Below are 135496 nucleotides of genomic sequence, written 5' to 3'. Positions count from 1 at the left end.
ACTTAAAATACCTTTCAAAGAAAGAATTCAATTAAATTTCTGGGGTATGAAAGATGACAGTTTTGGGCCATTTCGCTTTGGAATGCAGGAGAGGGATCAGGCGTGTACAATTCAATTAGCTGACCCACCCGACACAAAACACATTAATAGGCGCATAAGTGCAGTCGAAGACCAGGAGACCCTTCAATCACAACCGCAAGCCGAAGATACTGGCCCTCGCCACGCCTAACTTTTTAATTAAGTCAACCGGGATGGAGCCTGGATGGGATGGACTACCACAAGACCCGGGGAGAGAAACAAAGTAACTAATGAAGAAAGTAATTTCCATGACAAAGGCGGCGGCAACTTTGCTCTTTTTCCCGCCCCGAGGCAACTTTCTGCTTTCAGGACCTCTGTGTGGCTCGCTTCCTAATCCCCATCCGCTTTTCTCTTGGCCGCCTGCGCTTTTTGCCTTGCAGATTTTGACCTTTTTACGGGCCAGCATCGAATGCCTCTTTGCCGGCTTTTGCTTCGCCTTTGCCTTTGCCTTTGAGACTCCGCCGTCAAATTCCTCCTAATGAGGGTCAGTCTGCGAGTGCACACTGTACCAAAGAACTACAGCTTTGGACAGAACACATGAGCCATCCTTCAACAAGGATATTCAGTTTCATGTAGAAAGACGCCAATACAATTTGTGAAAGTGAATGCATTTTTCTTCATCTCAAGGGACATTCTTTTAGCCGTAATGTTGAATAATACACATTGTTTGAAGAACAATAACAACATTAAATTAATAAAGAGCACTCTATATTTTCTGTAAGGAATTTAGTCATCAACTTATTCATCTCGACCAGTGTAAGTCCTTCCCCTTCGAACTTAATTTAGCAGCTGACCAGCCTACTTTGCACTTGGTTTTAGCCTCGACTCGTGTCATTAAGTTATTAAACTTAAGGCTGCCCAAATGTTTGCCAACTATAAACTTTTGACTCGGGCCAGCCGAAGAAGAAGACGTGCTGTGATGGGGGCTGTGACTTAATGAAAGCCCGAATTAGCATAACTTTTGGGGCCAGGCCACCCATTTCCAAGACCGCCCGCCTCCCACTCACAGCACCCGCCACCACTGTGGTGTCCTTGAAGCAGGCTGAATGCCTTGAATTGCCCGCCCCGCAAGGACAAAGTGTTTATTTTATGTGCCACGCCGACGTCGAGACGCAGGCCTGCGTTCAACCTCCTTTCAGTGGGCTCCTCGCCGGATCCCTGGATCCTTGGGCCGCAATCTGATTGCCACTTGAGCTCATTAACACACGATTAAACCTCAGAGTTATTTACACCGAGGACGACGCGGCTGCATAAGCGAATGAGTGCGCACAACTAAACCTGGCCAAAAGCAGCCCGCTGACGCTGACTCGATGCATAAAACATCAGGCGGTCAGCCATAAGGAAAACTATGCGCTGAATCGATGAAATTAAAGCGCAAGTTTACGCAGATGAGATGAGTGTCAGTCGTTAAAGTCGAGAAAATCTGATTTACCAAAGAAATATAAGATGGAACGCTGAGAAAAAGCTTGTGCCACAAATTAAGATGGTTCTTGAGCGGAATGAAATCCTGACTCAAACATTCAGAGAAAAGGTTCAAGGAAGTTGAAAGTATGCACTAGGGTGCGATATCTATCTTGTTGTAATGATTTGTCCCATAGTTTTCCCTCTGTGTAGAAACAATATGGTGTCCGTGGCTGTTTCTGCCTGCTGTTGGCTACAGTAATTTATTGTTTAGCCGGCAAGTTATTGGGGTTTTAGTGTCGACGACATTAGGCCTAAGCCGCAGAAGCCTACAGCCGAGAACCCAGCGAAACGAACTTACAGAACCCGCAAGATATAGATGCAGAGGGGGAAAACCGCCAAAGCCCGAGATTTGAGGCTGCTGGTCTGGTAGGTTGGTAGCCTGTCAGTGTGTCAGTTCCCAACTGGCTTATCCAGCATTGATGTATGTTTGGTGGTCCCAAGGACCGAGGACGCACGACCAGTGAGTAACCAATTAAATGCCGCAGCTTGTAATGAAACTTTAATCAGTTTGGAGGCGTCCTTGAGCGCGGCCTCATGAATTTAAAGTAAATACACGATCAAAGGCTTTAATCCCCAGATGCTAGTTACGCAAAAGCGGCCAATTAAATGGGCTAAATGCGGCGTTAAATATATAGTAGACGGCTGGCGGGGGGCAAAGGCAAGGCGATGGCAGATCCAAAGGGAAAGGCAAAGGCAACGGCAATGGCAATCTAATAAAGGCCAGGCCAGAACGGCAGACATCTGAATGTTTAATGCCGGGCAACAAGCAGCCAGTGAGCCAGTCAGTGAGCCATTTACCCAGACGAGCTCTCAATCAAACACACGCACAAACACAGCGGGCAATCCCCCTCGGAAAGAAGGACCCTCGAAGGGTTTCAGGACACGCGGGGATGTGGCAAATAAATCCTGCCCAGCAAGTGGCATAAAAATCAGCGAATAAAGCACAATTTAGCTGTCGGAGCGCATTTCTCGAATGCTTGAGGCCAAGCGGATAGAAAGATTAACTCCGACGAGCGCTGAAGCTGCGCCATCGATTTAGGTCGCATTACGCATACGCCCCATATGGCTGCCGAGCCCCACACAAAACAAGTACAAGTGGAGGCCACATTGTTGTGCATCGAAGGGCATGCACTATGGATAAAAGGAATCCGTAGTTGTATATGTAATTCAAGGAGCAGCACATATTGCTCGGCAAAACTTATAGAAAAATATTTTATTTTATTTTAAATATATTTTACTTTTATCATTATATCTATGAAGACTTCAGAAATCTTTTAAATTAACTTTAAAAATTTTATATTTAGCCAAATAAAATTCATAGTGTATCACTTTGCCAGCTGCTGGCTACGCAAAGGACAAATAATTGTTAAGCCGAAACGGACTGGCGCTCATTGGATTTCATGACCCTGGCACGCTGATTAAATTCGTAATTCAGAGCGCGCCGCTCCACGCTCATTTAAAGCGCATAAGGCCGTGAAATGCGTGGAGCACAGGTAAGACTACCAAATGACCCCCAGACAGGTGCCCCAACCAGAACCACCGGAGACCACCTAACCATTGAACCAGCGCCTCATTGCCGGCAAACCCGCTTATCTGGCAAAGACGAAATGGCCTGTTAATGACGCAATTTTCAGCGCAAAACTTTGCCAACCAGCAGAAACATCTGCTGCGACCTTGGCCCCGGCCAAAAACAAATTGCCAAGAAGGCGAAAAACTTTATCTCCCGGTCGAAAAGCAGCCACAGGATTTGGGATTCTGGACTGTGGATACTGAACTCAGCCACGGAACGCTGACCGACGATCAAAGGCGAGTAATGTCAAAGGCTAGCCGAAATAGATACACTCGCTCGCCCGCCGCTCCTTTGAAAGCTTTTAAGCGCACTTTAGGCCAATTTGGTTGAATCAGCTTAGAGCGCCAGACTTACCAACAACTTGCATGGTGTCCACTGCGGTGGCGGTTGAGAAGAGCGGGGCATCGGCGGTCACTTCGCATGAAAAGTTGCCAGAGAGACCGAATCCCACGTTGCGCAACAGCACCTGGGTGGCATTGGAGCTGCTTACCTGTTGAGCAGAAGAGCAGATGCAGCATTTAAGCACGGTAAAAGCGATATATGCAATTCAACACAAATAATGGTAATGTGAAAGTATGCTTTATATACATATCTAAGCCTTTCTCTGATCCTTAAGTATCTGCGTATCAAAGAACACACTTGAAACTTTTACTATGCCAAACAAGCTGTCTGTAGTTTTACTATATTTGTTAAGTACTTTGTGTTTTCTTTTTACCACCTAAGAAACAATGTTTTGCTGGGCTGGGAAAAACTATAAATCGACACCCACGTGCCATCGCTCAGCTGTCCGCAATCTGACATCGAGTCCAACAAAGAAATGCACTTAAATTTATTAAAACAGCTTAAAAAACAAACAAATACAAACTCAACCACCAGACAGCAGAGCAAAAGGAACGACAAAAATTGCCTTCTGCTAGGTAAAATAAAAGTTTTCGATGACAAAACGATAAAAAAAAAAGGAATGCACCCAAAATAAAATAAAAAGGAGAGTACACACAAAAACTAAAGATAAACTCGCTGGCACAAACTCAATAGCCTGATGAAATATTTAGCCAGATTCGGAGCAACTTTATCGAAGCAACGAAATTGCAGGGACCTGCCAGCTCCCACTACCCTCACCGTCGGCTGGATAAACTTTTTCAATAATCTAGCCAAAGTAGAATTACCCCATCCGAGACTCAATTCTCCGTCCTCGTCCTCATCCTCAGCTCGTCCTCATCTCCAGCCAGCCACGCCCACTCTTCGCTCGGCAGATTGCAGTTTTTGCAGGTGGGCGACAAAACTCAGACGCAGCATGCAAAAATTTAAATGAAATTTTTGCCGCAGATAGCCGCGCGTTGATAGCGCCCACAAAAGCTGGCATTCCGACGGCAGGCATCCTGGCGGCCAGGTGTCCCCTGGCATTTTTTGAATAACCGCCAATAACAATAAAACTGCCAAACTGAATATGCATGAGCGGAAAGTTTAAAATATACAATATAAATAAATGCAGTGTGCGCGCAATTAAGGACATCAAAGTGGAGCCTCGTTGGTTGGCTCCTTTCAGATCGACTGAGTCGAGGTGGAAGCCAAAAGGGCAGGGCTCCGAAATCTGGAACGTTTGGCGCTCCTGGAAAATCCATTCTCTACATAAGTTATTCATTTTATTTACTTTGGCTTAAGTTCGAAGGCCTTTCTACCCACTAAATAGTACTCTTTAACCAACTATTCAAGTAAACTTATCTTAAAAGCATTTAAAGTAGGGTATCTCATTGTTCGGTTGCAAACCCAGAACTACCTTAATAGATACTTTGTAATTAAAATGCACACTTACATCCACATGAATGCCAGGGAATGGAAACACTTTTGTATTGGGGAACTCGCCGGGCGTGTAGCGGTAGAACTCCAGCTGGCCACGGTAGAACTTGGCCGAGTACAGTGGAGCCCCGTCCAGGTCGTACATGCAACGCAGCACCACATGCTGGCCCCGTCGCACCGCCGGTGGTTCGATTATTAAATTGACATTGCGCAGCGCGCATTCGACGAGCTCTGAAACGAGAAGAGAGAATGCGGGGTGTGTTGTGAAAAAACGCTGATGGAATTACGTGCGAACGCAAAGCCGGGGGGATTCCAATTTAGTGTATTTATTTTAATAAATTATTGAAATATTGTCCGAAAGCGGACTTTCCTGCGACACTGATAACACATAATCCGGCGCTTAACTGCACCGCAATTGCTTGCATTTCAGTTGCAGGCGTTTGCTGTTGGCATTGGTTTTCGCGGCGTTGGGTTCGCCGGCGGCCAAAATGCTTAAAAATGGCATGCAAATATGCTGAAAACTCAATTTAGTTGGTCAACTTTTTTCGATACTCTCATATCATATGGAGTCGTCGCGACAATATGATGGTTTCTATAAGCTAACCAAAAAAAACATTACTAATAGTACAATATAATTCCTGAAAGTGATTGTATCATTTGCGCTCTTAAACTATTAATTTAAAAAGTCAAAACATCTACATTAGAATTGAAAACATTTAAGAGTATTTAAAATGTCTGGCAGCTTGTTTTGGTTCGTGTTTCTTGTCAATTGATTGTCATATTTGGTGCTTAAATGATTTATAAATGTTTTTTCGGACTGCGAAAGCTTGATAGATTATGGTGGGATTTTGCGAGGCCAGTTATGTAAACGAATATTACTAAATTGAAACATTATACTAAAAACCGCTGTCCATTTGTAAGCCGAAACTAAGATAGCTTGCAACTGCGTTTTATTGGTAGTGAAAAACAAAATTCCAATAGAATGTCAAACTAAAATTGAGTATTATAGGTAAGTCATTGAGGGTACGTTTTTATATTTAAGTCGAACGCTTAGCCAGATTTATGGACTTCGGGTCCGAGTTTTGGCCGACCTTCACTTACTTGGGCAATTTTCTTGCTTGCTTGCCAACTTTTATTAATTACCAAACAATCAACGCCAATTTCCGGCAACTTTATGACCGCCCATTTCAGAGTCGTTTGTCAACAAATGCGTAGCATAATTCAAGGCGACCAGGCGGTGGGTGGCTCTCCCTCTAACCCACACCGGGCCCAATGGCGCTATCCCGCTCTGGAACTGGTGTTTTACAAGCGTTTGCCACCATTTCCAACATAGCCTAACAAGGCACTCAAAAATTTTTTATATCTTATTTGGGTCACATTTCATGCGGCTGTGCCCTTAAGAATAATGGCACATAATTTGCGGCTTTCCCAACAGTCCCTTTGTGGGCGTGGAGTGGGTGGGAGGAAAGTCGGGAAAAGCCAAGAAAAGTCCGTGGAACGCGTGGCAAGGATTCGGTTCCTTGTAAATCTCTCGCGAGGCGAATAAAATAAAATTGTTTTCATTCTTTTTCTACATGCCAGCTGTGCGTAATTCATTACCTTCGGGAGTTCTTTGCATATCGGGCGATATCTTCGGCGACTGCATGGAAAATGCCAGGGAAAATCAGCATGATTTTCATTATGCCTGTGCCGTTGTCGAGCTGCCCTTTAACATTTACTCTATTTGCATGCTGTAAAATGAATTCTTGCACATTGACCTTAATGACCAGCGGGGCCTGGCATGATAATTGGCCAACTGCCTCTGTATCCTGGCCAGGGACACCGGTGCCTGGGCAACAATAAATTGCAAAATAAAGAAGCCTGGGAAATTATAACGCATTGTATGGACTTTCAATTACTCTGCACGAATAGGATTTTCCCAAGGAATCTATTGTAGTAAGCTTCTTGCTTGCGAATGTTAAATTTTATTCAGTGTGCTCTTAAAAATAATATTTGTTATATTGTTAAAAATATTATTGTTATGTATATTTGTTTTTGGTACAATTCCACAGCACTTTTTTAAATGAGCCACTGCAAAAGTTATATACCCCTAATCTGTGCAGGTATTGCGGTGCAAGAACACCTGCCTTAAGTTAAGCAGTACCTTAAAGTCCTTGCTAGTCGCATAAATATTTGCTCACTGGAATCGAAAATTCCGCTTGTTTGCCAATTGAAAATTGGAAAGTGTAGTTGCCGGATCCCACCCGCTGAGAGTTTTCCCAGCTTTCCCAGTTTTCCGAACCAAAAAAGCAGCAGCAGCAAAAGCGGCGAAATGCAACCGCAAATACTTGCTTATTGCTCGGAAAACTTTGCTTGTTAGTGTTTAGGTGCAGGAAGGTGCAGCAAGAAATCATAGCACACGGCCGGGTGCTGGGGAAAACCTGGAGGGGGAAAAGCAACAGAGAGTAGCCAAACAATGTCTATAAATCCACACGCACACTCGAGATATAGTTGGAAAGGTAAAAAGTTTGTGCAAAAGTCACATATTTGTTCGATTCTGCTAAGTGCCAGCTTACAAGTGCCTTGTCCTTATCCTTTTGCGATTTGTTTACATGGCAGCCAAAGTAAGGACCCAGAAAAAAACAAGCAGCCCACCTTTGCTGTTGAGAGAAATATCGTTCTGGATTGAGGATTTACTCACGAGCTAAATATCAATGCACCTGGCTTGTTTGTTTCCATTCCCTTTGTCCTGCTCGCTTTCATTTTCCCAGCAACTGCCCTTTCCACCTCTCGGGCCAGTGGACGCTTTTCACGCTCTTTTCACAGCACTTTCCCGCCCTTTTTTTTATTGTTTTCCAATCTAGCTGGAGTGCGTCATTCGTCGAAGCCGCAAGAGATACCAAATTGAAATTAGTTGCCCTTCCTACCGCACAGTTTAAGTTAGAAAAGTTAATGCACCTCTATTCCATCGTGCTGAAATTCATCTTTGCTGATGAAGTATTATAGAAAGCAAAAACTCTTAACTTGATTGTACTAATAGCCAAATTAAAAGGATAATCTTTAATGCAAATCGTGCTTACAATATTTCTCTTCCTGCTCCCCACAAGATACCTAAAAAAATAACTAAATTGTGTCTTGGGAATCTGTATATTAGCTTTAGTTTTGAACTGATCGATTCCTGTTGAAGACCTGCCATAAACTGTGTTCAATTTGTTGCGAGTTTGGAATGGCTTGTCAAACACTGCGCTTGCTTACGGTTTCCTAAGGTCCTGAAAACATGGCAGGACCCAAGCAAACGTGCTGGCGAATTGGAGTGGGTCGATATGAATATCACAGCATAATAATTTGCAGAGTCGCTTTCATATCGAGGGAGGCCGAAAACAAACAAGTACCAGGCCAGCAGATGGCATGTAATATCTATGTGCATTCATGTGTACGTGTGGGTGGCATTGTCTCGGTATTTAATAGGCTTTTGTTGCAGCTTTCCAATGGAAATGGAGGTGGAGAGTACCGTTCTGCTCCTTGGCTTGTTTGCCATGGATCTCCCCGCAACCACTCTGCCGATCCTGTTGCTGTTTCGGTTTCCCACCAGCGTCCTTATTGCCCGACTCCCAGCTCATTGAAAGATTTATCATTCACCAGAAATAGCAGGTTCTCGAAAGGGAGTGGGTGGCTCAAGAAGAGATTGGCACACTGAGAAAAATCGTGCTAGGGAAATGCAACTTAATTCTTGCGTTGAGGTTTCAGGAGCTAGAATCATTGCTTTCAAGATGTTTTAACAGTAGTTTTAACATTATTATTAGTAATGATTTTATACAATTTACTTTTAGCTGTTTTGAAATGCTTAGTTAAAAGTAATTGAGTTGCAGTGTTCCTCAAATGACGAGCCACCTGTCCGGAGTCCTGAATCCTGACCGTCAGTGTTGACACAGCCCACATGGGCACCCCATACACATGCATAATGGAATTTCTAATAACTGCCACAGCAACCCGACTCAACTGGACTGAAATCGAGAAAGGAGGACTTGAAGACCATAAGACCTGAACAGGAGCAGCCAAGCCTTCCTGCTGGGTCAACAGCATTTAGTGACAATAAGCGTGATGCAGTTCATTCGCTGAGGCGGGTCAAAAGCGGTTGGTTCGTGCGTCGGTTTGCTTTTGGCCAGGATTGAAATAGCTGGCTGGTAGGATGGCCAAGTGCACTTAGTCAGGCATCGGCGAACATGCACTTCAGCAGCGAGAACACAAATGGCAGGGCGACCCCATCCAATCCGAGGCAAAGCAATTTAATTAACATAAAAAACGCAACTCGCACAATTCGAGACCATAAATCAAAAGCCCGCACACGCCCAGCACTAAACTAATGCCTTGGAAAGAACTAATACGGCACCCAAACTGGAAAAATGTCTGGCAAAAAATGCAGTCGGCAAGAAAAAAGGGGTAGCCCAAGGGGGCTGGGACAGCGGAAAAACTAGGAAAAGCGCCTCTAATGAAACCGAAAATGCTAGTTATGGTTTACGATGCCCGGCTCTTATGTGCAGTTCTGGAAACAAAGTTGGACTCCGAGAAACATTTGTTTTTTGTCCGCTGTGCTTTTGTCACAACGTCGATGGAAAAACAGCGGGGGGGAGGGGGGCAAGGGCCCAACCCAAAGCCACATTCAAATCGGAAACATAAGCGTTACAGAAACCCAAACCGAGACCGAACCCAAAACCAACCCGTTCGTGACGTGTCCAGCGGGCATCAGGCTAACAACAAAGGACCCCAGCATAATTTAGTTAAAATTCCCTTTGTCCAGGGGCGTGGCACACCTCGCCAAAGGAAATGAAAAATGCTGATTATGAAAACGCCAACTATAATTTGTTGTGTGTGTTACGGCTGCTAAATGAGCCGTTGGCCGAGTTGGGCTGGGGATTTGATTTGGATTTCACAATTCTCATTTCCTAATTGCTTGATGATTAAATTCAATTACGAATGACAATTTAATTATGTGTTGGTTAATCAAATATCCAATCGAGTGATTACACAAAAAATCGAAATCATTTAAATTACACAGTTTTTAATCGTTTAGGTAATGTGTGTTAAAGAGTTCAATTAACATCACAAGCTTTTAATTGATTGCTAGTCGCTTGCCCTTCTGATTAATTTTTTTTTAGAAGACCGTGGCCCTTCAGCAATTTATAAAATATAGTAAAAATAAAAAATAAAAAAATTATAATTAAAATAACTTATATGAAAGTGCTGGAATTATAAAAACTGCGCAATTACATGTGTACATGATAATACAATTGATTCCGCCAGAGGCACTAACTAATTTAGATTGCCATTAAATTCGATACCATCAAATGTTTAATCCACCATTTTTTATAGGCTTTAATTAACAAACGCAAGCCCGTTATTGATAACAATGCGCTCCAGCTTTTTACCACTCAATATTGTACATTTTTTAGGAACTTCGCCGCCACTCGGCAGTGGTTTATAAAAAACAAAATCCAGACTAACTCGCACTACTCCCCGGGGAGGCAAGGCAAGAAAAATATATATGAAACGAAGGAAAACACTCCTTGTCTGCTTTCTGCAAACAGACATTGGACAGGGCAAACAATAGGAATATATGCGATAAATGAAAAAATAATAACAAACATTAATCCGAGTGTTGCCAGCTCGAGTGGATGATGGCGATGGCGCTGCTGATGATGATGGCGATGATGATGTGCCGAAACGGCGTCCTTTTAACCCCGCCGTCGTACCGGGTTATCCTTGCACTGGCGCTCCTTGGTCTCGAGATGGTCTTTCGTTATCCTCCGCTTCGCACAGAAGCGCTAAGCAAATAAAACAAAAAGGATAACTGTGCAAATATTGTGCAGACGGCTTGGTGCGCGAAACTGGAGACGGGTGATGGTCGCCGGGGAGCGGGGGAAATGGCAAACAGTCACTGCTAAAAACATAAATATGCATGCGAGGGCGTTTGTGTTTTTATTTTCCAACGGATGACATTGCAGTGCTCAAAAGTTGCTCAGCTAAATACTCGACGCCCATTTTAATTTGCTCTACTCCTTAAGCAGAGAAAGTTACACTGCCCCAAAATAAGTACTGTTCAAATTATGTTAATATATCTTAGACAAAAATTTTTTAGGATTTTAATACACTCTGTTCTTCTGTTTTAATTCACAAATAAATTATTGTTTTCACTACAAATACCAAGTTAGTTATAGCTTACTGGACTGGACAGCTAACTGGAATAGTATACTGCCTTCATCCTTTCAAATTTATGCATAACTATAGGAAATTAAATATATATAATATATATATACTCTCTTATCATTAAATAACGATAACAGCACGAACTTGTGTAATGTTGAACCTCACAATAATTTTTTTAGTGCACCGATCCACATCTGCTGGGTCGTATTTATTTAGTTTGTTTTCAGCTTCTATGCCCTGCTCACTTGGCGTATACGCAACGCCGGAACGCCGAAGACTGCGAATACGACTCAATTGAGGCTGGGCAGCAAACATTTTGTTATCTCGGCACCAGCATCGATGCCGAATGGATTTTTAGTTCAGCAAGTTTTTCGCAATTTTTTTTTTTTTTTTGCTATTTTCCCCCTGCCCAACTGCGTTTTGTGTGTGCACGCCGACTGGGTTTCCTTTCCTTTCCCCCAACAAGTATATTTTTTTCCCGGCGCTTTTCTTGTTCATTCAGTTTTTCCATTTGGCCCAGTCGGAGCGTCAGAGCGCTTATCTCGCATGCCGCATCGCGAACTGCTTGTAAATAGCATTCATGGCCTGACACTAATGGAACTTTTGACCGTTTGTGCTATCCGCTGCCCATTTCCATTCCCATCCCAGTGGGCCCGGGCCTGCCCAGCCACAATTTCCCCCACTCCCGCCGCCCGACCATTCCATTCCATTCCAATTGCCCCCTGGCACCGTGTCCGCTGCAGGGACAAAACTTGGATGCCATTCATCGACTTCGCTATCGCTTTCCTCGGAGCACTATTCTGGTACCCTAAGTCTTAAATGAAAGAATAGGAGTTGGAATAGGTCCATGACCACCAACTTTTGTGAAAATTTTGATTGAAAATACGATGTTTTATCAAATAAATATTTTTAATCTTTATATTTGCTCATTGTTTAATTTGTTTTGGGCATAAACATAACAAAGGGAGCTTGAAATAGTTTTGTAAAAAAAAATATTGCACTATGCTCAGGTACTAAAATTTAAAATTATAAATAAATGTAACCCATTATGTGTCTTTCTAAAAATGAACTGTAACTGAAATATGAACGGTACTACAAATTCGTTAGTGTACCAACTATTTTTTGAACAACATTTTTGTGCTTCTGTTTTATGGGAACCCGAATTCGCACAACTTCGCTTGTTTTTTTTTTCCAAAGCCTTTTTCTTTCATATTTCTTTTTTTTTTTGTGTTTTTTCTATTTTGCTGCTGGTATCAATTTTGCGAGCCAACAGTTTGTCGGGTCTTTCAACAAGTCGTTTGTTGGCTGTTCTTTTCGTGGAAATGGAAAAACCTGCTGCGCTGAAAACAAAGCAATCACCTGCCACGTCTCACGAACGAATCCTTTTGATTTTCCGTTGAAATCTATCGCTATCTACCAATTTTAAACTCGAAAGCCGGCTAATTAGCAGACGATGGTCAATATTTGTCAATCGCAATTTCGATTTAACGCCAACTCCACATTGCAATAAAACTTAAAATGAATTTACCCAGGCCAAACTCTCTATTTGATTAGAAAATTAATCTCGACGCTGTTTTAAATGCAATTTTCATTTTGAAACGGGATCGAAGGGATCAAGGGTGGGAAAATCGGCCAAAACGGTAAGGCAGGCGATAAACGACAATGGCATTCGGAAATTTCATTTTTGGTAACTAGATCTCTCGACGCAGTCACACAAATGTGGTGTCAATGGGTTGTGTGGCAAATGCAAAGGGTGGACTGTATCCATTTCGTTTTATGTTTACAATTTGGCATGGTTTTTGTGCATTCTGATTTATGCATAAATTGATGCTACTAGTTGTTTGTTTGCCTATTTACTTTGGCTCGCTGGCAAAAAGCGCATTTGCCATGGACATCCTGTCCGTTTTCCCGTTTCCTGTTTCCCCGACCGCCATCCACCATTTCTGGCTGGTTTTTGGTCATGCCAGAGATTCAGTGGCAAAAACATTCATAATTTTAATTAAGTCATAGAAACGTGCTGCACACAAAACGCAGATGTATTGCACTGTGGGAAAACATTCGTTCTCTATATCAATAATAATATTATTTTGAGTTAAAGCATTGTAAGTATTTCACTACAAATATTATTTTTCCTAAGAAGAAAGCAAGTTAATGAGCTTTCCTAAGAGCTCTAAACTCTTAATGGTCTACAAGGATTTGTTTTCAGTGCATCCCAACCAGTACGCTTAACTTTTGTGTGCGAGTTTTCCCGCCAGCCGGTGGCCGTGGGTTTTTGTTTTGTTTCGAGTTGTATTTGGTTACGATGCTCACAAAATTGCACTTGAAATTTATCCCCGAGCCTTATTAGTTATTTACGCAGCAGGCGCGTTCTCCGTAATGTGTGAGTGTTTGCTTTGTATGTGTGAATGAATGGCTCTGTGCAAAGGACCCGGCGGCGATTTTGGCCAAAACCACCCAACACCACCCATTGCCCACCGCCCCAGAAGGATCCCCTCCTCCCACCCATTGCAGATTTATAGCCTGCAGCAGTTTTTAGTGTTTTCCCTTTGTTTCGCCCTACGTTTTGTTTATTTGGTTTTGCAATTGTTAAAAGTTTATGTCGTTTTTGTTGCGGCTGTTGCATTTCGCACACACAGTTTTTGTTTTTCGGGGGGAGTGGCACTGCCAGAAATACCTAGAAAAACAAAGTGAAAATAGAATAAACTGAAAAACTGAAACAAAAGTGTGGTATTTTTGGGTGCGCCAGTTGCGATTTTGTCGTCGTGATTTGTTCCAGATATTTTTTGGCAACGTTGCTTAATTAAACGTGAACTATTGCCAGATGGAGTTTAAATATTAGAATTTGCTTTTTCCAATAATCTGCAGACTCAGACTAGAATCGCAACATGCGGAGGAATGCATTAAAATTTCCTGTAAGCCTTTTCTGAACTCTGTACATCATTTGTGTTTACATTAACGAAATAGATTTAAATTCAGTATTGCGTTTTTAGATGGGTATATATATATGTGTCGTGGCGAAAATAATGAGTATGCGTGTAGTCGCTGTTTAATTCTTCTCCAAGTTCCCTTTGCTATTATGCGTGTTCCTATTTATGAACACGTGGCGAAAATAATGAATGCGTTTAGTCGCCGTTTACTTCTTCTCCATGTTCCCTTTGCTATTATGCGTGTTCCTATTTATTGTCAATGTGTGAGGATGAATAGATGAATTATCTAGGATTTTGCAAAAACGAGAGCGATAGAGCTGTTGCTGAACGTGGCCACTTGCGCTGCTTGGTTAGAAAGGGAAAACTATATAATGAAAAGGAAATGCCAAAAATTGAGAAGAGACAAAGCAGGCTGCACGAAACGGGAGTGAGGCATTAATCGTGGAGAAGCCAAAGCAGACGCAAGTGGACTCGTTGACTGCGCACAGCTGCATAAAAATTATATTGTGAAAAGAGTTATGAGCAACGCTGATATGGACGGACGGACGGACGGCGAGGCCCCTGATATTCTTAACCCGACATCAGAAGTGGGATCTGTGCCACACCCTGCATTTTCTGAGGATCAGTGGCGTGCAGTAGTCGAAATGCAAAATCGGAATTTGGCTGAACTTGTAAAAATCATGCAAGTGACGCCGGCACAGGCAGCAAAGTGGTGTTCAACAACCGATATAATTCTAACTGAGCACCCCCTTAAAGGAAGTAAATTGATCATCGCACTAAGTAACTGCATGGAAGGAACTGCATCTCAGTGGCTAACACAAATCTCGTACCAGGGTATGACTTGGCAAAAGTTCCAGGAATTATTTCTGCAGCGCTTTGAAACCGAAGAGACGCCGGCCGCTACGTTTTTAAATTTACTCAACAGCCGCCCGACTGCCGACGAATGTTACGCGGTGTATGCGAGTCGGCTGGTGACGACGCTGACTACAAAGTGGCGGAATATGGAAATAGAAGAAATTGCCGTTACAACTGTTCTTGCGCATATGGCAAACATTGACAGTCGTTTGCAGCGCGTCCTCTTCACATCCAATGTGCGTACCAGAAGTAAGCTACAGGCGGAGTTAAAAGCGTTTACGTTCGACAAGAAGCGACATGCTCGAGATGACAACCTTGGACCTGACCAGAAGAACCGTAAGGCATCGCCAGTTGTATGCCACTTCTGTTCAAAGCCGGGACATCGAATTGCTGAATGCCGAAGTAAAATGCGACAAGTTAGAGAGGCGAAACCGCAGCGTGAAAAATCAAATGTTACGTGCTATCGGTGCGGCCGACCGGGACATTTCTCCAACCAGTGCCCGAAAAACGGAAGTGCAGCCAAACAAGATGTGACTCAACAGAAGACTGTTAACCAATGTTGTGTGACTGAGCCAAAGGGAAGCTTGCATCAACGAGGTGAGATCTATGCAATTTGTTTCTATTCCGGTGCAGAGTGCTCCCTTATCTGGTAAACGTATAAACAATACTGTAATGATAAAAGGCATTGGTGGTGGCAGTGTGTGCAGTACATTGCAAATCTTGAGTGAAGTCACTATAAACGAAAATATTATGGAAATATTATTTCATGTAGTCCCGAACGAGCAAATGAGGAATGATATTCTGATAGGGCGAGAAATACTTAAACAAGGCTTTTATGTAATTTTGGCATCCGATAATTTTAAAGTTGTAAAATCAAAAACTGTTTTGATTGTTCTTACAAAGGCTGGTTTTACCTTTAACCTTGCTAAATTCAGTTTTCTCAAAACAACGGTTCAGTATTTGGGCTATGAAGTGCGAGCGGGAGAAATTCGTCCGAATGTGCGAAAGATAGCTTCATTAAGCTCCTTGCCTCCTCCTCAAACTGTCTCCGGCGTTAGACAATTCATTGGCTTGGCCTCTTACTTTCGCAAATTCGTGCCTGGATTCTCCCAACTTATGAAACCATTGTATTCACTTTCGTCTGGTAGCGGCAAGATTACATGGAGCCCTGAGCTGGAAGAGATCAGACTTAAAGTTGTGACGATCCTCACAAATGAGCCTGTTCTGGTAATCTTCGACCCGCAATATCCTATTGAGTTGCACACTGATGCAAGTGCCTGTGGATATGGAGCGATACTTTTGCACCGTATAGAAAGTAAGCCCCATGTAATCGAATACTTCAGCAAAACAACTACCTCTGTTGAATCTAGATATCACTCCTACGAGCTGGAAACCTTGGCAGTGGTAAAAGCCGTTAAACATTTTCGCCATTACCTAATTGGCCGTGAGTTCGTTGTCTATACAGACTGCAATTCATTAAAAGCTTCTCGCACAAAAATAGATTTAACACCCAGAGTTCACCGCTGGTGGGCCTACTTACAATCGTTTAATTTCGAAATTCAATATAGAGAGGGTAAGCGTATGGCTCATGTGGATTTCCTATCAAGAAATCCTTTATCACCCGAACACATTTTGTCAATAAACAAGATTCCCGAAAAACGAGTAAATCTGTCTGAAATTTCAAGTACTTGGCTTCTTGCTGAGCAACGGTTAGACCTTGAGATAATAGAAATAGTTAACAAATTGGAGTCAGATGAATTGGCCGAAAACTTGGCCAAAACGTATGATTTGCGAAAAGGTGTATTATATCGCAAGGTCCAAAGACGAGGTAGAACAAGTTATTTACCAGTTGTACCCAGAGCTTTCAAATGGTTAGTAATTAACCAGGTACACGAGTCGATAATGCATTTAGGGTGGCAAAAGACACTTGATAAAGTGTACCAGTATTATTGGTTCGCTAAAATGAACAAGTATGTTCGAAAATTTGTTTCAAACTGCATAACTTGTAGATCAGTGAAATCATCTTCCGGGAAGGTTCAGGCGGAACTTCATTCCATTCCGAAGACAAGTATACCGTGGCACACCATCCACATAGATATAACGGGTAAATTAAGCGGCAAGAGCGATTTGAAGGAGTATGTCATTGTTCAGATCGATGCCTATACAAAGTTTGTTTATCTGTATCACACCTTAAAGATAGATGCCGAAAGCTGTGTTAATGCTATGAAATCTTCCATATCCTTATTTGGAGTACCAGATCGCATCATCGCCGACCAGGGCAGATGTTTTACTAGCTCTAAGTTTTCAGAGTTTTGCGTATCGCAGAAAGTTGAACTTCACTTGATTGCTACGGGAATGAGCCGTGCAAATGGGCAAGTGGAACGGGTGATGGAAACACTGATCGTGGCAGGACGCACTTGGCGAAGTCCAACTTGCACTGAATTGTACAATTTCTCGTGCCACTGAGGCAAGTCCGTTAGAAATGTTAATTGGTAAACAGGCTCGACCCCTTGGATTAGTTCCCCCATGTGAGACCGAATGTGAAATAGATTTGGCAACTGTTAGAGCTCATGCGACAGAAAATATGAATTCCTTAGCGTCTTACGACAAATCGCGATTTGATAGCAGTAGGGCAGCCGTTGACAAACACCACGTAGGTGACTATGTGCTATTGAGGAATGAAGAGAGACACCAAACTAAGTTAGATCCGAAATTCAGAGGACCGTTTTTGGTAACTGAAGTATTAGAGGGTGACAGGTATACACTAAAGTCGTTGACGAGTAACCGATCGTTCAAGTATTGCCATGAAGATATACGTAAAATGCCGGATGCAGAAATCCCGAATGAGTTAAACGAGAATGTAGAGCAATAGTTGAAATATAGAAACAGTTGAATGAAAAGAAAAGCCCGCCAATGAGTTCTTTTGTGAACGAGAGATATCCGTCTAGGTGAGACGATGAATTGTGAGTTATCCGTCTAGGTGAGACGATGAATTGTGAGTTATCCGTCTAAGTGAGACGATGAATTGTGAGTTATCCGTCAGGTGAGACGATGAATTGTGAGTTATCCGTCCAGGAGAGACGATGAGTTTGGATTGAATTAATAATTAAGTGTGTGTGAACTGGCGGAAGATCGATATATAGAAATCGATAAATGATAATGTTAAGATAAGTTGTAAGCTGATGTATTACTGATCAATGAAACTGAATATGAAAACAGAATAAGTTATCCCAGCAACAATGAAATAAAAGCTGTTTTGTTTCTTCACAGAATTAAGATTTAAGAAGTACGCCTAATAAAGTCAAACTAATGAAATTAAATGTTATTGAATAGTGATGAAAGTATGTGATCTTGATATCTTGGTATCTCGGTATCAAAAGCTTACACGAGGACGTGTAAATGTCAGAATGGCCGTGTCGTGGCGAAAATAATGAGTATGCGTGTAGTCGCTGTTTAATTCTTCTCCAAGTTCCCTTTGCTATTATGCGTGTTCCTATTTATGAACACGTGGCGAAAATAATGAATGCGTTTAGTCGCCGTTTACTTCTTCTCCATGTTCCCTTTGCTATTATGCGTGTTCCTATTTATTGTCAATGTGTGAGGATGAATAGATGAATTATCTAGGATTTTGCAAAAACGAGAGCGATAGAGCTGTTGCTGAACGTGGCCACTTGCGCTGCTTGGTTAGAAAGGGAAAACTATATAATGAAAAGGAAATGCCAAAAATTGAGAAGAGACAAAGCAGGCTGCACGAAACGGGAGTGAGGCATTAATCGTGGAGAAGCCAAAGCAGACGCAAGTGGACTCGTTGACTGCGCACAGCTGCATAAAAATTATATTGTGAAAAGAGTTATGAGCAACGCTGATATGGACGGACGGACGGACGGCGAGGCCCCTGATATTCTTAACCCGACATATGTATAAGCAAACATAATTTTGCCTTTATTTCCATTTCAACTGGTTCATTTATTCGTGGAATTTTGCAATTTAATTCGTAATAATCGCCCTGAGCTCGGTTCAAAGCTCCCCCTTTTGCTTGTGGCTTCCGAAGTTTCCCGAACTTCTGCATTAATACCAATTTGCACTTGTCAATCAAGGCAGCACTCTGTAGCCAGAGACCTACAAAACTTCTAATGAGCCTAATTATTTCAACTATTTAGCCAAATACACAGACGCACAGACACAGCCAAGTTTTCTGTGGGGAGGGAGAGTGAAGAAAGCATTCCAATGCTTGCCAAATTTTGCTAATGATAAATAAATTATGCGACAGCAGCCGCACAAAATGCCAAGCCACCGACCCTCCAGACCAGACCAGACCAGCCAACCACCCAAGAGAACCACAGCAGAAAACAAATAAACTCACTTCGCAATGCCAAAAGATAAGTATACGCCCCGTGGTACCGTGGTCCTGCGGCACCAGCCCTTAGCACATTAAAGCCCGGGGGTGCGTGAATGGTATCGCATTACCGAAAGCAAGCGCACATGCGTTAATAAACAAAATCTGTTGCTAATGTACAAAATAAGTTAATTATGGCAACGCAAATGCGAAAATGCGGAACTCTCTGATGCTGGCGACAACTTTTGCAGCTTTTGCGAAAACTCTCTCTGCGTTTTTTTGCTGGCTACATTTTAGGTTCTGGTTAGAATCGTGGCTATATACATATATACTCGTATATAGTTGGATGTGCACTTTTCCTGCACCCAGCTTTGTTCTTTGTGCGCGATAATTGCGTTTTATGGCTGTGGCAAGCAAACAAATAAACAAGCCGGCAAACAGACGAAATCGTTGTTGGGAATGGGTGTGCGAACATGCATTGTGGGCTCACATGCTGGCAGTCACGCCACCGAAACAAATAATTACAAATTGCATTAATAATAAACAAATACAGACGCGGGGTCTAAGCCTGATTTGCGAATTCGATTTACCTTTGGCAATTTTTGCGTGACTAGCATAATTTGTTTGGTGGCCGAAAATGTTGGCCCAACAGCGCCCACTCGTATGCCGCTGGCATTTTCGCAAGTACTGAACCACAGGAAATTTACATATTTTATTTGTAATTTGTTTGCCTCCTGTCAATATTATTTTGCAATTAATATTTCAATGATAAAACCGTTGCATTTGTGGAGGGTTCTTGGGGAAAAAGGTTGCACGTCAGTTTAACTTCCACATATACTGACGGAATAATAATTCGTCTGAAAATCCATAAAATCTACCAATGCCTTAGGCCTGCAAAATTCTCATTTAATTAGTTAATCCAAGTTACTTCTAATTAACATAAGCAGTTACTAAATTGTTTAACCTTTTGTGCTCATTTACTGACTACCAATATAAAGCGAGTATCGGGTATAATCACGGAATATTGGGTATTCTATAGTCTAGCTCAATTCGACCTCCGAAATGTATTTTTATTGGACGCATTCGAGTGAGTATTGAATTTATAGTTTTTTTTTTTTTTTTTGCATTTTGTTATTAGTGAGCAAATTGGGAAATTGATTACGAATGTCCAGCGTTGGTTTACCATCAGTGTGCTCATGGGATTTATGGTATTTATATGTCCCTGATTATTATGCACTTTCGGTAGAGCATAAATTGATGGAAACGAGTTTACATAGTCGACGGACCGTGAAAACCATCCACAACCATCCCCGATTCCGATCTCCCGGAAAATCAAATTAAATTTATTACTAATCCGCACAGCTTTCAATGCACTGATTTATAGCCACACTTCTTTTCGGGGGAATGGTTATGGCCTACAGTCCGTCGTACATCAGAACAATAGCAGCCCGTTTTTGGTTCTAATTCACTTTTACTAATACACCACTTTGCCGCCAACCCCAGCCCATTAACCCCATCCATTAGCGCCTCCATTTAATAGGGAGCTGATGCCTCAGATTTTCCTTCTACTGCTGCGGCGGATGCAGATCTTCACAATGCCGTGAACCGGAGTGCTCTGGATTTCGGGCTGGAAAAGACCTACAACAATGCACTCCAAAGAGTCACGGATCTCGGCACTTCAATCCGTACCCCAACTCCAATCGAATTCTCACCCCTTCCGCCGGCTGCCGAAAAATTCACTCGAGTCAGAGATGTGTAATATTTCTGACTCCAATTTCAAGTTTTATACATACTTTAAAAGAATGTAGTAGTTTCTAAAGTTGCTAAGCTAAGCATGTATTTTAGAGCGGCAAATTATTTGTATTCTTCGATGTATCACAATATATCAATAGCCACTAAAACTTATTTTTAGACGAGTACCATGTTGGTTGTGGCCTTGCTTTTTCTTTTTGAAAATGCCTGGAAAAGGCCGCAAAACATCCAGAACGACTGCACTGATTGCAATCGAGGGAATGTCCCCATTGAAATGCTGCTTAAGCTGTTCATTAGCAGCGGAGTAATGGAGCAACAGTCTGACACAGGTTTGCTTTGGCAAGTGCGGATGGCCCCCTGCACTCGCCAAACGCCCCTCGATTCTATATACTCGATTCGATTCGATTCGATCCGCCTCGATTCTGTTCGATTCCGGGCGCCATAGTGTTCAGTTTTGTGGCCATGGCGACACGGCAGCCGGGGTCATTAAAAACTTTTTACAAGCATTCGGCATCAGCATTAGCGCTCCTCGAAAGTGGAGTGTGTGTGCGGGATGTGATTCCTCTGCTGATTGCCATTGACAGCGAGTCGAGTGGATCCCATGGCACCCCATCCCCAATCGAACCCCTTTTCCTCCGCCAGGATGACACCTCGCCACCGCTTAGGACCGCCTGTCAATCCCTTTTATTGCCCGGCACTCTCCACTTCCCACTTTCCACTCGCCAGATCTTTGCCACTTCGTCAATCAATTGGCGGCTGTGTATCGCAGTCGATGTCCCTTTTATTTGTATTTTATTATGCCAAAGTGTTGTTTCGAATGTCATTTCATGTATCGATTGTTTGTATCTACACTGAGAAAAGCAAATACATACAAGACAACTGTGTGTTGAGAATGAATGGCTCGGAAATTATGGCATTTTGAATATTGCAATGATGTAAATCATCAAACACTCAACTTAATGCTTAAATCGAATAGGTTAACAACATATTAACTAAACATCGATTATAATATTTTCTTCCTTCTAAGATTATATTGTTTGTTTTTGACATGATGCGTATCTATTCTAGAGGGTGTATTTGTCGAACTCTTTTAATTTCCGACTTTCATTTGGAAAGGGTGGAAATACTTGGGGATAGAGTCACATTCGAGTCACTTAATTGAGCAGCCGCAGCGTCCGACTTGGCAAAAAATAAGTGGAGCAGTCAATTGAGTTGGGGGTTCGTGTGTGGTTGACAGTGCCCCAACCTCCCAGATACCCAGATACCACTTGAAAAGGGATGACAGATGGGGGAGGGGGTGCTCACTGGCGATGCCTGACAAATACTTCATTAAATTGAACAAATGAAACTCCTAAAGTGCGTATTAATGGTCTCGAATTTGTCGCTTCGGAAAATAGTTAGGATCCTTCACAAAAATGCTTTATGATTTATTGAAAAATTTTGGAAGATGAGGTCGCTTTTTTCCAAGAAGTAAGTAGGTAAAGAACAAATTTTACATTATGATTTCTTTCGTTTCTGACATTAGGCATAACTTTTCTATAGAAACATTTTTGCACGCTACAGCTATATTTGTTTGATGGCTTTTCAACCCGCACCTTTGATGTTTCCCGATTGGTAAACATTATCATTGGCAATATAATTAGACTAAACAAATGGCAGACTCACCCATGCTCAGAAGTAGAACGCCGAGGAGCAGCAGGAGGCATCTGGTTGGAAGAGTCCGGCAGTCGGATTTTCTGTGGCTCCGAATCTGACGATGTCCCGTATCCGTGGCCCTTTGGTGTCCCATTTTGGGAATTTCGCTCAAGTCGCCGGCTGACAAATCTCCGCAAAGTTGCAACTCCAGCATTTCGAGGGGGAAAATACTATTGCGACGCGTGTCGGGAAAATGTCTTGCATTTGTGGCAAAGACAATTTAATAAACACTTCAACGCCGCACGCCGCACTGTCTGTTTCTTGGGACTTTTTAGGGGGGTGGTTGAATGGGGATGGGACGGAATATGCAAATTATTAATGCTCGACTGGCAGCGGTTCGGTTTTATTTGCGCTTGGCAAATTGGCTCATAAACAAAATGTCTGCACTGCGCCCTGGGAAAATCGCGCTAAAGAGCAGCCGGATAATTAATAATTTGCCCGCGCCGCAGTTTTTCACTTTCACTCAAGCTGGCTTTCGATTGGCACTCCACGAATTTGCACATTTCGCTGATTGTTTATACATTTCCATTTCCGCCCGTTAATTGTTGCACGTCCCCGACCTTTTTCGTCGATTTCGAAGATTTTCCTCTGGTCTTGATTTATTTTTTCTTTGATTTCATACGGCACCCATTTGGTATCTGCCAAGTACTTCACTTCACGCACTCATAAACGTCCCTTGTGTCCAGCTGTTTTGCTCCCCGGAAGTGCTCTGCAAAGCGAAATGAACAACAAACAAAGTTTAGTTATTGTGTAATTAAATGGAGCAGCCGTCGTCCCCCAAAACGCAAGTATTTGGCATGTAAACAAACAGTGAAAACCGCACCGCAACACAACGCGCCTCACATCCGAATCTAAATTTTCCCGGAGCGACAATCCGCGCCTACGACAAGTTGACAGACGACTGAGGAGTTATCAGGACGCTCCCCAAGAACACACCCCGAAAAACATGAAGACATGAATACTTGGCCTGGTGTGACGTAGCGCAGCGTTAACATTTCCAAAATTAGCGCGCTGGAAGTGCGGTGGCAGCATGTTGCTGGAAACACAGCAACATGTTGCCAGTAGCAGCAAGCAGCACGGGGAATCTTTCCATATGAACAAAAAATAAGGAATTACATATATGCTACTCAAAATCAGAAATAAAAATAATAAAACCTGAAATAATCACAGTTTGTAGGCCCTGTTTAAAATAAATGTTTCCTATATTTGCTACTAATAAAATATAATATTAAACTTACTTTATTTTACTTTTTTTTACACTATAAACAGAACCATACTTTTTCATGTGATGTAAGAAAAGTACTACTCAATTTTTCCCTGTGCATCCTCCAAGTCAACTTAAAAGTGATACACAATAACAAATCATGTGCAACAGAACCCGAAATGCAAACAAACCGAAGAACTGAGTTTAATTTAACGAGTACAAAGTGAGTTCTTTGTGAGCCAGATTTTTTGTTCCGGCTAATGAGGCTGTGCACAAGTGGCAGGCTCTTCAGCCCCATGTGCACAATACTAAATATGTGAGCCTAACCCTTTCAGGGCGACCGGAGGATGCGGCCACTTAACCCGTTACTGCAACTCCGCCACTGTTTGTCCTCCGCCCTGCGGTCGCTGCTCCGGCGTTTTGTTTATTTAAGTTGCAATTACTTTTCGCCACCCCCCAATGCAACAAATTTCCCGGCTTTCATTGCTCGCTGCTTTGTAAGACTTCGAGGGGAGTTGGCATTGGGTGGGGGTGTGAAGGTTGCCCCTACATAAAGGAAAACACAACTAGATCCACTCAAGTGCAATGACATCATGGCAAGCATTCATAATGCTCATTAGCCGACCCCTTCGGCCCCCTGCATCAACAGCCACCCGGTGGCCATGTCAAAATGCCATTTTTATGTGGCACACGCGCTGCACTCTTTTTCTGGAAGCTTATCGATGCTGCCGCCACTTCCATTCCCGATTCTGTTGTGCACTCAAAGAAATACTACCTTTGAGTCATAGCAAGCAGTTGTAAATGGTGGAAAATGATTACATGTCATATATGATATATTACGTTTAAGAAATATATATCAATAGCATTGTTGATATTATGGAATATTGTAAGAAATAACTGTGATATTTTCACACTTTTTATTAATAAATAAATTCTAAACTTCATTACAGGGTATAGTAGCACATAACGTATATTCCCTCAGGTAAATCGCATAATTTTTCGAGTGCACCCACTTTGTTTTTATGGGCGGCATGCAGCACACCTCGATTAATGCATATATATATCGTGGAGTAGGGACCGAATAGAGCTATATGGAGCTATATGCCACAACAACATGCCCATGCACTTAGCAGTTTTATTGTATTGTTCGTCCCGATGTCGGGGCGACTTCCACTTCCATGTATACTATACACGGCAACCCCTTGACAAACGCAACACGTGCGATTTGAGAATTTTATAAAAGTGTTTATTGGCCTCCTTGAGATCGTGTTGCTGGCCCTGCTCCCCGTTTGGTTCCACTTTCTACCCCAGAAGCGGGAACACGCTGACATTGACGACGTTGACAAGTTTTTAGTGCTCCAATGAAAATTAAAACACATAAAAATGGCTGAGAAACCGCACAATTAAATGGGCGGATTGGCAGATGGCCAGGATATTGGGGCGGTGAGGGGCGTTGGTCCCCTGGAACATATGGGTGTGTATTATATGGTTATGTTGCCTCCATAAACGGTTCGAGTACTCTAGTTTTACGATGGACTCAAGGCCAGGTACTTTAACACGCTTAAATTGTCCACTGGGTAATGCGATTAATGTTTAATCTAACAAATTGCTTGCGTAGTATGCAGTTTGGGATTAACCAGCCAATGCAACAATTTTTTCAAATTTTATATAAAAAAAATCAAGTACAACTGTTCACCTGCTTCGTATATGTATTTACAAAATAACTTCAAAGAAACGCGTTTTAATTAAAAAGCAAGAGAGATCACATGGCAGGGCGTACCTGGCGAAGGCCACAAGAACTCCACATATAAGCCCTCAGTGGTTTTTGTCAGTACATTGGAAAGTTTCAGCTCGTATCTGTGTCACATTTGCTGGCAGCCATCATCTCATTGCCACTGCACATTGTTGCTCTATTTAAAACAGACCCACACATGCAATCTAGCACCTTGTCAGTCCATTGTGGCAGACAATTTGGAATAGCTATTGGAACTGCTAGCGCACGTTGACATCGCACCACAGAGAGTCCTGTCTGCACGGCTGCCACCGCCTCTCGTCCTGCCCCTCGTCATCGTCCTTCGTTGCGCCGCCCTTTGTCACACCGAAAAATGCAAATTTCTTGACATGGGCAAGTACAAGATAATAATTCCCTCACACATAGCGACTGCCAAGTGGGAAAACATTGCACTGCGAAACATAATGTGAACTACGAAATGATAAAATAATAATAACTTCTATTATTTGCTTTATTTGCTTTATTTAGAACCACCTGAGAAAATATTGAATATAGCTCCTTCATCTCACAAAGGCAAATCAATCAAATTAACATTTAAGTTCAAATGAAATTTTAATTTCTTGTAAATATTTGTGTTCTTTATACTTCCAGTGTACCATCACCATTTCCGGTTGCTACGGAATGAATTCAATCTTTGTGGCAGTTCTTCAGTATCTTTGTCACAGCCGAAAGCCTCGCAGTTGGAATTTATGCGTTACCTTGGTGCCAATTAAAGATACTCCTTATGCTGAATAATTTACACGGAACAAAGGCAGCTTTTTGTTAACGAATTTCAATGTCGCCGATTATTGGCCGCTGTAATGGCTACGGTAATGGCCATAACATGTAATGCAGAATACGACCCGCAGATACATTTGCATCTGGAAATGCATCCTTGGCACATTAATCGATTCGCCCGGCGGGCCAAGAGCGATTTCGCTTTGATTAGCGTTGCACAATTATACGCTGGCCGTAATCGAATGCAACTGCAGCTGCATGCGAAACCCAAACCGAATCTGAATTTGAATCCGAATTAGACGGCAGTTGGACAATGGAACAATCGCCGGCGGAATGCAAATGTGACATGCTCCGCCCATCACTCCTCATTTTGGGCCAAATGGGCTCATGTTGGCCATTGCGTGTGGGCACCTTCTTGCATCCCGATTAAGCCCAAAACCCTTCGCTGTTTGTTTCAATAAATAAATTAACCATCAGGGATCAAAGCGGAAAAGCGGGAGTTATGGCAACAATGGCCGTATGCAAATATGTTAATGTGTCATAACGAGGGCAACATTTTTTAATTATGCACACTTTTAATGGTTGTAATTGCAGTTAAAGCGCTACAAAGCAGGCTTTAATGCAAACTGACCAACTGGCAAACGGGCTGCTGAAACTGGAAATGAAAATGGTTAAAAAATTGAGCAAACAGCGGCGGATGTTCAGGTTGTGTTAAATGTTGATTTATGGCCAGGAAGAGCGTAGCACAATGCCCGACTGCGAATTAAATTTCCATATTAATGCGGCTGCCAACTGAACTATCGGCAAGGGCCGGTTTATTTAGCCGAGCTTCCTTTTCATCTCCATGAAGCACCACAAGAATTCCATCAACTCGGGTCGTCCTTGCTGCAGTGCCCCCTCAGAACCGAAATGAAACAAATTGGAGCACGGAAAAAAACTATGAGAATTGCATAGAAAAGAATATACAATTTGAAACTTTATTTGGAACTTTATTTAAATTTATATGAAAAGTCGCAATCCCATTTGATAATCATTGAAATAATTTGCTAATAAATGCATTTAAGTTAATCGAATTTTTCTCAGTGTACTTCTGAGTTGTTTTCCCGCACTTTGACTATTTCTGGATACTGTCTGCCATTTTGCATGGACGGCATAATAATCATTGACCTTTTTATGGCTGCCTCACGCGCCTTTTAATAAATTGAAAGCGCCGAAAATGTTTACTTCCTACAATTGAGGCCCCGCCGACAAAGGGAAAATCAATGTTCCAATAAGTCAGGGCCAATAACCATTCAAGTTGTCGTCATTCCCCGTACTTTTCCGCTTTCCACGACAACGGTGGCTTTTGAGGAATTTTGAGTGAGGTTCGGGAAGGAAGATACAATTGAATTTCAGTGTTGGCAATTTAATTTCTTTTGTTGTCAGCGGCATAAACATTGATGGAAGTGCGATGAAGAGGTGGCTGTGTGTTTTGGGGAGGTGGGGGGCAGTGCTGGGAGGAAGCCTTTGGCCACGCCCACACTTTATGTTACTGTTATTGTTGCTGGCATTTCGGTGACAGCAGGACAATGGCAAGAACACGCTGGGATATCCGGCATACAAAATTAAGCAAACAATGACAAGACAAGAACTCGGCCGGGAAACTGCGTGCGAAGACGGGAGAAGAACTGACCCCCAAAGGTTAAAGAAAATTTCACCCACCCCCTAAAGAGGGTGTGAGAATGGGGAATGGGGGGTTGCGTTGAGGGAGTGGGCGTGTCTGCAGCTGCCACTGCGGAAGTGTAAGACACAGCAGGCGCTGCAACAATGTGTATACCACATAATGACACATGGACCAAAAGGGAAACGAAAGCCGAGCAAAAACCCAACCGAGCTCCACTCCAAGTAATATAAAAGCAATTTTCCCTAACATGCTCACACTGAGCAAAGGAAAATGGAGGAGGTGATGTTGGGTGATTGGGGTGGTGAGGGGGTGCGGAAAGCAGGGCAAGGTCACGCCTTGTTGACCAAAATTTCACTACAAATGAGTACCTATTGTGACCGCTGTTGACACAGTGCGAGTCCGAGACTCTGGGCCACAAGAACTCGGCTCAGTCTCACGGCAGACTGCACAGAAATGAACTTGATTTTCCACTGGAAAAACTCAAGCTCAACGTTGCCAACAGAGACAAGCACACTGGGAGAATAGTTAGGCCAAACACATTTCATATGCAATAAGCAATTATTAATACTTTTCATACCTACAAAAAAATTTAAATTTAATAGTTAGGTGTAATAGATTCTTTAAAATCATAAAGAATTCAATCTATTTGTGCATTTTTGTAAAGATATTCATTTAAATAGTACTAAAACTCATAAAGGGTATGTAACCCTTAACTAAAAGTTCAAGTGAAGATAAATCAGCATACTACAGATTAAAAATTGTAAAGCGTGTTTTTTACAGTACATCTATTGTTTCTCACTGAAGGCCGAAGGAGCTGTTGATAAACCGACTCTGGGGGTTGGCTGTAAAACAATTGTTGTCGCTCGCTACACATTTTCTGTGGCCAGGACGCTTGACCCAATAAGCCCGGGGTCGGGTCGTGTTTTGAAAGAAGCGGAGAGCAGGCAGAAAGTACGGAAAAGCAGGCATAAAGCCAACTGAAAGGCCAGGCACTTCATGAACAACGCCAGAGCAATCAAAGCCAACGTGGACTGGTAAATTTACCACCTTTACCACCTGCAGAACGGCAGCCAGAAGTATCATGCAAATGAGTCCCAATCAATCTAATCACGATGCACAACCCCACTGAATATGTAAATAATTACGAGACGAGTATTTACATATCCCAAGGAGGAAGTCAAATCAATTTAAATGTATCGCAAATTCGGGTAGCCCAGGACACACTTGAGCAGATCATTGAACTGATTTTCCAGGAACCTCCTGATTCGAAACTAACTTAATCAAAGTCTATGGGACTTGGGTACACCTGGATGTTCAACAGCTTTTCTTGGTATTTATGGGGCAAAATGATTTGTTATTTTTCAGTTCATCCACTTATGAAAATATTTAAAAATATTTTATAAAGAGATAAACTTCAAACAGCAAAAATATTTTTATATTTCTGATACTAATTAATTATTCTATAATAAATCGATCGAAATCTCCACCCGTTTCTCTACTATTTAACCTGAGACCATCGAAACTAAGCTCCGATTTTGGGTCCTTGTCAAGGAGATGCCTAATGAGCGTTAGGCCGCCAATCTTCTGACTTTGTGACTATATATATATGTATAAACAACAATGGCGCCATTAGCGTTGTCGTCAGTCGCCACTGTCTCCCCGCCCTTTTCGCCGCCCCCCCTTTTCGTGGGCGGATGCTAGGTTTCCGGGAAATTGTCGGAAATGGCATTTTCAAAACGAAGATTTTGTTAACCATCCCATCGACCGTTCACAGCAGCCATACATTGATATAACGACCCAGATGATGATGATGATGATGAGAAGCCAGCGATGGGGTGGCCAGTGGCCTAAGCCAGCTGTTGTTTGTCCAAATTTAGGCTCAGGTAAAGGAACGACAGCAAACAACAGGAGGCAGCCACTACACAGGCAGAAAAACCTGGTTAACACATTAAGTAAAATATATTAATGGCCGTTTAATACATCTTACTTGAGCAATAAATGTCCCTCTCAAGTTAGTGCTAGTACATTAACTATAAGTCTCAGTGTAGGAAACATAAATAAATTCAATAGCAGGCTTTAAGTCTAGGTCAGGAAATGGCGAAAGATACGCGCTTAAGCGGCTTTAAGACGCTTGCCCTCTCGTCGGTCTGACCTCTGAACCCAAAGCCCAAAACTCGGCTCTCGACACTTGGGCAACCACTTGTCGTCTAATGCAATCACAGCAGCCAATGCCACTGCAGTCGGGCTTTAAGTGCCAAAACACTTACTTAATGGAAATTACTTGAGAACCCTCCCCGCCACTCGACATGGCTCGGAACATCCATCGATAGGCCAGGCCATCTCAACTGAGGGTGAGCAATCTCGATGGGGGGCACTGGGATCGGAATTGGTAGCCACTTGAGTGTGTCATGTCCGCACGATTTTTGCTAAAAATCATTTAACGGCTATGTGCCGGAAATGCGAGACATCCTCGGAACAACACTGACAAACATCCCCCGAGTGACGCACCGTGCCAAAAAACTTTCAAAATCGATAATTTAATATTATTTTAAATCGAGAGAATTTGATTTGTCAGTTTTGAGATGCGTTACATCAAAAATTCACTTTTTTGTAGATAAAGAATAAAGAGTCTGGCTCATGGTTTAAATGGATTTATTTATAATTAAAGTTCATAAATTATATTAGGGCTAGGACTTTTACTAACAGTGTAGGCCAGCAGATGCGAATTTCTGCCAATTGATTGAAGCCAGAACACAGGATTGCTTAAATTTTTCACTTGCTCGTTTTCGGCACTAATGTCACCAGCACGTAATGCGAACGTGTAGAGCTCCATCGCACGACCACGCCCCCAGTACTTTCCCATTTTCCGCCCACTCAGCGTGCGAGTGTGTGCTAGTGTGCGTGTGTGCCTAGCAATTTCAAAATTGTTGTGTTCAATCAGAGCCGTTTTGCCAGGGACTTCCAGGGACATCGCCCCCTACCGCATTCATACACTCTCACATCTCCCATCGAATCGTCGTCATCAACATCTCGGGAGATAGTGGGGGAAAATCGGGGAGAAATGCACGGAGAAAGTGAGACGGAGTAGTGTAGTCACGTTATCGATGCTTGAGCAAAGCTTGTTGAACTGCGAGTCCGGCAGTTGATGTCCAAAGTTCAGATTGCCGGACTTTTGGTCTGTTTGCCATGCAATCGTGGGGCATGTTTGATGTTTATTAGAATCGGTGTCGGTAGCTCTCCAGTGGACTTTAAAATGTTGCCAAAAGTAGAGGAATTTTTCCAACCAATTCATTCTTTTAAGAAATCATCGCGAGATCTTTATAGACTATATACTTCAAAAGAAACTTTTATATCATTTAGAACTGCACTACTTCCGAAGTTATGTTTTCGTCTATATCAACCATAAACACAATTAACTACCAAATTAGTTCTCAAATTAAATGTTGGCCATATTTTTCTTCCATTACGTATAATAATAATTTTCAGTGATTTTTATACCACCAAATTGCATTTATGGCAACATAATGGTGCAAATCCCATTAGTATTTCATTCCAAAATGTATGCACAACCCATTGACCTAAAAACACAGTGGCACTCTGTGAAATATACGCAAAGGTTACACGCAAAATGCATAAGAAAGCACCGAAAACTTTGCGCATAAATAAGAATTGAGAAACATGGAAAAGGATAGGAAGCTGGGGCAAAAAAAATGTTTGAAAGGAGGCAAGGTCCCAGGTCAGGTCAAAGATAATAATAATAAAAAACCGCTCAAACATGTTGCCAAAAAAAAAAGAAATGAAAACACAAACAACAAGAGCAATAAAGTAGAAACAAAAGAAAACACAAGAAAGTGCGAAGGAAGAAACTTGAAATCTTTCTTCTTGGCCGTTTTCAGAATTTTTTATTTTATTTTGCGTGGAGTTGAGTGAGTTAGCGTTGGCATTTGTCAGTTGCTAGCTGTCAGGGCTCACTTCCTGCCACGCCCCCTTTCGCCACCCCCACCCCCCTGGGTGACCACCCTTCTTAACCTTTTGGGGAGGGGCGACCCAGAGAGTCTGCAACTTGCCGCAACTTTTAATAAACTTGGCAAGCATTTTTTCTTTCAACCATTTTGTTCCGCTGGTTCAAAGGTTACGCGCAAACCCACACACACACCCATACACACTCCCTAATTTATATAGATACGTAAAATGGGGCAAGGAAGAGCAAAAGAAAAAAGTGTGCCAAAGGGAAAGTTTTACAACCAAACTCGAATTGAAGCAGTTAAATGGCGTATTGTTTTGCAAAATACTTGACAGTGGAGTGAGAAGTTTTGACCAACAAATTGTCAAGTTTTATGCACGGCCATTTGGCGAGATTTTATTTTGATGTCTCTTCTCGTTTTTCATGCGATTTTTATTGTCTCCCTGCGCGTTAGCGTCTTGATCAGGAATCAGCAAATGGAAATGGCTATGGCCATCCTTGGGGATCCTTAGGCAAGGACCCCCGAAGAGAAGCCACATTATTATTGCTGCTGCTTCTGCATTAGACGCTAATTAGTGGCAGCTACAAAAACAACGCCTCGCAAATTAGTGTTGCATAACTCCAGGCGCTGCAAGTGAAATATTTGCACATTTGCGCAAGCAAGCCACCAAGTTGTTGCAGACACATGCTCGCTGGCGTGTGTGTCTGTGTCCGTCAAACACGGCGTGCACACCCACAGGCTGCTTAATAACTGGGTTCATATATAATAGCGGCAGATAGTAATAATTAATATTATTAATTATTATAATATTAATATAATTAATATTTTTAATTTTATACAAGAGTTAGTAAGTTTTACGTTCAGTGCTGCTATGTGCTTAGTTCCTGCTGCTGATGTGGCAACCGCTGCTTTGGTGTGTGTGTTTTTGCTTTGCTGCGGTTGAGGCTGCCAAACTTTCAAATGAGACCCGCGTGTCGTTGCAATTATGTTCAAAATAGCATTACACCTTCGCCACTATGAGAACACTAGAACCTTTTTGCACCCCACCGTTGCACACAGTTCGTTGCACTAATTAAAGAAAATTCCACCGCAAAACATCGAAGTACGAAGGGTGACTACAGGGCGTAAGCGTCATTCATCTGAACAAAAGCTCAAACATTTGCATAAATTGTTGCTCCGTATATAACTAAGAGTAATCTATTTTCTGCTGTGGTTGCTTAAATATTTGCACTCCCAATTCAAATAATGTGAAGGAAAAACCCATGGAAAACACAAACTAAAATGAAGAAAATCCAACCAAAGCAACTCGAGAACAGGCAGTCGACATGACCCATTCATTATTCATACATTCCAGGCTGATTTATTTATTACATATTTAATTTGCCTCTGTCTGCGTCTCTGGGGGCCAGCTGTTGCTTTTATCTGGGCATAAATTAAAAACGATTGCAAATTTAATGAAACGAACATATGGAGATACAGGAATGTTTTTCTTTCCGTGTAATTAGGGTTTTCGTAAAAAAGGGTATGCCGTTTTTTGTAGAAAACTCGGTAAAAAATCTCGTTCACTTATCCATTTTATTAAACTTTAATAAATGTATATTAAAAGCTAGTATTGTTAACACAAAAACGTTTGAAGTTTTCCGAAAAAGTATAGAATTTTAAATAACAAACTTATATAACAGCTGTCTGGCACTAGACACTACACTACCTACCTCTTTAGACCCACTTCATGAAAATAATCTTAGCAACAACGCAAAGGTATTTCAATCCTCGTACAAAAATTGTTAAGCTCTTCGCTTATTTTTCGTAGAACTTCTTAAAAATGCCGACATTAGCATACATATTTGATATGGAGAAGCACATGTCTGAACAATGGCACTTTAATAAGCAGCCATCACCACAACCAAGCCTTGTTTGAGTCAATTTCAATTTTTCCAAGTGGGTTACCCTGCTACGTGAATTTCTTTGATGTTGAAGTCCATGTGTAGTTTGAGTGGTGGGGTCAACAAATTTGGCTGGCACCAACATTCAGAGAAGTGGGCTCCTTTTCAAGTACTGACAACGACTAGTAGATAGATGGGTCACAAGTTCAACACTCGGCGAAAGAATCAACTGCCGCCATTCAGCTGCTGGGCTTTCATTTAATAATTCACTTTCATTAGCGAGGAGTGAAATAAAACTGTACGACCGCAACTTAATGAGAGCAGCCCACCCACTCGCGCACCCACCGCCCACCGCCTAGCACCAGTGTTTCAGGCTAGGTGCCACGCCCCGCTCATTAAAAGTAACCAAACTGTTGGGGACCGCAAACCAGATGACGACAACAACAGCGCCGTCTACAAATAGGGCCAACAACACGTGAAAAGCGGCCAAAAAGGCAGCCGGCAAGGAGCTATCTCCTGCCAACCCCAACTACCCCACTCGGTATCTGCCCGACTTCCTGTTCACGTTACAGCTATCAACGCTAATGACAAAAGCGCGCAAAGTTTGCATTTACTTGGAAAGTGAAAGGACACTAAACATGCCCACAGGGTGTGTCCGGCACAAAAATCACAAAAGAGCATAAAATTAGCGAACGATGTCGCTCCTCGTCCTTTCCTGTTTATCCCCCTGGAGCGAGCAAGACTTCGTGTCCTTGCACGGCAAAAAAAATAGGTAAAAGAAACAGACATTAAATCAACAGTCTAAGATCAACAAAGTCGGTTTTAATCAAGATTCGTGGTATGGACACCCTTAGGACGCCAAATGCTTATTTTTCTAGGTAAGTAAGGATCGCCAAAGCTTAAGTTTGCAAACTCAAAGATGGATATTAAAAATTGGTTAAGTTTAAATACTTCCGTTGGAATGGCAACTTTCATATGATGTTTTTTCTCAGTGCACTCATTTTAAATTTCGCCCAAACAAAAACCATAGGCGGGGTGTTGGTAGGGATGTGGAAAACAAGGATTGGGGACAGTGGCACCACTGGCAGAGTCCGAGCTGGTGGCTCCTTCCTCCCAGCGCTCCCATGATGAATTCATGCCATCATTTTGCTTGTAACAAAACTTGTGATTGTTGCTGTTGTTTCCGAGCTGTGTGGGGCGTGTTTTTTTTTTTCGGTGGCTACTGCGTCCTGATTTTTCATCCTCTAGCCCAACAACCGAGCAACCAGCCAACCCTCCATCCATCCATCCATCCACCCATCCATCCATCCATCGCACTTACACGAGTTGGTCATTAGCTACGCCTGCCAGCAAATTATTTGGCCGGGTGCGGCAATGGCCAACCATATTGTTGCTGTGGTCCCTGTCATTGTGGTTGTTGTAGGCGGTTATGATAAACATCAGTGCAGCATCAAACATCGGGGGGGATTTTGGGCTACTGGGTTTTTGGTATCCGAAATTGGAAATTCGGAGTGGGCTCTATGCAGTGGAGCACGAGCTTTGGCGTGCGTCTAATTTTACAGATGGGTCTGGCTTGAGTTTTGTCCGCAATTTTCATGTCAAGTACTTAAAAAAGTTGCTGGCCAAATCATCGGGGAGTCGTTTGGGTGCACAGAAAAAAAAGGTGATGAAAGGGTCATGGCTAAATAAAATTCACACTTTATAAATGTAATACAGAAAAGTGGCATTGCAAGCTTCTAAAATTTATATCACGTACGTTTTTATATAAGATATTTTCCTGGAACTTTTTTCACAGTGTGTAAGAAAAGAGGGCCACTGGACAAATTGCTTTAGCCACGCAACATGCTAAAAAATTAACGCAATTTTTGTATATTTTATTCAGTTAATGTGCGGGGAGTGGTTTCTTGGAAAATTACGCGAATTAGTGGGCGGTACGACTGCCTTTTACAGAGATAAGTTTTTATTTTTTTCTATTTTTCCATGATTTATTAGACACGCTGTTTTAAAGCAAACTTTAAGAGCGATGCCCATTTAGTACTCATAAATAAGTGACTAAAGTCGATTAGCATTTTAATGAGTTTTTTCCATGGGCAGACAGATGAAATTATATACGTATTTCATATTAGAGCAATGCAATTTCATGAAAATTACGCATACGCAAGGTATGCCCGATTGGATCGCATATTAAATTGAATTGACTAACGATTTCTTTTGGTCGCCGTCACTCCTATAAAAATGTAAATTTTTCTTTTATTGTTCCGAGATTTATTAGATGAAATGTATGTGTCCCAAAAACTGGGAAAACTGCTGATTTGCAGGGATTATTCGGCCAGCAAATGTCGAGGCCATATATCTGCCCAACATATCCATACACTTCAATAGGTAGGTGTGCGGTGGTTTTATGTAGCACCCCACGTGGCACAGTTTTTATGTCTTTGTGCAAAATTTATGATCGTTGCTAACTGTTTTTATGATTCTATTTTGATGATTGTTTTGGTTTTTTCGGTTTTGCCGTGACTAAGCCCTTGGCTTAGATCCCGTTCCGTTTTCCAGCCGTCCAGTGAAAACATAAATAAAATTCCACTCCGCTGGCGGTGTCAGATTTGCATTGTCTCGTCGCGTTGCTAGGGATTTTGGGCTTTGAGCATGTGTCTGGAAATAGATCACAACTCAATCGATTTTCCGCGGCCGGGTAAACAATAAGCCCGGCGTTATAACAAGCATAATAGAAATGTTAACAACGGCACGTCCTAATCAATGGCGTTTCCGAGTGGGATAGGGCGTGGCTGCCAACGAAAATGCCGACAGGCTGTCCATCTGGCCAAAAGGCAGATAAATTGACAGATTCCCCACTTGGGTATGCCAGCAATGTAGCCTGGAAATTGCATAAAGGCATGATTTAATGAATTTCCGGCAATAAAATAATTTAATTTCGGCCTAGTCGGCGGGCGACTAGCTGCCTCATCATTAAGAACGTCAAGAGGCTTTCGAAAAATCCAAAGAAAAAAAAAGTGCGCAAATCTCCGCATAATTTAATAACGTCAAAGTTGGGCGGGCTCCACCGCTCCATTGCTTTTTCGGCTAAGGTGGTTGGGCTGCGTGTCGCATAATAAAATGCCAGGCAGGCTGACAGGAGGAAGACGCCTTTTGGCCAGGATTTTCTTGGCTCCGCTTACATGGCAGCCTGGCTAATCTATGAGATGTGCTGGCTGCCACCTAAGCCAGCAGCTTTGATATTTCAGCATTAGCCCCATTAAAGTCAACATTATGAATTTTAATTTCGTGCACTTTATGCGAGAGAGGGTACACTGGGCGGAATGGGCTGGAAAATGGTTGAGATACACTGTGCATATTAAACGATAAATTTTTAAGTAATATTTTTATTAATTAATAAACTTTGAGATATATAAGACAACGCATCCTAGTCCTATTTAGAAGTGGATAACCCAGAAAAAATTATATTATGCTGAAAACGAACATCTGGGGACTCACTGATTTTAATCTATTCCAATTTTGTTTAATATGTCCCTTATTTCGCTGTAAAATAGATGTATATCTAGTCATGTTTCCTAAATTTTCCTCTCTGCAGCGGTGTGTCAAGCTCAATTAAGTGCGAAGACTTGTCAAGGACGAGGCTGCTTTCAGGACTGCCAGGACAGCCAGGGCATCCTGCACTTGTCAGATGCTGCTAATGCCACGCCCACTGCATTGGCAGTGAAAACAAAGCCACAGATAAAAGTTGAAAGGCATCCGGGGGCTTTAGAAAAGCGAGGGGGAAGGAGCCAAAAGGGGATGTCAAGCAGAGTCTCGGCAATCGCCTTACAAGTGCAATGTCAATTTGTGCACAAAGGGATAATAAGGATTTATGTCAAATGCTGGCGCTGTTTGAGTTTTGCCAATATTTTCACAGATGACTACACTTGCCTCAAGTGAAAATAAAACGCGGCTTAAGCAGCAGTCGCAAAAATAAAATAAACCAAAAATATTCTGGGTAAGGACAGACTCGTGTTTCATCTCAGACTTCACTGGGAAAATAAGGTAATAATTCGGATTGAAATGGGATATGCCTAAGGATTCACATGTACAAATTTGTTTTCGCTTTAAAAGCTGCAACATGAATATTTAAAACGCGTTCATTGTGAAATTTAAAAAGTTTGTTTTCATTTGTGAAAGATAATCCGAAAATAACAATTGTTAAGTATGCATTAATAAATGGTTGATAAGAATATGAATTATTTTTATGAGCACTTCACAGCTCTTATAATCTCAGCTCTTAGCCATCGAACTTTGCACTCAGCAACCTAATGGCTACTTAACTTATTAATTTCCTGTATTAACAACAACCTCTTTGCAAGGAGCTCTCATTAAAACTGCATAAATACACCAGCCAAGCTATCAGAAAGCAATTTTGCCAATAGCTAGCCCCAAAAACCGCCCTCAAAACTCACTTGAAAAGTTTTCAACTTTCCACCGACAGCAACAACGACAACAACAACATGAGCAGTAAAGGAAACACTAAGGATACAACAACAATGGGCCGAACAAGCGCAACTTTTTCGAGCAGAGAGCTCAGAAAGTGCGCTTTGATGCTTTTACAAGTTTTTAGTGATTTTTTTATGTAGCCTGCTTTTGGGGCTACACACACACATAGAGTCGCCCAAACGCAGGCACACACACAGGCACACACATACACACCGACAGTCGAGGGACCACCGAAAGCAATCAGTTTGCGGTACACAATGTGGAAAAGGGGATTCCCCCGGCTTGATAGAAATCATGCTGAGTTGTGAAACGTAAAATTGAATTTACTCTGCCGCTTTCCCACATTACCCCACTCACACCGAGATTTTCCATGTGGCCGACAGTTTTTCACGCTTTTCACCACCAATTGTGAGCGGGACAATGTCTGGTGACTGCGTCGGCCCGTTCCAGTCATAAATCATTGGGCATTTGCCATATGCAAAAGGCTGGCTATTGCTATCACTAAGCCCGGCATTAAACTCGGCTTTGGCTTTCATTCACCCAAAGATATAACATGTACAGCTGCGTCCAAAACCAGAGTTATAGTTGGTCAAGTGCTATAATAGGCACGAATCTTTTAATTTTTGTTTAATCAAACCTTAAAATGCTGTCAAAATCGAATTCAGATTCATTTTCCTTTTCCTATTAATACCTTTACTACTAATCCTTTTACCACTAATATTTTAAACAGCACTGTAGATTTTCTCACCATCGATACCCTCATCAAATGTACAACGTTTTCATGGTAAGTGAAATTGGCTGGTTTTGCAAAAACAAAAGCTAATGATTTAGTCTGTGCAAAATGTATATCTCAAGCCAAACTCTGCCTGTAATCAGCTTAAAGTAGCCCAATGCAAGTGATTCAATTGAATCCGGACGAGTGGAGTTGAGTGAGTTGTCGGCTGTCTATTGTTGTCTGTTCGGTTGAATTGTTCATGTAACTGTTGCGGTCTTGGCCATGTTTGCAGCCATTCCTGTTTATTTAAATGTAATTAATCTCAGCAGAGCTCAGACTTCGGCCGCAGATCCAGCTTTAGTATCTCATTTGGATTCAGGTTGGGGCTTAGGCAATTAGTTGCCAGCTAAGTGGGCGCTGTTGAAAGTGGGCGGGGCCAGCGGCTCCTGGAAAATCTCATTTCCCTCGGCCCGGCAGGATAATCCTTATTTGGCTCTACAAGCCGTTTATGTTTAGTTTTTGGACCCTCATCTCCAGCGCCAGGGGAAATGGTATCTTCATAAATAATATAGATAAGTGAATAATCAGCAGTGGCCAACAGCTGGATGTTGAACAAGAGATGAACGATTAATTTTAGAGCACACTCATTAATAAGTTGTACTCCTGCAAACACCTTTCTACATGTTTTAATTAAAAGTGGTTGTTTCTTTGAAGTGGCACAGTACATTGGCGTATAATTATAGCACATAGTGTTGCATTAGTATATAGGTTTAATTTTTCATACTTGATTATTCCATTTAAAATCCTTTTCCTTGCGTACCATTTTTGTATCTAAAATGACTTTTTGGCAACGCTTTTGGCTTTAAAAGCGAACGCAATCTAACCGGCCCCAGTGTAATTAATCCAATTTCGTTGTGCGATATTTCACACTTAAAAATCAAACTCTGGCAATTTGTTACACTCCCTCGCACGCACCCGAGCACCCGAATCTGAACCAGGAATCCAACCCAAGCCCAAACTCAAACCGATGCAGAATACGAGCCAACGATACACATGAGACGGCGCCGCTTGAAGCGGACTGGAGTGGAGCAAATGGAGAACGGAGATGGGGCGGATCGGATCGGATGGGATGGGTTGGGTTGGGATCGGGGATATGCGGGCGGGCGACTGGTTGGTAGTACGTGAGCCCCGCCAAATGTTGCGCAAATAAATGGCAGTGAAATTTTATAGCACACTTGATAATTTCAGCAATAATTCAGAGCGGCTAATCACCGCATAAATAATCTTAAGGACAGCCCTGCTAAGCTTCACTCGCCACAGCAAGTACATCGGACCATTGCGCATATATCCGCCCGATTTATATGTACTCGTATTTATTTGTCTACTTCCCACTGACTGTGCACAGTGCATGTGGCGATAGAAAAAAAAAAAAAAAACAACAAACTAGGGGGAAAAACACCCAGAGACACTTGGAGGAGACAAAAAACAGAAATTGAAATAGGAATTGGAATATATATGTACTCCGATATAGAGAAGTGATGGCTAAGCGGCGGAACAGGGAAGCAAACACGGACCAGCAGCATCCAAAACTCATGAAATCGAGAGCTCGCTCGAATGGAACGTGAGCGAAATTTTTGCTAACGAATGTTGACTCTGCCAAAGTACTAAAATCAAATAAAGCCAACAGCTACAACCAAAACAAAAACAGCAAATCAAACAAAATCAACAATCACTTGGTAGAAGTTAGCCCAAGTTGATGAAGACAAACGCTGGACTACGCCAAACGGAGACCAAGTTTTCGGACAAACTATTCGGTCATATTACAAAAATTAATATATATATAGATATAGAGCATCGCCAACTTGTGGATCAGGTCAGTATTTAGGAGGAGCGAACAAAAGCCGTAAATCCATAAAATTAACTTTCAGCTGGCAAGTCACGGTTACGGGGTCCCATCTCAAGATCCTGTTTTCGGTATTGTCTGACTGTCAGTCTGTCAGTGGAAAAACAACGAGGACCACAAAAATGTAGGTTATACACATACACACACACACACACAAGCTCACGCATACACACAAGTTAAATAGAAGGAGATACATTGCGTATACGCCGCATGTGCCACGCGAATAGCGGAAAGGAAATAAAAGGCAGAAAAACAACAAAATAAGAAATTTAATGCGAACGCTGCGTGAACCGAAAGTTTAAAGCCAACCAAATGGCAGTCAGGATGGCAATAATTTGTATAACTTTATGACGGCACAGGATCTAAGACTCCTATTCCCCCGAAAAATTAAACTTGCTTGAATAATTTACCAGCAAATTTGCAGACTCCAACTCCAAGCGTGTTGGTATCACTTGATTTTATTTCTCAAGCTTAACTGACGCAATGTTTGAACACACTTTTCAACCTAAACACTTTTTCTTCGAATTGTTTGAACTGGATTATATCAGCGAGCTGTGCACTTTAATGTATTTCCTCTATGGGGCTAACATTCACTTTCATATTTCTTTGGGGGTTTGTATATTTTTCCTATTTTTTGTGATTTTTGTTTTTTATTTTCCGCACCAAACAATTCGCTGGCCAGGCTCGTGGAGCACGGCGATGGCTTCCACTTTCCACTTTCACTGCCAAACCGACCGTTAAATTCAACGTTCGCCACGCATCTGACTGATTTGCTCGCTGGCCATCAGATATGCACGGAGGCTGTGTACACGCACCCAGAAATCGGAGTCGGCACGTTTCGTCACCCGAGCGGCGTCCTCGCCTCCATTCGTGTGACTTCGTGGTATCCGACTCTCGTTTCCGGACGGATTGTATAACACTGGGCCATGATTTTGATTCGGCTAAGAGAGAATGGCCCTGGAATTCGCCGTGTTCGGTGCAAGCCTTTCTGAGTTACCTATGGTCATGGTTAAGAGAACTGTGTCTGCGAAGAGAATCTCGAAATCAGCTGAGCGTAGAACAGTTATCTGGGCGAAGGAAAGGTCCTTCATCCTCTGAGGATAATAGTGGGAGCAGACTTTTGAAATGAACAGCTGTTTCTGTTGAAGTGCGCAGAAGCAGATTAGGTATGAAAACAGTAAGAAATACTGGTAACAGAACAAAAACTGGTTTTTGATAACCGTATAGATAGTAATGTAAAGGCAATCAAGAAATTTGGCTTAAGCCATGGAACATCATTGGCATATGCACTTTTAGTGAAAAATCTTTTGCATTATAATTATATATCACAAAAAAACATGAGAATCATCTTATAGTTGTTCCATAATATTTAAGCGTCTTAATTACGTTTTTTTGATAATGAGAATGGTTTGAAATTGCCCAACTTACGTATTTCCGAAATATTAATCCCAATTTACTATTAATTATGCAAGTGTAAATGGCTGGCAGTTTCTCATATCCAATATTAAGTACCTTTCCCAGAACGATGCACTCATAAAACGGTTCCATGCTCCCCAACCCCCTATCCCCAGCAACTCAGTTCGCCGTTCTCGGGGCACTCAAATAAAAATGATTGTGCGAAAGACGTAAAGCAAACAGGCAAGTCACAGATCAATATAATGAACCACCGAAAACCAAGCCAGAATCCGCAACAAATTGCCGGGGAGTTGGAGGCAAACGCTGCAGTGGCTCAATGTGGATTTTGATTTAAGTTTTAGCACTGCCGCGCACTTATCGAGCAATTGAGGAGCAGGAACTGCGGGGGGCAGGGGCTGTCCATATACGAGGATATGCCATATGCGGCATTCCAATGAGAGCCGAAAGTTATTTGCGATACACGAATACGAATACGAATCGATACGATATGGCCACCCAAAGTTGATATATGTGCGGCGAGCTGGTATCATCCCAAAGTGCACATCATGATTTTATTAAATGGACTCTGATGTATTTATTGTCCAGCAACAACGTGACTTGTGAATTGATTTCATTAAACTGAAAAAGTTAACAAAGCATCGCAGCTCGGCGGCCCCGGCAACATTTTTTGGACAAAGTTGCCCAGATACCCGGATCGCCGGATAGCCATAGCCATAGCCATGGCCGTGCAGTCCGGCCGTATATCGCCATATAGATAAATATTTTTTTATAGCAATATGTGCGAGTGTGTGCTGGCTTAAGGACATCTATCGTTAGTGGCCAGGAGTGGAGACGAAGGATGAGTGAGCCTCAATGACCAATGGCAACAGCGGCGCGCATCGAGCGTGGAATATCAATGTAGTCGAGTGGCCAGGAACAGAACCATCACCAAAACGAGCACCATCCAAATTCAACCAACTGGCTGCCAGCCTGACTGACTGACAGACTGACCGAATGTCAGTGTAGTCCTGGCCGACCATCCTGGATGGTTCTTGGCCCGAACTGCTTTTTGTTGACCGCTGTTCGCCACAAATTGCCAAATTGTGTGAGTGTGCGGCTTTGGCTTTGGCTTTCGCTTTGGCTACGGCTTTGGCCAGTTTCATTTTGTACAAATAATGATGATAATGTTGATGCGGCTGTTGACTTAACGCACATAACGCTGATTAGCCACATAGTCCGAGGAAGCAATAGCATTCCCCATACGCTCTGGGTTCTAATTGAAGTGATACCAATTCAGCCCCGGACCCAGAAATGGTACTTAGATATTCCCCGCCCTTCGAATGCTTAGAAAATATGCAATTAGCTTATCATTCATATCGCACATATATTTATTTTATATTAATTAAATATTTTTCAGTTTTTAATAGAGCATATTGTGTAAAAGGAAACAGTTTTGAGACTCTATGGGTAAGATAATAATTGCACCTGTCAAAATCCCCATCCACTTTTCACTACACTTCTTTTCTCTTGGGATACCCTTGGCATGCGATTGCACTTAAACAATTTCTATTAAATGCGCTTTTAATTGCAGCCGAGGGTATTCTTGAAAGGCAATTCAATGGCAACGACTCCGGCCAACGCGGCGTATGCGCGATGCTCGAATAAAAGCTAATTTCAGCATTAAGCAAACGCCGCCTCTTGCCCTTCTAAGCACTGCGAATTATACTTGAATAGCGAAGTGAAATGGGAAATGAAAAATTGCCAAGTAGAATGGAGAATGTTTACAGCGGACAGACGCCGCCACGCCCCTTCACTCGTTGAACTCCCACTTTCTCCTAGCCACTTGCTTTCGCTTCTAGCCGCTTGGCTGTTGTTGCATTGTAAGTTGTCCTGTTTTATAAATGTTGGCGGCAAGAACCACTTACATGAGCCATTTGCATCATATTTCTGTTGTCATTTGTTGACATTTTACTTGCCTTGTCCTCCCAGCAGCATGTGTGTGTGTGTGTGCAGACACTTAATGTGCAGTCATTATTTTCCAAGAAACAAGCTCAGTAGCAAGCCAGCGGAAAAACAACAACATGACTACAAAAACGGGGGAGCAAGTGCAAAGGCAAAAGGCAGCAGAGCAATAAAAAACCAAATGTAAAAACGTTTCACATATAAAGCAGAAAACAGCACTGCTGGAAATTTTCGAGCTTTGGGTTACGAGAATTAATCTATCTCTATATAGCGTTGGAAGTTTAAACAAATCAGATTACGCAAATAGTATTGAAATATAACTAACTGATAAATTATTTTTATTGTATATAAAATACCTTGAATCAATGTTAATATTTGCTATTCCATGCCCATTTCAATTAAGTGCACTTTTCTTCAGTGAAGTGAATAAAAATATGATGCCACAGCCCACAACCACTTTGCCCAGCGAAAGAAAGAGAAAGGGCGAGAATGGGAGACAGAGAGGGCAGCAGCGAAGGAAATGAGCCAGCAGCGGCAAGGGTTCATCATTGTTTGCCTTTGGCCTGGGCCCAGAACTTGGCTAATTGCCTCGGCCCCCGACTATCGTTTTTCACCAATCAGGCGAGTGAGTATTAATTAATTATCTTACCATATGCCATGCTGCATTGAAAGCAGAATTTTCGCTGATTTTTATTTAACTTTGCACGCTAATTAGCGTCCATTCTGATGGCATCCTTTTTTTTGGGGAGGAGTTTGGCTGGGCGAGGATATGACCAGGATCTGTCTGTCATGGCCTGGCAGTTGGCTCAACTTCAGTATGAAGTTTTTCTCATGCTATTCTTGGATTCGAGGGGGCTAGACTAAAGTTTGCGAATAGAAGTTTATTCAAGTTTAGTTGTGTTTCCATTTATTTAGCATTCCCTGATTGACAGTTGATTTATAGTGTTCATCGACACCACAAAAATCCACAAACCTTTAATAGCAAAAACGAACCAATCTGGACTTTTGTGAATATTTAGCAAAAAAGCTTTAATTCAGAGTGCTATAATTAAATTTACCATTAACGATTCCATTGTTTTCCACATTTTGCCTTTTTTAGCGTATATCTAAATGGATTTGAATTTAAATTGGGAAAACTGAATTCCACATGCAAAATTACATTTATTGAACTGCGCCAATTCTATTCAGTTTTATTTCAAGCCTAATTGACTGGATGTTCATTTTGGAGCGAGCAAAAAGCAAATTTACCTTTATAGTAGATACTGACTGTATTTTACCCAGCACTACTTTACTCTCGTAAGCTGATTTAAGCAGATTAATAATTTTTTAAGTCTTTCATGAATTTAACTTATAATTTTATAACTTTTTTTTAGAAACTTGCAGCTTGCAGGTTAAAAACAGCGTATTCTAAAAACATTCGCGAGTCTGCGTATTTATTTCAAGTGGTTAGACAACTCGTTTAATAATCAGTATAATGAAAATATTTAGTTTAGTCCCTAATCTGTTTAAATTACATTGAATAGAAAGTGTGCAGTGTAATTAAGTTAAATTAACCCAAATTGCATAACCAAAATATGAAACTAGTCTTGAGCTAATTAATCAATTAAAATAGCAAGTTAAGATAATTAGGTTACGAACATAGCATGCAAATAAATTGCAATTGTTTTCAAGAGGAATGTTCTACACACAAATATCTATTGTTTTTTATCCAAAGTGCACCCTCGGTAATAAAACTAATTGCATATTACATCGCAAAAGGGGTGGTAAGCTCCCATTGGTTTTTTTTAGTTAAAATTTATGAGTTGAATGCGTGCATTTATATGTATTTAATTTGAATCGCAGCGACAATTAACTAAGTGGCTGTCCAAACTTTTAGCTAATTTAGCTTGGCGTCCGCCTGGCCCCAAAAATCGGCGACAAATTGTTTTATTTATTTCGTTTGGTCAATGGCGGCGCCAAAAATCCGCTTGTTGTGCACTCCACATTTTCACATTTTTTCCGCTGCAATAACACTTTTTCTTCGACTTTTTTATGCAACTGATTTTGCCGGCTGATGTTTGCTCGACGAGGTTTGGTTTTATTATCTATTAGCAGGTCAAATTACGATTACGGCTGCTCAGTTACCCATACGCTGCCTGAGGTTATTAAAGTCGACGTAGCTTATCTGCCCCAGCCATAATGCTAAATATGCTGGGTCCTTACACATTACGCAGTGTTGCACTTAAATTTCACACTTAAATAAACAACTTCCAGGCTGCTGCCGTCGCTTGTAGCCGATGTTGTTGGCTGTTGACTGTTGGGGCTTGCACTTGGCCAGGTCCGGGTGCTTGGCCTACTTGGGCGCCCACAAACTGCTAACTGGCGAAAAGTCGAGCGGAGGAGAATGGGGTGGTGTGGCGAGTGGATGGCGCTTGGAGGGCTCGGTGGTGGCAAGAATAACTCCTGAGTGGAGCACGCACACAAACACGCATAAATTGAACAATACCAGGGCCCCAGGTCCTGGCCTCTCAGCATCCCCATTCCCGGTGTCCTTATCCCTGCACTGAGAACAATCTACAAATATCAAGGAGATTCAAGCGTAATGATTATCTCAGTTCTTCAAAACGCACCATATAAAAATACTTCATTAATATGCACCTTACTTAATAATACTATTTACAAAATTGCTGCAAAACTATCAGATTGTAACAGTGTAGTTCCATGACACGGCACAGAATGAGGCACACATTATGTGCCGATGGCATCTGGTGAGGGGTTGGTGGGGTTGGTTTCCTGGGCGAGGTGCTGCTGTGATGTTGGAGGGGTCGAGGGGGGAGGGTATGGTCGACGGTGGTCGAGAGCTGTGAAGTTATGAAGGGGCGGTGGGGGGATTGCTTAAAGTGCTTTTACTGCGCTTAATTCGCATAATTAATTTTGTTAGTAAACTTCGGGGGCTAATACATATTTTGCCACCGTTGATGTTCATGTTGCGATGTTGCTCCCATTGTTGTTGTGCCGCCTATTTCGCGGCAAACAACCAACTCACGCAGCTGCTGTTTATGTGTGCTGTGTGTGAGCGCCCGTCCGTGCACGTGTGTGTGTGAGTGTATATCTGCTTTTTCCGTTTATGTTTATTCATTGAATTTATGACATTATCGTTGCCTACTTTGCAGCGCCAAGCCAGCGTGCATATGTATGTGTATATTCATGCATGCAAGCTTACAGTTGCGGTCAAAATAGTAGGTGATTGCACCTATCTAAAACAAAGAAACCACATTTAAAGGAGCTTACAATGCAACAGAAAATTTTGTTCATATGCTGTTTAGTGCTCCTCGATTTTACTGGAAATTGTTTATAAAATATCAGAGGGCCAAGACTACTTACTATTTGGCTGACTTTAGTTGCATATGTAGATGTGCTCGTAATGGCAGTTATCCGCCTGCGTGTTTGTGTATATGCGGAGCCTGCAGGCCAGGTAATTGCACTTGTGTTTTGCAATCACAGCCTTGCCTAGTTTGCCAGGCACTTTATGTTCAATGCGCTGGCGGCCATAGATGCATAGTTACAGTAAAGATCCACTAAGACACTCCTACATCATAAATAACTTTATAGTGTGCATTTTATGTTCACAACCAAAAAACATAGATTTTTGAATTAGCTAACGCCGAAATTTATTCAAATTTGAAAACTTCCAGCTTCCTTTTATGTATTTTATAAAGTATGTCCGTGCTGTGCGTGCTGTGTTTTTATATTGCAGCTTAATGGCGACTGTCAAGCGTTTATTTACTTTATTATTACATTTTTGCATGCAGGCCCAAATGTGCGTGGTTTATGGGAGTGTGTGTGTGTGGGCCAGGACGATTGGAAATTGTCTGTTAACTGCCACTGCATCGTGCAAGGATGTGTGACCATTGGGACGTGCTTCCGCAGATGACTGCAACTTGCGCTGTGGCACTCACCTGCTGCTGCTAATGTGCGGCGGCCATAATCAGCAGCCACCGAAAGTTGGCCAGGACACCGCCATCCCACCCCCTGGCACCCCTTCCCTTCGGCATCTTGCGGCCAAAACATTGGCCAAACATCGCCAGCGATCCGCTGATTGGGCAGTCCGTTGCCATTGCCAACACAAATTGTGGTCCAATGCGCCATTGACTAACTTACTGCTTAGTTTGGGCCAGTTTCGCACAAGCCTATGCTGATTTTAATCAAGGAAATTTAATATACACAATTGCGTCACAAGTTAGTGTTTCACTAATACTCATAATGGGAGTTTGATATAATTAAGATTCAAGTGCCTAAACATGCTAAGCAATTATTTATTTTGTGGATTCTTGATTTACTAGAATGGGTACTTTGGAAACCAAAAAAAGTAGCAGAAGAGCTAAATTTAAAAGCTATTAAAAGTCGCATTTTGTCCATTGAAACCGATGTACTAACCCACTTTAATAGACCAAAACAAATTACCAAACAAAGCATTTAGCGGCCTAATTAATGAGCACGCAGAGAAAACGCGTTTTAATTATTCATCGGGCCGAAATAACACTCGACAGCCAAAACACAACATAATTAGCGCATAAATTAGCTGCCCCACATAATATTAAATCACGAATCAATTGCAAAATCGAAGGGTAGCTTTAAATGGTCGCCTACTTGTACAGTAAAACTGCACTTAATGCAACTAATTTGCGGGCCAGTTGGACCTAATTAATCAGGTTTCCCGTGCTTAATGAACATTTAAATAATGGGCGTGCCAGAAATTAGTCCTGCCGGCGCGGGTCATCCACTGCGTATACTTAATGCAGCGCACTTTAAGCGTATTAAACGCTTTGCTCGCTCATTTACTCATTTATACATGGCTGAGCGACCCCCTCTTCGCCTGACCAGCGTATTCAACAGGCACCCACACAACTTATTTTAATTAAACGCATTATTTTCGCATTTTCGGTATTTGCCGCTGCCGCTTTATTTGTTTCCACTTATTAAATACTTTTCAAAATGGTCTCCAGCGTCGCCAGAAGTCCACCGAACATGGCAGCCTGTGGCGGCTGTATTTAATAATAAAGCAGCCAAATCCGCAAATAAAGTGTAAATGATAAAATGTTTATTGAGAGCGAAGGCGAGCGACGGCGGCGGTATAAAAAAAAGTAAATCAACAGATAAAAAAGAGCAGCCAACAAAATCCGCCAGAACTGTGAAATAACCTCAGCTTGGCACATTTTTAATTAAACTGCATTAAAATATATGGCCAGCATGAGTTCAATATATGCCATATATTTTATTTTGAATCCTAGCGGCAAAGAACTTTTTTTTAATTAATTAATACGCCGCAAGTGACAGTCGACGCAACGTTGAGAGGCAAAATTGTTGCGAAGCGCACTTTTTGACTAAACGAAGACACGACTCCAGAAAAAATATACACAATAATCTTAAATATGTTTCATTAATGCGATTTAATAATTCCATTTTGTCTCCATACAGAATGTTTTATAAAAAAATATTTCTCCCCCTTTTTTTATCTTTAAGAACATAAACTATATAATAGCATTTAATTATATTTCAGTTATTCGTATGATAAAGTGCGCGTAAAAGCATAAAAATTATATCATCAGGGATTAATGTGCTTAATCGGGCGATTATCCACATCAGGAGGCAATCGGGTAAGGACGAGGACCATCGACCCCCCGTTCACAACTGGCTGTTCCCAGCTGGCTGCGCATAAATTAGTCGCACTGACCAGGAAACTTCCAAGTGGCTGGCCAAGTCAAGATGTCTACTAATTGCCATTTTACTGTCACATTTGCTCTGGGATTTACATGTGCATACATTTCACATTATCGTTGCAACTTGGCCGGCTAAGCCTGTTCCGGGAAATGGCCAGGACCACGCCCCATCAGGACTCGACTCTCGAGCGGTTCGTGTGCATTTTATTAATAATTATCCTTTGGGCCCGGCTGTGGGCTTATGCAAATTAGCGAACGGGCATTAAGTGCAGTTAACTTCAGCCTGCTTCGGCAGCCATTTGAAAGCGGAGGAGTGCTGGCTGTTCCCAACTTTACTTCCGCCATAAATTTGTTGGAAAGTGAAATGAATTACATGTTCTAGAAACAGAAAAGTTGCGAAAACATTAGTTGGAATGGGGGAAAAGTTTAAAGCGAAAGTTAACTATGCTTATTAAAACGCAGTCGATAATTGCCGGTTTTTCCTTTTAGTATAACTTTGTATTTAAGAAAGAGAATTAAAGTAGGGTTCCGGATATTTATATATTATTATTTATTTATATATATAAAATGCCAAAGTGTAATATACAATTAAGCTTACCTTACATACAGCATAATTTATACCTTACATGATCATGCATATCATGCATGACTAGCCATGCACTTAATCTAAGACGGAGACAATACAGTTTGCTAATTTGTTCAGAACGCAAAACGGTCACAATTGGCAGCTCGTAGATGAGCCCCAAGAAACCGCCCCGAACTATGCTATATTTTATGGGAGCACTGATGCTGACTTGCTGAACCGTAGGCAAGTAAATTAACACTAATTACAACATAATAACTATAAAATCGTAGAGACAAGTGCCCGGCAGACTCAACAGCTCATTGCCGGGCACTTGCCACTCAACGGGATGGCCGTGGAGCCGGGCCAAGTTCCTGGCCGGGCCAACAACTGAACCAAACTGAACAGAACTGAACAGAGCTGAACTGGCCGCCTGCAGCGACGGAGAAAGGCAAGCAAAACAGAGTGCAAAACATGATTAAGAGTGAAATATTTATTTGCAGCACTTGGAGGCGCGCCACGGTAGCGCCAACAATTAGAAGCTAGCTACGAGTACCAGCCCAGAGTGTTCGGGAGCACCGGCTCAGCGCCAGCCCGCGCCGACATGGCTTAAACATGTAAATGGCTGCAAGGAGGAGGCCATGATTTAATGGCCTCCACGGCTAAGGAGCCCAGGAAATAGCGCGACGGCAACAAGTGCACGGCTCTTAATGCTTAGTTTAATTGTATTACGAGTGGGTCGGGTACTATAACGTCTGAGTGTATATGTATATTAAAATGCTTTAAACGCTAAATGCGAGCTTATGCCTAGTATTCCTCCTCCTCGTCAAAACCGTAGCCGAACTCATCGTCGTCTCCGCCCGTGTTGAGCATGTCCTGAAGAGTGGCCTCCGGTTCTGCCTCGGGTTCGACGTCAGGATCATCAGCATCTTCGTCCATGTCATCTGGGGATGTAATGAACAGATTTACTTGCTGCCAACACATGTTATTTACTTGATTTGACCAACCTGCTTCCACCACTACTGCTGGCTTGGTATCCGGCTGCTCCACATCAGCAGCTTGGCTGACTGGCAGACCCACCTCAAGTTTGGGACGTTTCCTACTGGGTCCGGGCAGATCGTAGGCTGCCCTATTGCCCCTGCTCTTGGAAGGAAGAGGACCTTCTTCCACTATAACCGGCTGATGCTTCAGCTCTTCCAGAGTGCTCGGTTTGGTATCGGCACTAGTTGTGGGAGAGTCATCAGTCAGCCCGCCCATGCCGTCAGTCAGGGTCTTGAGTATCTCGTAGTTTATCTTACTGGAGATCTTCTTCTCCTGCAGCATCTTTTCGATGGCCTCGCCGGCGGTGGACGAGGGACCAATGACTTTCTTGCGCGGCTTTCGCTTCTTCCGCTCCGGCTTTCCCTCCTCGCGTTCCTTGGCCAGCCGCTCGTCACGTTCCTTCTGCTCTTGCAGATACTCGGCATTGAGGTTCTTCCACATTTCCAACTTTGCCACCGACTCCTCCTCGGTCAGCACGTACTGATCCAGTTCGTCGTCGTTCAGATCGTCGGTGATGAGTTCTTGTTCCTGCGGCTGCTTAGCCTTTTCCACGTCCTCCAGATCGCTCTGGGTCACCCTGCAAATAGCCTCGATATCCGGCCGAAGGCCTTCGATCCCAGCCACTAAACCACCTGGTTCTGCCTTCTTCACGTCCTCGTTCTTGGCTATCAATTCCTTGATTACCTCGGCATTAGATTGTTCAATGAACTGCCTGGACTCCTCCAGTTCGATATCCTTTTCCGAGCTGCTAGTGGGCGTGCTTGGCGAGTTCAGTGGAGTTATTCCCTTAGCCTTAGTCAGCTGACGGTAAACGGAGTTTGAGTACTTGCCTAGGTCTTTTTCCAGATGAGCATCGATTTCTTTTTGCAACTCTGTTAGCTCATGCTCGCCCATCTTGAATGATTGTATAATTAGTTTCTTAAATACAACACTATTCACAAATACTTACATCTTTGATCCTCTCACGATCCTTTTTGCGTGCTGCCTTAAACGAAGGCGGATCCTGTTCGCGCTCCAGGTCAACGGTCATGAACTCCTCCAGGGTCAGCCCTCCCGAGGGCGTTTCAGCAAACTCCGAAAGGCGCTTCCGGAGCGTTGACTCGTGTATCTTGACCACACCTATCACGTCCAGCATGGTGCGACTGAAATCGTGCATCCGGGCCGCAATCAGCAAAGCTTAAGGTCGAAAGAAATCCCCCTCAGCGTTGCTATTCATTTCGATTTCACGGTTCACTCACCCGCTCCACAAAGGCCAGTGGGTCGTCGTCCCGAATGCATGCAGTCCTTTTTCATGCGCTGCACAATCCTCAGAGCCGTCATCGAAACCTCGTGCGTTTTAGCACCCAACTGCAGTCGGTTGGCGAAACGCATGATGTACAAACACGGGTCTGTAAATATAAAACCAGAAAGAAATAAATATGCGCAAATAAATATCCTAAAACGTATGGTTAACAGTAAGATATTAATTGATAAACACGGAAAATTTAGAAACAAATTAGCGAACAGTAAGGCTAATTTATATGGTTATAAAAATAAGATTTATTAAGTAAGTCGTACAGTAATAAACAGAACATAGAACTAAGGAATAAGGTCATCATCAGTCGAGGACCACTACACCAAGCCGCAGTTTCGTAATAAAATCTAGAGATTCCAATAAAATACGCCAACTGCAAGAGCATCAGACGAAGAACTTGTTCGACGACCTTGAAGTCGGGTCGGTCTAGCCAATGAAACCGAAAACATTCAATAACCGGCCCACGTCTCCATGGACAGCTGCCGAAATAAACAATCTTGAACCCGAACTTCAGGTCCGATATTATTCAATTCATTCAACTTTTACATGGCAATGAGAGGTGCAGAGAGCCGCTGTGGGAGAGTGAGCAAACAGAAGACTTTAAAACCCGAAGAGCCAGAGATTTTCTATCATGCGATAAGTTTTGCTTGTGCACTCTGCACGAACATCACGCATCCGTCACGTAGTCCCGCCAAAGGTTTTGGGCCATTCATTGGCCTATTAAATCGATAATTAGCTATATTTAAACTAGATGATAGACTGGCCCTGCCAAGGAAACCCACCAGACAACATGTGCAATTAACACTCGGCCCAGTCATTTCGTCCAGACCAAAAAAACAAAAGCCAAACGCAAACTCAAACAGCAATTAACGCACAACAAATACGTAGAAAAAACAGTGCGAAACGCATTGGAAAATCAAAAGCCAGCAGACACTCGACCTTGTCAAAGTTATTTGCCAATCTTTTTTTTTTATATTTTGTACTTAACTTAAAATTTACAATTTGCCCACAAATTGGTCTGGAATATGTGGAGAAGCCTGAGGATTTTCTAAGAGTTCCACGGTGGCTCAACTGTATGGTCACTGGAGTTGTACAATTTCATTTTACATAATTGTTTAAATAATTATTCAAGATAATGACAAAATAAGTGGTAGGCCATATCGGCTTTTATTATTCACATAATTACACAAAAGATACTTTGCTGTACACAATTTAATTCATAATAAAGTCGAAAACATAGCGGAGCAATTTTTTATAGACAACTTAAGAAACCCCACATTGAAATACTTATAATACACCGTTTATTCAAGCATAATTTTTGAAGCAAGGCAGAACTGGTGTTCAAACTGGACTGGAGGCAAACTTATAGTGCAAATATGCATCTCACACCGAAATTCTTTGCCCTAAAATGCCCGATTATAAAATTTGTACCTCAACGAGCTACTTTTTATGCATCCATCCAACCGGAGGTTAGCGCATTATCCCGGAACTCACTGCTAATCCTTCGCCCTTCCCGAGTTCCCGTGCTGGTTGTTTGTGCAGCGCCACTTGACACACAAAGCCAGATGCTGGTAAACGTCAACCCCGGCTGGCCGAGTAAAGGGGGTGGACTGTATGGAAGATGCTTGTCAAAGTCTCGCCAACTGTGCTCCTCAAACAAAACAACACAAAAAAAGGAACTCCGCAAAGGAGGAAAAAAATTATTTATTAAACCCTAATGAATGGGCACATTTGTGGAGGCCCAGAAGAGGCAGTCCTCAAACTCTGGCGCCCCCTGAAGCAGCCCCTTGGCCACCGCCCCTGCTTTTTGTTGCTACTGCCACTCGTCGAGTGGTCGGTCCACTTGAAAAATGATGCCGCTGATGCGGTGACTGCGAACTGTGATCGGAAACAGTGACTGCGACTGCATTGACCCTTCAGCGCAGCGCCCACTCATCTGCCACAGCTGTTACTTGAGCTGCTGCTGATGGGGCAGAAACCGTTACTGCTGCACTCAAAGAAATACTTGCTAACATTAATCCAAGCTATGGCTTTTAGATGTAAATTATGTGGGCTCCCTTCCATACCTAGTCATATTATAGTATTTTAAGTCTATAGAGATTTACTTAATATATTTATTCAAATATATTTATTTGTTGCATTATTTTTAATTTGTTTCTTGCAGTGTCTGCGCCGCTTTTTGACAGTTGCCAGCAGGGCTGCTGTTGCTAATGGTTTCTTAATGTTGCCGCCCCTTGTCGCAGCCCATTTGCAGCGATATCCTGCGAATTCCGCAAGTGCAGCTAGTGAAATTATTATTATTTAAACTTTATTTTTGCGTTTGTCATGACAGCAATTATCATTCTGATTGCACCGCCGGCTGTCCCCTACCCCCCTGCCGCACTGATTACTTCTGCATTTGGCGAAAAACACCAGCGATTTGGGTTCGAGTTTTCGAGTTTCCCTGCCGCCGCCACAATTAACTGCGTTTTGCCGGTTTAATTGTTTTGTAATTGACCAAGAACGCGAGATTAATGGGGAAGTGAAATCTGAGGAAATGTCGCGTACCAGAGTCGTGCAAACAAAACCCAAAATTAAGCGAAAACCCAATCAAAGCCCAATCGTCGCATTTATCGCATGCAATTTCTGTGTGACCGTCTCGAGGCGAGCGAATGAAAAACGAAGCTAAAGCCATATAGTCGATCGTGGTCGATCGGCTGGCGAGTCTCGAGTTGCCGGTTTTGGGACTCAGTTGAAAAATTAGTAACTCACTACGAATTCGTTCGTTGACTCGCGCAGTCGCAGTCAGAGTCACAACCGCCAGTCCGTCGAGAAATACAGCCAAAATTCAAAACGTGGCCGGTCGTCGCGCATGCGCAAGCCAAAAGTAAAAAAATATATATTCAATTAAAATCCCTCTATGTGTAGGGCCCATTTCATCAGTTGTTGTCAGCCAACAAATTACAAAAGTGTGTATATTATTCGCCTGATGTCTTGTTAAAGTAATAATAATCGTTGACAAAGTGCGCGTAGCTCGTTTGTTTGTTCTTCTGTTGACGTTTTAATTTATGTGCACTTTTGTGTTTTTTTCACTTTTTTCAACACTCAGCTGACAGCTCGGCGATGCCGGTTGAGCGTAAACGAATGTAAAAAAAAATATAAAAAAACAACATGCGAAGAAAATTGCTTTGAGTGAAGTGCAAATACAAACGGGGAGCCATTGAAAAAATCCCCAAAAATTCCGCACAGATAATTGCTTCTAAGCTCGTCGATCGGTTTTGCCCCCAAAACACATTCTCACACCTGTCACGATCATCTTCCCTGCGCTCTCTCTCTCTATCGCTCTCCCTGTCCCTGTCTCTGTTTACTGTGTATCGAAGTCACCAAGTTTGGCTGCGGATAAACAGGTGCTGTGGTTAATTAATTGTGCCAATGTTTAACCCATTAAGTGCCACCCGGAAAGTGCTTTGCAATGCTAAGTTCAATCAGCGAATCGAAGAATTTCGCTGCCAATGCCACTGCCACACAGCCGCTTCATTAACTGCAACCAATAATGAATATCTCTCGAATCAATAATGAATGACTGCCTAATGATGGACGCCTCCATATCGAAATACAAATATAAACAGTCTGAGATCTCAATCAGGGCTAAAATCTCTTATCAGGCTTAGTGTGGCTTAGGCAGTTCCGCCGTGTAATTATCCGTTAGCTGCACTCTCGGTTAATTGCCGAGCATTTGGTTGTAATTTACTGCCCATAACTATGATTTGTGTTTAGAGGCGCTGCTTTTAATGACAGCTTCCCCCTTTCAGTGTTTGGGGCTATTTCGAAAATACTTCAATTTAGCGGGCAGCCAAAGTCCCACACTATTTCGTGTTTGTATTTCGAAACAAGGTAAACCTTAGAAAAAAGCTCATAATGCCCCACCCAAAAAGAAGAGGAAAGGTTGGGGAAACAAACAAAAGACTAAACGTCGAATTCGCATTTAGAATTCCACTCGAAGATCGCTCAGGCTGTAGGCATGAGCTCTCCAAATATTAAGTAACTCGATGACAATATATAGGTTTTGACTAATATATATGCAGAAGAGGAAACGAAAACGGGTTTCGAGTTTCAAATATTTGACAAAAGAACCAAAAGTCGCCATAGCCGCAGAAATCGATTTAGAATTCAGCAAATCATTGCGAGACGAAAGACCATTGAAATGGGGATTTTTCTGGGCCATAAAAGAATCGAATGCAAATAACAAAAGTAAGCGATTGTAAAAAAATGTTAATTCGTCAAGTCATTAGACAAAATGCAACATGACTTACCAAATAATCCCAAGCCATATGAAAAGTGAGTGAGGAAAACTGCATGTTAATGTCTATAAAATTATCCGCAAATTAAAGCGTCTAAAGCCAAAGACGCTGGCTGCAAAGCTGAAAAGCTGCAACGCTGAAAGACTGAAAAACCAAAAGACAGACAGACGGTCTGAATAATTGCGAAACAACCTAAGGGCACTCGAACCGAGGTCCAAACTCACATGAACATGAACACCTCAAACAAAAGTCGAGACTCTCAGAAAATGGAACTCTGAAGCTTGACGAGAATTAGACACTCTGGTCCAGAAATATGGCCAAATGAGACGTTAAGCGCGGCGAATGGAAAGTATTCATAAGCTGATGGAGAACTTGTACTAGAACTTAGTGCACGTCCAGCAATTACATAATATTATTACACAGATTCTAAAATTTGAGAAATCAAAGATTTCATCATCATTCCTAATCCTTTGAACACAATCGATGCAACATGCATTTTTGACCCCAATTTTGGCTTATACCTAAAACCGAAAACTCTTATTTAAATCGTTCCTTGAAACCCTTATCAGATTACAGAGCTGCAAATCGCCGTCAAAACACAAAACAAAAGCACATAAAAAATGTACAAAGTTAGCGAATTGGCCAAAAAAAACCAAAAAATAAAAATAAAAATCAGACAAGCGCGAACAATTTAAGTGCAAAATCGGCAAATCAACGAGCTCTTTTGCCGAAACACTTGACCGACTGATCGCCCCATCGACAGTTCGAGTGCTTTTGGCCAAGAGTTCGACAGGTTATTTTGTTTTATTGGCCACGTGAGCGAATGTCTGGCAACTGCGATGTGAGGGGGACACCAGAGGTCGATTGCTTTCGCGGCTTAGATTTTATCCGGAGAATCCGAGAGCGGGGCGTTCCACGCCTTATGACGCATTTGGTTAATCAACTAAATGCGTGGCAATTGCAAAATGGCCTGCAACAAAAGAAGCTCGTTAAAAAAAGGGCCGCAGAGTAATGGGAAAACAAAAGACTCGACGACATATAGTGACTGCAAGAAAAAAGATACAAACTCTTCATTTTTTGTCAGCTTTTTGTACTTTTTTCTGGTTTGCTGTGATCTTGTGCATGTGGTTGGTTTTTATTTTGGATTTTTCTTTCATTTTTCTTTCATTTTTTTTTTTTTTTTTTTTTTTTTGGCAAGCATGTAATGAGGAAATAAAAATCGAAAGTGTTACGCGGGCGTGTTGCTTTGGGGTCTCCCCTTTGCCACCTTTTTTCGGTCAGTGTGCGGCGAGCGATTGAGATGGTGGTGACCCGAGACTTGGCCAAAAAGTGGGTCGCACCATTTGCAATTAAAGAGGCAATGAAAAGTGAAATAAGCCCCGAGAGCTGAGGAAAACAACCAACGACGAATCGTACAATTGACAAAAGGGCGAACCCAAAAAGTTAATGCAAGCGGCAAATGCGATATGAACCTTTGAACCAAAAGTGCATTGGCAGCGCGGAAAATGCGCATTCCATACGAAAAGCAGCCATCAGAACTTAAATAAAACAAGCCGAAATTTAAATGTGGCTGGAAAATAAGAAAAATAACAAAAGCCCACAGCTGATGAATAATAAACGTGACTCGATTGTTAAGCCATGAAATTAATTTAGCATAAATTGTGTGTGTTTTGCATGGCAACTAAGAGGGCTGAGGGGTTGGGGTTTCGGTTCAGCAGCTGCCTAGAATTGTGTGCAATTTTTTTAAGTGTACATGCCAGTCAGAAGATTTAAATAGTACTATAGTAAACAGATCATTAAGTAATAACTTTTCGATTGAAATGTCTACTGAGTGTGCTAAAAAAGTTATTTCATTAACATTAATTAATCGCTGGAAATCAAAATTAATTTTCTGAGATGCCAAAACCCCAGATTTCACCATCAAAATATTTGACAAAATTGCGCCTAGCGATTAATTTATCTTAACCATTGTGTATTTATTCCGACAAATGAGTGATGACGCAGCAGATTGATAAATTCATGATCCTAAATTGCGATGCAAATATTCTCCATTGTTTCGATACCTGTTATGCAACACAAATATGCTACTGTCATTTAAATGATTGGCATCAACACGAAAACCGAAGAATGTCCCAACTAATAGAGTTATACTAATTAATAGCTCGCCCAAATATTTTTCCTATCAGCCCAAATTGCGTCAGTGATGAGAAACTGAAACCAAGCCCCATTTATGCCAAAGATCCAACTCATTTTAGCCCGAAGATGTGCCGAAGCATGAAGAACTTCATTAGGCGTCGACGGCAAATTGCATTGTTTAACGTGGGCGTGGCTGCGGGGGAGTTCGAAGTAAATCACTGTGACAGGTGAAGCGGGATACCTTTATCCATGTGGATATACATATATGTACATAAATACACTAACTTGTTGATTGTGGCAAAGACAGGCCGTGACGAGACAAAAAAAAATCAAGTGAGAGAAGCAAAATTATGTCCATGTCTGTCGCCGTTTTGTTTTGGTTACGGACTTCGCTGTGCTGCCAATTAAAAGCAGCCGCTTGCATAATTTCCGCTGGCCGAGAGTCAGGTGCAAGAGTTCTCCAGTTGACCCAAAAACCATAGGTCTCAATGGGTGGGGGTCACAATCAAAATAAAAAAAAAAATAGAAAATAGAGAGGGGCTCGACTTAATTTACTTCCTGAAGCTAGCTAATAAAATGCGACAAATGCGTGCGGGCTGGAGTTGAAATTGAAAATGGTCGTGGTAATGGAAATGGAGAAGTGAAAGTGGAGCCCGCTATTGGCCATTTTTCATACGACTGGCGGGCCAAAATTGATTCGAAATTGTATCATTTATATCCATAAAAATCAGATTATGTTACATATCAAAAAATTACTATTGCGGCCAAACTAATGGGTGTGCTATTACAATTTACGGTTAGCTTTCAACAAAATGAAATAACTTTTATCTCGCTGATTCTATTCATCAGTTGTAATACTCTTTATTTCCCCGGTAACAGAGCTAGATGATTAATTTTTATATAATTTCTCTCTATTTTTGATTGCAGCCGGAAGCAGAAGTAATGTGAAGATGAGCCCGCAGCTGACCGTAAGATGATCGAGGCCTTTGCGAATCATTTCAGCAGCCATCTGGGACGCCACCTCTTCTACTGGGCCATCGAATCGAGCAGCGCCACCTCGGGTAACTACGGCCTCAACCTGCGGCTCTCCGAGCTGATCAACAAGTTCCACGGCCCCCTCGAGCGGGGAGTGCAGGTGCTGGACCACCTGCTCACCCTCGAGGAGGACGACTTCGCCGGCCACTGGGGCAGCGCCTACGCGCACAACTATGAGCCGGAGTACGCCGCTCGAGTGCCGGAGAACGAGGAGCTGCCGCCTCCAGAACACAGTGAGTTGAAGACAGTTCTTGAAAGATTTAGGTATAGGAATACTAGAGAATAGAGGGCCACCATTTATTGGTTTTATCAGGCGAGCGACAGATTTCCGATACTCCAAAATGTGCGGTAGTATGAGTCAGAAACTAACTTAGCCAAAGGTCAACAACATGTTTTTTATTTTTCGGCACACATCTTCGATCCGCTGCCGGTTGGTGCTTCTGTTGGTGTGGCTGCTGCAGAAACTGGTTTTACTGTACACGAATGTGCTAAGAGATAAACAAACCTTGACAAGTAAGCTCGGTGGCCGAGCAAACACATCAAAATCGATTTCAAGTTCAGCGATATGTTTCTTCATAATAAATATTCGCGGGCCAGGCAATAAATAATAGTCCAAATACGATTCGGACATGCAAATACCAGGTAAAGCCCCCAACAAGGCTGATCGAAAAGAGGCAGAGGAGACTTGTAAAATAAAAGTTTTCAATTCGGAGGTGGTTACACACAGAAAAATATATAGTCTATAGACTGAACTTTGATGAACCTAGTGGGTGGAGTTTTCTTTTTGAAGCTGGAAAAGCTTAGATAAATTGAAAATGCAAATTAAGCGCACATAGTATAAGTATATATAATGTTGAAATATGAGAACTTATAGGACTTTCATTGAAGATCCTATTTTGCTGTGTAGCATAAGCCTCTTGAATCGGCCCTATTAGCTCCCACACGTACGTATTTTTATGGCGCGCCATGACGGAAATACATATTAGCACCGAGTGGCCGTGATATAATCAAAATGGATTGCGAAATCCACAGTTGACGTATTTCAGCTAATTTAAATTCAAAACAGGCGCCCAATCGCGGCGTTCGCCAACACTGGCACATAGAGTCCGCAGCAAATTGGTGTGACCAGGTGGCAAAAGGCCACGAATCAAACCTTTTCAGCACCTTACCCAACCGTTATACTCAGCTGATCCGAATACAACACTGCTTGGAATCGCTTTCCAGCCCTCGAAAAATACTTGTATATTCTATTCTCTGGAAAAAATAATAAAAAAACAAGGAAAGCACAGCAAAATGTCATACGATTGACTTAAGTGAAGGCAAATGTTTGATCAGCGAGCATTCGACTGAAGTCTGACCAAGTTTTTGCGTTTTCCCACTCCGGAGAGCTCCGAATCGCACTTTTCCCTGCGATGGCCAGCAGCAGCAACAATTCCAATTCCACGGCCAACAATCACGGAGGCCACAATCCGCTGAACAGACTATCCCTGAAGTCCGCCGGAAAGCGAAACCAGGAGAGCATGTCGCATTCCCAGCCGAACGGCGGCTGGATAAACGGTAAGGCGGAAAACCTGGAGGAAAATCAACGAAGGAGCCGACTGTTCTAGGGGGTGTCGAAAGGGGGGTTGGGGGCACGGCAGGTGCACTGCGTCTGTGAGTTATTGATTTTTCACACAACTTAAGCAGTGTCGCCAGGGGCGGGGATGGCGGTGGGGCTGGACGGGAGGGGCGCTGTCTGGCAACACAAACAAAAACAACATTGCCCCAATACGTTGCTATTTTGAGACGCTCCACTTTTAGAAGACAGCGGAACCTCAGTAAGAAGAACTTCAGTTTTGTGTTTGAATACAAATAGATAAAAACCCGTGTGTAAAGCCTTGACTTTTATAGCTCCATGCTCAAAGATCGAGGTTTATTTTTAGGGCTAGAATATGCTTAACTCATGATTAAAATATAAAATGAAGTTCGACAGGTACACGCTGTGCCTACAGTGCCAGGCACCACTGTACCTGGGGTGCAATAATTGTGGAAAAAGGGGAGACCCTGGCATTTGTTATTTATGATGCACACGCAGCGGAAGTTGCACAAATGTGGCCACGCGTGCTGCTGATTCTGAGCGAACTGGGTGGGATCATTAGAACAGCGATACGTAACCCGTTTAACCCAAATGTTAAACCATTTTCCGAAATCTCATTTGCAGTGGAAACTCTGAACAATGGCAACGGGCTGCTCCACTCGCCGCCCCACAATCACCAGCAGCAGCAGCAGCAACAACAGCGAGGCGGAGGAGGAGCATCGCCAGCTGGAGGCGGAGGAGGTGCCTCTGCCGCAGCGGATCACAATATCCAGATAACGCAGCCCATCAGTGCTCCATCCTCGCCGTTGGCCTCACCGGGCGCCCTCAACAGCAGTGGCAGCAGCAGTGGAGGTGGTGCAGGAAGTGCCGGAGGAATCTCCGGCAGTCCCACCGCCTTTTGTCTGCCCTCCAGTTCCGCAGCGGCAGCGGTGGCTGCCATCTCCGCTACGCCCACCAGTGGGAGTGGATCGTATGTGTGCTCTGCCGGAACTAACTGGCATTTTGCAGCTGTGGCAGCATCCAACGCCATCGATACGGCTGATCCCAACTGGCAGGCCAGCAAGGCGACGGTCCTCGAGAGGAATGCAGCCATGTTCAACAACGAACTGATGTCCGATGTCAAGTTCATTGTGGGCGGAGAGTTCGGTGAGCGTTTTTTTTACTTCGTTCGCCTTTAAAACAGCATTGCTCATGACCTGCTTTTTCACAGACATCGATCCCATTCAGACCATTCCCGCCCACAAATATATTCTCGCCACGGGCAGTTCCGTATTCTATGCTATGTTCTATGGAGGACTGGCGGAGAACAAGCAGGAAATCAAAGTGCCTGACGTGGAACCCACTGCCTTCCTAACGTTGCTAAGGTAAGATATCGAAATCACAACCAACCAAATTGGAATTGTATATATATCCTCTATGATTCCGCTTAGGTACCTTTATTGTGATGAAATCAAACTGGAACCTGAACACATTCTGGCCACGCTGTATGCAGCCAAGAAGTACATTGTCCCGCACTTAGCCAGAGCATGCGTCAACTATCTGGAAGTGAAGTTGACGGCAAAAAACGCCTGCCTACTTCTCAGTCAATCGCGTCTGTTCGAGGAGCCCGAGCTGATGCAACGTTGCTGGGAAGTGATCGACGCCCAGGCCGAGATGGCGGTTAAGTCCGAGGACTTTGTCGACATTGATCTCAAGACCTTTGAGTCGATTCTTTCGCGAGAGACACTCAACTGCAAGGAGATCCACTTGTTCGAGGCGGCCCTTAACTGGGCCATGAACGCCTGCGAGAAGATGAGCATCGACGACACGCCGCAGAACAAGCGCCGGCTGCTGGGACAAGCGCTGCACCTCATCCGCATTCCCACAATGTCGCTGGAGGAGTTCGCCAACGGCGTGGCCCAGACAGGCATTCTTTCGTCGCAGGAGACGATCGACATGTTCCTGCACTTCACCGCCAAGATGAAGCCTTCTCTGGGCTTTCCCACACGCTCCAGGGCGGGATTAAAGACCCAGGTCTGCCATCGCTTCCAGTCGTGCGCCTACCGCTCGAACCAATGGCGCTACCGCGGACGCTGTGATTCAATTCAGTTTTCGGTCGATCGAAGGTAAGTTTTATCTAACAAATGGTTATTGGATTCAGGTAATTAAAACTTCAAATTTCAGAATTTTCATTGTGGGTTTTGGACTGTACGGCTCGTCGACTGGCGCTGCCAACTACAACGTAAAGATCGAACTTAAACGCCTGGGCCGCACGCTTGCAGAGAACGACACAAAGTTCTTCTCGGACGGATCAAGCAACACGTTCCACGTCTTCTTCGAGAATCCCATTCAGATCGAGCCCGAGTGTTATTACACCGCCTCCGTAATCCTCGATGGAAACGAGCTTAGCTTCTTTGGCCAGGAGGGCATGTCCGAGGTGCTAATGGGCAATGTGACATTCCAGTTTCAGTGCTCGTCGGAGAGCACCAACGGCACTGGAGTTCAGGGTGGCCAAATCCCAGAGTTAATCTTCTACGGACCCACCACAGTGACAGCAATGAGCTCGCCCACCAATTCACTGTGTCCCACGCCAATTGGTGGCGCTTCCTCCAATGCAGGAGCGACTTCAACCGCAGCAGCCGGAACAGCTGTTCCGAATAGCAGCAATGGATCTGGCAATAACGCCAACAGTTCTGGGGAGGATGGCGACGGAAGCACCTGATGCGCACAGCTCTATTGCGCCGAGTGGCAGGGAGCCTGCTACTACCGCCAACAGCAGCAGCAACAGAGGAGACCAACACAACAATACAAAACACAGCAACCGCAAAAGATACAGATACAAAATCGAAACTCATGGGTTTTCAGTGCAGCACAAGAAAGTAAATTGGAGTTTTAGGCGCATATATATATATATACCAAGATAGTAGAGTACTCTAGTTTTCATAATAGTCCTATATATAGACATATATATACACGTCAAAGCATAGACACATATATATACACCTCGGCAGTGCGTTTTAAAGCTCCAAGACGGTTGTCAGTACGTGATCATTTCAAAAAGAAAGTCAGCCGATGCAAGTCAATCGATATAAGGAATTTGCGATAATTGAAAAGTTCCCTTCGATATCCCAAGTATGTTAAGCAAGTTAAATCAATGGTTTTGCAGTTCTAAAACGCACTGCACATAGTCTGTTGGTAATGCATATAAAGATATTTTCAAAATCGAAAAAGTTGATCATATACACCCTTAACTATATAGATGCAGATTAGTAGTTGACTCGAAAACTTAATACGTTCCACGATTTAAGAGGGCGGGATGGGGTAATACGGACGCTATATAGAGACGCATAGATAAATGCAATAAGTGAAAATCGGGCAATCAGTCAAGCTAGCGTTAACCAATATTCTAAAGACAGTTAAAGGGAGAGTGGACAAAAGCTAATACGATATATACCAAACATATTTTTGCCAGCATATACCTAACATATACACACATCTGATCTGATAATGATAAACTATAGTCCTAAACACTTCGAGGGAGAATAGGCCATGTTAAGAGTTGCATACGACGAATTTGAAAGCCAAGTTAACCAGTTTACGAAATAGCAAACAAAAATGAAATCAAGGGATCTTGTACGAGAGTATGCGCACAAAATCTCCTATACATATATATTCGAATATTAATCTTGTAGTACGCATTATATCTATTTCGTAGTTGTTCCATTATATCTCTCATACATACACAATATGCCTTTCTACTGATACTAAGCCCCGTACTTCTCCTGTGCATTATTATAGCCTGCTGTGCGCAACAATCAGTTTTACGTTCGAGTTTTGGATTTCTTTGGAAATTGTACTGATTTTTTGCTTTTGATAAGACAATTATGGTTTTTATATACATATATCTATATAAAATGTTATCCTGTATTGATTATGAATCTATTACCATTATGTACTTTAATCAATCAAAATACATTATTAGATTTTTGCGAATTTACTTTCTCAGAGTTGAAAATTTTGGATATTGGGATTGACCGTCACGTAAGTAATGCATAAAGAAAACAGGGGCGAGCTTAGTAGTTTTAAAGACCTGATAAATTAAGGACAAGCAAGTCTAACAAACCCAACAAAATAGTTATAAAAAACAAGTTACAAATTACAAATCGAGCTCATACTTGACTTGACTGGATCGGGATTTAATTGTATAGTTTAGTATTCACAACGTTCACTCACCCACAGAAGGTATGTTGATACAAAGGGAATGCGATAACTTTAAGTAGGTACGCCCAAGCTCATAAGAACAGATTTGCTGAACATCGCTGATGTCGATGAGGAGATCTGTGAAAATGTGAGCAGTCTATAAGCTAATCCTTAGACAAAACGAATGCACAACTCACGGGAGGTGCCCTCTGTCCTACAGGTCATGTACACACAAGCGGCGTAAATGTGGGTGCTCTTTCTGCCGCGGGTCAGATGCCTACTCAAAGCCATCTTGAAGAAATTCAGAGCAGTATCCGCATAGTGTTGGGATAGCTGCAGCTGCTGGCAGAGCAGTGTGATGTCCTTCTTGGCCTTTTTGATGGTCACCTCGCGGGATTCGGTGCCCGATCCCACCTGGAACTTGCCGTAGCCATAGTTGGTGGCACCGCCCGACGACTCGGCGGACACAAACTGGCCAATTGCGGCTGCTCCATGGCCCACTTCCTCGAACTGCACTTCGGAAACAATGAGGGAATCCTCCAAGACCGAGCCGCAGTTCATGCAAACTGCAGTGAATGGGTAAACGTTAGTGCCATGGACATGGTTCTTTGGATGTCATTATACCTCGATCTCCGCGAGCATTGTCTTCCTCGATCTCGTTGGATCCGCAATTGCGACATTTTAAACCCGTAGACATGATTGTTTGTTCTTTGCTTAAATAAACACTGCCACCTGCAACGCTTTGTTTTTAACCGTTGTTTTGACAGTTTAAACTACTTGTTTGTTGTCATTTGAAAGCCATTATCGAGTATTTTTTTTTAACAAATTGCAATTTGTTGCCAATTGAATCAACACGCTTGGAAAACAGCTGATTGAACCCCTCCGGCGTTTCTTAACACTGATGATAGAAGAAAAAATGCTAGAGATGCGCAGTTCTCAATCAAGAACGACATTGGCACAACTGCCTTAAAAACCTTTAAGAGATATTAAAAAATTAACAAATTCAGCAATAAAAATACAAGTACGTAGACCTTGTTCCAAGAATTATGATTTAGTTTATTTGGCATATTAAAAATCAACATATTTTTTACATTTATATTATATGTTATATATATAATAATACACGTTTAGCATCGATTCTTAGGTGCACATCTCTAGCAGAAATAGTGTTAAAGTGCCGGTAAGCTTGTAAGGTGACGAAGTATTTTGTTGACATATTGAACCAGTTAGACAAGAGGGAGTATACAGTTAGTTTAGACCTATCTTATGTATATTAACTAAATATTTTAATAAATACTTACCGTGTGTTCTTGCTTTTGTAACAGTGACAAGCTTTGACGTCATATTACATTAAAGAAATTCACCCCACTTTGTTCAACACCCTGAGCAGCGGAATAAACAAGTCAAGTCAGCGTTTAATTTTCGGAAGTCATTTTGAATTATAAAAAAGAAAAGCCGGTAAATTTTTATCCGTCATGGGCGATGCTGATCGTGCGATGAACGAACCGGAAGCCGCCAAAACGGTGTCCGGAATCCAGGTGATTCCCGCCGAGGATGTGGCTTCTATTGAGGATATAATCACCATCGATCCGGACTGCTACGAGCTCGATCTGAATCACCGCCGGATCGAGAAGCTGGAGAACTTCGAGCCGCTCACTCGAATCGAACGCCTGTTCCTGCGCTGGAATCTGATCAAGAAGATCGAGAACTTGTCCAGCCTGAAAACACTGATTGAGCTGGAGCTATATGACAACCAGATCACCCAGATTGAGAATTTGGACGACTTGACCCAACTCGAGGTGCTGGACATCAGCTTCAATCGTCTGACGAAGATAGAGAACCTGGACAAGCTGGTCAATCTGGAGAAGGTCTACTTTGTGTCGAACCGCATAACCCAAATCGAGAACCTGGAGATGCTCACCAATCTGACCATGCTGGAGTTGGGCGATAACAAACTGAAGAAGATCGAAAACATCGAAATGCTGGTGAATCTACGACAGCTCTTCCTGGGCAAAAATAAGATAGCTAAGATCGAGAACTTGGACACACTGGTCAATTTGGAGATACTCAGTCTGCAGGCCAACCGCATTGTCAAAATCGAGAACCTAGAAAAGCTTGCCAACCTCCGCGAACTCTACGTTTCGGAAAACGGAGTGGAAATCATTGAAAACCTCTCGGAGAATACCAAATTGGAGACCCTCGACTTGGCCAAGAACCGGTTGAAGGGCATTGCCAATCTGGAGAAGCTGGAACTGCTCGAGGAGCTGTGGCTGAACCACAACGGAGTCGATGACTGGAAGGATATCGAGCTGTTGAAGGTGAATAAGTCGTTGCAGACCATCTACCTGGAGTACAATCCGCTGGCCAAGGATGTTCGCTACCGCTCCAAACTGCGCGACATCCTGCCGCAGCTGCAGAAGATCGATGCCACCTTGTGCAAGGTGCCCGGTACCTAGATGGAACCACTGTAAACCCCTTGAAAGACTAATCCACGGCGTTGCGCCACTACATTTATATCGATTCACTTTGAAAAACTGCGTTTAAAATATACATACAAATTAACCACTTTAAAGGTTCTATATACCTACGAATGGCTTATGTGCAGGGATATAGTTTGCTATCAGATGTAAATATATAAGTAAGTATAATAGGTAAGAGAATTTAACACCTAGGCTACCGCCTAATGTATAAAACTAAAAAGCTATGTTTATGTACATTGTATTAAAATGTAGAGCATATACTGTTGCTGAGGAGCTTGAATCTTATAGTCAGCCTTCCTAAAGATCAAAACCCTTTAGTTAAAAAATTCTGGTCTTAAACCAAAACAATACATTTCAGCATGGCGGAGTACATTCAACGGAATGTATTTTTATTTATATCAAAGTTATTGTTCTATCGAGTGAAATCACAGAGCTCAACTGATAAGTGGCTGTCGAAATGTCTTTTGTCTTCATTCTTTTCCTTTGTGGCAGACACGTTGTGCAAATATGCTTATCATTTAATTTGTTGACAAAGTATATGAGGCGTCAAGTTGTTTCCTTTGGAGGAGATCATCAATTCGAAACAGCGTAATAGTCAGAGGCGCTCACTTTGTGAGGACCTCCATAGAAGTCCAGAACAAAGATGTTGCTGATTTCCAGTTCGCAAAGGTAGAAATTGTGGGCTGTAAAAGAAACAATGTATTTATTATTAGTATATACATAATTAGACATTTTCTTATCGAGCTCTTCATGAGGTTCGCTTTCACCAAGTTGGCAATTAATAGATAATGTCGGTACTAACCTTTTACCCAGTTGATGGCAGCTGGATGACGCCTCACATAGGCATCCAGCGATGGCTGATAGCTTTTGTCGCTGGGATCCATCTAGAAATAGATCCGAAATATTCTTAATCCATTTTCAAATAAGATTTACTCAACTTTACATACCTTCTTCACCTGTCCACTGATCATGGAGCGGGCACATGTAGGCTCCATGGGATCCTTTCCGCCCTCCTTGCACCTAAGGGTCTGCTCGTCACTGAACAGGAGTGTGACCTTGTTGTCATTTTGCCAGTCGGGACCAGTGAAGTCCAAATCGGTTAGCAGGAATCGAATGTGTCCAGTGGACTTGTTACTATCATCGCTGTCGTCTATGGAGATAATGTTGACCATGGGATACCCCTTCACCCGTTCGTTGGTGGAGAGACTTCCCACAGCCGCCCAATTGGCGCGATGGACCAAATCTCTGGCGATCTTGGCGTGATTTAGCTCCTGCTCTCGCTTATATTCTCTAATTACACGCTCATCTTCTCGGGGGGAGTAACCGGAAGAGGGGTCCAGGCTCAGGAGGGCCAAAATCAGGGCGAATAGTAGGGAGTGAAAGGTTTTCATGGCTTGACTGCAAGTATAACGATTCGGTTCTGAAAGATCACTGAACACTGGACAGCTGACGGGTCAGCATTTATGGACAGGGAATTCGCAATGACTGGCTTATCTTCCGGTCATCGTAATCGCGTATGATCCGCACTTTTAGTACTCTCTGTGTTCCCTCTGATTCACGATGTAGGCCGAAAACAAAGCGGACTACGGATAGCGTTGACCTTTCACGCCTCTCTCATTTTCCTCTGTGCGCCGTATTCTGCCAGTATTTCCCGTATAGATATGTATTTATGCCTACCTGGAGGATCTGGACTAATGGCCCCTGTCGGTACTTCTGCTTTGCGATTTGTTTGTCAACTGACTGGGCTACTATTGCGCCTTTATTATCACCTGCTCCGAGTACAAAGAACCACAACCAGCTGTTTTCAGCAGGTACCTCGAATTCGGTCGGGTGTATGCGGCGCATATATATGTTCCTTCCTGCATTTTTCTCAATTCTGTATCTGTATCTCACAAAAATCCATTAGTGCCTTTTATTACAAGATAATTTCAAATGCAGCCCCATTAACTGGTCATTTAGAGCACTTAGTCAGTAATATATGCAGAAGGCAGTAATAAATTATAAATTAAAACGAATATCTAATTAAATAAAGTTTGGGCTTGACCTTATAATATCATTTGATTTTTTCAAACAAATTCGTAGGCATATTGAGTCCTAAGACCAAACTAAATAAACAAACAATATTTGGGTAAATTGGCATGCCGAGTAAAAAGGTAACACCAAAATAGTTAGCCATTCGGAAACCGAGGGTACCAATTGAGCGATCATCCAATAACGGTAGCATACAGCATTGCCAGCTTGAATAAAGTAGACTGCTATAAAACTAAACTCGTATAAGCAGATCTTGAGCAGAGATTGAAGTAGTTTAACATTTTGTTTTCTTTTATTTTGCAAATATGTAGGTATGCTTAAATATGCTTTTTGTTTTAGGAGTATCATTATGCTTGACTTAATCATCTTTACCATATAACTTGTACATTTCACTTTCATTTAACTTGACCTCAATTAACATTTATTGTTTCTATTTGCGATTGGCTCGAAATTTCGCCAAACTCTGGTTCTGAATATCCACCGTGTGTTTGTTTGTGTTTTCATTAATCTAGTGTGCGATTATTAGTTTAACATTTATTTGTATTTCTGTTACATTTACGTTTTTATTTTTGTACCGTTGGAAATATACTCTTTTTTTCTCATATTATTAGACAATTTGTGTTGTAATTTAATTACGTTTGCCAGATTAGTTTACCCTGCCGCATACAGTTTGTTTGAAAAATATATGTACATATCTCGTGGAGTCCTGAAATCAATATGTACGCGTAGATCTCGAGTGTTTTCTCAAAAAATAGATGTGTAAAAGTTGATCGTACGTGTGTATAGTGTAAATATGTTTGTATGGATGTAAAACATTTAAAGTTAGCTTCGTTGATTTATTGATTCTTTAAAGATTTCTTTAAAATGTAAAGCCCATTTGCGTTGCAATGTTGGGGGGAGTTGTTCTAAATGGTATTATTCTCCCGTTTATGCTTACGATATAAAAATAAATAAATCGAATTTGTAACTTCTTTTGAGCTGATTCAATGGAGTAGTACCATAATGGCAGATCGGAGCTAAAAGGTGCCGAACAAAAGTGTTTTGACAGCAGAAAACTATAGTTATTGAACAGAAAGAACACTTAGTAAATAAACCATTAATATCTGTTAAACATTCAATTGTTTGTTATCGCGTCAGAACACTTTCTTCATTCTTTTATAAGTAGTGTTTAATCCAACTTCACAAGAAGAACAGCAACTCAGAGTCCATGTTATCTCTAGATATCTTTTGCGCTTATCAGTTAGGTGGCATTATACAATATTCATTTACGCCTAGCTCATTTTACTTGCCATACAAATATCGTTGATTATGGTTATGATAACTAAATGCATTTAAATCATCTTAATATTCATACAAATCAATTACAGACACACCGACATTAAAATAATAAAGTATACAACGTTAGTTTTTGCTAGTTTAATGCCATTAGCCCAATGTGCAGATGGCTCTAGTACTTTACGTGGTTATTTTTAGCTTAGACTAATATACAAAATGCTGCACTACCTTACATTTGCGAAAAATGTAAGCTTGCCTGGAGGAGCCACAAAAAAACATTTGCAATCTTCTTATTTAAACAAATTACACACAGTTTAATACTTGTTGCTTCTTTTTTGCGCTTGCTTTTACAAAATACGACTACGATTAATGTGTATACAGATTAATAATTTCTTAACCACTTTTTGTTTTTAGTTTTAAATTTTTTCAAACAATTCCTTGGCGCTTGCGTTTTTTTTTTTTTGTTTTCATTTTTTTTGAAGTTTTGAACGTTAGGTTTTCTGCATCCTTGACCAAAAACAGAACAGAAGATTTAAAGCTTTCAATTTACTTTCGTTTCGTTTCGCGTGTTACATTTTTGACTAGCTTGGAAGCATGAGTTAAATTAGAACCTAAAGTGCGGACTCTGAAGTGTGATTGAACCTGTGTTCTGTAAGAATAAAAAGCAAATCGGGGCAGTTTACAATACGCGGGACATTGGTATAACGTTTTAAAGCTATCGTTTTGTCAGCCAACGCACTCCAGTCGGTTTAAGGGAGCAAGCCTGAGTAGAAGGTTAAGCAATTAGAATCGCTTTGGGAAAGTAGCTGATATCAATTACATATAAATGTGCTTTGTCAAATAATTAAAATAAAAAAAAACTAGAACCATTATCAATCATATCCCGCTTTATAACGATTTCAACTAAAACACCTATCTATCTTGGCTTTCTCCCTTAATGCATGGTATAAAGGATGGGGACGGGATCTTGCCCGTTAGCTGAGATCGCACCGTTAGCGACGGTCGCTGCTTCTGGATGCAGATCCTCCTGCTGCCGCTGCTCCTCCACCACCGTTGCCACCAGCACCGGGCGCCTGGTTCACCGTCTGCAGCTCGTACTGGTAGTAGCAGTCGCTGCCCACGTAGACGGTGCGCCAAACGCCGTCCACATCTCACATCTGGCGGTATGGCGAGTGCATCTTGAGCCACTGCAGCACCAGCGATGGCCCGCCAGCTTGGATTTCTGGCGGAATAGTGCTCAGCGGGCACTTGTCAATGTTCAGATATTTTAGATTTTGACACAAAGCCAGTTCAAATGGCAGCTTCTCCAAGCCGGGATTCTGGTTGATGTACAGATTCTCAAGGCTCTCTAGCGAACCAATCTCCTCGGGCAGGAACTGCAGGTTATTCTCGCTTACAGACAGGTGAGTCAGGTTGCCCAGGTGGCCGATGCTACGCGGCAGCATGGTGATTTGATTGGTTTGCAGGATCAAACGTTGGAGCTCGTGCAGCAGTCCAATCTCGTGCGGCAGCACCTCAATGCGGTTCTCCTCCAGGTCCAGTATCCTTAGCCGTCGCAAATTTCCAATTGTATTCGGAATCTTCTTGAGCATGTTGTTTGACAGGATGAGTATCTCAAGGTTTTGCAGGTTCATGATATCATCGGGCAGTTTCTGTAGCGCATTTGTGGCCAGATTCAGCTCCACCATGTTCACCCAGGTGCCGATGTCTAATGGTAAAGCCGTTAGCATGTTCTCCTTCATGTTTAACTTGGTGAGACCCTTGGCCCTCGAGAAGATCCCATAGGGAATTTTATCGATCCGATTGTGCTCCAAGTTAATGCTATAGACATTGGTGAACTGCGCTGGACCGCCAGTGGGATAACTTGCAAACTGATTTCTCGATAGAGTGATGGTGGTTAATCCGCTCAAGCTGGCCAGCATGCCGTCTGGCAGCTGGGTAATGCCATTACCCTCCACGTTGAACTCGTCCATGCTCTTGCAGTTTTTCAAAGTGGCCGGCACGCTACTTAATCGATTGTATCTCATGCCCAGCCGCACCAGGGATTTCAGATTGCCAATACTATCGGGTATGTCCAGCAGTTCGTTGTGCTGCAGGTCCAGAGCGCTGAGGTTTACACAGTTGCCGATGTCCTCGGGCAGGTGTTCCAAGTGGTTGTGCGAAACGTCCAGCGTGGTTAGGTTCACCAGCGCGCCGATGGCGCTGCCCAACTCCCGGATCTTGTTCTCCCGCAGACTCAACATGGTCAGGTTGACCAGCTGGCGCAGATCGTCTGCCACGGCGGTGATTCGGTTGAAGCGCAGGTAAAGAGTGGTCAGGCTGCGCAGACGGTAAATCACTGGCGGAATCTCCGCCAGCTTGTTGTGTCGCAGATCCAGCACCTTCAGTTGGCTGCAGTTTTGCAGGGACTCCGGCAGCGAAGTCAGCGAGTTCTCGTTGAGCGCAAGGTTACGTAGGCTCACCAGACAGCCGATTTCCGGCGGAAGCTGACCGATCTTATTGCTATACAGATAAAGTTCCGTGAGATGGACGCACTCCTTCACCGTGCTGGGGATCACCGTGATCGAAGATTTGCTCAAGTCCAAGCGCTTGATGCCTGTGGGGAGCATATAAAATCATTACATGGTTGTATGAAGTGATTCACTTAATTCATCTTATAAACAAATTTCTATTCCAATTCTACTAAGTATATTCTTAATATATATATTTGCAAGTTAATTTTGAGGTCGGCGGCAACAAAACTTTATGCGTCATGTTTCTTATTTCATCAAGAAATATGCGAAAGATAATAGTATGGGCAAAGTACTTGCCTTCATCACGGCACCGCTGCAGCGCCTTGATGACATCCTGGTCGGCCTGGATCGGCTTGCTTTTCTTGGTGGTGGGCTTGGGCTTGTTGGACTCCGGATGCTTGACGGTCACCATTTTGGGACGCGTTTCGGGCGGCATGTTTGCGTTGTTTTCGTTGTGAAGGTGGCTGTGTCCGTTGCTGCCAGTCGGCTGTTGTCCACTACCGGTTGATCCACTTGCTCCTCCCGTTCCGTTTGCCGGACTGTTGGCGTTGGACAGCTCCTCCGTTCCGGTGATCGCACCTGCTGTGCCCGATCCTCCTGCAAAGCAGAGTGTTGAGGCCTCGGCGGATCCGTCGCTGGTTTTGCCGCCGCCGCCGCTGTTACCACTGCCTCCGCCTCCTCCGCCGCCTTCTGCTCCTCCTCCTGGTACTCCGCCGCTCCTCTCCGCCTGGCCCGTGGACGATAACGATGTGGTCGATGCCGTTGCGCCCGAGGAACACAAGTTCATAATTTTGCCCAGCTTTGCGGTCGGCGGCGACAATGCGTTGCCCAGAAGTGTGCCCAAGCAACAGCAGCAGCAGCCGCGGCCGGAGGAACTCGTTGCTCTACCCTGCAATGGGAATATTGTGATTACAATGCCGAAAATATGCCACAAAAGTAATCTCTCAACGAGACAATAACTACAATCTTTGTATTTCATGTTTTCCTGTGTGCAATCGCAGAAAAGGGAAAGTTTGGAAAACAGTACGCGCAGCCGTTTATGGCTGCACTTTATCAATTCTGCGTCAGCCGGGCGGCAATCGCATCGTGCGTCATCGTCATGGTGCTCCCACCCACGCATCCCCAGCTCCACCCAGCCCCATTTCCGTCCCTCCCCTCACAGTCCGGCTTGGTTACTTTTGCTTTTGTTTTTGTCAGCCGCCGTCGCTCCTTATTAACGAGTTGACCATAAAGTTTTCAGAAACCCTACACGCAAATCAATAATTAAGCATTCCAACAGTGACGTCAAAATAAGGCAGTCAAAAATGTTGTCGTTGAGGATTCTGACTACAAAATACCCAGTGCGATCTCATAAATATATTTCATGTGTAATCGTAATAGACAGCTTATGATGCACATAGTTCCATGTGGTAAATTCTAATTTAATTGCTGGAAAAGGTAGTTCACGGTTTCTTGGCTGACTTGTAAGTTGCGATAAGAAAGTAACTATTTAGTGAAAGGCTGATTTGAATACTAAACAAATATGTACTATAGATAAGATTAGATAAGCATCACTTGCTCCACGCTCATTAATTAAATTAAATGTCACTTAGTTAGTTTAGGGCTGCTCTTAAGCTGCTGATGTGATACTTTAAGAGCTGTCAATGCCGTGGGCCACGTGCAGGAATCGCATACCCTGTGCCGCGACCAACCAGCAACCTTGCCACCCACATCCCACCGCCTACTGGCCACCACCCACCACGTCACACACGGACCGTTCCTGCTATTTTAACGGCAAATGTCAAGGTCAGCGAGAGGGGGCGTCAGGCGATTCCTGGAAAAGCCAGAGCCAATGCCACAGTCAAAGGTTGAAAGTGCACCGCAATCTGGCCATATGAAAACCATATCTTGGGAAACCGGACGCAGCGTAACCCGAACTGGATTCCTACTCAAAGCGAAAATTTGGAGACACGCTTCTCGGATTTCACAGATTTAGCATATGCGAACAATGCACAATTTTGAGTGGCTGCTCAAGTGGAAGATACACGGGGAGAAAAGAAAAGTACAAATAAAAAGATCTTTACTCTTTACTTAAAATGAATTTGGTAGATTTTTCTAAAATTTAATGTAGAGGGAAAATTAAATATAAACTACTTTTCAGCTAAGTAAGTCTAGTTAGTAAGTAAGTGTTTTTAAGACCGTTGAGTTACAAAAATAATTCTCTTCGATAATGTTTGGACGTGCTAATTCTCTAAGTGTAGGCGATTTCATTCGACTGATCCCGGGAATCGTACGCAGCTTATGATAAAGATACATAGATAGATAGATAGATAGAGGCTACTTGGCGAACTGACAGTCTGATTCATGGTAAATTTCCATTTCTTTGATTGCCATTGCACTGGGACCCCATTGTTGTTGTTATTGTTCATTCGCCTTGTTTGTGGGCGGGGAATCAAACACAAAACACAAAACACAGATACACACTATGGACACACATATCTACAAGGAGCACAAACGTTTGTGGCAGCAACAGCAAAACGCGATGATAGCACAACTTACTGTTTTCACTTAATGTGCCATTAATACGGACTGCTAACGCTCTTTGCCTCTTTCCGCCGATCAGAACACCACTGCACGCATTAATTTATTGTTATTATTCAATTTGCACACTAGAGCTGGACCACAGTGCGATTTCAACTTGATAATATCGATGGTTCGACTTTTATTCGACTATCGATAGTCAAATAAATATATAGACTGTTCATACTAGCGCCGCAATAATTAAGTGAAATCGTTTTTAAGTGCACATAAATCCATGAAAGCTGGGATCTTATTTAGTTAATTTATAAAAAAGTAGTAGTCAAACTTATTACATAAATTATTACAGGAAACTTAACAAAATAGTTTCCAATACTATACTTGTTATCGATATACTCCCAAATGTTACATAAGGATTTTAAATTAAAGTTGGATCAGCAAATACACATTTTGTACAGGAAATATGTACAATGGTATTTATTTTAAAATAAATTAGGCACAATGATCAACTGTAGGCTGACAAATGTAAAGAAAGCTTTGCCAAAAGCTCCCACTTTGGAGCTTTAAAATGTTTTTGCCTCAATGTATACAATGTTGAGACATTCCACGAAAACTATGTGAAAATCAGTACATATTTCGATGTTACAAACATGCTTAACTGATTTTAAATTAAGAAATGTAATACTTCTTTGATTTCATATGTTCCTTCCTTAATAAAATGAATAAACAATAGAAAATGCTACATTTCGAGGTCACGTAAGCAAATATCAAACGCCAAAATATATGCAACAAAACACACGCATAGGTTGTTATACATAATTTACGATACGCAATTTGCTGACATTGCAACGCGGAAAATAATTAGGCAAGGGAATTAGCATCAATTTCGCAGATCAATACAAACCAACCTGTTATTGAATAGCGAAGCGAGAAAACTTTTCAGCCTTCAGCGCTCAGGACTCAGCACTCGTGTGTAAGTAGTTTATATCCTTTGTGCTGCTCCTGCCTGCCCAAACAATTTTTGACTTGTGGCCAACAGCTTTGACTTTTTACTTTTCCCAACTTCTTCGGTTGAATATCACTGCCACAAACAAAACACTCTTGGCCTAGGCGTTAACACTTAAACTACGATTTATAATAATTTATTAGTGCGATTTAAAACAGTAACGATGGCGTACAAAAAGGATGGATTTTCCGGGAAAATAACGGAGGAAAACTGGCGATTTTCGTTCGCGGAGGTGACGTGACGCGTGCCTAGAGAGTTGAGAGTTACACATAAATACAGCACTGCTCGCTGCTGGTATATATCCTGCCCGTTCGCATCCACGCGCAATTCCCTGCGCCTTGCATCGCGTATACGACGCGTGCGCCGTTGACAGCTGGCGCCCTCTGGCCGCAGACAACAGCACCAAGCAGCTTTCATATTTCGCCGCTAGATGTCCATCCCTAGAAGTTCGTCGTTACTGATAAATTCACATGCCCTCTCCGCTATTATGCGATAATCTGCGAGAGGGATAAAGAAAACGAATTAAAATAAATAGATTATGCTTACATACTTTGCCTCATTAATCATAGGTTTTGAAAAGCAGTCGAGGAGTATTGTATATGACTGCAGACTTACCCTTCTGGTACTTGCAGTTGTACATTCGCATCACACAACTGCTGGCAAATGATCTGAGGCAGCCATCTAGGACGTCCAGGGCGCACACAACCCGATATCCCATGGGACACACATCATGACACTTCTTGGGAGCTACTGGGACAAATGGTCTACAAAAATACATGGGCATATGCGGGATTTATAGCACTTACCACTCAAGGAAAAAAGCTGGCCGCCAACTATTGTTAAGATCCCTAGAAGCACACAAATGAGAAGTATTTTGTTGCCCAACTTGCAGACAATTTGCATTTTTACTATCCAACCGTTCGCGCTTTTTGCCAAGTTCGCATTGAAATTTAATTCCACAAAAGTTTTCAGAGACTGTAAGAAATTTTACTTTTTATATTTCGCCTTGTCAATTGTGTCAATATTTATACATTCTTAAAAATATTCAGCTGCTTCTCCTGCGCCTGGTAATTTTCCCCCTACCGTCTGCATTCCTCCGAGTCGCGTGTGCATCGACCTGTTGTATCTTTTCTCCACTCTGGTGAAATAATTTTTATATTATGTACATAAGTGTGTATATTCCTGTCAGTTTTCCATTTTTCCTCTTACCCTCCCGTTTTTGGCAGGCATGCAAATGCATTTCGCAAGGATTCCTGTAGGTGCAGCGAATTTCCCTGCCATTCCTCACAGTTTTCCCGCAAAGGTAATTAATTCCGATTCTCGAGCAATCATTGTTACAGTTCTGTGATTTCGATAGACCAAAAAGGGCCAAAAAAACGACCAGGATGATCAACTTCATGTTGGGGCGAGGGCTGGTTAAGTGTCTCCAGCTGCTGATTGAAATTAGTTTTATATCTGACCAGAAGTAGGCCAGCCAATGAACTCGATTCGAAATCCATATGTCGCTTCAACAAAGGTTTCGATCCCACAGGCAGGTGTATACTTTTTGCACGTGTTTCCGATAATAATGCTAAGAAACATTGCAATTCTTGAAAAATTTATTTTAATAAAAAATAAACTACGGTGCACTTTTAGGCTTTTTTAAAAAATAGTATTTTTTCGGGCAAGCTTAATTTACCATAATAATTTTTTAAAGCATTTTGGGATAATGAGTAACAAACTTATTATCCTCTATAAGGACCAAACTGGGGCATTAAGTCATTGAAATCGGATTCGAAATTATAAAGTACAAGCTCTAGAAGAATCTCTGATTCGAGCAAATCTCAGACCTGGAACTCCACAAAAACAAGCGAATGGGAGTAAAAGGTTTTTAAACTCATAATTATATTGAGTAATTATCATCACGTGCCAGATTTTATAGTCATATATCTACATTATTATCTACAGATATAAACATCCAGCTGGGCAATCAAGGCTTTGTTGTCTCAGCTGCTTAAAGACGTTCTTATTTATTTATTTAAGATTTTTGCATGGATAAGCAATATTTGTGAGCGTAATAAAAGTATTATAATCTACTTGTTTACTAGATCAATAAGTTATTGTGAGTTCAAGGGGTAAGATGAAAGACCACTTGCATAAATACAAAATCATATGATTTAGCTCGTATATATTGGTAAATGTTTTATTATTTATTTAAATATTTTATGTACACGATCCTATCCGTGGTTCGTTGACATAGGCTGCAAGTATCAAAAATTGCATAATAATGGTCTAGAATGCTATACAAATGAACTCACCCTGTTCATTACGGCAGGCATACATGTCTAGTAGACAGCGACTTCCGAATGACATGTCTCGACCCCCGGTATTCCCATTACTGTCCGTATAGGGAAACCATGCGCAGACTGGCGGACCTCCCCGGGAACACCACCTTGGACAGTAGATCTCCTTCGTGCACTCCTCCTTTGTAGTGCCTACCATGGCTAGAGGCATAATAAATGTAGAACCACTTCATTTAGAATTAAATTCAGACCAACTTACGTGGCAAGCACCGATTGGCTCTCATGCAGTTTTCATTGGCAAAGATGCAACCGTTCTGGAAGACCCGACAGACGCGATCCACCACTGACCAGACCAGATCCTTGTAGTAAGGAGTGCATCTTGCTCGAAGCGTACACGAATTCGAACAATCCGTTGTCTGGGCTTCATTGAGATGGATAATACCACCCAAGAAAAAGAAAATAAATGAGAGGTTGACGATCATGTTGGCCATGATGAGCACAGGCGACTGAAACGGCTTCCGTGCGGTTTTTATTTATAAATATTTGTGAACAATAATTTTAGTGCTTTGCTCTCAACCGCTCTCAGCCGTTAAATCAATGTATAATCAGGTGCGAATAAAATATAGTTGCTGTTAAAATAAACAGAAATTAAATTAAAGCAAATGAAAGCATTATAAAGCATTACTTACCTCGGGACACTTGTAGTCAGCAGAAAACAATTTTGGTATTTCGCAGTTCTGACGACCGAAACTTGGGCGTCCCATTATGAATAGTGGGCACAAAAGCCCAAAGAGCGCAAAAATCCAAATGTGCATCTGGGTTTCAAGAATAGAATAACTACTACTAGTGGTATCGAGCCAGGGTTTTATACTATTTTTTCTACCGATTCTAATTGTTTTTAATTAAAAAACCATGCGTGAATATGAAAAGGTCATGTGTGAAAGATATTCTCATCAGCATTCTAAGAATCGTCTTTTAAAAAGTCACTCCTGCCTCTCGCGGCTTACTTTTGATGGGAAAGTGAAACGCAGGCAAGCGTTTTGATTGACTTGGTCTCGCGAAGGTGTATTAATTCGGCTAAAAAAAGGCAGCAAGCAAATCTCTGAACTCCACATGTAATAAATCTTTGGCTCTGTCAGCTTGGCGACACCGCGTGCGTATCGCGTTGGCCAACTTCGCCGCCCACCCGTCGGCCAACTTCGATTTGGCCCGGTCCGGTCGAAAAGACATGACAGTCGACAGGTCGCAGCCAAGTGAATGGGTGCTCTGAGTGTTGGGAGCACGGAACGCTGCCACTATTTTAGCTTTATTGTGGCACCGAGAAAGTCGGTTTGAAAATCGCTCAGAAAAGTGCCCAAGATCTTGCATCTTTTTACGTTCAAAAATGTGACACGAAGTATTTGTAGCTTATTTGTATGAACAATCGCTTCGAAAAAGTTCATTGCTAATAAACTTTCTAACATATCTTTGTTAAATTTATATATATTTTATTTAGGGGATAAGCTTTAAAACCGAAACTCGTTTGCCATTCTTCCTTCCCGTCCTGAAGTCCGCCTTGTAGGTGCGAAATGTTTTCCGATTGAAAAGGCGATATACACATCTGCCTGGTTTAGCACGACATGGGTCATTGTTGTTATTAAAAGCCTTTAAAACACGAACATTTCTACTATTTTTAAGGCCGTTTCTAAAGGCCACTCTGACAGGCCGTCCCGTTCGACGGTCTTTTACAAGGAATACGACATTATGGCGTATTCTCTCTCCAGTTCTCTTGGGCAGCACGTAGTATTTGTCTTTTGGGTACAAATACGGATAGCACTTCTTACATGAAAATCTGCGGGACTCTGGCTGGGCCCTACCATAGTATTCTGCAATTGGTTTCGACACCTCATTATCTACATGGTCACTAATGGACTGACCGAGTGTCAGATTCATGACCGCCAAGAGCATCCACACCCACACAGCAGGCATGACCGACTTTCGATTGGAGCCGCAACGATCTCTTTGGGGAGTTCAAGTGGTGGTCACAGCGAATCGATTTGTGCTGGAAACTGATCGCTGTAAATTGAAATTCAAACATATAATTGTTAGCCCGGGCGGCACGTTTTCCATTCGGACATTACTGCCATTTACAGTGATCCCAGAGTGAGTGAAGGTTAAGGCGGTTCAACCAGTTTACCAATATGATCGGTGGGTGTAAAATATTTTTCGGATTACATAGGTAATGGCTGCGGAACATATAAAAAAGAGTTGAACTGTATTTTCTGAACACTATTAAAAGTTAATGAAATTTACCAGCTGTATTCAGAACCAGTTCTATATAACTCAATATATGTATATCTATATGCCTATATAAGCTCATCAGGTTGTCACGATCGTTCAGAATGTATTTCACATTTCTCCAAAAATGATCTCGCTAATTGTTATTTTTGGATTGCTTTTTGTCTCAACACAGATAGCAGCAAAACCCGAGTCGGAATGTCCTGAAATATGTCCTGCAATTTACATGCCGGTCTGTGAAGAAGCTATGATAAATGGAAAATTGGTTAGATGCTTATTTGGCAATAGCTGCGAAGCAGGTCGTAGCGCCTGTCGTCATGAAATAAGTGAGTAGTAATGTACATATACTCCTAACGCATTTATTTGAATTGTTTTCCTTTCAGATTGGCGCCATCTAAGCCAAAAAGATGGAAAATGTGAAACTTCTCCATTCCAATTATGCCGTCAATACCTCTAATCTAAAAATATAATTTCGAGAGTAAACAAATTCTTTTAATAGACTAAGTTATGACGTTAATTTACTTACCAAATTGACGTCTTTCGCTGAATAAAATATGTTTTGGCTTATGTGTGTCTCTACCATGAAGTTATTTTCTTTATATTGTCTTTTTTTTTTAGGCTAATGACATTGACCTGTATTTACAAAATTATTTATTCAATTTAATATATTTTACAAGTGTCATTTACTGTTTTTTGTTTTGGAAAGCGGGTTTTTGAAGTACTATACTAATACTGCGGAACTTGTGCGTTTTTGTTGAGTAAGGTCTTTTCTTATTTATCAACGGAGACAATGATATTTTGTGTTCTAATTTTCGGCTTAACTACCATGTTATCCGTATTGCATATGTTGCTATTTGCTTTTATTCCTACGCGTTCTGAGGAAATCCAAACATTCCCACAGCTGGTTTCCCCAGTGACCTTGGTTAGCAAATTTCACAGAATACGGGGCTCTATAAAACCCATAACACCCGAATTATTAGAGTTAGTACCTACTAAACTTTCTCAAACAAACTCAAAGCATGCGGTGCAGGATTTTGGTGCTGTGTGCATTCATTTGCCTCTTTGTAATTTTGACGGAGGCCAGGCAGAGGAAAGTCAATCATTCCGCTGATAGAAGATCATTGGCGGTCAGAAGTGGACAGAGGAACCAGCGGAGTAGTGCTCGTCATGGAGCAGGATTGGCTGCCAGATCAACTAATCAAAGGAAACGCAGATTAAATGCGGCCAAGAGAAGCAGGAGGAGGCGTAACTTGGCTAGAAAGTCAAATCGGAAAATTAAGGCCAAAACTGAGTCAGTCGTTAGAAGTGGTTCAAGTTACGCTACTTTACCATTGGACTTCCAACAGAACTTCGTGCGAACCACCGACAACCTGCGATCGGAGAAGGCCTTTTTGGCGAATCGATATGGCTTTAGTTTTGCCAAGACTTCTGGAACGGCTACGTTGAAAAACACGGCGAACATGGAGTATACCTGCAAAATGAACATTGGTACACCCAAGCAGAAGTTCACAGTGCTTCCGGACACTGGAAGCTCGAATATCTGGGTGCCTGGACCGCATTGCAGGAGTAAGGCTTGCAAGAAACACAAACAATATCATCCGGCCAAGTCAAGTACCTATGTTAAGAATGGGAAATCCTTCGCCATCACCTACGGTTCGGGTAGTGTGGCAGGAGTCCTGGCCAAGGATACGGTGAGAATAGCTGGGCTGGTTGTGACCAATCAAACTTTCGCCATGACCACCAAGGAACCGGGAACCACTTTCGTGACCTCCAATTTCGATGGTATACTAGGACTGGGATATCGATCCATAGCCGTGGACAATGTGAAGACCCTGGTGGAGAACATGTGCTCGGAGGATGTGATCACCAGTTGCAAGTTTGCCATTTGCATGAAGGGCGGCGGCAGTTCCTCGCGAGGTGGTGCCCTAATCTTCGGCAGCTCCAATACAAGTGCTTATAGCGGATCCCATAGCTACACATACACTCCGGTGACCAAAAAGGGTTACTGGCAGTTCACTCTGCAGGACATTTACGTGGGCGGCACCAAAGTGAGTGGCTCGGTGCAGGCCATTGTGGATTCCGGAACTTCCCTGATCACAGCTCCGACGGCCATCTACAAAAAGATCAACAAGGTCATCGGATGCACCGCTACCTCCAGCGGTGAGTGTTGGATGAAGTGCTCCAAGAAAATACCCGACTTCACCTTTGTCATCGCGGGCAAGAAGTTCGTGGTCAAGGGTAACAAGATGAAATTAAAGGTGAGGACCAACAGAGGCAAGACAGTCTGCATATCGGCGGTATCTGAAGTTCCCGACGAGCCAGTGATCCTGGGCGACGCCTTCATCCGTCATTTCTGTACGGAATTCGACTTGGCCAACAATCGCATCGGATTCGCTGCCACTACGTATGCCACTTAGACTTATCTGTATTAACTTATAATCCAGTAGATCTCGCATAGATGATCATTTTTAATTTTAGTACACCTGTAACTTGAAGCTCACTGTTCCTATGTAACTTCTAAAATTGTTGCCAAGTTAAATCATTTTGCTAAGTTCGTATATATAAAGTTTTCATATATTGAAAGCATTTGTTTTAAATAAAAATAGCTAAGATGCAGAACCATTTAAAAGCTGTGGGTCTATCCCTTTACCTAGTTAATTACCTCAAGCAGCTGCAAAGTTACATGTGCGCAATTCCAGTTGTAACGCAAAAATGTAAGAGTAATATTTTCAGTTCTCAAAGTAAATTCATAGAAGATGCTTCGAGTTTTGTTTTTCTTCCTCGCGTTTCTGAGTTTAGTCTTTGCTACTAGAAAAATTCTGAAGGTACCGCTATACGTTAGGAGAAGCTTCAATGGAAGTGAAGTCTTCCTGGCCAGAAGTGCAGACAAAGGAGGCGAAACCCTTCAGCTGCTGCTACAGACGCACAACAATATGGAATATTATGGGACAATAGCCGTGGGAAACCCTAGGCAAAACTTTACAGTGATCTTTGACACGGGATCTTCGAATACGTGGATACCCTCTGTGAACTGTCCGATGAGTAATTCGGCTTGTCAAAATCACCGCAAGTACAACTCTTCTCGATCAAGTAGTTATATTCCTGATGGAAGAAACTTCACGCTGCGATATGGATCGGGAAAAGTGGTTGGCTATCTATCAAAGGACACCATGCACATTGCTGGAGCTGAGTTACCCTATTTCACATTCGGGGAAAGTCTGTTCCTTCAACACTTTCCCTTTAGTTCCGTAAAATTTGATGGACTAGTGGGCTTGGGCCTGGGAGTCTTGTCCTGGTCCAATACGACACCATTTGTGGAACTTCTGTGTGCACAGCGATTGGTTGAGAAATGCGTGTTTTCGGTTTACCTCCGTCGACATCCGCGGGAGATAGTCTTCGGAGGATTTGATGAATCTAAGTTTGAAGGAAAACTGCACTATGTGCCAGTCAGCCAATGGCATACCTGGAGTCTTCAGATAGCCAAAACTTCAGTGGCAACTCAACAAATTGGTGGGAAAAGTAATGCGATTTTGGACACGGGAACATCACTGGTTCTGGTGCCCCAACAAACATATCATAACCTGCTGAATACCCTATCAGCTAAGCTACAAAATGGTTACTTTGTGGTGACATGCAAAAGTGGATCTCTGCCAAATATCAATATTCTCATCGGAGAAATGGTATTTCCCCTAACATCCAGCGATTATTTAATGGAAGTGCTTTTGGATCGTAAACCAGTCTGTGTGTTGGCCATTGCTCCCATTAACAGGGGATTTTGGGTACTCGGCGATATCTTTCTGCGCCGATACTATACAGTTTTCGATGTCACAGAAAAGAGGATCGGATTGGCCAAGGCCAAGTAATTGATAAGTACATAAAGTGTATATATTACTTCTATATGTTACATTTACATTAAAAGTATAAGTATGTAAAGTATAAAGTATACAAAGTATATAAGTAAGTCTATGATATTATTTCAAACATTTTTAAATTCCGAATGGTTTTTTATTAAAACAAAATCATTTGCCAATGTACCACTGTTCGCACAATTTAATTGTGTAATTGCCAATTGCTTTGTTTATTCAATTAAATGTACTCGCACTATTTATCTCTACTTTACGCAAACATTGAAGTGCGTTCAACCACCACATTAACCAATTCCATTTGGAATGCCAGACGAATTGGGCCATTAAAGTGCTCCATTTGCAGGTGCTATAAAACAATCGCGGCCAGAATCTCTGCCAATTAGTTGAAAGGGGCTTTACAAACGGTTCGGATCGATTTAAATTCGCCTGGTCGGGCCAGTGATGCAATGCCTCATTTTGCTGTGGTTGTCCCTGTGGATCTTGTGCCTGTTTTGGGCGAAGTGCCAGGGCCAACTGATCCGGATTCCCATGCAATTTCAGGCCTCTTTCATGGCCAGTCGCCGTCAACACCGTGCCGGCAGATCATCCCTCTTGGCCAAGTACAATGTGGTTGGAGAACAGGAGGTAACGTCTAGGAATGGTGGGGCCACAGAAACGCTCGATAACCGATTGAACTTGGAGTACGCTGGACCCATTAGCATTGGATCGCCGGGTCAGCCCTTCAATATGCTCTTTGACACCGGATCGGCCAATCTCTGGGTGCCAAGCGCCGAGTGTTCGCCGAAGAGTGTGGCCTGTCACCATCATCATCGCTACAACGCCAGTGCCTCGAGTACCTTTGTTCCGGACGGTCGGAGATTTTCCATCGCCTACGGAACTGGAAGTCTGTCGGGAAGATTGGCCCAGGATACGGTTGCCATTGGCCAACTGGTGGTGCGGAATCAAACCTTTGGCATGGCCACACACGAGCCGGGTCCAACCTTTGTGGATACCAATTTCGCCGGGATCGTGGGACTGGGCTTCCGGCCAATAGCTGAGCAGGGAATTAAGCCATTGTTCGAGAGCATGTGTGACCAGCAGCTGGTGGATGATTGTGTGTTCTCGTTTTATCTGAAGCGCAATGGCAGTGAAAGAAAGGGTGGAGAACTACTTTTCGGTGGGGTGGATAAGACAAAGTTTTCGGGTTCCCTTACTTACGTGCCCCTCACTCATGCGGGGTATTGGCAGTTCCCTTTGGATGCCATTGAAGTGGCCGGTACTAGAATCAGTCAGCATCGACAGGCCATCGCGGATACGGGTACATCTCTAGTGGCAGCTCCTCCCAGAGAATACCTAATTATTAATAGTCTCCTTGGCGGTTTGCCCACTTCAAATAACGAATATTTGCTCAACTGTTCTGAGATCGATAGTTTGCCCGAAATCGTGTTCATCATTGGAGGTCAGCGATTTGGCCTGCAGCCCAGAGATTATGTAATGAGTGCTACAAACGACGATGGATCGAGTATTTGCCTATCTGCTTTCACTTTGATGGATGCGGAGTTCTGGATTCTGGGAGACGTTTTCATCGGTCGATATTACACCGCCTTTGATGCGGGCCATCGGCGAATTGGCTTTGCCCCAGCGGCCTGAGTTTTTCTAAGTGTCGTTTCTGGCTAGCAACAAATATCTGCTCCGTTTAATGACAAAGCTTGGACATGAAACGTGGCCGTAGAGAAATCACGAGAGTTGGTTACAGTTAGGAAACACAGATAAACCAGTTAGTGGAAAAAAAACAGCTGATCAACCCACGTTCACGTTTACTTTATTATTCGATTAGCTACGGGTATCCCCTACTGGAAGATATATATGTTATATCTGTACCAATTTTAAATATATTATACTTTTAGATGTATTTCACAAATATTTAATAAGTTGCCTGCTTCGTTGACTTTGCTTAGCTTTAAATTTTGTATTATTTTATCAAATCACTAATTATACCGCAAGTTAAAATTTATTAAATAATATTCAAAAAATATTTCGCTTTTTTTATAGTTTCTGTACATTTATTAATATTTATAACAATGCTATAATTAAAAGTATTGTATCGTAATGAGGCTGATAGCGTGAGAGCCCAGTAAACTCTGATGAGAATTGTTTATATATATGAGCTCTCTTATCTTTGTCTATTCATTCTATTCATCTTTCATCCACGAATACGTGTGAATCGCGTATACAAATAATATAAAAATCACCGACATCTGGTTTGTGACTATTCTTCATATACTCACACTGAAAAATCCCACTCAGTCCCTAGAATCCCCTAGCTGCTTATATAATAGAGATTCACGCTGTTCAGCAGTTAGTTATAGAAATATTTTCAAGATGAAATCGCTTTTCTCTCTGTGCCTGCTGCTCGGTTTGGCTTTAAGCCAAGTTAGTGCTAGTTGCCCGGAGAGCTGTCCTGATACGGAGGATGTGGTGTGGGCCCTTGGAGGCGGATGCAATGTTTTCCGCAATAAATGCTACTTTGACAAGGCGAACTGTAATCCAGATTATGGTGCAAACATATTATTAGCCATATAACTTGATGTTTCATTACTAACCAAATGTTATAGAGTTGACTATCACCACCAAGGAGGAGTGCCAAAAGCATTGCGCCGATGCTTGTCCTGCAGTTTACCAGCCCACAAGTGGAGTTTATAAGGGGCAGGTGCGAAACTTTAGCAATGAGTGCCAAAAGTTTATTCACACCTGTCGGACTGGCGAAAGTAAGTTGTTCCCCATAAATAAGGTGCTCAAAGATTAATTCCTTGTATTTCACAGCTTTTTTGTAGGGCTATATGGTTGTGTGATTGAATGATTGAACTAAGAATTCAAATAAAGATATTTTCGAGTTCTTGTTCCATAAATAAAACAAATACGCTTTAGTTCTAAGTGCGCATTGTGTTCCTGTCTGATGAACATTGAATTGTTTAGACTTAATGATAAAGAAGCAACTGAAGGGGGATCACAAGCGTCTTTAAAAAGTGTTAATTACGTATGTATGACGTTAACAAACAAAAAACCCCCACACATCTGGCAGTTTCTGCCGTTTGAATAAATTAAAATCGATAAAACTTAACGAAGACGCGCCTCCAAGCAAACAAAAACCTTTATAAGTTGAGGAAGCGAACGATCTGCTCAGTTCATCCCAAAACTTCGAGGCTATCAAACATGAAGTTCTTCCTCTATATTAGCCTTTTGCTGTGTGTGGCTTTAAGCCAAGTTAGTGCTAGTTGCCCCGAAAGCTGTCCCGATACGGAGGATGTCGTGTGGGCCCTTGCAGGCGGATGCAAAGTTTTCCGCAATAAATGTTACTTCGACAAAGCGAATTGTAATCCACATTATGGTGCGAACATATTATTAACCAAATAACTTGATGTTTCATTACTAATCAAATGTTATAGAGTTGACCATCACTACAAAGGAAGAGTGTCAAAAGCATTGCGCCTTTGCTTGTCCTGCAGTTTATCAGCCCACAGGCGGAACTTATAAAGGTCAGCTGCGGGAATTTGGCAATGAGTGCGAGAAGATCATTCACACCTGTCGAACTGGCGAAAGTAAGTAATACACTGAAAAAAAATGTGTTCCAAGGCTAATTCTATGTGTTTTTACAGCTTTCGTGTAGGGCTTAATACTTTTATAACTAAACAAAGAATTAAAATACAGAGATTTTCTGGTTCTTGCCCTATAAAAAACATTTTTTCTTTATGTATAGTTTTGGTAATAAAAATTTTGATGAAAATGAAATGTTTTTAAAGTACGATTGTAAATTGTTTTTATTTATTGATAATAAAGCAAACAATGGGCCACCACAAGCGTTTTTATGAAGTGTTATTTATGTATAATATTAACAAAAAACCCCCACACATCTGGCGGTTTCTGTTGTTTGAATAAATTAAATCCGATAACAAATTTCTGAAGACGTGCCTCCAAGCTAACAAACACATATGTATATATAAGTGGAGGTGGCAAACGATCTGCTCAGTTCATCCCAAAACTTCGAGGCCTTCAAAACATGAAGTTCTCTCTCTATATTTGCCTTTTGCTGTGTGTGGCTTTGAGCCAAGTTAGTGGTAACTGCTCAGGGGAATGTCCGGATACGGAGGAAGTTGTTTGGGCTCTCGGAGGAGGTTGCAATGTTTTCCGGAATAAGTGCTATTTCGACAAGGAGAACTGCCATCGCAAGCCACGTAAGCATTTTCTTATTACAATTTAATAGGAATTAATGAAACGAATATTATATAAAAGCATTGACCATAACGACCAAGAAGGAGTGTCAGAAGCAATGTTCCGACATTTGTACAGCCATTTATCAGCCCACAACAGGAATCTACAAGGGCAAAGTCCTACACTTTGGTAATGAGTGTGAAAAACAGGCTCACACCTGTCGTAGTGGCCACAGTAAGTTAAACATGTTTAAATATGACAGTTGACTTATTTCCCTTTATTCAATTTTACAGCTTTTTTGTAAGCCACGCAGAATGTTTTAAAGGTGAACGATAATAAATGAACTTTTACACCAAAACATATGACTATTAGTTGTTTTCATCTATTAGGGCTTCTTTGGGACTTCAAGCATGAAAGCAAATATTGAAATCGTGTTCGCGGAACGAACAGCCAACAAGTCACGTAGAAATCTAGCGACCGCGCTGAATAATTTAATAGTGGTTTAGTCACACCCAGTTTAGAAGAAGATGTACTGAAAAATTTTTGTTTATATATATAATAATAATTTTTAATATTCGCTTTAACATTAAAATAAAAATAAAAATATGTAATCTGTATGAATTTCATTTTATTTTGTTTGGGTTATATAAAAATATATATTTATATAAAATATTTCTCAATAAAAATAATATGAATGCCAATGTTATACCACATATTTCTTATCTTATTACATAATATTAACTATTATTAAAATTAATTAAAAATTGGTAAGGGTAATTCCCCTCCTGTCTAATATAAAATGTGTAATTAGATAACCCAATAATTCACTGAAATTATCCACTTCTGTTGACCACGTGACGTTTTCGTTGGGGTTTTAGAGTTTATTTTAATAAGTTTTTTATTATACTGACTGCCTATGGAAAACGTTATTTTATGTTCATATAAAGCTAATAACTAATTAAGTTATTACGATCTCGTGTTTTTTTGAAAGCTATTTAGCATGCATATGGTAGAATGATAGTTTCAAAAAACTGTCACGCCCACAACAGAAAGACTCACATCGCGAGATGTGAGAGTAAGTTCAATTAACTAATTACAACACAATAATAGAGTAGTTTAATTACTTACATGTTATTTGTAAAGTCCCGCGAGATAGATCTAGTAGCACTTTGTAAACGAATAAATCTAAATAGATATATTATCTTCTTCAGTGTATCTTTCTTAATAGGAGTTTTACATTTTATTTGGATATGAAAAGTGAATAAAAAGCTAAAGAAGACAGTAGAAATCTGGTCACAATTCTAGTTTATGAGAATCTTTATATTTTGGGTCATGCGGCGCTTCTTTTAACGCATTTTAAAATAATTCACAACAGTTAAAATACTTGTATAACCAAAATTTGTCAATTTGACAATCTTCTAAGTAATCAAACCGAAGTACACATTGTAAAATAGTTTACTTTTAATACTTCGTGACTTTAAACTACTACGACGAGTCTTACAGTCTTCAACAGAACCATTTGAGAATTTTAGGGCAACATCAAAATAAAAATATTAAAAGACCATTATATTTAAGACCATTTGTAAAGATGTAAGCATGCGAATGGGTTCAGTCAACTCGGGTTGACCTGAGGGCTTAGAATTCTGAGCTCTAGGTTTTGCGAATAACTGGATTGAAGAAATTCCCGAGTTGAACGTTCCTAGCCTGCATATACCACAAGGTTGTGATTTATGCCTTGCTTTAGAGTATTTATATTATTTAATTAGCTGCTTACCAACGATGCCATTGCTGTGCTTATCTTTTAATTAATTTCTAATTAAAATGAGTTTCTTATTAAGTTTAAATTATTGGACTCGGTTTCTACTGTGCTCTGGGTATAAAACCGAAAAGGTTCCTGTGAATCAGCATCAGTTGGCTCGCGAGTAACGAAACAATTGTAATTTTGGCAAGCAAATATGGCTCTGCGTTTCGTTGTCTTGCTGAGTGCTTGGATGGTCCTTGCCCAAGGATCCTTTCTGCGCGGATCGGATATTATTATATCAGAAGCGGAGGTTCCCCAGAAAGGATACCTGCCTGTCGAAGATGCTTCAGTGCATCAAGTCCTTCATAACGAGCCATTGTCTGCAGGAGTAGGAAATTATCATCAAGGAGTACATCTGTACCAATCCCAATCGCATCATCACGAGCACGGACCCCATTATCACCTAGAATCGCACCATCACCTATCTGAGTCCCACCATCATCATCAGTTGTCTGAATCGCATCATCTCATCCACGGATCCCCTCAGCACCACTATCACGGTTCACATCCTCACCAACAACTCGAGGCACCAGTTCATGAAGTTCATGGATCCCACCATCAGCATCCAATCCACGCGTCCCCCCATCACCACAACCATCTGGAGGCACCATATCACGGAACTCATGGTGTTCATCATCTGCATCATCAGCGCAACTGCCACGCCACCATCCACTGCCCCAGGGTTCATAGTCCAACTTATGCCACCGATGGTCATCTCTGCTATAAGGTGGATAACTCCTGCGAACTGGCCGTTTTGAACTGCCTGCGTCGCAATGAACTTAAGCCAGGTTGGTTATAACGCCATTTAAAATGGTACCACAAATGATATTATTGTTTACTTGCAGTTCTGAGACACATCGGTCATCACGAATGCCATCGTCTGCCCAGCGCTCACAGGACCCACTAATTCTGAGCTCAAGATAACTGAACTGATATCTACCTGATTGCGTCTTGTTGTATTGTTTTCTTCTTCCGAAATATAATATTTTCAAATGAAATACTTTTGTCATTGTCGATGGTGTGTGTCTACTATTTACACAAATCTGGGTATACTTATGCATGATAATTATATGCATTTATCTATATTCGCAAATATAATAGAATTAAAATATAGATAAAAAAGGCTTGCCTATAAATATATTTATTTTATACATATCAACAACGTTCTCCTTATATTAAAATCAGCGCTATTTTATGCCGATCGAACAACCAATTTGCTAATAAATAGACAACGAATTAAAATACATTACAAAAAAACATGAAGAAGCGCTGTAGTCGATTTCCTCGGCTATTAGATTAGATACCCATAACTCGTTGCCGTCTGGCTTCAGATATAGACCATATTCTGCTTACATAATGGACGGACGGACGGAAATGTTGGTCCCTATCAAGAAAAAATATACTACAAAATGATTGAAAATTGGCCATTTTAAACTAATCTAGTATGATTTTGTGGTACATTATTTATTCGGATTTGTCAAATGATGTCAAATCAAATAATACATTTTTAAGATTGGTTGTAATGAAAACACGTTTTACTTAGTTTACTTTATATAATTACAGTACATGACATTAAATTTATTTCAAATTAATTAGGGCAAAACCAGTAATTGTCTTGCATAAACAAGATGAGAAATCAGTTCAAAGTGCAATAAACTGGGTCAACTTAGAATTTGGAGCAGATTGCATGACATCACATACTATAATTACTTAAAAATGATGAATTACAGCTCTTGTAAATTCAGGCTTTCTGGCTTTTCTCTGCTATAAAAGTCCAAAGTTAGCAGCACAAGGTATCAGTTGTTTAACAAACATTCAGCAAAAATAAACAAATCAAAATGGCAGCCCGCTTCTTTGTAATCTTCAGCGCCATATTCGTCCTGGTCCAAGGATCAAATCTTTTGCCCATTGAACAGGAAGCGGAGGTGCCAATCCGCTCTGGTGCTCCTGCGGAAGTCATTTCGCAAGGACATCCATCTGTGTCCCAATCCGTTGGTTCTACTTACGGTCAAGGCCCACTTCAAGTTCCAATTGGCGGAGGTCATTCCGGAGTCGGATTAGGATTGGCTGGTGCACGACCCTATGTGGCTGCACCTCGTCCTGCTGTGTCCTACGCTCGTCCTGCTGGGGCTGCACCTCGTCCTGCTGTGTCCTACGCTCGTCCTGCAGCCGTGGTGGTTCCTGCTTTGGTGGTTGCTCCCATTCGCCAGCCTCAAGGAGTCCCTGCCCCAACCGTTGTAGGAGCTGGTCACGGAAATGTGTACCATGGTCGCCATCATGGCTAAGAGCCGTGCAAATACTCTTCGTGAATCTATCTGCGATCCCGTTTGACACCATTTATAGACACCCAATAGAACCAATTGAAATTAAGTTTTACAACCATAAAATAACACAAATAAAAGATATGTAAACAAATTTAACATTTTGTTTTTTTAAAGCACTTTAAAATATCCTAGAAATCCTGTTACTATGAAAGTGAGTTGTGTGATAGCACTGTCCACTGTCAAATTGTAATTTTGTAAATTTATACACTTGAGTGTAAACACATGATTGGAAAAGTATTACGTAATTGCCAACCAAAAAGTTAAAAAGAAATTATAAAGCTAAGCTAAGCAAAGTATTCTTTAATAACTCAACATAGAATCTTATCTTCAAATAAATATCTTCAAATATATATATAAAACACTGTTTAAGTCTCGGCGTTTTTTTTATCGAGTAATAATACTTAATGTATAATCTAAATTTTTTTGCCGATTTTCTCGCTTAATCCCTCTTCTGTTATTCCGACTTCTGTCGGGATATATTTAACTTAACTTTTTATAAATATCCGGGTTTTGTTTAGGGTATTTTGGGCAGAACTAAGATTATTTGTAAGAAGCCATTACCATTTTTACCAAGTACTTTATATAATTTTTAACGTAAAACTTTCTGCTGTGCTTATAAATTCATTCTACTCGCAAATGTCAATGGTATATATATATCGATCTATTAAAAAATAATAGAATTACATCTAATATATTCCACTTTAATGTATATTAAGCTAAAGCTTTTAGGTTCAAAACCCTCTATTTGACATCCAAAAGCAAGTTGAATGAGCATTACTTAGATGATTGAGATTGGTGAGTCAGATTTTAAATGTTTTAAAATATTTAATTAAATGCTTAGCTGCCCTAACTTTGCGGTTGTTTCATATGTATATAAGCTTTCACTTTCCAGCTAAAACCATCAGTTGTCTTACAAGCAATACTCACAAAGCTAAATAACAAAATGGCTCTCCGTATTATTTTTGTCATCATTGCCACAATCGTCCTGGCTCAAGGATCAAATATTTCGCCAGTTGCGCAGGAGAATCTTGTGCGGGTTCATCACTCTGGAGTGGTTTCATCTGGAGCTCCTGCCGTTGGTGTTACCCGGGGCCGCCCAGCCGCTTCTCAGGCCCAGCGTCCTGCCTATGGTCATGGATCCATCTCTGGATCTATCGGTGGATCTCGTCGAGTGGGCGAAGTTCCAGCGGCCGGATCTCGTCCTCATGGTGGTGCTCCTCGTCGTTCTTCTGCAAGCGGTTATGGTCGTCCCATCGGAGGTGGAGCTGCTCCAGGAAATGTCCACCGCAACCGCAACCAGAAACCATATTAGAAACACTTTACAAATTATACACCATCCCATCCCGATCTGACGAAATGACCCTATTATAATTTAAATGATCTCAACACAGCTCTTTTATAACTGCAAATAAAAGTTTGATAAACAAAATATGAATACAATTATTAGAAATTGGGAAGATCTCCAATGCAATTACTTGGGTAGGAAACTAATTGCAAAGACAATATAATCATTTCTTCTAATGTCTTTGATAACTATTATCTAATTCTTAAACGCTGAAAATTATTTTATTTTCATGTTGATAATTCACACCGATCTCTTGTCATAAGAATTCTTTCGGCAACCAATTTTATTTAACAATTTAGACATGTACTCTATGGATACAAATTTAAATGGCTACAAAATGTATAATCTTTTAAAGAAATTTCAAGGAAAAACTTTTAATTTCCCATAATCTTATATCTTATCTTATCTTATATATATTTGTTTTTCATTCGTCAAATACAAAAGTACCCATCAGAGCTAATTGTTAAACAACATTTGTTTCTTTGAATCTGGCAAGCTAAATTTTTAGTGTCAGGATAATTTTAAAGAAAAAAAAAAAAAAAAAAAAAATATACAAAAAAAAATACAAAAATTTATAATCTTATAAAGAAATTTAATTTCTCATAACCGAAAATCTTATATATATTTGTTTTTCATTCGTCAAAAAATAATCGGTAGACAACATTTGTCACTTAGAATCTGCCAAGCTGAATTTTTAATATCAGGAAAAGCTTTAAGATAGAATAGAAAATTCAAGATATATATTAAGATATATATTGAACAAAAAGTCTGTTTTACAACTATTTTTAAGCCCATTTACCTGCAATAAATGGAAACAAAGGGTCTTTTCAAATTATTAAACCTGATTTACAAATCTACTTAATGTAAACAATTATTTATTCGTGAAATAATAAGACCAATGAACTCCAATTTTAATCTTGGAAAGTTCAGAGGCCGATGAACTTTTTTCTCATGACATCTAAAATGTTTAATATTTGTTTAATAAAGTGCTTTGGTATTTTCTTATTACATTAAACAATTTGAATAATTCGAGCTTGACTATAAAAGATTTAGTTTTCCACGTTGAAAGCATCAGTCAATCTGAAAGATTAATCCAAAACAACCAAGATGGCAGCCCGCTACATTGTTGTCTTCAGCGCCATATTCGTCCTGACTAAAGGATCAAATATTTTTCCCATTGAACAGGAGTCGAAGGTGGCACTTCACTCGGGGGTCGTCTCGTCTGGAGCTCCGGTTGTTGTTGTTTCTCAAGGACATCCATCAGCCCACCAGTCGCAACGCCCGATCTACAGCCATGGCCCAGGATCCATTCCAGTTGGAGGAAATCATCGTGTGATCGGATCAGGATTGGCTGGTCGTCTTCGTTCGGGGTCCCACATTCGACCGGCTACTGTGGTCATTCCTGGTCCCACAGTCCTGATTTCAGCCCCCCGAGTGGTGGCTGCCCCAGTGGTTCCTATCCGCCATCCCCATGGAGTGCCAGCCCCAATTGTCATTGGATCTGGACACAGCAACATTCATCAGACTCATCACCATGGCCACATTCCCTATTAGGATGCAGTAATAACGACGTAAAAATTGATCTGTTTATACACACTTTTAAAAATTCTTAGAAACCTTATTGTTAACTATTAATACAATTGAATAAAAAGTTTTACATCAAAATATTTATCCTTTTAATTACTGCCAGTATTAAAGCCATTACTACAAGAGGTATTCTTCGTTTAACAGGCTGTTTGTCCAAATACATAAGTTATTCACAAGTATCATTATGTTTAAGCCAACTTTTTTTTAAAAGAAAAAGAAGGAGAAATTGATATTTTTAACGAATACTCAAACCAAATATTATAATTTGTTTAAAAGAATTCTAAGCTGAAAATATCTGAATGGCATTTAAAAAAGAATACTTGTACTTCGTTTTTTTGAATGTTTTAAGTGGGAATAAATTTTATTTTATAGGTTTTTTAAATAAAAATAAGAAAAAACTTTAACAGCTTCTTTTTCTATACTACAAAAATGTAATATATTTTATACATTTTATAAATGTGTCTTTATAAATAAAAGAACGTATAATTGACCACACGTCAACAAAAAAAACATGGTTCGCTGATAATAAAAATTTTCCATTCCAGTCACTATTAATTATTTTTTATGAAGCGTGTTAATGAGGTTACTAAATGATATTTAACATTAAGTAATGTTCGAAGTATTTAATGTATAAGGAAACGGGAAACTCCAGTGTATGATTTGTTACACTTTTAAGTCAGTAGGTACATCATTTCTAATAATTATATCATTAGGCTTAAAAAGTAATTTTAGATTTGTGGCTTTCCATATATTTATTAATAAAAATTTAGCGTATAAAAAAGACAGCAATTCGACAGTAACCATCAGTTGTGCAACAAAGATTACAAAGAAAGAAATTAATTTCTTATATTAAGTAATAAATATAGAAAAATATGCCATTTCAATTTGCTTTCGTGTTCTGTGTTCTGAACGTCTTGGTCCAAGGATACCATATAACGCAAGTGGAACCTGAATCCTCGGTAGAAGCCCATTCTGCTGGAGGTGTCTCATCAGGAGCTCCTATTAGTTTCCCCGAAGTGCGACCGGCTCCTGGATCGCAGGCTAATACCCCAGCTGCTCGTCCAGTTGCTCCTCGTATTGTGTCTTCTTATGGTCGTCGTCAAACTGGATCTAACACTCGTCCAGCTGTTATCGGTAGCGCTGGACGTGCTATCGGCGGAGGAGCTAACCATGCCCAGAATCGCAATAGGATTCATAAGCCATACTAATTCTAAAAGTTGATTTAGTCCCCGAAAAATTGTCAATCAATAAAAATCATATTTAAAAACTATATTTATGTATAAATTATTGTTGACTCAAATTAGTGTTGACCGAAAACCCATTAGCGAGGACTTGGAGATATGTTCAAGACCTCTCAGTTGAAGTTAGAATTTTTTACTTAATTTTTGAATGTCAGTCGAAACATTCAAATACAAAGAATCTTACGATTTTTACAATTCAAATGTATAATTGAAGAGTTATAGATAGATATAGAGTATAGATGTACTCTACATATGTATGTATATGTGCTTTATGTGCTTATGTTCTTTAGTTTATTTTTTATTTCACCACTCTGGTTTAATTTATTGATTCAAGAATCAGCGTCTTAACATAGCCCAATATCAACAAATTGGCAGCTTTTAATGGTCTGAAAATCGAATTTATATTCCCAGCTTAACTGGCTACTCACTTTGGTCAACAATTCAAGAAATGTTTAAATCATGAAGTGCAGCCGATTGAGTGCGTAACTTGTCGCTAAACTTTAAATTGGCGTATTAACCAGTTCACCAAAGGTGACATTGTTCCTAAGGATTAAGTACTAGGTAATGTCTATGCATTGAATATTCCCCAATGTTCAATGTCATCCCTGCCATTGTAAAAAAATCTTAATCAAGTTTAATTTTTATATAACATTTGTTATTATTTGCGATAGAAAAAGGTTTGAGAGTAGATTAGAGATGTAACAAGAAGAATGTAGATCTAGGTTTGGTCATTTGCTGATGATAAGTTCTGTTTCTTAATAAGGCTTTTGGCTGCGTTGGCGATTCTGGTAGGAATTTCCATGGGCAGATCCTCCTACATTTGGACGACCATGAGCTCCAGCAGACGGACGACGCGGAGCTCCACCACGAGGACGAGATCCGGTCACTCCAACTGGGGACACTCGACGGGAACCTCCAACAGGACCAGAGAGGGATCCATAGCCAGAGATGGGTCGTTGGGGCTGGGGAGCAGCAGAGTGGCCACGGGTTATTCCGACAGCTGGAGCTCCAGATGAAATAACTCCAGACTGATGCACTCCCACTCCGGATTCCTGATTCACCGACGACAAATACGATCCTTGGGCGAGGACAACCAGGACACTGATCACCAAAATATTATAGAGTGCCATTTTGAAATTGGTCTTTTAATTAGGTGCTTGAATGTAGAATGTGAAACAACTGATGCCTGGCTTCAAATAAGTGAATCCTTTTATAGCAAACACCTGAGTACTCAAATAAAACATGAATGCAGTTAAATGTACATATTTTATTAAGAATAAAACAATAATATGACAATTTTGATAATGATGTAATGGGGAAACTAAGGTCAGATTTTATCTGTAATATACTCCAATGATCCAGTTTTGTAATTTCGGTGTTTAGCAGATAATAAATCAGAATGAAGGAGTTCAACAACCACCTGCTATTATTCATATAAAAAATATGAATGAGTAAATATGAATTCCAGTTAGAAGCACATACTTTTGCAAGCGTTGTTATATGTAGCTGAATACAAAAGTTCGAAGAAAAACCAAAGGTATATCCTACATGCGTAGTCGCATTTTCAACTCTTAAAGCAATTTATGCATAAAACATGACTAGCTCGACACAGACGGCTCTTTTTCACAAAATTATGGTCTAACTAACATTACTAGCAGCCATGGATTTAATTGGCATATAGAAGGCTTGATTAAGCCGACCATTTGGTAAGCCAAAAAAGAAACACCCATCATCGCGGTTGCCAGGAAGTAAGGCATTTGCGAAAATAGTTTTGAAAATATAGGCTCAAGTGATGGAGACCCAAAATAATGGTTAACCTTGCCATATATAGCTCAGGGTCCGTTTATTATCCATAACAATGAAAGCAAATTAGGCTTACGATTGTTTAAGAAATGGCAAACCCAATTGAGGTTTGATAGGTGGGCAATAATAATGAAAAATGGTAAAAATGAAATGTCATGGTGGCAACATTAAATTACGTAAAATTATTTTGCGATTTCTGCAATTTAGAAAGTAAAGACAAGTGTGTGAACCATTTTTGGGTGTATCAATCATATGTGTCCCAAGTATACTTTCAATACCAAATATTTTATAATTATTCGGAATAACATTTTATTAGGTTTTCGATAGTTCTTAGCTTTGGGCACGTAATTTGCAACTAATTGAAACTCTACTCTAGTGCAATATGACTCATTCGCACCGTTGTCGCCAGCTGTGCGATCTAGGTGTTAACATTTTTTATTTACCTATTTTTCGTTTGTCAAGCTGACATGCGAGCGTTGCGGTTTCCAGTTACTCGTTTTAATTTTAATTACATTTTTCGTATACAATTAGCTAACAAATCAATGAGAAACCGTTAGGCAAAAAGAACAAACACAGAAAAATTGTATATCAACAATTGCTCAATCGATCCGATCAAATAACAAATAACTTTGTGCCGAATATTGACATTTCGTAAGCATTTGAAAAGTGAACGCGACAACAACAAACCTAAATGCAGTGCGTTGGTAAAAATCTTGAACACGTTAAGAATGTTGGCAAGGTTGTCTGCCACGGCAGCTGCTACTCTGTGATTTTGTGGGCCTCCATATGAGTCTCGATCCTCCGACTGCGTCTCAATCCGAGAGTCCAACTTAATTAAATTGAATTTTATGTGCCGGATTGGATCGGCCACTTGGGGCCCCGGCGACCATGACGAGGTGAGGCTAATCAAATGGCCAAATTGTAGGCGCGTTTACCATGCAGCCACCAGTCAGCTAAAGTAATGAGCTTTTTGTCGGCTACACGACTCTATTATGATGAACATGGCAATCGTCCAGCGATAAATATCAATTAAGACACCGTCAAATGCCTCAATGGCAGCAAGAAAATTGGTAAACTAATACCGCCGACATGCTAATGTTTTGCTCTACATTGAGGCTGTGCGTAAACAAAAATGTCACACGCCATTAAAAATTAATAGCATGTTTAAATAGCAAAAAGCCACGAAAAAAATCTCATAATATTAAATAGAGAAAAAGCAGTCAGCCGGACTCAAGGCAGTCAAACCGGGCCGATAATACAAAATTTCGGCATTAAATGCTCATACAAACAACGTCAACCCCGAGCAAAAATTGAGTTAAATAAAAGAACAAAAACGTGGCACGAACAACTTTTCAAAAAATGCGTGGTACATTGTTAATACTGATCTTGTTTTTTGCCGCAGCTCCGGTCCAAAAATGTTGCACAATATTCGTGCGTTCATGCAAAGCAATTGTCAAACCAAACACAGCCCAAAGCCAAAGGCCAAAAAAATCGATACGGACTCTACTGTTTGGCACAGACAAATCTACCACAGGAAAACTCCATTTGGCGGTGTTTTTTATTTTTGGGCGAAATTAATATCAATTGCCCTCCGTTTTGACGTTTTCTGGTTTACGCTCATTATTGTTAGCCTCCTTTGCATTGCTCCCTCCGAATTTTGACTTATGATGAAGGCTCGCCAGATTTGTATGTGCGGTTTGACAAATTAAATTAATTGGCTCGTACTGATATACCGCTGATTTGACGAGGCTCTAAAAAGTTGGTCTGTCGAAGGTGCAGCTCGGTTTAGCAAATTGAATAAGTACGTGTAAGAAAAAGAAACGACTGCAGATTGAGATTTTATTTTTACATGGGCATTGAAGATCGCAGATACCGAAGTAGGAGTTGCTTTGTGGGGCTCAGCCGTCACTAAGTAATTACCGAGTGGTTGGCTGTTGAAAGTGAAATGTGTTTTATTATGTGGGAGTATATGGTTTCACAGACTGTAATAGCTTTAGATTAAGATAGCACCAAATTAACCGATTTCATAAGTTCATTTAAATTTTATTGTTGCAAATTCATATATTATTTGTTTTTGTTATTGTTATTTGTTATTTTTTAACATTAATTATAAGCAATAAGAAATTATAAAGAAAATATTTAAATGTAGATTACTTATGAGCGCAAGGGGATTATTTTAAAAGTTGTCAAGCCTCGTAAATAAATGTTATTCTAATGCATTGTAATACAATACAAGCCTTGAACTTTTTGCAAAATATTGCCGGCGGCCATAAATATTATTTTGCTTATTTTATTGCATTTTAAAGTACTTAAATAATTTATTTGCCTACCAATAGCAATTTTAAATGTCATTCAATAGACTTAGAGTCAATTTATTAAAGACTACAACGAATTTTTCAGTGCTCAAAGTAAAATAAATTCAAGTATATAACAATACTTTTTTGAATATTTATGCGCCCATTAATATTGTATATTATTATCTTGGGCTTGTGAACCGTTTAAAGATCTTAAAATGTATAGTATAGGAACCTTAATTTTAAAATAATAATTTCATAAAATTATGCACTTAAGTATGTATAGAAAAAGAATTAAAACTGCCATTAAAAAAATTAATATCTGACGCTGAAATCAAAAGACTTAAGACACAAACTGTTTTCTATAAAACCCACCACGGAAACATTCACCTCACAACAAAGCATACGCAGCCAAACTCGACTCAACTCAAACTTTCACTCAAAAACGAGTCGCGTTCGGGGCGTCTGAATATATTTTGCTTTTTGCCGCTGCTGCCGCCGGCACTTGGCAGCTGATAACCGAAGTTGTTGACTGCTATCGCTGCTCCGCAGACGCCGACGTCGACGGCGGGCCGGCTACGTTTGTTAGCTTCTTTTTGGCTTTTCTGTGGCAGCATCGGCTGGCGGAGCTCAGTTAATTGTTGGACACACTCCGTGTCGGTTGTGCAGGCGGAAAAAAGAAAAAGAAATCGGGGCCCTTTCGTGTGAGTGAGTGAGTGTGCAGGAAACAAAGTGCATTGGAAAAGAAGTTGAAATTAGTGACAAAAGGGTGAAACCCGATAGTAAAAGTTACCCGCAGCCGCGACAAGTGTTCGTTACTTGGTAAATTCTGGCACCAAACAAAAGACTTAGGCAACGAACTCTTTTGTGAACTCCCCGCGAATCGTCCGTTATTTATTGAGGCCAACTAAGCGTGGGTCATCGTCTGCTATAATTGGATTAATTCACAGCTTTAAGTATTCGCTAACCAAAAATAAGCAAACTCCTACCCATATACACGACGCATTTCGAGACTTCATTAACAACGGCGGCCAACGGCCAAGTGGCAACGTGCAACGTCAACAAAATGATCTTAAGGTATGTACGCTGGCTATTTTTTAATGAGCCGCATTTTCAGATTTGGTACACATTTTTCCAGTTAATTTCCTGTGTGTGGCAAGTGAGCGTTTGGGCGTCTCGCAAATGTCTGGACCAAGTCGGTGACTGGTTCTAGCCATGTTTCTGATTATTTTTATGTAATTTTTACGTGTCTGCTGCTGGTTCATGACAACTTTCTGTAAACATTTCTTCGGCATTCCCGTTCTGTTTTGTCTTTTTTTTATTATTCTCCATGTATATGTTAGCTGGAAAGTTCTGAGTCGTTGGCACAGAAAGCTTTCGTTCGGCCTGTGCGGTGAATTCTTGTGATTTTTGACGAGTGATTAAATGGCATTGCGCCATATATGTGTTTTGATTATTTCATTTATATTCAGGCCAACTGCTTCGCCGAGTTGGTTAGGTTTTTGCTTGTCTAACAACTTCCCATGCTAATGGCTTCCTGCCACTTTCTATCTGACCATCCACGAGCCATTCCCAGCTCGTAATGATGAACAAATCAGCGCCTGGAGCAACGGAATTAATGAGCGTATAGGTCACGCTCTTGGCCATTTCAGCTTCCGACGAAAACCTCCAAGTCACACCTCCAATGCGGGCTTAAAATAGAGCTCAGCGGGAGATTTCGGTTTCAATTTAAAAAGCAATTATGTATAGGGCAAAAGATAAGGCCTTAAGCGCCAGGCAATTTTTGAATGCAACAAACAACTGTTTAGATCATTATAAATAGTTCGAATTAATACAAGAAACCCATTATATGCACAGCTAATTTTAACAATACGATTTTTTTGGCAGTTATGATCCAATTTTCGGATTGGTTTCTTGCAATGTAGCGAAGTTCTAAAAAATCACCATTTAACTTTCTTTCATTAAAGATTAATTATATTCAAAATGTAATTATATTTTGTTACGTTCATTTTACCAATAAGTATACGAATATACAACAAATTAGGCATTTGTAATTGTTCCTCATATTTTTAAATATTGTGAAAAATTAATAAAAATTAAAAACAAGTTCTAACAGCTTAATTTTAAATAGTATTTTGATTTCTTTGAAAATATATTGAAACTCGGCTTCAGATTAATCTGGTTATATCATGAATTTATTTATCTCTCTTGGTTATTAAGTTTTGAAGGATTCAGCTTTATATTACAAAATCGTAAGCTGGCTTACATGTACTTTGTCATATTTGCCATTTCTAAACTTAGTGCAAGGCGATCGAGCCGGAGTTTATCCGCTTTAAACCAAGGCTAAGCCGAAGCTGGCCCTCGTTTTAATCGGCCTTAGTCGAGGCGGGCGTGTCCAGGTGATTTGTCATATACTGGGGAACATGGTCATAACTTCCCGAGTTCTGTTGGCTAACGGTAGTTGGCCGGCAGCTGCTCACACCTCGATTACCTGGCCAACGTGGCACACTGCAATGAGCATAAAAATCCGGATGGGTGGAACTTAGCGAGCGCCTGCTAATTGTCCGTTGTTTGCTGGGTCGCCTCGTTCGCTGATTTGTTTTTCCGAGTCCCCCCATAAAACATAGTTATGACCAAGAACCGAACAGCTTACCTCTTTTTTTTAGTTTTGGTCTTGTGCTGTTAGCTGTTGGCCAAACGGGGTCATTAACATTTGATGCGAAGTTCAAAGCGAGTTGCACAATGCCTGTTGTGGATGGATGTTGAACTTCACGTCCAACCAGTTGCCAGCTGAAATCGATCAGGCAGCGATTTACTTTCTCCTTAAATGTAGAAGACCAGAAACGGAGCAACCTGTTGATTTCCTGGCTTTCCCGACTCGCAGGCCACATCTGCCTCGTGACTTGCCACCAATCCGGTCCCGAGCTCTGCGCAAACTGTTATAAAATGAAGACATAATTGCGGTACAGGAGTGCTGAGCGGTGAGCGGTGGACAAAAGGGGGGCGGACGTCGTTGATTGTCGCTCTCCTGGGTGAATTTGTGTCAAGGCTGCCGGCACCTTTTGACTCGGCAAAATGCACTCCAGCCACTCCATTTGCATGCTCGCATATAAATCAGACAATCGTGGCAGGGCGTTGGTGCCAATTTGGAAAGCGGCATGCGAAGTGCATTCAAAGATCCCAATCGAAATCGAACTCAAATCGAACGAAGTCGAGATCGGGACCGAACGATAAGGAGTCGCATTGTGGTGCGTATTAATGAGGGCCAAAGCCAAAGTCTGTCACAGTCAAGCTTCCCTATGTTGAACGGCAAACAAAATTCAATAACAGGGATTGGCCAAAAAATAAAAAAACATATTAAAAGGTTTTCTAGTTTCTATAGCTAATGTGTCCAACTGCGAGTTGAAACACTTAGAGACATTGAAAGGACCCGGAACGAAAAAAAAAGTTTCACCTTATCATTAAGGTCATTAAAGAAATAGTTCGAGATGCCAAAAATGCAACGTGGGGTTTTCAATTTATAGAAATTTTACCGTGCCCATATCGTTCAGTGTTTTTGGGTCTTTGTTTGTGCCAAATGGCAATATGTTTGGCGCTGGATTCGTTACATAAACCGCCTTACAAGGTTCACAAGACAAGAGGCAGCAAAAGCCATGACTTGTGGTAGCATATTGCCGTTGTTTTCCCCATATTTGGGCAAAATGTCTGTCTGATGTGTTTGCCACAATTACTCGCACAGCTCATGCAATCCCTTGCCCCAGAGAAGAGCGGTGGCAGCATTGAAACAAATCATTTGGAGGCCTTACATTGATGGATATATGTGTGTATCGTTGGGGTACACAATATTTTGCAACTGCTCGATTTCTTGAAGTGAACGCTGGTCAACATTCACTTTTGACTCGAAGATCGCCTTCTTTTCGGATGTTGCTGATGATGCGCCATTAATGCGCTACATTAACGGAAATTACTCAAAATCATTTCACTTTCAAACCCCGAATTCACGTCATGCCTGCCCGCAACGATCACCTCTTGAATGGGTTTTCTATCTTCGCTATATTTTTGTAAATTAGATATTTTTTGCGCCCTGCACGTTGTTGTTGATGTTGCTTTGATTTCGCGAACATTGCTGATTGATGTTATAACAAAAGAAAGTCCAACGAGCAGGGATCATGGATCGTGAAGAGGATGGTGGCGATGGTTTGATTAAGTGGACGAGTGCTCAAACGTGCTGCTCTTTATGAATGGACGCCTGCGGTGGGCCGCCTATTTACACTGATTTGAAGATACAACTACGTGCCTCTCCGCGATCTTTGGGCCCCCAAAAAGGTGATCGAGTTCGGTCTGTGGTTCGGGTGAAAATAGTTTATTTATTTATTTATGTGCCGACTCACAGGTCGAGAAAGTGTAGCAAATGGGTGTGACAAAATGGTACATTGTGTGTACAGCGAAGATTTCTATTTATTATGTTCTGTGTCGAAATGGAAAAAGGGTTTCTTATTATTTTAAGGAATATATTTTATGACAAGGGAAAGAGAAAGTGTCGTTAATATTTATAAATAATTTTATATACTTTATGAAAAGCCAGCATTGATTTTTTCTCAGTGCTCCTTTTAATTAACCCGCCCACCAGCGTGAGAACCGAAAGTGAAAAACTGCGATCGGGGCGGCGCTGTCCGCTTATCAGAGAACCCGCCGCAGATTGCTAATTGAAATGCAGGGGCTGTCGACGCAATTCGCAGCAGATCTCTGGTTGGATCTCGAATGGGATCGTGAGAGCCCTGGTAACCCAAATCGCGTGCTGCCTTTGATTTGTATGTGCACTCGTCAGAAATTATGTGGCAACTGGCGGCAAAACTGTGAGGCAGCGGTGCAAATTGAACAGTAACAGATGCAACCGCCAGTTACATATTTTGTGTCTGTGCACATGGATATTTTTCGGAAAACTATTTAAATAAAGCACAAGTATGCTGCATGTCGGTATGCTGGGCAACGCAACGTTCAAATAAAAAACCAAACCCGAATATTCACTTGGTTCATTTGTAGGCAGGCCAAGTGGAGTGCTCATGGGTTTCCATTTTTTGGTTGCCTATTTTTGTATATATTTTGAGCTTGCAACATTCGCACTCAAATTGATGATGATGACGATGATCAAGCTGATGTGCCAATTGCCAAGCATTGCCGAGCTATTGAATGCCTGAGCCGGCCGCGCACTAAACCGAAGTACGAGCACAAAATTTGGTAATTGTTGCAGCTATTTCGGGCAACCTGGTGGTGGACCCGGGCAGGTGAAAGGCGTCTGCTGCTCACGTGGCCCACTCGCAACTCCCTGTCATTTGGCTTTGAGGATGCTCAGACGCCGCGGTGAAGTGCACTTCAGACTCGGCTAAGAAAGTCAAGGCGGTCGGCTTGTTCGCCGAAAGCCAACGCACACAGCATAGTTTACTGAGAAAAATTATAAACATATAATGTGTAAAAATACTGCCTCTTATCAAGATTTATTTGGTTATTTCGTTTGCTTTAATGATATAAGATAGGGACGTAGCTTTTAAGTCTTCAATATTGAATTGATTACACGTCAATCAGCACTTTAATCTAATTTATGTGAAATTTTTCTCTGCGTGCAAAATTAATGTCAGACGCCAAAGTTGTTTTCATTTGATTAATGCACAATCAATGGCAGGCTGCAGCCAGTTTTGCATCGAGTGTTTTCGTTTTCGGTCAATAAGCCTGGCATTGAATTTGTCGCTGACTTCGTCTAGCTGATGTGGCTTAGCCACTGCAATTTGTTTGCAATTAGCCGCAAGTTGGCCAGGTATAAATCTGCAAGGGGCGGCCGCCCAATTAATAAGCTGTTAAAAGAGTCAGATTGCCGGCTTCGGTTATCAGTCAGTTGATGTGGCGATCAAAGCCGAATATATTTGGTCTTTCGACTCGCTGGCCAGCTGCAGTTCGGTTACATTCTATTCGAGACCATGCAGTCCATAAACTGCACGTTAGCCGTGTCCGATGCTATCGCGATTGCGTGCCGTTCGGGTGATATATCAAAACCCTTCACATGCCAAAAAATGTGCACAGAAAAATGGAAATTGTAGGTCTAATAATACAAAAAGTATGCCTTACGCTGAATTTACATATACTTAATATATACACTGGCAAAATCGTATATATTTCAGCCAACTGTATACTCTACAAATATAAGACCAAATCTTCGAAATAGTTGTGTAATAGATTCGGAATTTATGACAATTTTTTCCGTGTAGCTACGCGAGCTCAAATAGATTTTCTCGCAGCGATAGGATCGCAAACGTTTTGTGGGTCAGGGAGCGAATTAAGGCAGCTATGGCCCGCTTATCTTTCCTTGTACTGTGTGCCATCGAATCTGCATTGCCAATTTATGGTACAATCAAATATAGGAGGCGACACTAATGCCACATAAATGTGCGTCATGTTGCAATTGCTCTGCCGTTAATCAAGTATGCGCCATGTGTGCCCCATCGATTCGATATGTTTCGCACAGTTTTTGTCCAGCTGCCTGCAAAATGCCAGGCGGATGTGAAGACATTGGACATTAACGCTACCTGTCTGGCCAGAATCAATTAAGCAATTGGCCAGAGCACAGAGTTGAGCAAAGCTAAGTGCAACAATTAAAGCAGCATGCTCTGGCATTAGCAATCTTGCCCAGAAACGAGATCCACTCAGCATGGGCTAAGAGAGTGGCTAAAAGTGCAATAGTACACAACCGCGATATTTGCACATCGTCAATTATCGGCACTCGGGCTTGTGGCCATCGAGTGGCTTTAGCTTGGATCTATTTAAATGCGGTTGGTGTATGGGTTGTAATAAGTCAAAAGATAAATTATCTCTAATGAGCGGTTTGGAGTTAAAGTCTTGGTGCTCTAAAAATTTTAAAAGTAGATGTTGGGGTAAGCTCAAGTATACACTGTTTATAGATAGAACAATATTCTACAAAATTATATATTCAATGTTTAAAAAGATTAAAAGTACTCAAAAATCTACATTGTAAATAATAGTATATGTTTGAGTTAAAATGCACATATTAAATTCCACTCGGTTATCGCAATGTCATCTATATCATCAGAGCTAAATGGTGTGAAGTTAAACCAGGGATCTTCCCACAAACTTCGATTAGCATGTTAAAAACGCTATCCACACATTTTTAAAAATATTTATAAGCTGCAGTATGCTAGCTTTCATATTTCCACCTCACCACACCATCGTCGAAAACGACTATCATCACATATCAACATGAAGATAAACTTTAAGATATTTTCGGACTTCTGTCATATTTTCATTTCACAATACTCTATCACTTTCAATGAAAACGCAGCGCAGATAAATTATAAATTTCTCTGTGCATTACAAAAGTCATTTCCACACATCTTCATGACATCAAATACTGGCTAAGAAGGGGCAATTTACATACGAGCCAAAGCTCAACAATACGAGTGATGTGGCAAGCTGCAAACAAAGAAGATCTGAACAAAAAGTCCTATGCACTTGCCACGCCCCTTTTCGGGGGCTCAAAGTTGGGCCCTGCTCCCAGCTTTAAGATGACATAAGTGCCATCAGATACCATTGGCAGAGCCATTTACATACAAAGTCTAACAATGCACCGGGCAATTAACGTAGCGCTGCATGTGGGGAAAAACATATTATTAGCAAATGTCAACTATTGGATGCGCTTTAAAATATGCACAGATATGGCAGGGATCGTCCTATATGGCGACTTTAATTGGATAACTGCGCCCGTTCTTTGTTCGCGCTATACACACTTTTCGTGAGTATTTTGACTTGTATTTTATTCATTAATAAATAATTAGGTATTTGTAATATTTGTTTTCTACTTTCTTGCATAATTTTTGCACCTTGGGACTTGCATTCCTCGATAAGGCGGTCAAATTTCCCGGCATATGTGTGTCATCCGAAAGATACGTGGTGGTGTGGCCAAGTGCCTTAGATAAGCCAGTGGTGCGATTTATGTAAAAGTCGTTTGGCCAGCCATCGACGAACCGAAATTAATTGACTCTTGCGGGCAGGTGTAAAGATTGCATATGCATGCGAGTGTGCATAAATTGCAGATACGTACATATGCATATATACATACCTGTTGTGTGGATATTGCCCGGTTGGCAGGTTGGCCAGAAGGACGTTGCGTGCTGGCCTTTCACAAAAGCTGTCGCCCCAAAGGCGAGCAACAATTAATTGACTTTACGCAGTGGCCTGCAACTCTGATCTGCATCTGGGGTCCGGCAATTAAATCTGCAAAAAGCCCACTGCCCCCTTGTGGCACGCGTTTTTGTTCGGGCGTGGCACGATGTCGGCCCAATAAGAAAACGCCATTTGTGTGGGCGAGTGCGTTTTGTTTGCATTCTAATTGCCCTGTCATGATGGCTAATGAACTAGGCACTCCGAAAGCGATCATAAACACGAAGTATTTTAGGGCAGCCTTGAACCAAATTCACTCTTGTGCGAAAACCGAAATGAAAGCAACTCGCTGGTAACCAGATTTAATATTCATTTAACTCAGTTAAAGCGAGGAGCGTAAAGAGTTGCAAATCGAGTTAGCCGTAAACCCCAAATTATGACCGCACATTGGCCAAGAGTCAGCAAGTCTTCTGTTTACTTATCGAGCATGTGATTAATCACAGTCGAATGCAATATGAGCGGACAAGTTAAGGTTTATTCCATGCAAAAAGGTCGTCAAGGGATTTCAATGTTATGCCGAACATCCCACTCTATCACAGTTATGATCTAAAAAAAGGAGTCTTCTGTCTTTCATGACAATCCAGTCGATTGAACTTACTTTGATTTGAATGACAACTTAATGTTGTGGAATCAAAAGTTATGTTTTTCGAATGATCGTACAATACCAGAGACAGCATTTTAAAAGTGGAAGTTTCTTTAGTTTATTAGCTGATAAACAGATATTTAATCTGATAATGAAAATATGCAGCTTGTAAGCACAGATGTCATCAAGAGATTTTATTTCTAGGTCGATTTTCGTAGCTCATCGCAATCCGGAGTTTCACGCCTGCACTTTCGTCTCTCATCGACGATTACCCAATCTATTGTTAAGTTTTGAACAGTTCGTATATTATTTATTAACATTTTAGAAAATATAGACTTACTTTGATTCGTTCTGCATCTGTGGTTATTAAGAACGCATTTAGTGGAGAAGGTGCATCGACTGACTATGGGACGTATAATACCCCTACGCCATTCGGCGCACACTGGTCTATATTCCCTTGTGCAAACCCCAGGACACCTTTCCTCACCTGGATCGGCCTCAGCCAAGACCAGGATTCCCAAGGATATGACCAACAGAGCAGCCACAAACTTCATGTTGTACGCAATAAGTTCTAGTTTTTCGAATGATTTTAAAACTTACAGAGTAACCTTTTTATAAGCGAGAATTTAAATTTTGAGCTATTATCTAAAAAACAGATGTTTATTTTACTATAATAAAAATGCACCCAGGGGAGCTGAGTTCAGTAAACCCAAGTAATGTGATACACTTAAAAGGTATCCCACTTGACGTGGTCAGCGAAAAGAAAGACCAAACTGTCAAGCAAAAAGTGAAAGGACTTAAGTGCGTTATTGTTTCCCTTGGCGATTATATAAGCAGCACCGATGGCCGGGAAACTCTGTGCCCTTCATTTTAATGAAACCCTTGATAGCAAGTGGATAGCAAAATACTTTCACTATTTACTGTCGAGTGCAAAGTCATAATTTCGCCATTTTATAGTACTTATCTTATTGACGAAAATATTAACTTGCTAAGAAAAATTAACAAAACATTGGGAATTATTGAAAATCCATCTAGTATTTATTTCAAAAACTCCGCCAATAACTCGCATTAAATATATGCATGTGTCCATATTTACTGCATTTGCTACAGAAATTCTATCTGCGGCTTACTTAAAACATTTCACAATCTTTATCGAGCATCACTCAATTAATTCTAAACTCCGTGGTTGAACGAGTTACTTAATGTGATCGCAATAAGCAAAGTAATCAATTGTTTTCAAAATATCAATTAAATCCAGTTATTTCGATGCCAATATGTTAAAGGGTATTTGAGGTGAACCTTGTTTTCGATTATATAAGAAAAGGGGCATGGCATGCCTACACCTAACTTTCACTGTTAGCCGGAGGCGGCAGCAACAATGGCAATCAATATCAATACTTATCAAAAGCCGTTAACAATTGCCCGAAAATATAAGGTTTTTTGTTTTTGGCTTTCGCTTTGTGTGCGGCGACAAAAGCTAACAAGCGATTAACACGCGCTGCAAGTCATAAATCAGATCGCCTTAAAGCCGCGAAATAAAAGCAAGGTTGCCAGTTGTCAGATGTCGAATTCCCCAGCCGCCCCTTTTTGCCGGCAGATAAAGAAACGCCCGAAACAATGGGGAGCCCAAAAAGCAACATGCAACCGGGGATATGGGCACATGGGCTCCGTCGACAGCCGATCGACCGACAGCTGCCACTTACAGTTGAATTTGCATATAAGAATGTGCATACTATTGATTAAAATTGATTCTATAGATACCGACTTTTTTTGTGGTTGTCACTTGAATATATTAACTAAAAGTATGCTATTAAATCTGTGATTCCATATAATATACTATACTATTATATCAACGGAGTTTTATCATAACGAAAATGCCAATAACACCTCATTATAAATATCTTAAAATTAGCAAATAAATATTTTCAAATTGGTAAGGTGGCTGACTTTTCTCTCAGTGCTTATGTCTTACTTTTCCTAGTAGCCGAGTGACTGATTAATGCCTCTGGCCGCAGGCGTGTTGCCATTTGTCAAAGGGGCGTGACTGTTTTCCCGCTTGTTTGCCAGCATAACGTGTTAATTTACCTACTTTGCCTACGTATCTTTGCAGAATACTTCTACTGTCACTGGCGACGGTGGCGCATGCGCAGTACCATCAGTTTGGTGAGCAACTCCAGACGGCCCACGGATCCGACTGTGCACTTCTGTTGGCCGGACCCGGTCGCTCCTCCGTCTACGACTACAATGTGAATCTATTCCGCGGCACTTTGTGAGTACAAATAGAAACTGTGTGCCATGTCTGCTGTGGCAGAAAAAGTGGCTTGGTGGCATTCTGGGTTATGTTTGAGGCTCAAATATTTGAACGTTGACACCAAAATGTTTTGCAGAGTATAAAAAACTGAAAAACTGAAGTCATAATTACAGACCAATCCGTATAATCCTTAAAAACATACTACATAACATTTAAGTGGCAGTAAGTAGAGATGCCTGAAAAGTTGAATTACATCTTGGAAATCTATATTACTCCCTCATTTTGTGGCAATTTGTTCGAAGTGTACAACTGCCCGACTGACACCCATAAATCTTGGTTTCAGCTTGTTTGAGCGGTGGAAACATGGCTATACACCTACGACAACACAACACACGAGCTTTGAGCCAATCATTAGTAGCACAAACAGCAGTGGCAATCATTCGGCAACCAGCTTTTGACGTTGACGTCTGCAAGTTGCACTGCCTAGGGATAAATATTCCCATACTATCCCAGCAAATATATATATTTCTTGGTCGGAGGCCTGCTGAGCGAACTGATTGCATCTGTTGCTGAACGCGGGTAACTAAGTTAGTAGTAACTCCTGACAGCCGACGTCTTCATCGCATGCGAATTTCATGAACTCCTATATGATTTTTCAAGAAACTTTCTTCGCTTTTCCTATAAATAAATTTCTATTCTTTTCGGGCACCAGGACCTGACTTGATTAGTCCTCCTCAGTTTCACAGTTGACACTCTAATTAGGAAAAGTATAAGCAGAAATCTTATGGTACCGGCCTGCACTTCAAAGATAATATATGTTCCGGCAGTACTCCACAGAGGGTGTAGAAAAGCACAGTAGTGGAAATAACATATGGCTCGGAAAATGGGTTCTCAGGTGTGATGATGGCTTCTTATGTTTCACTCGCTGTCACGTCGGCTCGTTAATGGCAATCAGCAAATGGTTTCTGGCCTCGAATTGGCGACGACAGCCTTTTTGGCTTTTCAGAGTCATGCGATGCAGACGAACGCATCATGAAGTCACCTGACAGACCGGCGCGATTTATTAGTAAACGAAAAAAATCAAAACCGCACGACAAAAAGCCGCAAACAAAAATAGCAAGGCAACAGCGGCAACCCAAAACAAATGGCATTGCAACACTTGCAGATGCCAAAGGAAAAATAAAAGAAAAATACCTAAATAAAATAAAAACACCTGAGCTGCCGTGGGGCTGCAGCAGCCATTGATGGCAAACTTTTGTATCGAGATGATTTCGAAAAGTGACTTTGAAACGACGCCAACACATAGAGCCTTCCGAACTGAACTTCAGTCTGCACAGAAAAAAAAGATATAAACAGTGACCACGTTGCTATAATTTCTGAAGATTATGCTTATAACTGAAGATCCTAATGGGCTATGACTTTTTACAGTGCAGCACTTATGACATCAGATAGATATACATACACACTTAGTTTAAATGTCACACGATCCAGATTGAGATTGCAAATTGTTCAATTGTCAATTGTCTTTGAGTGCTGGGGGTCACCGCGAAGCGAAGCTAATTTTTGGGGTCAATCGGGCCAAGTCGTTATCGCTGACTTTGGCCTGGCTATTGAACCTGGCTGACCAGAGTCAGCTGGGAAAAATGCAAGCAAAAAGGAGAAACAAAATTGGTCGCAGCAACCTACTTAAAAGTTAAATACAGGTTTTGCCAGGGGCCACTTTCGTTGCGGCCTCTGCTCCGTCTGCTAAAAGTCTGCAATTGTATCTGTATCTGCATCTGCATCTGTTTTCTGCATCACTGTCTGCGTAAGCGAAGTAGCTCCCCAGAGTCTCTAAAGAAATATAACCGAAAAAAAAGTTTGTAAAAGGCCGCATAGATAAATGATATTTGAATATTTTTCACTGCGAGTTTACGACACGCTTTTGCAATTATTCACAATATTACGCATACGCCGCGTGTACCAGACCGCTGCAACTCAATACCGATCAGGAAGTGTTGGCGTTTCGGGGCTCTCAGCGCACCTGCGATCCCCAGCCCGGGACTCATAACATTAGTTTTTACTTTACAATCAGGATAACAAGTACAAGTCCGTGTCTGGGGCGGGACGAGCCGCATCGAAAGGAGTGGACTGGCCCCAAAGTGGCTTGCAGCAAGAGACGCAGTGCGTGTCGCATGCGAGCCACTTTCTAGTTGGCCCAAAACTCTGGCTATGCGCACATTGAACTTAACCGGGTCTCGTAAATTTTGTGCGAGAGTGCTCTCGACTGGATTTTTGGTACAAAATTAACAGGCACACCAGTTAAGTGCCAGACATGGCCATTTTCGATTTCAATTTGACAAATTTGCCCAAGAAATATGCACGAAAGTTGCTACTTACGCAAGGCGATAGCTAGATGCCCTGCCAAAATAAATAAAATCTATTCTAATTTGAAATGTTATATTTTTGTATCCTGCACCAAGTATGATTTATTTGAAAAAAAAAAACTCCGTAGATCAGCTATCTAATATTTTTTTCTCGCATCTAATTTGCTTCAGATCAGAATGTATCAGCAGAAACAAAATTTAATCCTATTAGTGCCTAGATTCCTGTTTCTAAGCCCACACAAACTTTAAAAGGAAACTGAAAAGCGGAGGAAAATTACCCAGTGAGAGGGTAAAATGTCTGCAAGTTCATGAAAAATGTTGCTTTTAGCCGAAATGGTTTTGGGTTGCGTGAGCTCGCAATGCTGCTGCGGATTTTGTGGGTAGATTTTCTGAATACGCTGCTGCTGCTGCAGTTGCTCCAGCTGTTGTTGTAATTACTTAATACTTACGCATTGTTAACACGCATCGTTGTCGCCTGACACGCGTTTTACATGTCGCACCGTTCGAGGAAGTGGCAGTGGCCCCCCAATTTGGTTAGATTTTCCCAAACTGCTGAGACGCAGCTGTTCGACATAAGAAATTTGCGTGTTTTTGGAGTTTAATTAACAAACCGGCTGGCTAAAGCAGAGTAATATGGCAATGTTAAAGTTAAGTTTGTTACTGTAACAGTAACAGTTGGCCATATTTGTGTCCGAATCCGAATGGAGATGTTTGGGACAGCCGTTTCCTGTCACGAGGAAAAACCGCATGAAGCCGGTTAACTCTAGTCGTATTCAGCTCCAATGGTCAGGCTGATGGCTCCCGGCTGCACAAAGGTCTGGTGGTACCATTTGTTCGTGTCCAACACAACTGGAAATATGCTTATTAGTAGTGGGTGCACTTTAAGCGCCATTTCGAGTGGCTTCTCACTTATGTCGCCCTGCTGGACCACCACGTCGAATCTCCGGCACTGCAGGTAGCACTCGGGAGGTGGAACCAGTAGCCATCGCTTGCTGCCCGCCAGCTGAGCCTGCCACGATGGCAGTCTCACGTTGTCGATCTGCAAGACAAATTTGACATACATCAGCAAAGAGGTTATTACACTTCTACATTTATGTAAAATAACATTTCATAAGTGGTGTTTTGAAATAAAAGTCTTGGGAAGTACATAAAAATCTTTTGTATATTTCATTTGAAGGAGAATAAGTCTTTTTTATTATGACTATACTGCACTAGCATTCTTTTGTCATAAATCAGTGTGCCTTAGAATATAAAACAGTTCACTATTGTTGTCTACGTATTTAAATGTGTATAATATATGAGCCGTTGTGAAATGGCGTTCATTAGCCAGAATTTAGAAAAATATAAAAAATATAAATTGTATCTAAAGAGTACCTAAAGAGTAATATGCGAAACTTACATGCATTTGGGCCCCCAAGCCAGATGAGCCAATGAAAAACCAATCAACTGCATTGTTTTCCGAGCCTTCGGGCAGAAAATATGGTCTCCCATAGTGCCTGCGGAATTCCTCAGCGGTTTCCGCATGGCAGTTGCTCCAGCCGAAGTACCAGGGCTGTTCGCCTGGTTTTAGCTCCACCCGATCCTCGGGCATATCCAAAGCGTCATAGATATCCAAAAATCCGGTTTTATACGGCAGGAACTGGCATTCCCTTATGTGCTGCTTTTGCTTGGCCTTGGTATAAACATCGCGAAAATACCAGTAGTTAAATAACTGCAATATGCATATACTGTTAATTAAAGGCGATTTTATAAGACTTCATAGATAGTTAACCGAAATTGCTGTCCAATTCTTAGTGGCATCACTAATGATAACTGGCGCTGCACTGTAGGCGAATTTTTTCTCAAACTCCTGGGGGCTAATATTTTTAAGTCGCGGCACATTTTTAATATTTGCACAGAAATTACAATTTTCAGGCGGTCGGAAGGCGTAACGCAAGTTGCGAGGCAAAGATAGAGCGCAATTCTAAAAAAACTCAAAGAAAATAAAATATTAGTTGTTCTTCAATAAATTTTGTCCAACTTATAATTTTCATACCTTTCCCTGCATTTCCTCATAGTAGTATTTTAGTCCCAATAAAATGAGAATTCCTAGCAAAACAATTTTGATCCACTTAACCCATTTTTCGCTGAATAGAGATTCTTTGCAAAAATTGGGAAGAAGCTCTTGAAAAGTACTATCCAAATAAGTTGGCTTATGGATATTAAGTATTTGCTCTAGTTTACTGCGCGTTTGCTCCAATTTTCCTTCCTTCATCCTGACGATGTTACTTTGGCCAAGTTAAATGGTGAACTGAATAAAGAACTTGGCTGTTTCCTTCCAACGCGGCTTTCTTTTTAACGCACTGGCCTGGCAATAATTTTATTATCTGTCAGTGCGCAGGCTTCCCAGAAGGACTGGATGTGGGTTGTGTGGTTAGCATGTGATAAGCGACAAATTGCCTGTTATTGCCAATCTAAATCACTTTCTCTTCAATTTACTTGCAGAAACCCGTACAACAATGGACCGGGCACTTGCATCACCTACGATGCCATCAATGCGGCCTACTTGGATGCACGCAAGCGTATTCGTGAGTTAATCCTAAATTCAATACAGTAAAGCCTTCCTTAAGAGAATCAAGTTTAAAATATATGTTAATTTTTTTTTCATATTGATTTAAAATGAATTTTCAATTAAAAATATTTGTAAAAGTACTTACCTATTTAAAACGATTCATACTGGAACTTAAACTTGCGGCTTTTAAGCCACACTTTCCTGAGATTTGACTTGTGGAATTTTGATGGTAGGCCTTAATTTCCGATTATAATGCACACATGCGTTTATTGCAGATGTGGCCCAACCGAAATCTGACTGGAAGCCGGAGGAACTGGCCACCGTGGGCGAGCTGCTGCTCGACATTTCCATTCAATTGGCCCGAACGTAAGTACTCAGCGCTAAACGCATTTGAAAGTTGCCCTGGCACGCCCACGATCTCCATCTCCCTCGGCGCTAATAACGATTGCCAAATAACGCATGACAAGGCAGTTAAGTCGTGCACCACCGCACCACTGCACCACTGATCCACTGCTCCACCAATAATTGCACCACTGAACCACCGAAACGACCCCCTGCAGTCGTCAAATATTCATGAGTCTTTTCTTGCCTCCAAGGTTCTATGCTCGCCACGAATCGGAACCTAAACTCGAATTCGTCAGCACACAAAACAAAATAGTAGCATTTTTTGCTAGCATTTCAGTGAACCAAAAATTTTAGACTGTCTTCAATTATTTTTATTAAGCTCTGAATGTGAAATATAAATTAGTTAAATTTTCTGAAAACGTAATGACCCACTCCATTCACATAAACATTTCCACCAAATTGCATAGATTTCTTTTGATTTAAAAGATTTTTCTGTGTGTGCGACAGTTCTTTTTGAAAGTTCGGCGCATGCAAATGCTAATTGTCTGCCGTTTTTTGACTGATGGCCAGTGGCTGACAGCCGAAGAAGTGCATTCGAGAGCTCGTCGAAGCCTTCTTCCCAACTGGCGCAACCGCATTTTTGCCAAACAAAAAGTATCTGCAGCTATTTGCGGAGCTCGCATCGCAGATGTAAACAAACGGCGATTATGCAATGGACCGCTTTGCAAACAGCCAGTGAGCAGTAAGCAGCGAGTAGTGAGTAGTGAGTAGTGAATAGTGAGCCAGTAAGCCAGTGAGAGTGCGCGTGACTGTCTTGCCCCTCGAAAAGAAGCTGCGGAAGATGCCACACTGCATTTCCAGTTTGGTTTTTCCTTTTTCTGCCATGCGATCCGTTGGCCAACTATTGGCCCCTGCAGCGGATTCGACCGCTGCACAGGGGGAAATGTATACAAACAAATTCAGTTGATAAAAAATATTTTTTTAACTTAATCCAGACATTTAAAGATTTAGTGTTATCGATCCAAAGGCTCGGCAGTGTATGCTAAATGCTAACTATATCTCAGTTAATAAGATCGCATTAAAGTGTTATACTTCGTTTGGTTCCATACTATAATTGCCACTAAATTACCACAACTTAAGAAACATTTTCTGTTTTAATTTTTCATTCAAAGTATTCCCACTAGTATCTTTCTTATCTTTGTTACATCGTAAATGCTAGTATATCTGCGATTACCATTTTATGGGCAATTTAGTTTTTATTTTTTGTGTGCTTTTTGGGGAGTGGGATCTGGGTAAGCGGGTTGTCGAGTCAGTTGGCCACAAATTGGGAGTCTCGCCGCGTCTGTGTGTCCTAAGCTCTGCTCAGCTCATCACCTCCCCATGTGCGACTTTCACTCAGCCCGACGTCTAGGCGGATTTTCGGACCAGAGGGGGGGCAGCTTCTTCATCTGTTGCACCTGCAGCATCTGAATTGCCGTTGTATAATCTCTTGATTATGGTTAATAACATGTTGTAAACGGCCAATCCAGCAGCCGCCTGGCTTTATGGCATTCTATGAAGACAATGAGACGACTTAAATCAGCGAACGGGTCATGTAAATCAATGATGGACGATTGAAAGACATCGCATTTCAAGATCTCCCTTTTGCATTTTTCTGGTACTGTCTGGTACTTTCACGTGCTGCAACCCTACAACCTCGGCGAGTAAATTGCCGACCCAATTGACTGTGAAGCTTCACAGTTTTCCACTTCCCATCCTCACACAATGGCCAGCCGGACGCAGTTTCCCTTTGGCTTTTCTCGCTTTCTCATGCATCGAGGAAGAGTTAATGTCGGTCCCTTTGGCGATTTATGTGCCGGCACACACAACTTCCTCAGCCAACAAATACCAGTTTTTGCCAGCACTGAAGTCTCAGACGCTAATAAAAAATTGTATTGGAAACCAATTGAAAAGTATATAAGCCTGTCAACGGCAGGCATCGACATCAATATCTGTCGACGAACTAAAGCGCGTTAATTGCGATACTAACTAGGCTAATACGATAATTTTGCAATTTTCCAATAAAAATCTGAAGAGTACACTGGCAAAAAGAAGTATCAGTTAAGATAATTAGATAGGGACTTACAACACGACTTCGTTCTTGATTATAATTATTTTATATTGCCAATTTGAGTTTATTTTGACAAAGTGTGCACTTAGTTGATTTATTATTATTATAAAATCTTTATTGCCTCATTATTTTTACAACTGCAAGTTCAACGAGGTGCTACTTTTGTGTGTGTAAACGTGATTATCTATTGCCCGAAAAGTTGGCGGCAGGAAAGAGCCAAGTCTGGCGATATCCGCCGTTGCGCTTAGATGAAGTGTCGGCTAAATTCCATACGTAATTATGTTTTCAGATATGGCTTATCGTATGAAGAAATCGAAAAAGGATTACCTACGATTGATACCTCGAAGACACTGATCCGTGAGGTGTGTCCACCCTTCTTCGCCGGAGTTGAGTGTCGCCCTGGAAAATACCGGCGATTCGATGGCCTTTGCAACAACATCGAGCACCCGACTTGGGGGGCAGCTAATGCTCCGTTCCAGCGCCTGATCGGTCCACTTTACTCGGACGGAATCAATGCTCCCAGAATTTCGGTGACTGGTCGGGATTTGCCCTTCTCTCGAGTGGTTTCACGCACCATGCATCCCGACGACGGTTTCCACGATCACGCGGGCACCGTTATGGTCATCGCCTGGGGTCAGTTCATGGATCACGACTTCACGCTGACGGGAACGCCGTTGGGTAAGTTAAATAATAATACCGTTGGCAAGAAAAATTGTAGTATAAAATTGTTCAACATTGCTGCTGCATTTCAATGTAAAAAAAACAGTCTGTCTTGAATTGGAAGTAAAATTTGTTTTTTTTAGAAATCCTAATAGAATCATTTGATATAATTCGGTTTCAGATCCCATTAACCGTAACGATCCCGAGGAGTGCTGCAAGCGACCACTGCATCTGAAGCATCCGTACTGCAACGAGATTCGCATTCCCGATGACGATTACTTCTATCGTCTGTTTAATGTCAAGTGCATTGACTTCGTGCGCGGATTCCCCTCTCCCCGTCCAGGCTGCAAATTAGGTGAGCTTAAAATAAATGTTTATTTATAATAAAATATGTTTGCCTATTAGTTATATAAATTGCATGGTACTTAAATGCTTTCATCTCTTTTTATTAGGCTCCCGTCAGCAGTTCAACACCTTGACTGGTGTAATCGATGCCAACACTGTTTACGGAGTGAAGGAGTCATTTGCCCGCAAGCTGAGAACAGGCTACGGAGGCCTGATGCGCATGAATCCCGTGTTCCAGGAGTACGGTCTGAAGGATCTGCTGCCCCTGAAGCTGGATATCCCCGACGAGGGATGCACGCGTCCCAACAAGAGCATGTACTGTTTCGAGGGCGGCGAGATTCGCGTGAATGAGCAACTGGTACTCACCTGCATGCACACCTTGATGGCGCGGGAACACAATCGACTGGCCACTGGACTGGCGCAGATCAACAAGCACTGGGATGATGAGACACTGTTCCAGGAGGCTAGACGCATCAATATCGCCATAGTTCAGCATGTCACTTTCAACGAATTTCTGCCCATTCTGCTGGGCAAGGAAGTGATGGAGAAGTTCGGTTTGGTGCTCCAGAAAGATGGCTACTGGGATGGTTACGACTCAACAGTGAATCCCGGCATCATTGACTCATTTGCCGGAGCTGCCTTCCGATTTGGCCACTCCCTGTTGCCAACTGCCGTGGAACGCTGGTCCAAGGCCCACAAGTTTATTGCCTCAAAACGTCTGTCGGACTTGATCAGGAGACCCTATGATCTGTACCGTGCTGGAGTGCTGGATGAGTACTTCATGGGTCTGATGAACCAAGTGGCCCAGGCTATGGACGACTCGATAACCCAGGAGGTCACCAATCATCTGTTCAAGAAGGAGGGAGCCCGCTTTGGAATGGATCTGGTGTCCTTTAATATGCAGCGCGGTCGGGAGTTTGGTATTCCCGGTTACATGGAGTTCCGGAAATTCTGCGGTCTGCCCACCTCAAACACCTGGGATGAGATGTACGGATCCATGCCCAACGAGACTGTTCTGCGATATGGCAGCATATTTGAGTAGGTTTTAGAAGGGATTCCTTTGGATTGTTATATTAATCTAATATTTTTTAGTCACCCTGCTGATATCGATCTCTGGTCTGGTGGCGTCTCTGAAAAATCACTTCCCGGTTCCATGTTGGGACCGACTTTTGCCTGTGTTATCGCCACCCAGATGAGTTACCTGCGTCGTGGGGATCGCTTCTGGTATGAACTGCCCAACCAGCCCTCATCATTTTCGCCCGAGCAACTGCAGGAGATTCGCAAGGCGAAGCTATCCCGATTGATCTGCGACAACACCGACTTGATTGATACTGTGCAGATCTACCCCATGGTCTTACCGGATCATGAAATGTAAGTGTACATTGCCTTAACAAATTTTGATGATAAATTATATATATTTTTGAATACTTTTTAGCAACCCACGAGTGCCCTGCAAGAGCGGTATTATACCATCAATTGATCTGACCAAATGGGCGGACTTTGGCGGTCATGGCGTAGATCCCTCTCTCTATGTAAGTTAACAATCGATGAATCAACTTATAGAACATATATTAACACACCTTATAATATGCTTTTTAGAACTACATCAATGAAATTCCCGACACGCTGCTGAACTTTAGGAAGTAAATGCCATTTGTGTTTCTCACGATTTGTTTTACAATCTCGATTCATTTTGTTTGACTCCATATCCTGTACCATCTGTCTTCTATAGTTCAAAATCGTTTCACTCACTTTTCTTACTGCTTAGTCCCTCAACTAGTCTTTGCTCACCATCCTCATTTCCATAGCGAGTCAGTAGTTTTGACACTGCCATTTCTTCAGAGCTCTTTCCAGCATTTCCGTGCATGAACCATACATTCTGTATATATTAATATTAAATAGCAGAAATAGAGCGTTTAAGTTAAAGCATATCGAAGCAATCAGAAAAAGAAAACATAAATAATTTTAAAAATATATCTCGATGTAAGTTTTTGTATATGCAAGTATTTTTTAAATAAAATTTAAAATCAATATGGCTTAATTTTTCTAGTCGATAATGGTAAGTAAGATAAGATGAACACAGATCAACTTTTTGTTAATCAATTCAATCCATTAAAAGATTTAACTAACACCCACTTCATGCTCAAAGACAACTTTAGTAACAGCACACATTTTTCTTGGTATTTGTTTATTCACTACACAATTACAAGTTAATAGGAACTCTTTGGTTTCGCGCTGGAAAGTCAGTTGTTTAGCAAAAGTAATTTCATCATCGTTGTGGTCGACATCAGCAGCCAAGATCGCCAAGACTTGAGCATCGTGTTGAGCATCACATTGACCCAAATCCACACCTGAGTCACAGGCCATAAAAGCACACACCACCACACACACCGCACATCGCACAAGAGGCGCCTCTTATCGCTTCACTCGAGCGCATTCAGAAACGGGGCTATAGAGGCTATATCCTCGCAGTCCGGGATGGCTTTGCCCTTGAACTTGAGGCAGGAAAGGGCACAGGTCTGTCCCTGGAAGTAATCTCCCAGCATGGTCTTGCACTGGACGCAGTTATTAAGGCACACCTGGATAAGAAATAAGATAAGAAATAAACAATTTTGTTAATATAATTTGTGGAATTTTTAAGGAAACTAATATTTAAATCTCAGGATCAAATTACAAATTACTTCAAATTACTTCAAGTGGAAGTATTACTACTCCTGAAAGGCAAGTACATTTTGGCATAATTTTAATAATGATCAAATGATCTAAGTTAAATATTTATTGTTTAAAATCACAAAAACTTAAATTGCTAACCCACCTGAATGAAATCAATGCCACCCATGGAGTCTGCAAGGAAACATAAAACAGAAAAGGTAGTTTAGTTAAAGAGCATAAAAAAAAGGTAGATAATTTATATAGCTTACCAAATCTCTTATGCGTATAATGACTTATGGCGGGCAATGCATTTCCAAAATGCACCAGGCACATTGCAACTGCCACAAAGGTGCACAAAATCAAGGGCTTGCAGTTCATGATGATGGTATTGGTACTTGGATTCCAACGGATTTGTTTGGGGAGCTGACTAGCTTGCGACCGTTGTCAGTCTAGAGCGGATTGGAAATAATTATTATCGCTCGTTTGTCTTCTTATTTTATATACATATGCTCTCGGCCCAAACGCAGATGCGAAAGCTTAACAGAGTAAAGAAGCCCGATACGGCAGCAAAAAATAAAAAAGCAACTATTGAAGCCGGTCGCAGATGCGAGACAAGTCGACACGACAAGCCAGCCCCAGTGGCGCTAAAATACGTCAGGTCTTTGAGCCAATCGAAATCGATTCGAGCCCAATCAAATATCCATTTTATTTTGTAAGCGTATGCAAAGTAGCGGGCAATACGCAAATTTACGCACATTTACAGTGTGTTCTCCTCAGAAAAGAGTTTGTTTAATTTGCATAATTATCTGAACAGATTTTATGACACTTTTAAATGGGCGATGAATAAATGAGCTGTAGATATTTATTTAAATAATTAATGATATATCAAATATGATCTAATACACGACAAAAAAAATTGTTTATTTAATTAGGATTTTGTTAGAATTTTTGTAAAGGGTAAATTTATGATTTCAAAATTAGTCCGTAAAGCACCCAAACAAAATATTTCATAAGGATTAGTTAGGAAAATCACAAAACAATATCCACAATGGCAAATCCCCAAGAAACATTACTTTACAAAAAATTTCCCCGATTTTCAAGAGCACATTAAAAAATTCACCGGACTTGGGAAAGAAAGTAGCAACGGCGAAAAGCTCTTTTTGAAAAACTGCTATAGTATCAGGAAGTGTCAAGCGAACGGACACAGCCGAATCGAACTGAAATCGTAATGAATGCAAATCGTATGCGACTGGCGAGCCCATTAATTAATGGCGCTGTAAATGCAGTAAAAATATGGTTAAAATGTAAAGCGTAGAACGGATCCAAGACCAGATGCCGCCACAACAATACGTTTCGCCCCAGTAAAATGTAAATAAAATAAGAATTCTTTTGTCCTGCCTCCAACCGGACACGCTGCCAACTGGTTTCGATATAAATATATTCCAGCGAATCTCACTAAATAAAATATGAAAAATGAACAAACAAAAAAGTCAACCATATCGTGGGAAATTTTGTAGTTATGTTAATTTTATGCGCCACAAATTGTATGTTTCCTAACTAATTGGCAACACGCGCCAACGTATGAGTAATGAGTTAAGTCCATGCGGCGTATACGTCATATAAGCAGCGATTTGTGGGCGTGACACTTTCGAGACAGGCTTAAGATTTTTCGGGCCAGTGACGTAGGAACGGTACTCGAAACTTACCGGTAGTTGATTGTTTGGCAGCAAAGGTGTGGGCTCTTTGGATTACTCGCCAAGTACTTGGCAACACGTTTGTTTGCTGGAAACTGGTTCTAGAATGCAGAGTTCTTGTTGTATTTATACGCTGGATCTCGTGCGATTGTTTGATTTGCACAGGCAAATTAATCAATTTATCTCGCCAGCAAGTCCACCTAATTGAATATGTGCAAAATGGCAAAATGTCACTTCCGCTGGCTGGCTGGCTTTCTTGAGTGCTTTTCACAGCGGTGTTCTGAGTACTGGATGTTACTTAGCCAGTTTAATTGCGTTTCTTTGCGCTCTGGTTTCGGCCTGGTCAGCAGGTTGTAGCCCAAAACAGGAAATGATACTGCCGAAAGGAGTTGTTTTTCCAACAGTACGCCTTGTTGGTTTAGATTTATTTCTCAGTTGCAAGTATTAGCAAACTAATAAATAAGCTTTAACCAGCATAGTCAATAAATCAGGAAATCACGAAAAGGTGGAAAACCGAACTGTGTATGTAAGTGGCTGTTTTTTGTTTATGCTTTGTTGATATAGCAAATATTTAATTTAATAACGTAGGAAGCATAGAACTTAATTACAATGAACATAGATGTATAAGGACAACGATAACTTAACATTTTAATTAATAACTTTTAATAAATTGAGCTAAGTTTTTTTATTTTAGTTTTATTAATTTATAAAAAATTCCTATTTAAATGTATGTACATATGTACATCCGTTTAAAAAGAAATCAGTATCTTGATTTGGACCGTTACTTGAAAGCAGTGCATATCGACGTCAAGCAGTTCGTCTTTCATTTTACCGCTAGGTGTCGCCTTTATTATAGATGTATATAAACGGTGGAATAGTCGTGTAAAATGTGCATGCTGAAAATGTCAAATCGCAAATCTAGATTAACATATAACTCAGCTGAGAAGAGCGGAGCAAAAAATGTATAGCTTATAAATTAAAAATTTTAAATAGTTTAAGTGAGTTTAGTTTCTATTCGTGCTACATTTATTTCCAAGCCTAGAAAGGAATATATATTATTGTTTTTTAATGTTTATCCCCTTGATAAATATGTGAGTACATTTCGATTTAACGTTGTGAACTTGAAAGATATTAGGAGTGTTTCAGGCCCTCCACGCATCCTCTCCCCAATTCACTAGGTTTATGATGACACTAAAATAGTTGGCTCGAGGAGAACCTGATCAATGAGATGTTTATTGGTCCATTTATTGGCTCCCTTGGAGGCAATCAATTTTGTTCAATATAAATCTCATTATTAAAGTGCAGGGCGGATTGAACTCTTCTTTTTGTGTTGTGCCCCCCTGGACGTGCGTCGAAATTGCTGAAAAGCCACAACAGCAAACATTTCAACCGATGGCCAGGAAGCGAGAGTGTGTTGGTGGGCGTGGCACACCACCGAACGCGCCGTCGAAGAGCAAAAACTTTTATTAGTTGCAGCACTTCCCCTGCCCAGTTGCCCCTTTTCCCACATAACAGCAGAGCGAGTAAATCAGTAAACGATTTTCTTTATAGCGCTGCATTTTCGAAAGCAATTTCTCCACTCTTTTTCCGGCGACGGCAAGAAACTTTTATTTTAAACCAAGCCAAAAGTCGAGATTTTCGGACGCTTTATTTATGAACTCTGCCCGAAGAGTCGATGCGCCTCACATATCCCTTTCATACATTGCAATCGCATCCTTTGTGCCTCGGCAAATATTTCAGGCACGTAAGCATTAAATTTTTTAGCCACACAATATGCTCATTGTGCCACTGATTTTAGCTCCAAGATATACGACTATATATGTTGCCAGCTTCTGCCGGGCATGACAAAAGAGCAATGAAGCCTATTTTGTAGCTGCAAAGTTTGCCAGGTCGAACAAAAAACTTTATTTAAATATATATACCTACAGTGGGGCTGGAAATAATGATGGATCTGAAGCATTTCGTTCGAACACTGTTTTATGAGAGCGGCTTACAACTGTATTACTGTTATCTCTGCTTCTTAAATATAAAATAACTTTGTTTAAAGTTATAGATTTCTATTGGAAGTAATGAAGCTGTGTAGCTCGTTATGCTCGCTCAATCTGTTCAGTCCTCAGTGCCGCATGATAAGGGCCAACAGCTTTTAATATAGTCTCATTTGTTAATAATAAACTTTAAAGTATTTTTAGCCATGTCCCCGAAAATAAAGGCTAGCCATGAGTATAATTAGTGTAGTAAGCCTTTTCACACGGCTCGCTGCACACGGGGGGCAAACTAAAGAACTAAAGGCCTCCCCGCCCGGCATCGTGTCGTATGCGTAATGGAGCTTGGGTTCCTGAAGTTCCCGTTGCTCCCTCCCTTTCGCCACCGGCATGTGAAAAACGTGTTAATCCACGAACTAATTTGATGTTAATGTGCAGGGCTGGTGGGTCGACAGGTCGCCGGATTGTGGGACTGGGTCGGTGGGCTTCTCAGCTGACTTAATTGTTTTTCAGCTCACTTTACACTCAGCCGTCGTTTTTGTGGGGCTTTAAGAGCCATTCCAAGTGGCCGGGCCATTAGAGCGTAAACAAATTATTGCTGTACAGAGAAAAAATATGAAAACTTTGTTACCACTACTGCAATAGTTAATACTATTAAAATCAGATGGGAATTTTCTATACAGAAGATAATATTTAAGTAGATTCCGAGCATCTGAAACTTATAGTAAATTGGCTAATCAATCTTTAAGCAAAAGAAAACGTTATTTGTATGTCATTATATTTAGAAACCATTTCAGTTAATATTAATATTTTTTTTAATATTTTATACAAGTAATACTTTAATTGGCTTCAATTGGATGTCAGTTACAAGTTACAAATTGTAAATTCCTTCAGCCCTAAAAGACATATGTCATTTTCGCAGTGTGTCGCCAAGACAACAACCTGGACAGAATTAACCGAGCTGCGAATTAGTTGCGTCCTAAGATCTCCGTTCTGCATATTCAGCAGGTTCGAATGGCGTCGGGATTACGGAGCCACTTCCTCCACAGTTTCTTATTTTTCTGGCCGGGAAGGCGACCGCCCGTCGCGCCCGATGTGCTCAAAATGAAATCAGTGAAATGGTGGAAATTAAAAAATAACGAGATAATTAAAAGCTACCCCCGCAGTTATTTGCGTGTGTGTCTCTTGGCTCACGTAGCGCTGCTTAAGTGGCGGCATTGAGGCTGGATCCTCGGTGGGTGGTTCGGTGGTCCGCCCTGCAATTCTAGGTGGGTGGATGGCTCTTTGGTTGGGTGAGTGGTCATGGAAACCCCTACGAGCAGACAAATATACACCCACACACGGTCGAGGACAGAATGAGCCGTTTTAATCCTGCCATTTACTTTGTGCCACAATGCTCGTTCATGTTTAATGTCCTTTCATTTTGTGTTTGACTCGAAGCTGCTTTTGTTTTTTTGATTTCCTGTTGTTTTCGTTTTTGTTTCTGCTCGGAATTGTATGTCCTGCCTTCAATTCAGCTCAAGCTGTGCCAAAGAATCCCTGCTTTGCTTTATTTGATAATTGCTTTTTGAGGTTTTTGACAAGTTTGTTGGCAGGTCTACTGAAAAAACAAACTAATTTGAGATAAGATCTTAAAACAGAAATCTAAATAAAATGCAATCGATTTTAAGCCAAGCTTATTTGGCTAATTTGAGTTCGACTTATAATCCACATAGATTTAAAGGTTATTGCTTCAGTTCTAAACACACGAATTAGTACTAAATTTCGGGCTTACAAATACAACAGCGAACAGATTAATTATAGCAAATGAATATTAATTAAAGGAATTATTGCTGATAAGGACTCTCCAATATCACACTCAAAAAACTGTTTTAAACGAGAGAGGTTACTCTTCTAAGTCTGGCATAAAACATTAACTAATGCAAAGAGTTTTAAAATTAAATACATTGACTAATCATATACATGACTCCATAGAGTATTACCGTTTTAAAATATCATCTTAGAAAACATCATTTACATATGCAAATAATACAAAAAAGAGTACACTACCTTCGCTACTAACTAGCAATAATCGCAATTTATTTGGAAAATAATACGATAATAGCGTGTAATTTAGTTTTACACTTATCCAGTTTTGATACCAGGAGAGGGAAACGACAGTCTGGTAATTTACAACAAGTAGTTATTGCACTAAATGTGCATAATTTATATTGATGTGAATTTAAACGCTTTAATTTTCATGATTTTTTGTTCCGAGCTTCCGGTGGAAAAATGCCTCTCCATGGCTAACACGATGAAATGATTTCAAAATAATTAAACTCCCTTCACTGTGTTATTCAACTACCGCCGCTCAAAGGGTTGTAATGAATTTTGAAATTTAAATCAGCTCGCATTACTATAAAACGCCAATAACCTGCGGGCTCACAAAGAATAACCTTCTACAGCCACGAAATCAACGAGCTGCGGCATTATTAAATGTAATCAATTTTAAACTTTTTGCGCACACTTTACTTAACAATTTTTTATGTGAATGCTGTTATGGTAAACTGTTTAAATAGAGCATTTTACCGCTGCTGATGAAGTGGACTATCCGTGTCACTTGATTACGTCGCGGTGTAATTAGTCAGTTTGGCCCCAAAAAACGTCACTGGCTGGCAATGAGACCAAACGTTTGTTAATTAGCAAACGCAAATATACACGTGCGTTTGCCAGGATGTGTGACATAAATCGAACTGACGGATGGCTCAACTGGGCTGTGAAGAGTGGGCGTGGCTACATTGGGAAGCCAGCCCTGACATGCACATGGCCAAAATGCACAGCTCGACAAAATGTCAGATAGCCGAGCATCCCTCTCCCCTCCCCACCCCTTGACTAACCCGCCCCTTTCTCTAGGTGCGGAAATGTGTTGAACTCTGCCATGTTGCGATACGAGGAAAATTGGGTCGCATTTCAAAAATTTTTCGACTCCTGCTGTCCGGTGAAATGCAGGTCGACAGTGCTGAACCCAGGTTGGCCAAAAATACCCACTAAGTCTGAAAAAATAAGACTTTAAAATAAAACAAAAGTAAAAGGGTGTGTCAAAGTATTGAGTAAACTTGCCATACTTATTTTCCTTATAGTGGATATTAAATGTGTATTTTTTAAAAACTTAATAAAAAGTGAAGTTGCCTTATTCTCTTATCATTCTAATTATTCCTTTAAGTCGATAAATCAATTTTATTATATTATAATTTAATCTGCATTTTCATGGCAACCATTGTTTTTCATAATAAAAAAGCTCGATGTTTTAAAAATATTTTGTGTTATTTTAAGTTCAAAATATCGTTGTGATTGCCAAATTGACAACACAATCACGTTAGTCGGAAAAGTGCACAATTCGCATATTGCTCGATGAATGTCTGTGTCATAGTATGTGTATCTGTGACTTTGCGTTGACATTTGAACTTTGCCCCGACCAGGCTAATGCAATGAAAACTTCCAGTTTGCCTTAGTTTTTAGCTCTTTTCCGTTGCTCTTTGGGATTTTTCCCGGTGCCTTTAAGTCGAGACAAGCCAGATGAAGCCGAAATTGCAATTAGACGTACACAGTTCCATAATCGGAGTTCGACAAACTGTGGTCCGGCAAATCGTCCAAACGGATGGCCATAAATGTCCAGCTGCCGGCCATTCGCAATCAAAATTTATGCTGACTTCAAAGAGCTGATGTCGCAAAAATAAAGCCTTGCATAGCTCAAGGCGCAGCGGTAATGCTTCAAAGGCTCACAGCAAACTGCTGCAAATGCCCCCAATATATTGCAAAAAATCTATCTTTTATTTTTCTCATAATAAAACGTGTATGCGGTAGTTAAAATAGCGTTTTGCAGTTCATAACATCCGTTGAGTAAGGCATTTAGCACATTATACTTCAAAAAACAAATGTATGCATAAAATGCAATATTTCTATATTTAAACTTTTTTAATTCGATATATGAATTATTTTTAGTAATGAATTATTATTTTATTAATTTTTTCGTTTAAGTTCAGCCGACTTACTGTGCGGAAAATGCCTTTAAGTTCTTTATCGAATCTGCAGCAGCTTGAAGTTTTCTGATGCCCAAAAATAGCCCGACCTCGAGTTCCTTTTGCATTGTGAAAGTTTCCTCCTTTTTCGGGGTGCCCTGCCATTTTTATTTGAGTTTTCACTTACCTGGCGCTTAAGTGTTTCTTCTACCAGGCCATTTGCCATTTGTTTCGTCGATGTGAAAAGTTTTTGCGAGAGACTTGTGTGCGGGCTACTTTTATGATTATTGCCAGCCAGCCTGCCAGCTCAACCTTGGCGAGAAAGTATCTGCTCTGTGAAGTATCTTGTATCTGTGCGCAGTGGGCCCACGGCATACTTAAGCCTTAATGTTAATTTTAAGCAGCTTGCCCATAAGCTTTTGATTTAAGGCAGCCACAAGGCCGCCTAGACTCCTTTTTTTTTACTTTTTCCTCGATTGAGCCCCGGATTCCTTGGCGTGCTGCCATACCGCAAAGTACACACCCGACATGGACGTGGACATGGCAGAACAGTTGGAATTGCAATTGCAATTGCCACCCCCAATTGAAAGCCCAATCCCAATCCCTAACCACCAGCCAGCCCATGTGCAGCTGCTGCCCGTGTGGAAGTGCACTTCACTTTGTCTAATTGTAAAATAAATAAATGAGATAAAAACGCAAAGTGGCAGGGGCGCGTAAAAAATGCAAACGGAAATGAAAAACTGCGCTTCGGTTGCGTTCCTACCAAGAACTGGATTCACTGAGAGAACAAGATGCTTCATATTGAAGGAATCAATTAAAAATCGTTTACTTGTGTATTCAAAATAAACTAATTGATGCAGCAAGAAATGTGTTTGGAAAATGTTATGATTAATTGTATTTGTATTTGTCCTTGTCCCGTGGGAATAGACCATTATCTAAACTTATGTTCTGTAACAAGAGGCATAAGTATAGTATATAAATAAACCAAATCTTATAAAATTAAACAATTATGTTCATCTGGAAAATAAAGAATTTTGTATTATTTGCATATTCCAAGTAACTTTGTGTATGTAAAAATGACTGTGTTCCACCAATTCATGCTTTTGGTGTAATTTTCTGCTCAGACTCACGAGTCCTGTAAGCGGAGTTCCATGGGGAGGGCTGTCGAAAATAATAAATCAAAGTGACACATTGAGAATGCAAAGGCCCGGGCCCCATCCCCCCATTCTATTCCATCTTTGCCCCACCTGGCCGAAAAATAAAGCGAGCGGAGCTTTCAATTTCAACGCTCCACAACGCCAGGACTGACGTTTGACAGACACAAGACGTTGCAGCAACAAGGAGTGCACCTTAGGAAAAAATAAAAAATGAAGAAATAAAAGGGGGAAGATTACGTGGAATGGGTACAGACACTTTACTTTGCGGGTAGGGCTGGCATCCACATCAACCCTTTCGTCATTGTCAGACGAAGGCGGGCGAAGTTGTTCAAGTACTTTGCGGATAGAATAGCTTGCTGTCGCAATTTAGATAAATTTTAATTTTAATAAAGTGTTTGCTCTGCTCTTCTCGGCCACTAGAGCGGATACTCTCGGCATTATGAATAAATTATGGCAACAGTCATTCCCCGTCTTTGGTTGCGGTGTTTAGCATTTCCGACGTCTGGCGGGCGCACGAGGCGGTTTTGGCGGTATCTCGTAGAAGAGTCCACCCACTTGGCGGATGCTCTTGCAGGCCATGGCCTCCTCGAGGGCCTCTGTGATGACCTTAAAGCAGACTTCGCCCGGAAATCCCGTCTTGCGTGTCACAAAGGTGGCCAGTTCGCGGAGGGAAGTACCTGTGCTGGAGTCCTTCAATCCCGCCAGGACGAGCTCCTGCGGCGAGTTAATCGTGCGATCGAAGTATATGAGAGGCATGTTCGATTAGGGGTAAAACGAAAATGTGTGCTGTCAGCTCAGGGAAATATTTCAAAATACGGTTGTCAATTTAACAAAAATAATAATGAAAATAATTTTTTTAAAGGGTTCTATAAATACCTTGATAAGTTTATTAAAATTGTTCCGAAAATGAGCTTCTTTTTAATTATCTTACCCAGTGACTTAAAGCTATCATCTCTTCTTGCCGTTGGCCAAGTTCAGGGAATTGAATCGCAAGCTTGGCACGTTGATGCGTTAAGTTGCTAACGCTATTCTTTTTTTGGCCAACGACGACAACTCTTAACCCCTTGGCGCCCCACACTTTCGCTATTTTTCCACACATGCCCTTGCACCCAGACGTTGCCTGTCAAATTAACGCCGCATTTTATGCGCCCCGTGGCGCCCCGACTTAACTTTTTTTCGGCGTTCGTTTATTTCGCTGCCTTCAGTTAAATTGAAATTAAAGCAGCAGGCTGTAGTTCGGCTTAACTGGCTACAAGCTGGGCGATTTACAGACTCAATAATACATCGGTGGCGAGTGCCAAAAAGTACCAAAAGGTTCAAAAGGCGACCAAAACTTTCACATTTCTTTCTCCACATCCCTCGGCGAACAATTTGAATGAAGCGCGCAAATTGAATAAAAGGCCATTGCCACAGTTCAAGCTGAAAAACTGCTGGCTGTGATAAAATCATCAGTTTCCATCCTGGCTTCCCATCTTCATTTTTTCACTGCTGAAGTTTTTTACGGTTCACTCTAGGTGGAATGAGCCGGATTGGGTATGCTGGTAATAAATTTTTATTGCCCGAACGAATTCAATGAAACGAGCCAAGGAGGAAGAATTGAGCTAGA

At 41.4% G+C, this 135496-nt stretch overlaps 28 protein-coding genes across 35 annotated transcripts in view; 15 read left to right on the top strand and 13 right to left on the bottom strand.

The window, feature by feature from the left end:
* Positions 1-41728, bottom strand: part of LOC117144614 — a 49257-nt gene extending 7529 nt beyond the window's left edge. The window contains exons 1-4 of the mRNA XM_033309908.1: positions 41392-41728; positions 22628-23366; positions 4926-5140; positions 3467-3602 (exon numbers count right to left, since the gene is read on the bottom strand). Coding sequence (XP_033165799.1) covers positions 3467-3602; positions 4926-5140; positions 22628-22811 — 535 coding nt within the window. The 5' untranslated portion in view covers positions 22812-23366; positions 41392-41728. The remainder of the gene's footprint in view (positions 1-3466; positions 3603-4925; positions 5141-22627; positions 23367-41391) is intronic.
* Positions 41729-50628: 8900 nt separating this feature from the next.
* Positions 50629-67027, bottom strand: LOC117144183 (transcription factor IIIB 90 kDa subunit). The gene is made up of 7 exons (XM_033309229.1): positions 66765-67027; positions 66338-66706; positions 66174-66278; positions 52879-53028; positions 52590-52816; positions 51607-52534; positions 50629-51543 (listed from the first exon to the last, which is right to left on the bottom strand). Exons 1-7 carry the CDS (start codon positions 66835-66837, stop codon positions 51407-51409), a joined length of 1989 nt encoding a protein of 662 aa, XP_033165120.1. The 5' UTR covers positions 66838-67027; the 3' UTR covers positions 50629-51406.
* Positions 55695-65170, top strand: LOC117144182 (BTB/POZ domain-containing protein 6). Of its 3 annotated transcripts, none has more exons than XM_033309226.1 (6): positions 55695-55800; positions 60278-60618; positions 62586-63107; positions 63172-63325; positions 63392-64066; positions 64125-65170. In XM_033309226.1, the coding sequence occupies exons 2-6, from the start codon at positions 60324-60326 to the stop codon at positions 64660-64662; spliced, it is 2184 nt and encodes a 727-aa protein (XP_033165117.1). In that variant the 5' UTR covers positions 55695-55800; positions 60278-60323; the 3' UTR covers positions 64663-65170. The 3 variants fall into 3 exon arrangements, with proteins under 3 accessions (XP_033165117.1, XP_033165118.1, XP_033165119.1); XM_033309227.1 differs by having other exon boundaries at positions 55698-55882; XM_033309228.1 differs by lacking the exons at positions 55695-55800; positions 60278-60618 and adding an exon at positions 61593-61942.
* A 269-nt stretch (positions 67028-67296) lies between the features above and the next one.
* On the top strand, positions 67297-68712 carry LOC117144185 (protein phosphatase 1 regulatory subunit 7). Its single transcript, XM_033309232.1, has 2 exons — positions 67297-67387; positions 67466-68712. The coding sequence occupies exon 2, from the start codon at positions 67616-67618 to the stop codon at positions 68594-68596; it is 981 nt and encodes a 326-aa protein (XP_033165123.1). The 5' UTR covers positions 67297-67387; positions 67466-67615; the 3' UTR covers positions 68597-68712.
* A 260-nt stretch (positions 68713-68972) lies between these two features.
* Positions 68973-70403, bottom strand: LOC117144186 (protein CREG1). Of its 2 annotated transcripts, XM_033309233.1 has the most exons (4): positions 70298-70403; positions 69568-70018; positions 69423-69504; positions 68973-69303 (listed from the first exon to the last, which is right to left on the bottom strand). In XM_033309233.1, exons 2-4 carry the CDS (start codon positions 70009-70011, stop codon positions 69194-69196), a joined length of 636 nt encoding a protein of 211 aa, XP_033165124.1. In that variant the 5' UTR covers positions 70012-70018; positions 70298-70403; the 3' UTR covers positions 68973-69193. The 2 variants fall into 2 exon arrangements, with proteins under 2 accessions (XP_033165124.1, XP_033165125.1); XM_033309234.1 differs by lacking the exons at positions 69423-69504; positions 70298-70403 and having other exon boundaries at positions 69226-69303; positions 69568-70068.
* A 1070-nt stretch (positions 70404-71473) lies between these two features.
* Positions 71474-75252, bottom strand: LOC117144184 (leucine-rich repeat protein soc-2 homolog). The gene is made up of 2 exons (XM_033309231.1): positions 74737-75252; positions 71474-74522 (listed from the first exon to the last, which is right to left on the bottom strand). The coding sequence occupies exons 1-2, from the start codon at positions 75224-75226 to the stop codon at positions 73078-73080; spliced, it is 1935 nt and encodes a 644-aa protein (XP_033165122.1). The 5' UTR covers positions 75227-75252; the 3' UTR covers positions 71474-73077.
* Positions 75253-77945: 2693 nt separating this feature from the next.
* On the bottom strand, positions 77946-78974 carry LOC117144188. 2 transcript variants are annotated; one of them, XM_033309236.1, is made up of 3 exons: positions 78769-78974; positions 78578-78712; positions 77946-78459 (listed from the first exon to the last, which is right to left on the bottom strand). In XM_033309236.1, exons 1-3 carry the CDS (start codon positions 78863-78865, stop codon positions 78389-78391), a joined length of 303 nt encoding a protein of 100 aa, XP_033165127.1. In that variant the 5' UTR covers positions 78866-78974; the 3' UTR covers positions 77946-78388. The 2 variants fall into 2 exon arrangements, with proteins under 2 accessions (XP_033165127.1, XP_033165128.1); XM_033309237.1 differs by having other exon boundaries at positions 78578-78709.
* LOC117144189 lies at positions 78884-79470 on the bottom strand. The gene is made up of 3 exons (XM_033309238.1): positions 79172-79470; positions 78994-79100; positions 78884-78937 (listed from the first exon to the last, which is right to left on the bottom strand). The coding sequence occupies exons 1-2, from the start codon at positions 79359-79361 to the stop codon at positions 79042-79044; spliced, it is 249 nt and encodes an 82-aa protein (XP_033165129.1). The 5' UTR covers positions 79362-79470; the 3' UTR covers positions 78884-78937; positions 78994-79041.
* A 509-nt stretch (positions 79471-79979) lies between these two features.
* Positions 79980-81070, bottom strand: LOC117144187 (salivary glue protein Sgs-5). The gene is made up of 4 exons (XM_033309235.1): positions 80934-81070; positions 80504-80873; positions 80260-80445; positions 79980-80202 (listed from the first exon to the last, which is right to left on the bottom strand). Exons 2-4 carry the CDS (start codon positions 80733-80735, stop codon positions 80165-80167), a joined length of 456 nt encoding a protein of 151 aa, XP_033165126.1. The 5' UTR covers positions 80736-80873; positions 80934-81070; the 3' UTR covers positions 79980-80164.
* A 645-nt stretch (positions 81071-81715) lies between these two features.
* On the bottom strand, positions 81716-82213 carry LOC117144191. Its single transcript, XM_033309239.1, has one exon. It carries the CDS (start codon positions 82210-82212, stop codon positions 81736-81738), a length of 477 nt encoding a protein of 158 aa, XP_033165130.1. The 5' UTR covers position 82213; the 3' UTR covers positions 81716-81735.
* Positions 82214-82617: 404 nt separating this feature from the next.
* LOC117144326 lies at positions 82618-83107 on the top strand. The gene is made up of 2 exons (XM_033309439.1): positions 82618-82847; positions 82905-83107. Exons 1-2 carry the CDS (start codon positions 82649-82651, stop codon positions 82976-82978), a joined length of 273 nt encoding a protein of 90 aa, XP_033165330.1. The 5' UTR covers positions 82618-82648; the 3' UTR covers positions 82979-83107.
* Positions 83108-83540: 433 nt separating this feature from the next.
* On the top strand, positions 83541-84938 carry LOC117145261 (lysosomal aspartic protease). The gene has a single exon (XM_033310844.1). It carries the CDS (start codon positions 83541-83543, stop codon positions 84936-84938), a length of 1398 nt encoding a protein of 465 aa, XP_033166735.1.
* A 339-nt stretch (positions 84939-85277) lies between these two features.
* On the top strand, positions 85278-86464 carry LOC117144110 (cathepsin D). Its single transcript, XM_033309130.1, has one exon. It carries the CDS (start codon positions 85278-85280, stop codon positions 86382-86384), a length of 1107 nt encoding a protein of 368 aa, XP_033165021.1. The 3' UTR covers positions 86385-86464.
* Positions 86465-86617: 153 nt separating this feature from the next.
* On the top strand, positions 86618-88175 carry LOC117144111 (lysosomal aspartic protease). The gene has a single exon (XM_033309131.1). The coding sequence runs from the start codon at positions 86829-86831 to the stop codon at positions 88014-88016; it is 1188 nt and encodes a 395-aa protein (XP_033165022.1). The 5' UTR covers positions 86618-86828; the 3' UTR covers positions 88017-88175.
* Positions 88176-88722: 547 nt separating this feature from the next.
* LOC117143586 lies at positions 88723-89555 on the top strand. The gene is made up of 3 exons (XM_033308333.1): positions 88723-88923; positions 88982-89134; positions 89190-89555. Exons 1-3 carry the CDS (start codon positions 88749-88751, stop codon positions 89198-89200), a joined length of 339 nt encoding a protein of 112 aa, XP_033164224.1. The 5' UTR covers positions 88723-88748; the 3' UTR covers positions 89201-89555.
* LOC117143585 lies at positions 89546-90166 on the top strand. Its single transcript, XM_033308332.1, has 3 exons — positions 89546-89754; positions 89813-89965; positions 90023-90166. The coding sequence occupies exons 1-3, from the start codon at positions 89580-89582 to the stop codon at positions 90031-90033; spliced, it is 339 nt and encodes a 112-aa protein (XP_033164223.1). The 5' UTR covers positions 89546-89579; the 3' UTR covers positions 90034-90166.
* Positions 90167-90397: 231 nt separating this feature from the next.
* Positions 90398-91108, top strand: LOC117144092. Of its 2 annotated transcripts, XM_033309108.1 has the most exons (4): positions 90398-90598; positions 90657-90809; positions 90869-90900; positions 90965-91108. In XM_033309108.1, exons 1-3 carry the CDS (start codon positions 90424-90426, stop codon positions 90877-90879), a joined length of 339 nt encoding a protein of 112 aa, XP_033164999.1. In that variant the 5' UTR covers positions 90398-90423; the 3' UTR covers positions 90880-90900; positions 90965-91108. The 2 variants fall into 2 exon arrangements, with proteins under 2 accessions (XP_033164999.1, XP_033164998.1); XM_033309107.1 differs by lacking the exon at positions 90965-91108 and having other exon boundaries at positions 90869-90937.
* A 1388-nt stretch (positions 91109-92496) lies between these two features.
* LOC117144453 (histidine-rich glycoprotein) lies at positions 92497-93319 on the top strand. The gene is made up of 2 exons (XM_033309609.1): positions 92497-93164; positions 93222-93319. The coding sequence occupies exons 1-2, from the start codon at positions 92531-92533 to the stop codon at positions 93281-93283; spliced, it is 696 nt and encodes a 231-aa protein (XP_033165500.1). The 5' UTR covers positions 92497-92530; the 3' UTR covers positions 93284-93319.
* Positions 93320-94205: 886 nt separating this feature from the next.
* Positions 94206-94661, top strand: LOC117143962. The gene has a single exon (XM_033308895.1). It carries the CDS (start codon positions 94215-94217, stop codon positions 94659-94661), a length of 447 nt encoding a protein of 148 aa, XP_033164786.1. The 5' UTR covers positions 94206-94214.
* Positions 94662-95620: 959 nt separating this feature from the next.
* Positions 95621-96012, top strand: LOC117144307. Its single transcript, XM_033309419.1, has one exon. The coding sequence runs from the start codon at positions 95644-95646 to the stop codon at positions 96010-96012; it is 369 nt and encodes a 122-aa protein (XP_033165310.1). The 5' UTR covers positions 95621-95643.
* A 1140-nt stretch (positions 96013-97152) lies between these two features.
* LOC117145300 lies at positions 97153-97599 on the top strand. Its single transcript, XM_033310893.1, has one exon. The coding sequence runs from the start codon at positions 97153-97155 to the stop codon at positions 97597-97599; it is 447 nt and encodes a 148-aa protein (XP_033166784.1).
* Positions 97600-98477: 878 nt separating this feature from the next.
* LOC117145272 lies at positions 98478-98858 on the top strand. Its single transcript, XM_033310859.1, has one exon. It carries the CDS (start codon positions 98505-98507, stop codon positions 98838-98840), a length of 336 nt encoding a protein of 111 aa, XP_033166750.1. The 5' UTR covers positions 98478-98504; the 3' UTR covers positions 98841-98858.
* A 676-nt stretch (positions 98859-99534) lies between these two features.
* On the bottom strand, positions 99535-100037 carry LOC117144292. The gene has a single exon (XM_033309395.1). The coding sequence runs from the start codon at positions 100001-100003 to the stop codon at positions 99629-99631; it is 375 nt and encodes a 124-aa protein (XP_033165286.1). The 5' UTR covers positions 100004-100037; the 3' UTR covers positions 99535-99628.
* A 3553-nt stretch (positions 100038-103590) lies between these two features.
* Positions 103591-124427, top strand: LOC117144741 (peroxidase). Its single transcript, XM_033310094.1, has 10 exons — positions 103591-104047; positions 113890-114048; positions 118881-118963; positions 119223-119313; positions 121692-122080; positions 122244-122417; positions 122515-123445; positions 123500-123778; positions 123843-123939; positions 124007-124427. The coding sequence occupies exons 1-10, from the start codon at positions 104037-104039 to the stop codon at positions 124052-124054; spliced, it is 2262 nt and encodes a 753-aa protein (XP_033165985.1). The 5' UTR covers positions 103591-104036; the 3' UTR covers positions 124055-124427.
* Positions 111980-112333, bottom strand: LOC117144743 (vasotab). Its single transcript, XM_033310096.1, has 2 exons — positions 112120-112333; positions 111980-112056 (listed from the first exon to the last, which is right to left on the bottom strand). The coding sequence occupies exons 1-2, from the start codon at positions 112331-112333 to the stop codon at positions 111980-111982; spliced, it is 291 nt and encodes a 96-aa protein (XP_033165987.1).
* LOC117144742 lies at positions 117019-118668 on the bottom strand. The gene is made up of 5 exons (XM_033310095.1): positions 118432-118668; positions 118168-118359; positions 117796-118107; positions 117306-117435; positions 117019-117245 (listed from the first exon to the last, which is right to left on the bottom strand). Exons 1-5 carry the CDS (start codon positions 118648-118650, stop codon positions 117160-117162), a joined length of 939 nt encoding a protein of 312 aa, XP_033165986.1. The 5' UTR covers positions 118651-118668; the 3' UTR covers positions 117019-117159.
* A 168-nt stretch (positions 124428-124595) lies between the features above and the next one.
* Positions 124596-126814, bottom strand: LOC117144074 (eclosion hormone). Of its 2 annotated transcripts, none has more exons than XM_033309084.1 (4): positions 126766-126814; positions 125329-125508; positions 125223-125251; positions 124596-124986 (listed from the first exon to the last, which is right to left on the bottom strand). In XM_033309084.1, exons 2-4 carry the CDS (start codon positions 125435-125437, stop codon positions 124831-124833), a joined length of 294 nt encoding a protein of 97 aa, XP_033164975.1. In that variant the 5' UTR covers positions 125438-125508; positions 126766-126814; the 3' UTR covers positions 124596-124830. The 2 variants fall into 2 exon arrangements, with proteins under 2 accessions (XP_033164975.1, XP_033164976.1); XM_033309085.1 differs by lacking the exon at positions 126766-126814 and adding an exon at positions 126185-126207.
* A 6970-nt stretch (positions 126815-133784) lies between these two features.
* On the bottom strand, positions 133785-134669 carry LOC117144539. Of its 2 annotated transcripts, none has more exons than XM_033309773.1 (2): positions 134145-134669; positions 133785-134082 (listed from the first exon to the last, which is right to left on the bottom strand). In XM_033309773.1, exon 1 carries the CDS (start codon positions 134644-134646, stop codon positions 134377-134379), a length of 270 nt encoding a protein of 89 aa, XP_033165664.1. In that variant the 5' UTR covers positions 134647-134669; the 3' UTR covers positions 133785-134082; positions 134145-134376. The 2 variants fall into 2 exon arrangements, with proteins under 2 accessions (XP_033165664.1, XP_033165663.1); XM_033309772.1 differs by having other exon boundaries at positions 134152-134669.
* Positions 134670-135496: the final 827 nt, after the last annotated feature.

The sequence above is a fragment of the Drosophila mauritiana genome, chromosome 3R (genome assembly GCF_004382145.1).
Source record: "Drosophila mauritiana strain mau12 chromosome 3R, ASM438214v1, whole genome shotgun sequence".
In the NCBI taxonomy this organism is placed as follows: Eukaryota; Metazoa; Arthropoda; class Insecta; order Diptera; family Drosophilidae; genus Drosophila; species Drosophila mauritiana.
This window is presented reverse-complemented; position numbering and strand designations above follow the sequence as displayed.

Excerpts from the sequence above, each read along its gene's own strand:
- LOC117144743 (XM_033310096.1), bottom strand. The coding sequence starts at position 112,333 with ATGAAGTTTGTGGCTGCTCTGTTGGTCATATCCTTGGGAATCCTGGTC. Across the intron at positions 112,057-112,119 it reads CAGATGCAGAACGAATCAAA|ATTGGGTAATCGTCGATGAG; the intron begins GTAAGTCTATAT and ends ACTTAACAATAG.
- LOC117145261 (XM_033310844.1), top strand. The coding sequence starts at position 83,541 with ATGCGGTGCAGGATTTTGGTGCTGTGTGCATTCATTTGCCTCTTTGTA.
- LOC117144092 (XM_033309108.1), top strand. The coding sequence starts at position 90,424 with ATGAAGTTCTCTCTCTATATTTGCCTTTTGCTGTGTGTGGCTTTGAGC. Across the intron at positions 90,599-90,656 it reads GAACTGCCATCGCAAGCCAC|CATTGACCATAACGACCAAG; the intron begins GTAAGCATTTTC and ends ATTATATAAAAG.
- LOC117144741 (XM_033310094.1), top strand. Across the intron at positions 114,049-118,880 it reads AATCTATTCCGCGGCACTTT|AAACCCGTACAACAATGGAC; the intron begins GTGAGTACAAAT and ends ATTTACTTGCAG. Across the intron at positions 118,964-119,222 it reads GGATGCACGCAAGCGTATTC|ATGTGGCCCAACCGAAATCT; the intron begins GTGAGTTAATCC and ends CGTTTATTGCAG.
- LOC117144326 (XM_033309439.1), top strand. The coding sequence starts at position 82,649 with ATGATCTCGCTAATTGTTATTTTTGGATTGCTTTTTGTCTCAACACAG. Across the intron at positions 82,848-82,904 it reads CGCCTGTCGTCATGAAATAA|ATTGGCGCCATCTAAGCCAA; the intron begins GTGAGTAGTAAT and ends TTTTCCTTTCAG.
- LOC117144188 (XM_033309236.1), bottom strand. The coding sequence starts at position 78,865 with ATGCAAATTGTCTGCAAGTTGGGCAACAAAATACTTCTCATTTGTGTG. Across the intron at positions 78,713-78,768 it reads CCAGCTTTTTTCCTTGAGTG|TAGCTCCCAAGAAGTGTCAT; the intron begins GTAAGTGCTATA and ends CATTTGTCCCAG. Across the intron at positions 78,460-78,577 it reads CAACTGCAAGTACCAGAAGG|ATTATCGCATAATAGCGGAG; the intron begins GTAAGTCTGCAG and ends TCCCTCTCGCAG.
- LOC117145300 (XM_033310893.1), top strand. The coding sequence starts at position 97,153 with ATGGCAGCCCGCTACATTGTTGTCTTCAGCGCCATATTCGTCCTGACT.
- LOC117145272 (XM_033310859.1), top strand. The coding sequence starts at position 98,505 with ATGCCATTTCAATTTGCTTTCGTGTTCTGTGTTCTGAACGTCTTGGTC.
- LOC117144187 (XM_033309235.1), bottom strand. The coding sequence starts at position 80,735 with ATGGCCAACATGATCGTCAACCTCTCATTTATTTTCTTTTTCTTGGGT. Across the intron at positions 80,446-80,503 it reads AGCCAATCGGTGCTTGCCAC|CCATGGTAGGCACTACAAAG; the intron begins GTAAGTTGGTCT and ends TTATGCCTCTAG. Across the intron at positions 80,203-80,259 it reads TGCCTGCCGTAATGAACAGG|CCTATGTCAACGAACCACGG; the intron begins GTGAGTTCATTT and ends TGATACTTGCAG.
- LOC117144074 (XM_033309084.1), bottom strand. The coding sequence starts at position 125,437 with ATGAACTGCAAGCCCTTGATTTTGTGCACCTTTGTGGCAGTTGCAATG. Across the intron at positions 125,252-125,328 it reads TTATACGCATAAGAGATTTG|ACTCCATGGGTGGCATTGAT; the intron begins GTAAGCTATATA and ends GTTTCCTTGCAG. Across the intron at positions 124,987-125,222 it reads GTGGCATTGATTTCATTCAG|GTGTGCCTTAATAACTGCGT; the intron begins GTGGGTTAGCAA and ends TTTCTTATCCAG.
- LOC117144184 (XM_033309231.1), bottom strand. The coding sequence starts at position 75,226 with ATGAACTTGTGTTCCTCGGGCGCAACGGCATCGACCACATCGTTATCG. Across the intron at positions 74,523-74,736 it reads GCAGCGGTGCCGTGATGAAG|GCATCAAGCGCTTGGACTTG; the intron begins GCAAGTACTTTG and ends TGCTCCCCACAG.
- LOC117143962 (XM_033308895.1), top strand. The coding sequence starts at position 94,215 with ATGGCAGCCCGCTTCTTTGTAATCTTCAGCGCCATATTCGTCCTGGTC.
- LOC117144186 (XM_033309233.1), bottom strand. The coding sequence starts at position 70,011 with ATGAAAACCTTTCACTCCCTACTATTCGCCCTGATTTTGGCCCTCCTG. Across the intron at positions 69,505-69,567 it reads TCAGTGGACAGGTGAAGAAG|ATGGATCCCAGCGACAAAAG; the intron begins GTATGTAAAGTT and ends ATCTATTTCTAG. Across the intron at positions 69,304-69,422 it reads TGCCATCAACTGGGTAAAAG|CCCACAATTTCTACCTTTGC; the intron begins GTTAGTACCGAC and ends TTTCTTTTACAG.
- LOC117144111 (XM_033309131.1), top strand. The coding sequence starts at position 86,829 with ATGCAATGCCTCATTTTGCTGTGGTTGTCCCTGTGGATCTTGTGCCTG.
- LOC117144189 (XM_033309238.1), bottom strand. The coding sequence starts at position 79,361 with ATGAAGTTGATCATCCTGGTCGTTTTTTTGGCCCTTTTTGGTCTATCG. Across the intron at positions 79,101-79,171 it reads TGCCTGCCAAAAACGGGAGG|AGTGGAGAAAAGATACAACA; the intron begins GTAAGAGGAAAA and ends TTATTTCACCAG.
- LOC117144185 (XM_033309232.1), top strand. The coding sequence starts at position 67,616 with ATGGGCGATGCTGATCGTGCGATGAACGAACCGGAAGCCGCCAAAACG.
- LOC117144292 (XM_033309395.1), bottom strand. The coding sequence starts at position 100,003 with ATGGCACTCTATAATATTTTGGTGATCAGTGTCCTGGTTGTCCTCGCC.
- LOC117144742 (XM_033310095.1), bottom strand. The coding sequence starts at position 118,650 with ATGAAGGAAGGAAAATTGGAGCAAACGCGCAGTAAACTAGAGCAAATA. Across the intron at positions 118,360-118,431 it reads ATGAGGAAATGCAGGGAAAG|AATTGCGCTCTATCTTTGCC; the intron begins GTATGAAAATTA and ends GAGTTTTTTTAG. Across the intron at positions 118,108-118,167 it reads AGAATTGGACAGCAATTTCG|TTATTTAACTACTGGTATTT; the intron begins GTTAACTATCTA and ends TGCATATTGCAG.
- LOC117143586 (XM_033308333.1), top strand. The coding sequence starts at position 88,749 with ATGAAATCGCTTTTCTCTCTGTGCCTGCTGCTCGGTTTGGCTTTAAGC. Across the intron at positions 88,924-88,981 it reads GAACTGTAATCCAGATTATG|AGTTGACTATCACCACCAAG; the intron begins GTGCAAACATAT and ends CAAATGTTATAG.
- LOC117144307 (XM_033309419.1), top strand. The coding sequence starts at position 95,644 with ATGGCTCTCCGTATTATTTTTGTCATCATTGCCACAATCGTCCTGGCT.
- LOC117144453 (XM_033309609.1), top strand. The coding sequence starts at position 92,531 with ATGGCTCTGCGTTTCGTTGTCTTGCTGAGTGCTTGGATGGTCCTTGCC. Across the intron at positions 93,165-93,221 it reads TCGCAATGAACTTAAGCCAG|TTCTGAGACACATCGGTCAT; the intron begins GTTGGTTATAAC and ends GTTTACTTGCAG.
- LOC117144191 (XM_033309239.1), bottom strand. The coding sequence starts at position 82,212 with ATGCCTGCTGTGTGGGTGTGGATGCTCTTGGCGGTCATGAATCTGACA.
- LOC117144182 (XM_033309226.1), top strand. The coding sequence starts at position 60,324 with ATGATCGAGGCCTTTGCGAATCATTTCAGCAGCCATCTGGGACGCCAC. Across the intron at positions 60,619-62,585 it reads GCTGCCGCCTCCAGAACACA|TGGAAACTCTGAACAATGGC; the intron begins GTGAGTTGAAGA and ends TCTCATTTGCAG. Across the intron at positions 63,108-63,171 it reads CATTGTGGGCGGAGAGTTCG|ACATCGATCCCATTCAGACC; the intron begins GTGAGCGTTTTT and ends GCTTTTTCACAG.
- LOC117144183 (XM_033309229.1), bottom strand. The coding sequence starts at position 66,837 with ATGTCTACGGGTTTAAAATGTCGCAATTGCGGATCCAACGAGATCGAG. Across the intron at positions 52,817-52,878 it reads CACTGGCCTTTGTGGAGCGG|CTTTGCTGATTGCGGCCCGG; the intron begins GTGAGTGAACCG and ends TTCGACCTTAAG. Across the intron at positions 51,544-51,606 it reads AGCAGTAGTGGTGGAAGCAG|ATGACATGGACGAAGATGCT; the intron begins GTTGGTCAAATC and ends TTACATCCCCAG.
- LOC117144539 (XM_033309773.1), bottom strand. The coding sequence starts at position 134,646 with ATGCCTCTCATATACTTCGATCGCACGATTAACTCGCCGCAGGAGCTC.
- LOC117143585 (XM_033308332.1), top strand. The coding sequence starts at position 89,580 with ATGAAGTTCTTCCTCTATATTAGCCTTTTGCTGTGTGTGGCTTTAAGC. Across the intron at positions 89,755-89,812 it reads GAATTGTAATCCACATTATG|AGTTGACCATCACTACAAAG; the intron begins GTGCGAACATAT and ends CAAATGTTATAG.
- LOC117144110 (XM_033309130.1), top strand. The coding sequence starts at position 85,278 with ATGCTTCGAGTTTTGTTTTTCTTCCTCGCGTTTCTGAGTTTAGTCTTT.